This window comes from Oncorhynchus keta, chromosome 10 (genome assembly GCF_023373465.1).
Source record: "Oncorhynchus keta strain PuntledgeMale-10-30-2019 chromosome 10, Oket_V2, whole genome shotgun sequence".
NCBI lineage: Eukaryota > Metazoa > Chordata > Actinopteri > Salmoniformes > Salmonidae > Oncorhynchus > Oncorhynchus keta.
In genome coordinates this window covers 13,494,155-13,638,333 of record NC_068430.1, presented here as the reverse complement: position 1 = coordinate 13,638,333, position 144,179 = coordinate 13,494,155, and the positions used below count along the sequence as shown (strand labels likewise).

Below are 144,179 nucleotides of genomic sequence, written 5' to 3'. Positions count from 1 at the left end.
TTGTGTAATAAAAGTAGTACAAATTTGTTGGATGCATTTGCTGTTTGTTTTGGTTGTGTTTCAGATTATTTTGTGCCCAATAGAAATACATGATAGATAATGCATTTTGTCATTTTCAAGTTACTTTTATTGTAAATAAGAATAGAATATGTTTCTAAGTACTTCTACATTAATGTGGACACTACCATGATTACAATAATCCTGAATAAATCGTGAATAATGTTGAGTGAGAAAGTTAGACGCACAAATATCATACACCCAGGGTATTCTAACCTCACACACAGTTGCAATTTTAGCATGTACATCTTGGTGGGGAATTTTTTTAATAAAAGTGGGATGCATGCCCACAAAGCCACTACAGAACACAACACTAAACAACAAATGAAATGCATGTTAACAATGACAAACGGTGCCCACAAACTGTTAAGGCCTACGTAAAGCTGTCTCAACAAAGCTGTCCCAACGAAAAGTAAAGCTGTCCCAACAGAGTCCCAATATCTTATCACTGCTTCACCTGGCTATCAGCGGAGCCTTGTCTGGCTGTGAAACAGTTAATTCGGCCTCATTTTACTCTCTTTAAAAAAAACATAGCTGATTTGGTTGAAAAATGTGGTTTCTAATGACTATTGAGATGTACAAACTATGGCATAAGGGGACAACAAGAGGTTAAGTGGCAATCCATCATTTCGATTAATATTAATGCTCTGTAACATTCTCGCTCATCATTATTCACAATTCATTCAGGATGATCTGTGATCATGGTTGCATTCACATTAACATATAACTGTTTAGAAACATATTCTATTCTTAATTACAATGAAAGTAACTCCAAAAAGACACAATACATTGTAAGGGAATTGTAATGTTTGTGCCTTTCTGATAATTAAGTTCTGTGTTCTATTCATGTACTGTTCTGTGTTCATGCAAGTGACTGATAAAAAAAATGATGTATTTCACCTTCATTTAACCAGGTAGGCTAGTTGTGTACAAGTTCTCATTTCCAACTGCGACCTGGTCAAGATAAAGCATAGCAATTCGACAAATACAACACAGTTAGACATGGAATAAACAAAACCTAGTCAATAACACAGTAGAACAAAAGTAAACAAAGAGTCTATATACAGTGAGTGCAAATGAGGTAAGATAACGGAGTTAAGGCAATAAATTGTCCATGGTGGCGAAGTATTTACAATATAGCAATTAAAACACTGGAATGGTAGATGTGCAGAAGATGTGCAAGTAGAATGTGCAAGTAGAGATACTGGGGTGCAAAGGAGCAAGATAAATAAATAAATACAGTATGGGGATGAGGTAGTTGGATGGGCTATTTACAGATGGGCTCGCAGTGATCTGTGAGCTGCTCTGACAGCTGGTTCTTAAACCTAGTGAGGGAGATATGTGTTTCCAGCTTCAGTGATTTTTGCAGTTCGTTCCAGTCATTGGCAGCAGAGAACTGGAAGGAAAGGCAACCAAAGGAGGAATTGGCTTTGGGGGTGACACGTGAGATATAACTGCTGGAGCGCGTGCTACGGGTGGGTGCTGCTATGGTGACCAGTGAGCTGAGATAAGGTGGGGCTTTACCTAGCAGACACTTGTAGATAACCTGTAGCCAGTGGGTTTGGCGACGAGAATGAAGCGAGGGCCAACCAAAGAGAGAGTACAAGTCGCAATGGTGGGTAGTGTATGGGGCTTGGTGACAAAACGGATGGCACTGTGATAGACTGCATCCAGTTTGTTGAGTAGAGTGTTGGAGGCTATTTTATAGATGACATCACCGAAGTCGAGGTTCGGTAGGATAGTCAGTTTTACGAGGGTATGTTTGGCAGCAGCACGAGTGAAGGATACTTTGTTGTGATATAGGAAGCCAATTCTAGATTTAATTTTGGCTTGGAGATGCTTAAGGTGTGTCTGGAAGGAGAGTTTACAGTCTAACCAGACACCTAGGTATTTGTATTTGTCCACGTATTCTAAGTCAGAGCCGTCCAGAGTAGTGATGCTGGACGGGCGAGCAGGTGTGGGCAGTGATCGGTTGAATAGCATGCATTTCGTTTTGCTTGCGTTTAAGAGCAGTTGGAGGCCACAGAATGGGAGTTGTATGGCATAGAAGCTCGTCTGGAGGTTAGTTAACACATTGTCCAAAGAGGGGCCAGAAGTATACAGAATGGTATCGTCTGTGTAGAGGTGTATCAGAGAATCACCAGCAGCAAGAGCAAAATCATTGATATATACAGAGAAGAGAGTCGGCCTGAGGATTGAACCCTGTGGCACCCCCATAGAGACTGCCAGAGGTCCGGACAACAGGCCCTCCGATATGACACACTGAACTCTATCAGAGAAGTAGTTGTTGAACCAGGCAGGGCAATCATTTGAGAAACCAAGGCTGTCGAGTCTGCCAATAAGAATGTGGTGATTGACAGAGTCGAAAGCCTTGGCTGCACAGTAATGTCTCTTATCGATGGTGGTTATGATGTTGTTTAGGACCTTGAGTGTGGCTGAGGTGCACCCATGACCAGCTCTGAAACCAAATGGCATAGCGGAGAAGGTACGGTGGGATTCGAAATGGTCGGTAATCTGATTGTTAACTTGGCTTTCGAAGACCTTAGAAAGGATGATAGATATAGGTCTGTAGCAGTTTGGTTCTAGAGTGTCTCCCCCTTTGAAGAGGGGGATGACTGACCGCGACAGCTTTCCAATCTTTTGGAATCTCAGACGATACGAAAGAGAGGTTGAACATGCTAGTAATAGGGGTTGCAACAATTTTGGAAAGAGAGGGTCCAGATTGTCTAGCCCGGCTGATTTGTAGGGGTCCAGATTTTGCAGCTCTTTCAGAACATCAGCTATCTGGATTTGTGTAAAGGAGAATTGGTGGGGGCTTTGGCGGGTTACTTTGGAGGGTGCTGGGCAGTTGACCGGGGTAGGGGTAGCCTGGTGGAAAGCATGGCAAGCCATAGAGAAATGCTTATTGAAATTCTCAACTATAGTGGATTTATTCTCCATGGACTTTACAGTGTCCCAGTTAGTAATACAGGATGCAAATTTCTGTTTGAAAAAGCTAGCCTTGGCTTACCTAACTGCCTGTGTATATTTGTTCCTAACTTCCCTGAAAAGTTGCATACCACAGGGGCTGTTCGATGCTAATGCAGAACGACACAGGATGTTTTTGTGCTGGTCAAGGGCAGACAGGTCTGGAGTGAACCAATGACTATATCTATTCCTAGTTCTACATTTTCTGAATGGGGCATGATTATTTAAGATGGTGAGGAAAGAATTTGCCAGGCATCATCTACTGACGGGATGAGGTCAATGTCATTCCAGGATACCCCGGCCAGGTCGATTAGAGATTAGAAAGGCCTGCTCGCAGAAGTGTTTTAGGGAGCGTTTGACAGTGATGAGGGGTGGTCGTTTGGTCGCAGACCCATTACGGACGCAGGCAATGAGGCAGTGATCACTGAGATCTTGATAGAAAACAGCAGACGTGTATTTGGAGGGCGAGTTAGTTAGGTTGACATCTATGAGGGTGCCCGTGTTTACAGATTTGGAGCTGTACCTGGTAGGTTCATTGATAATTTGTGTGAGATTGAGGGCATCAAGCTTGAATTGTAGGATGGCCGGGGTGTTAAGCATGTCCCAGTTTAGGTCACCTAGTATCACGAACTCAGAAGATATATGGGGGCAATCAATTCACATATGTTATCGAGGGCACAGCTGGGGGCAGAGGGAGGTCTATAGCAAGCGGCAACAGTGAGATACTTGTTTCTGGAAAGGTGAATTTTTAGAAGTAGAAGCTTGAATTGTTTGGGTACAGACTTAGATAGTAATACAGAACTATGCAGGCTATCTTTACAGTAGATTGAAACACCGCCCCCTTTGGCAGTTCTATCTTGGCGAAAAATGTTATAGTTAGCGATGGAGATTTCAGGATTTTTGGTGGTTTTCCTAAACCAGGAGTCAGACACAGCTAAGACATTCGGGTTAGCAGAGTGTGCTAAAAGCAGTGAGTAAGACAAATTTAGGGAGTAGGCTTCTAATTTCATGAATCCTTATCAGTATCTGCAATTTGGCAGTTCACCCAATATCTCAGTTTCAAGGTCTCAGCTTCGAGAGAAGAAGCCTCGTGAGGTATTGGTCTGACACATGTTAGGAACCAGTATTGGTCGGTCACATGAATGAAACAAAACGGTAATGATTAATTAATTATGCTAAATCATGCAAATATAACTTGTCTGTGTATAGCTGTATATAAGACAACTTCTGGGACTGCCCAAGGAGAGCTATGGTGCATTGAGTTGGTAAAGGATGATTAATTTAAGATTGACTGAGTGTCCCTGTGTAAAAAAATTCCACGACAACAGCATTTACCATTCATTTCTATTGGGCACAAAATAATCTGAAATACAACCAAATCAAACAGCAAATGCATCCAACAAATGTGTAAAGTCACAAGCTTGATTCAGTCACTTCGTTCTATAAATATGGATGAAAATACTTTCAAATTAAAGCTGATAATCTGCACTTTAACCGATAGTCATTGCCTGATTTTGAATCCCAACTTTTGGAGTATAGAGCCGAAATAAGAAAATAATATTTACTGTCCCAATAATTACGGAGTGCTCTACATTTATCACCTAGCACATTCTCTCAAAGGATCTCCCCTTTGTAATCATGATTATGAAATAGGTGGGTGCATCAAGGTTGTCATGTCAGATGATCAGATTCTCTGCTTCAACAGGTACAAGAGGACAGTAACAGAGAGGCGATCTTGGGTGGCGGTGGCAATATGTTGGTTTGTTGCCTTCATGTTGAGCTTCCCACCCATGTTTGGGTGGTACAACCATGACACCTTGTCTCACTCAGGGAACTCAACCACCATCATCTGCCGTTTCCTGGCTGTGATTCCCATGTCATACATCGTATACTTCAATTTCTTCCTCTGCACCCTCACTCCGTTGCTTATCATGGCTGTCCTGTACTGCTACATCTTCTGTACGATCCGGAAGAACCTGAAGGGGAGGACAGGGAGCAGTACCCAGTCCCACACCTACTTCAGGAAGGAGAGGAGCCTGGCCCGATCCCTGACTCTGGTCCTGGTGCTCTTCGCCTTTTGCTGGCTCCCTCTGCACTTCATGAACTGTGTTGCCTACTTTGGTAACCCATCAAACATACCCCAACAGGCCTTCTACGTGGGCATCCTCCTCTCCCATGGCAATTCAGCTGTCAACCCGATCGTGTATGCCTTCAAGATCCACAAGATCAAGGAAGCGTACCTGAGGATATGGAGGAAGTTTGTGTGCCAAGGTGACAACCAGACCACTGAGAATAACACCAGCAGTAACCCTAGGGTAGCCAGAAATGACTGATGGAGGGGAGTTCATCATTGTGAGTGAGGGACAGTTAGTGACATGTATAGAGTGTGGTAAGAAGTTATAGTTCCAGGGTTTTATTCTCAAATTCTTTGATAAGAGTCATTGTAGGGATACAAAGCAATTTAGAATGTGGTCTATATCTCATATTTGTCTTTATGTATTGTATTATCAGTATAATATAAGCATGTGTAGATCAGGTAGAGCTGTCAAAGTATTTTACTTTTGCATTGCTCAACTGCGTTGGCATATCACAGCAAATTGCGTTTGTTGCAAATGAAACTGATGATGAAAATGGAAAGAGTAGTGGGTGTTTCATTTCATTGATGCATTTCCTTTGTCTGAATGCCATTTCCTCAATCCAAAAGTTTGTCGTTTCTATAATTGTTAACTTCTGTATGTATACAGTGCTTTCCCAGAATTGGAAGTAAGATGTATTATCTCAATGAAGGAGTACTTATCTAATGAACCTTTTTATGATTATGGTTACTTTCAACACAACCATACACAACGTTCTAACACAACCTTTCCCACAAGATTATGTGTCATGTATTTTGTGGTGGTAATGTACCATCAGGTGACACAGAAAGTATACAAATAGGTCTCCATCAAATTCTTTCTTTATCAAAATATACATTTTCTGAGATGAGGAAATCCTCTCTGAAGTTAAGTTTTTATTTCAAAATGGTTTGTAAAATACATACATTACATTTTTTGTAATATATAATTGTTGCAGCTAATGATTACATTGTGTCTATTGATTCATGTATATTAACTGGCAGTACATCTCTACAGTTCCGCTGGTCTTGTCTAAGTACACTAGATGGCAGTACGCAAGGGAATATGTATTACATTATTGCAATATGGCATATAGCTATAGATGAACGCATTGTGTTCCTACCAGAGTGATACAATGGCTGGATATACTCTATCAGACCTCCACTGACCTTTGTAACCATTGTGTATTTTTCCATTAGAGCTACATACTTTCGGTTTTGTTCACATACTGTAAACTAGGTCATGTTTTAGTGTTCAAGTCATTGTTATACTGGTAGCATCGCAGCGGTAGATGTAGTTTCGTCCACGGTTGTGGTATGTCTATGCAAAACATTATAATCCACATTACATTATATACAAGTGAACGATTATTTATGTACAAGCTAAAGAGTAGAAGCCCTAAAAATAGGAGTAATCTGAGGTCTTGAATTCCTTCAAAATTCAGAGTAAAAGATAGAGGCCAGGTTCATAGCTTTATTTAACCTCTATTCTTCCATAGAACCTTGAACAATCTTGACTTGTAACAGTACTACAAGACTGAAAAAACATATTCAGGGCTTGATTTAGGTCTGGAGAACCAACCCTTATACAGTGGGGCAAAAACGTATTTAGTCAGCCACCAATTGTGTAAATTCTCCCACTAAAAAGATGAGAGGCCTGTAATTTTCATCATAGGTACACTTCAACTATGACCAACAAAATGAGAAAAAAAACAGAAAATCACATTGTAGGATTTTTAATGAATTTATTTGCAAATTATGGTGGAAAATAAGTATTTGGTCAATAACAAAAGTTTATCTCAATACCCTTTGTTGGCAATGACAGAGGTCAAACATTTTCTGTAAGTCTTCACAATGTTTTCACTCAAAATCTCACGATACATGGCCCCATTCATTCTTTCCTTTACACGGATCAGTCGTCCTGGTCCCTTTGCAGAAAAACAGCCCCAAAGCATGATGTTTCCACCCCCATGCTTCACAGTAGGTATGGTGTTCTTTAGATGCAACTCAGCATTCTTTGTCCTCCAAACACGACGAGTTGAGTTTTTACCAAAAAGTTATATTTTTTGTTTCATCTAACCATATGATATTCTCCCAATCTTCTTCTGGATCATCCAAATGCTCTCTAGCAAACTTCAGACGGGCCTGGACATGAACTGGCTTAAGCAGGGGGACACGTCTGGCACTGCAGGATTTGAGTCCCTGGCGGCGTAGTGTGTTACTGATGGTAGGCTTTGTTACTTTGGTCCCAGCTCTCTGCAGGTCATTCACTAGGTGTGGTTCTGGGATTTTTGCTCACCGTTCTTGTGATCATTTTGATTCCACAGGGTGAGATCTTGCGTGGAGCCCCAGATCGAGGGAGATTATCAGTGGTCTTGTATGTCTTCCATTTCCTAATAATTGCTCCCACAGTTGATTTCTTCAAACCAAGCTGCTTACCTATTGCAGATTCAGTCTTCCCAGCCTGGTGCAGGTCTACAATTTTGTTTCTGGTGTCCTTTGACAGCTCTTTGGTCTTGGCCATAGTGGAGTTTGGAGTGTGACTGTTTAAGGTTGTGGACAGGTGTCTTTTATACTGATAACAAGTTCAAACAGGTGCCATTAATACAGGTAACGAGTGGAGGACAGAGGAGCCTCTTAAAGAAGCTCCAGGTCTGTGAGAGCCAGAAATCTTGCTTGTTTGTAGGTGACCAAATACTTATTTTCCTCCATAATTTGCAAATAAATTCATAAAAAATCCTACAATGTGATTTTCTGGATTTTTTTTTCTAATTTTGTCTGTCATAGTTGAAGTGTACCTATGATGAAATTACAGGCCTCTCTCATCTTTTTAAGTGGGAGAACTTGCACAATTGGTGGCTGACTAAATACTTTTTTGCCCCACTGTAGTTTAGATTATGTCAAACTCATGCATTCTCTATTAAGTTAATTTCATATTCTTTACTTCCTGCTCTGAGTCGTGAACATATGAGCAGAGGTGTAAAGTAACTCATTACAACTACTCTCGTTACTGTAATTGAGTATATTTTCTGAGTACTTTTTGTTGTTGTATTTTCATTAAAGTAACAGTACTTCTACTTGAGTAATATATTTCAGAACTCTTTCCACCCCTGGTGAGTGAGGGAAAAGATAGTTTGTGAGTGAGGGAGTGAGTGGGCGAGGGAAAGAGTATGAATGGATGAGTGAGTGAATGTTAGCCGGTCCCATGGATAAGTAAGTTGTAACAGAGGGGTGAATGATGGATTGAAAGGGTGAAAGAATGAGACATGTTTATGTCTGGAATATGAAGTATATTGAATGCCAACTTTATTCTTTATGCACTTTATTTTGCATTGCTTAAAGTAACAGTACTCCTACTTGAGTAGGATATTTCAGTTCTCTTTCCACCCCTGCCTACGGGAACCTTCCGGTCGATTGTCTCTGGAGTCCTGCTGCTCCTTGGCCACTAGGTGACGCTAGCAAACTGTAATAAACACACCAGTGCTTCCTCTGTTGCTTTTCCACAGTAAGATTGCATACAATGCTGATGAATTCAACAAGCAGTTTTCTGTGGAGTTCCTCATTGCTGCGGACGGTCATTGTGCCTCTCAAGGAAGGCAATAGACTGTATAGTTATCACCTGAATAGGATTCTATCCCTTCACAAACTATACAACCTACTACCTCACCTCGCCAGGACACACTCACCTGACGGATGAGGGGGGAAAGTCATACAAACACATACAGCGAGAGGCGACAACACAAACACACTCACCCTAAGGCACACTTTCACTCAAACACAATAGGGCCATATCACAATTGGCCCCAATCGCTGTAAACCTAATTAAGAATTGGCTGGTCTGACAGAGGAAATGTTGCACATCCTCGTGTTGTCCTGGAACATTCAGTGAATGGATGTGATATGCTAATTGTTAACTACCCCACATAACACAGACAGGCTGCAGGCAGGTGTCCAGGCTGGGGAGATGAATGGGACAGCCAGGGGAAAATGGTCTGGCTTCAGGGCTATTGACGATTGGTCTGTCTCCTTAGGAAAGACAGTAGATTGTATAGTTATGTCAGAGGGAGGACATATACCCCACAACTATTCAATCTACTACCTCAGTCTCAAGGACAGGTGCTCAATTTATCATCAACCCGGAGAGGTCAGGACTTCTACTGGGAATATGGGAGAGAAAGAGAAAAAGAAAGAGAAAGAGAAGAGAGAGAGAGAGAGAGAGAGAGAGAGAGAGAGAGAGAGAGAGAGAGAGAGAGAGAGAGAGAGAGAGAGAGAGAGAGAGACAGAGAGAGCATTTGTATGTTTAGTGGTTGATCATTACTGTACATAATAAACACATACACACACCTTTGCATATTTGCATTCAAACAAATGGTCACACATAGACACACACACATTCAGACACACCACAGGACAGTAGATTTAACTAACTTGAATAATCAGGCACAAACAGAAACTCGGCACAAGTCCAGATTATTCAAATGACATCCCCCACTACGGACTGAAGAGTTAGTCTGGTAACAGTTTTATAGGGAATTACCTCCAAGGAGCAATTTTCTCTTTGGTTTTGGCTCTGATGTTTAAACATGGGCCTGGTTCAACTGCTTTGCTTTGTGTGAGCTGTGGAGCTGAACCCGAGGATTCATCAGTTCATATTAAGGCAATGACAGGTGTGTGTCTGTGTCACTGTGACAGTTATAGAGAACAGCAGGCATGTGATCTGATTGCTACGGAATCGCTAAAGGTAGCTTAGGTCAAAAGATGAACAAAATAATAACAAAAGAATGCAGTCGCTACGGAAAGTGTGTTAATTTGTGCGAGTCTAAAACGTAACTCACTGGCATTCAGAGAAGTTGGCATGTAATAAAGGAGAGCTGTGCCAGGAATTAGTGCCCATTTTCTTTAGAAACTTGGCTCTTTCCAGCCCTGCAACCTTACGGTAGCTTGCTGTTTAACAGGCAGAATTAAAAAGCTGAATTTTATCCCCCAGTTGCCTCCCTCTAGTGTGAACAAAGCTGTGTGGATAGCCTGAACAGAGCTGTGTGGATAGCCTGAACAGAGCAGTGTGGATAGCGTGAACAGAGCTGTGTGGATAGCCTGAACAGAGCTGTGTGGCCTGAACAGAGCAGTGTGGATAGCCTGAACAGAGCAGTGTGGATAGCGTGAACAGAGCTGTGTGGATAGCCTGAACAGAGTTGTGTGGATAGCCTGAACAGAGCTGTGTGGATAGCCTGAACAGAGCAGTGTGGATAGAGTGAACAGAGCTGTGTGGATAGCGTGTACAGAGCTGTGTGGATAGCGTGTACAGAGCTGTGTGGATAGCCTGAACAGAGCAGTGTGGATAGAGTGAACAGAGCTGTGTGGATAGCGTGTACAGAGCTGTGTGGATAGCGTGTACAGAGCTGTGTGGATAGCATGAACAGAGCTCTGCTGATAGCCTGAACAGAGTTGTGTGGATAGCGTGAAAAGAGCTGTGTGGATATTGTGTACAGAACTGTGTGGATAGCATGAACAGAGCTCTGCTGATAGCCTGAACAGAGTTGTGTGGATAGCGTGAAAAGAGCTGTGTGGATATTGTGTACAGAACTGTGTGGATAGCCTGCAAGCAATGCAAAGAAGGAAGGGAACAGGATGAAAACAAAATAGTAGCGCTTTGGCCATTTTAGGGAGTTGCTTGGCACTCTTAAGTGACAACATTTGTGGGGCAGAAACCTGTGAAACTCTCACACTGCTTCTTTCAATTCATTGGATTGGATCTCAGCTGGGTCTGACTGATTTACTTGTAAAAGGTGACACTATTATGCCCATCTGAGTGGATAAGATCAATGACATTTACAACTTTGCAGCGGCCATCATTTCGAAGAGATGAAGGTGAATGAAAACGGATCAAATCCCATTGTTTTTATGCTGACATGGTATTTGATAGTGAACTATAAAGATGTTTCTATAATTTCTACCATAACAAGAGAGTCTCAAATGTCCCCCCTAAAACTATGTGGTTGTTTTTCTCAGTGTGGAAGCCATTTCCAGCTCTTTGAAAAAGAGCTCAGTGTTAGCTGTGCCAACTAGGGTTTGAAGTACCAGCTGGGCAGTGCAGCCCACGCCCCCAAGGGCCTTGCTTCGGCTGGGTGGGTTGGGCCAGCTCAGGCAGTGTTACGGTAGATGATGGTCAAACCATGAAGAGGCCCCACCGCTTTGCATAAATTAGCATGTGAACCATAGCCTCTGAAAGGCACCAGGGCAGTTCATTAACATTCTGAATTCCTATTTGGCCTAATTAAGGCAGACAGTGATTGAAATGTTTTGGCAGGCTGGGAGGCAGTGTGTAGGAGTGCCAGGGACTGCTCTGTGGGGGAGAAAGAGAAGGCAGTGGGGCAGGGATGGAGTGGAGGTCTTAATTGAGATGTTGAATTAATTAGACGCCAAATAAGAGCCTCTTCTGACTGGTCAGTGTACATAGACGGAACAGACCGAGGGGGACTGATTTCTATTGACAAAAATACGTGATTAAAGGCTTAGGGTTGAATCCTAACTTGTGAGTCCATAACTTGTGCATCCTAACTTGTGAGTCCATAACTTGTGCATCCTAACTTGTGAGTCCATAACTTGTGCATCCTAACTTGTGAGTCCATAACTTGTGCATCCTAACTTGTGAGTCCATAACTTGTGCATCCTAACTTGTGAGTCCATAACTTGTGCATCCTAACTTGTGAGTCCATAACTTGTGCATCCTAACTTGTGAGTCCATAACTTGTGCATCCTAACTTGTGAGTCCATAACTTGTGCATCCTAACTTGTGAGTCCATAACTTGTGCATCCTAACTTGTGAGTCCATAACTTGTGCATCCTAACTTGTGAGTCCATAACTTGTGCATCCTAACTTGGGAGTCCATAACTTGTGCATCCTAACTTGGGAGTCCATAACTTGTGCATCCTAACTTGTGAGTCCATAACTTGTGCATCCTAACTTGGGAGTCCATAACTTGTGCATCCTAACTTGTGAGTCCATAACTTGTGCATCCTAACTTGTGAGTCCATAACTTGTGCATCCTAACTTGGGAGTCCATAACTTGTGCATCCTAACTTGGGAGTCCATAACTTGTGCATCCTAACTTGTGAGTCCATAACTTGTGCATCCTAACTTGGGAGTCCATAACTTGTGCATCCTAACTTGTGAGTCCATAACTTGTGCATCCTAACTTGTGAGTCCATAACTTGTGCATCCTAACTTGGGAGTCCATAACTTGTGCATCCTAACTTGTGAGTCCATAACTTGTGCATCCTAACTTGGGAGTCCATAACTTGTGCATCCTAACTTGTGAGTCCATAACTTGTGCATCCTAACTTGATGAATGTGTTATGAAGTTTACCTTAGTTTGAGGTATTTCGTTCTTCAAGTTAGAGAAAAATAATTCAATTTCCAGGCTGTGAGAATACAATTATTTAGATGTCTTAATAAGGTCAAATAAGAAATGCGTTTTGAAATGTGTTTTCAGTTGGATTTTGTTGGAGCAACTCCACATTTCTTTGTTGATGATTTTCTGGTTGTTTATGAATAATTAACAACACAGCCCGCAGACCGGAAGTTTAACAAAGGAAATAAGATAGTGGTCAATTTCAAAATGGTAAAATATCTTAAGAAAACAAGTGTAGCACATTGGTACATTGGTAACACTTGGTCAAAGATAAGGTTGCAGTAATCATTTGTATAGTTTTGATAGCAAGTTTAGTACGAAGAAGCTACACAACCTTTTGCATACCATTTGTCTATATGAAACCCATCCTTCTGGTTGAAGTGCTGGTAGGCAGTAACTTCCCACTGAACAGTGCTTCATGAGGATGATGGGCCTCATAGTTCTGGGAGAGGTTTTTGTCAAGCCTGAAGACTGGATACATGACAACAGGTGATGGGATTGACGGTGAGAATCCATAATATGATTGAGTATATTTATATTTGGAAGTGTTTTACCTGTATGACCGTATGACCGTATGTCCTAATTGTATAAATACAGATCTGCAGGCTTGGTAGATGTCAACATCATACAAGACAGTGAGTCATATTTGTGCACATAATATATAACCTAGACAAAAACAGGCACATTTAAACTTGGAGAAGAGATAATACTTACAAACATTAAAAAGTTTAAATCAGCAAAAAGCTGGATCCTTATTATCAACTGTTCAAATCCCAGGCTTCTCACTCACTGACTTCATTGGACAAAAGAAAATGGCTGCCGTGGTAAGTAAGAGAGAGGAGCTGTCTTCCTGTCACCTCTCCTGTACACTTTTTCTGACAAAGACATCATCAGAAAATGCTGTTTCTGTGTTTCGCCTTATAGAAAGATGCCCGGACAGAGTGAAACAACGTCGCAATAACAAACTTGGTTCTAATGTTCCATACTGTGGATTAGCTGGATTACGAATCACTCGCGATTAGTATTTTGCCACGAGCACAATACAAAAAATATATAACATGAGTTGGCAAAGGTCCACGGGGATCGGTAAAACACTGGGCACGACCGAGAGGGAAGAGACTGGGGTAGAATCTTGTACGCTTCTCCCTTCAATATCCTGTGCCAAGAAATGGGCATTGTCTGTGTGCCAGGCTGAATCTCAATGAACCAAAAAGCAGTTGATGTAGTGGAGGGAGCATGGCGATGCTCGCCACTGACAGGGGAGGGGGAGGGGAATATTGGCACCGAAGCAATGGGAGTCTGCCATGTAAAAAAACAAAGACGTGCATGTAAAAATACCATAACTACTATGGCATCGAACCAGACTTACACTGTCGCAGCATCAGCTAGATCCTGTGCTCAACTTTTCAATTCTGAGAAATGTCCAGAGAGAGGGGTAGAGCTAACGCAGTAAAAGATTGATCCTGTCTGTGTGCTCCATCCGTTGAGACTATCTGTAACACATCCTGTTGATTTTCTCTCTCTCTCTCTCTCCATTTGCCAGGAATTTACAATGATCTTCTGCCTAATTAATGTAAACAGTTTTTCCCGCTTTACAATTAGAAACACTTTGTTCGCCTGCCACTTCAGTATGGTAATGATTGAAAAGGAAGTGGCTATTATCACGTTGAGTTCGCCCGTTTGCAAGCATCTACCTCTGTTAATGTTTTGAGCCCATTTTATTTAGAACAATACGTTATTTAGTGTCTGTTTCAAGACACATCCTATCAATTATGAACAATGTTTTCAAGCATGAAATCAATGGTGAAAAAAGCACGTCAATCATTTAGTATTCACATATATCTAACATGGAAATAGAAGAGATCAGTTGATCAATTCACCAGTAGGCAAACAGTGTATGACAGAGTTGATCTGACAATACTGCTTTCAAAAAATTATTTGCTTTAAATCAGTCAGCATTATTAAGCCAGTGTACTGTTTGAGTCAATCAGCATTTACTTCCAATCTTAAGTATGCATGTACATAACCAACCTCTGCAACAACAACAAAAATACCATCATATTGTTCAGTACAGTACTATGGACGTGGTGTGCCTCTCCTTTCCCATAGCCAAGTAGTCAACGTTCAGTGTCTTCCTCGTGTTCATGTTCCAACTCTCCAGTCTATCCTTTCTGCTAATACCAGACTCAGGCTCCACATATTTTCTTCTCAGTTCAGTTTTCTATTGAGCCGAGTACAGGTGAGTTGAAAAATCCTCCAGCATAGATATACTATATATCCTATTGAGCCTAGTGTGGTACCTAAACACTATATGTCTAGACTAAAGCAAGTACACTTTTGTATAGTACAGTAGCCTACTTCTGTTCCCTACATTGACAACGACAGAATTTATTCATCAAGTAAATCGGCTCGATCCTACGATAATGTCCTTGTTGCAAAAATAGCGGGCCCCAAACAGGAAGTATATCTGGTGTTGACCTTGTTTGACTCCATCCTGTGGTCTCTGGAGGCCTCAGTGTAGCGTGGCATATTGGTAACCCTATTTGTTGGAGCACTAATAACATGCAGCAACTAACTGCACTAAATCATGAACAGACCTAGATGATTGATTAACATTTAATGGATACATCTTTCACTTTGTTCAATATTCATCCCCGTAGATTTGTTTAAAAGAAAACAAATAATTTAATATCATACAGGCCTTATGAATATTGATACCACATTTGACAATTACGGTCTTATACTGAATTCAAGTTTATAAGCTGTTAGGGCCAAAAGGCTCCATAACAGCTTCTACCCCCAAGCTATAAGTATCATGCCCTGACCTTAGAGAGCTTGTTTATGTCTCTATTTGTTTGGTCAGGGTGTGATTTGGGTGGGGATTCTATGTTCTTTATTTCTTTAGTTCTGGCCGAGTGTGGTTCCCAATCAGAGGCAGCTGTCTATCGTTGTCCCTGATTGGGGATCATACTTAGGCAGCCCTTTTTCCCACCTGTGATTGTGGGTAGTTGTCTATGTGTAGTGGCCTGCGAGCACTACGTAGCTTTACGTCGTTTGTTTTGTTGGCGACATTATAAATAAACTAAAATGTCCGCTCACCACGCTGTGCCTTGGTCCATTCCTTTCGACGAGCGTGACAATAAGACTGCTGAACAATTAATCAACTGGCCACCGGACTATTTACATTTACCCCCCCTCCCCAATTTGTTTTGTACTGCTGCTACTCGCTGTTTATTATCTATACAGAGTCACTTCACCCCTACCTACATGTACAAATGACCTCAACTAACCTGCAGCCTCACACACTGACTCTGTACCAGTGCCCCCTGTTTATAGCCTCGCTATTGTTATGTTATTATGTTACTTTTTATTTTATTTGTCTTAACTCTTATTGAACTGCACTGTTGGTAAGCATTTCACGGTAAGGTCTACACATTTTGTATTCGGCTCATATGACAAATACAGTTGGATTTGATTTAATTTGTTAGGATAACACCTATTGTTCTTTTTTAGAGCCAGGTTATATGGTCTACTCCTGTTTCCATCTAACAATACAATATGTTCACTTAAATCCAAAACTTTTCCCTCGATGTTGTAGCAGTTGGATACATCAGAGTTACATCAGAGTTACTTTCAATATTGTTATTTTTTTACTTCTCATTGGCCTTCAAGTATTATCAAATCAGATTGTTTGAGTATGCTTATAGTTCCTGATGTAGGCAATGAGACTTTGTTCCTGGTAACCAGTGGGTCACTGTAACCGGGGGGAGGAGACACAAATAACAGGGGATATGAATGGCCTGGCTTCCAAAAGAACACATCATCAAGTAACATGACAAGTTCATCTGAGGAGAACGCAACGAACAAGGGGAGGAGGAGCTCGTTTTCTGCCTCTTCCCCACCTTCCCTGCCCCCACCCCTTTTTTATATTTCTCTCTTCCTGTAGCTTTGGCTTTCTGTATGACATGCTCTCTCTCTTTCTCACACACACGCACAAACATGCACATACACACCATCACACACAAACACACTCGCACACTAACCAAATAATAGACTGTAGGTAATATTCTAAAACTGGAGAGTGTAGGCCTTGAGAGTGTAGGCCTTGGCTACATGAGCAATTTATTAATGCTGCACATTGTAGTAAGCGTACGTGTACTGACAAAATGGCGACTTTTGACGTCCCTTTGTTGAAAGTAGAGCTACTGTTAATGACCACGAGCCACTTCAACATCAATCCAGACCTTTTCTTCTTCTTCTATTAACGTGATCGTTTCTGCACGATCTTAATTGCGACATGCCAACAATAACAACTTAAAGCTACTTTGTGAGTGCAGAAATGCTGAAATTGAGACCCGGAAATCATACTATGCTCTACGAACCCCTTCATGCATCGAACATAGCTTGCATCAGAATGATCTGGTTCGTACTGGTTTCTGGACAGGTCTGTAGGAAATAGCAGTAACTAACAGACCGTTAGTTACCAAAGAAGTAGTCCCCCCATTCCTTATCAGCTCATTTAATGTTGTAATTTAGTTTGACATCTCTGTTTCACTTTTTAACACATTTGGTAGAGAGAGGTTTTGTGTTACACAGCCACCAGGGCTTTCTAAATTGTTATATTTTTAGATGTGATGTAATAGTTAATGCAAAAACCTTAAGATCAGGGTCTCAATATTTTTTATATATCAAATCATCCAAAACATCAGCGTTACAGACACATTGTAAGTGACGTTAAATTTCAGAATATAATCAAAATAACAAAACTGTCCATAATACTAGAGCCAACTTGTTGACTTTATTATGTTCAATATAGAGCTGCTCTATTGTTGTGAGAGTCCTCTTCTTTTGATCATACCAATTGTATAGTGTTTGTATAGTATTGTATAGTGTACCAATTGTATAGTGTTTGTATAGTATTGTATAGTGTACCAATTGTATAGTGTTTGTATAGTATTGTATAGTATACCAATTGTATAGTGTTTGTATAGTATTGTATAGTATACCAATTGTATAGTGTTTGTATAGTATTGTATAGTATACCAATTGTATAGTGTTTGTATAGTATTGTATAGTATACCAATTGTATAGTGTTTGTATAGTATTGTATAGTGTACCAATTGTATAGTGTTTGTATAGTATTGTATAGTGTACCAATTGTATAGTGTTTGTATAGTATTGTATAGTGTACCAATTGTATAGTGTTTGTATAGTATTGTATAGTGTACCAATTGTATAGTGTTTGTATAGTATTGTATAGTATACCAATTGTATAGTGTTTGTATAGTATTGTATAGTATACCAATTGTATAGTGTTTGTATAGTATTGTATAGTATACCAATTGTATAGTGTTTGTATAGTATTGTATAGTGTACCAATTGTATAGTGTTTGTATAGTATTGTATAGTGTACCAATTGTATAGTGTTTGTATAGTATTGTATAGTATACCAATTGTATAGTGTTTGTATTGTGTTTCCTCCACAACAGACAATGGTTGCCTATTTTCACTATGTTTTAAACCTTATGGAATTGAATTCTGCGAGAAAGGGAAACCGCAGTGTAAATATGCCTTTATCTCAAAGTACTTCCCTTTTAAACCTTCGAGAGGCAGCGCTGGTGCAGTTTGTTTCTTTTTAGGGCTATAGGATTTATGGCATAGTAGTGTGATTAGGCTTTCTTTTTCTCATAACGATGCATTAATTGTTATTGTTCACTAAAAGCCTGAAAGGCCAGAGCCAGCCATGAGACCACTAAGAGGCCTATGTCTTTATCCTCGGGTGACTGTTCTACCTAAAACGTCCTACACAAACAAAGCTGTCCATCACATTCAATATAAAAGAATGCATATCGTCCTGAACGGCTGCCTCATGCGCTAAACGTTTGACCCTGAAGTGAATAGCTATCACTGTATCACACATCACTGGGTTAACAAAGTGCAGAATATGCTCGTCGTCTAGCTAATTCTCTTTACCTTTACAAAAATCTGCTTAATTTCTACCGTTCAGTAATGGCAGAGATTAGGCGGCGAGGGCGAGGCAGACACGTGTACAGGAGGAAGATTATGGTGTAAAAGAGGAAAAGATAAAAGATAAAAGATAGGAGTAAAGAGGAGGTAAATGGAAAAAATAGAGTCGCAGGGCGCTGGCTAAGAAGCAGTATTAAACATGGAAATACCTGGAGGTAGATTTTGTAAAGGACAGAGCAGGGATCTCGGCAGACATGACCCGAGGGGAACAGGCCAAGTTGGTGGAGAAAAAAGGGTGGGAAGAAAAGAGAGGAGAGCGCATTTCCACATCCCTCTCTTTCCCCTGTAGAATGAGGGAAAGGCTGAGCGGCGTGCTGGCGAGCAACCCCACTCGAACAGGGGTTGGGGCTTGAGAGCAGTCTCTGCCATGCCCTCCTCTCTCCCTGCTCTCCTCTCTCCCTGCCCTCTTCTCTCCCTGCTCTCCTCTCTCCCTGCCCTCCTCTATCCCTGCCCTCCTATCTCCCTGTCCACTTTGGTCCAGCTGCAGAGAGAGAGAGATAGAGCGTGAGAGACAGAGAGAGAGAGCACATGAGGTCACAACAGCCTGCTCAAAATCATATTTTGTCCTAGAACTGAAAGTGTTCGATAGCGTAAACTGAGCTCTTGAACTTTGAAATCCTCTCTAAAATAGTGTCTGTAAGGAACAATGAAACAAAGTCACCCCGCAAGGCCTATAAACCCAGAGACTGACAGTCTATCATCATCAACACACCTCACAGTAACACACGGAGGCAGAGGGAGCAGGAAAAAACACACGAATGCGGAGATAGGTATCAGAATTAAATACTCACATCGGTTCTTGCACCCCAAAAAGCTTTGCCAGACTTATTATATCAAAACAAGTCAATGCTGGAGATCTCCGCTGCATTTGGGGAGAAGAAGAGGAGGAGTTAAAGACTGCAGAGCGTGCAGTGAAGCCTTTTGTCAGCAGTTGGCATCAGTCCCAGGTAGTACATGCCTCACGATTCCCATTTTCGGTAGTCATTACAGACTGTCTGTAGCTGTTTTGCACCTGCCTGTGTCTTTGTTTTGAATTGAAGCAACACTGAGGGTGAAGAAAACTTCTGGGAACAGACGGCAGTAGTAAAATAAATACAATGACAGAGTTCCGTGGGACTCCATGCCAAGAAAAATCTAAGTCACCAAAATAATCCAGTGTCACTGTGCCAAAAAGTGTCTCCCCCTTCCTCCCCCGTATGTCCACCAGAGAGAGACATAGACACATACAGTATGTCAGATAAAGTGCTGCAGGCAAGAACTATAATCATGCTCTTCTTTTCTCAGGCATTATCCCGGGCAGCTCTCTCTGTGAGTCATCATGCTCTACTTTTCTCAGGCATTACCCAGGGCAGCTCTCTCTGTGACATCATCATGCTATCTTTTCTCAGGCATTATCCCGGGCAGCTCTCTCTGCAACATCATCATGCTCTTCTTTTCTCGGGCATTATCCCGGGCTGCTCTCTGTGATGTCATCATGCTCTTCTTTTCGCAGGCATTATCCCGGGCATCTCTCTCTCTTTGACATCTTCTGCTCTTTTGTTATTTTCTCAGCTGATTTCTGTCCTTCAATGTATCTCAATCCTCATACACACTCCTCCCAATGTGTTTTATGTTTTCTTGTATAGATTCCCCTTTTAATAAACCCTAACAATTATCTAGAAAGAAATAAGGTTGCCAAAACTTCAGGAGCAAGCACAGAGAGGAACTGGAGAATACTCCCTTTACAAATCTTTCTCTGTGTCTCTCTCTTCCTGCTCACCAGCAGTGAGCTTGTAAAAGTTTCAGCTGCAATGGCCTGGGCCAGCCTCCGTTGGCAGCGGTTCAAAAGAGTGCTGCCTGCTTCTAAGTCTCTGTTAGGCAGCTCGGGCTGGCTCCCTGCTCTCTCTCTCACTCCACCCTCAATTGGGAAAGCTTCAGGGGCAGTGGCCACACTCAGGCATCCCTCTTATGGCATTGCCAGTGCACAGTAACCAGCCATATTTTTCAGTTTTATTAGGGCAAGGGTCAAAATCTCTCCAAGATTCTGACGATCACATACTGAACAGTAACAATAGGACTGTGTGCTCTGGTCTCTCATGTGTATGTATGCCCAGCAGAGAGTGAGAGAGAAAATGCAGGCTGTTCTTTAATGTAGCGCTACTTCCTGGATCCCTTGTCCTCCATTTCAGATGTGTGCCAGGCAAGACAGGCAGACAGGAAGGCAAGGCAGGCAGACAGGAAGGCAAAACAGGCAGGCAGACAGGGCAGGGCAGGGCAAGGCAAGGCAAGGCAAGGCAAGGCAAGGCAAGGCAAGGCAAGGCAAGGCAAGGCAAGGCAAGGCAAGACAAGGCAAGGCAAAGCAAGGCAAAGCAAGGCAAGGCAAGGCAAGGCAAGGCAAGGCAAGGCAAGGCAAGGCAAGGCAAGGCAAGGCAAGGCAAGAAAAGGAAAGGAAAGGAAAGGAAAGGAAAGGAAAGGCAGACAGGAAGTCAAGGCAGGCAGGCAATATGACAAGCAGGCAAGGTATTTAAGGAAGGTAGGGCAGAGCAGGCAGGACAGGCTCTCGTGAGGTTCATGGCTATTTGCTCTGGAGTTCACAGCAGGTTCTGAATGCCTCACCCGAATTACTGTATACAACTTTGGACTTGGCTAGTCCTGGGAGCCTCTGTCAAATATGTTCTGTCCTTTCATGTGAAGGATTTGAGTTATGATACTTCTGTTGAATTTAATATAATGAATAGATTATATTTGTCAATACAATCTTTTTAGAAATGTGTACAGCAATGTAAATGTTATTTTGAAAGGTTGAATAAAAAAACAATAAAAAATCTCCATTTGATATGCAGAATCTTTCATTGTTATAAAATGGGTAGTATGATCAGAAAACAGTAACCCAACCACCCACCAACTAATGCACATAGCTCTCCTGTTCCACCGAGACCCGATCATTACAGTCTGTTTACACAACTGTGCCTCTCCCACAGCCAGAGTCAGAGCAGGACACTGTCCTCAAGGCAAGATGTCACCCCAGGGCAGGGAAAGGCTGTGTTGCATCATGGTTAAATTGAGAGTGACTGACTGATCTACAGATAATAATAAGTAGTTATTTATGATGCAAGGTGATTTGTAGATCGGTCAGTCTCGACTCGCCTTTAAAGCTGGCTGCAATGTGGAACACGACCAAAGTCTCTCTGTGCCTGGCCCAGTACGGACTGCTCTTCATTTCAGGAAGGTGTTTCCTCCACGACCATTAAAAGATCTGATCGGACTGGATTTGTTAAAGCAACATGGCAGAAACTGGGTGGTGAAGCTATTGCTTAAACCTACCATGTTGTCTCAGATTCATAAAAGGGGAGTAAAGGAGGACATAGGAGAGGGAACTTCTTGGAATTAAATTCAGCCTGGTGGCTCTGCAAACAGCCTCAACCCTAGCCCAGTTATCAGGAAACACGTTGACCCTTAACACAGCTAGCTGTCTGGCAAATGGAAGGTCAGATGTATTTCACATCTCTATGTAGGCTAGTGTTGTTACAAGAGGAAGGGGCAGCAGTAACATACTGTATCCTGTTTGTGTACAGTTGAAGCAGTGTGCTGGGGAAGAGAGAGATATGAGTCAATCCAGGGATTAAAACAAATGTGTCTGGATACATAAAATCAGTCAAATCTAAAATGTCATCTATTCACCTACTGTCACTGAACAGAACTTGGTAAGTCTACAACAATTCATGGCAACTGAAAACGTCTTGTGATCCAATCAAAACCCATGTGTGCTGTGACTACTAAATGTATAGCTGTTCATAAAAAATGTTTTTGCATACAATTTACTTTGCAAATTCATCCTAATCATTTGATAATCCCTTGCAAACCACACTGTTTTCTAATCATAGGTGCTCCATATGCCATAAGGATGCTAATCGACTGTACACGTGAATATACAGTACAGTGCTGTGTGTGTGTGTGTGTGTGTGTGTGTGTAGATGTTGATGTGGAATCTATGAAGTTAATGGTCTCTGTAGCCCCAGAACACACACTCTCCACTGGGACCCTCCATTAGCTGCAGGTTTACCCACTCACGCACACACACACACAGACACACAACCCTTGCTGGTGGTGAAATCCTCCTCTGGCACACGTTAGGGTTGCCCTCCCTCTTCGGGGAATCCTGGCTTTCCTCTCTCTTCTCCTTTTACTTGTACCAAGTATTTTTCAGACAAGGGTTTAGCAGTTTAAGGCAAAAGCAAAGTGTAACATTATCCAGTTTTTCTTATTTGGATACTTTTATTGTGTGGATTGGAAACACTTGAGAGGCTGGTGAGAAATGTAAAAAAGCCCTCGATTTTTTTCTTTATTAGATTTCACACAACACTGGATCGGCTTCGGCCTGCTCTAGTAACCTTTTCCTAATGTTACCATTTGACTGTTGTGTCTTGTCTTTTTGCTGTGTAGAGTTTCCATGGTAAAACCTGAGGGAGAACACAGGGGTTCCAACGAAGAGAGATGCAAGGCCGCTGTTACGGAGAACTATCGAAATGTGATTCTCAGGAAAATGTGACGTCCTGGAGTTAAGTCTAACCGTTTTGTATCGTATCTACAATTAGATGTCTCGACTGATAAACACGTGGTTGTTTATTTCAAACAAATAAAACAATTCTGAAAGGGGGGGGGGGGCAAACCCACGCTACCGGATGTTTCAGTCAACAATCAAGAATACGGTTACTAGCAGTGGATGCTGCTGATAATGGCCGGAAAGGAGCTAATGGAATGTCATCAAACACATGAACACCATGTATTTGATACCATTCCACTAAGTCCGCTCCAGTCATTACCATGAATGAGTCAAAGGGCTTCTGAGTGGCGCAACAGTATAAGGCACTGCATCTCAGTGCTAGAGGCTTCACTACAGATCCTGGTTCAATTCCAGGCTGTATCACAACTAGCTGTGATAGGGCAGCCCACAATTGGCCCAGCATTGTCAGGGTTAGGGTTTGGCCAGGGAAGGCTGTCATTGTAAATAAGAATTTGTTTTTAACTGACTTACGAAGATAAAAAATAAAAATAAAAATGAGCCTGTCCTCGCCAACTAAGGTGCCACCAACCTCCTGTAGTTTTTACGTTTCTTTCCCTCTCATTGGTTATGCATCGCGGAGCACTCTTTCTGTGAATAGAGTTCAGAGAGAAGGGCTTATCAGGTGATAGCAACCACACCTCTCCTCATAAACAGGATCATGTTGGCCGGGATCTCTCTCTTGGACTCACATGCCATGGCCTCAACTGTCTGAGTATACTGCTCTACAAAGGTATACTGCCCTATACCCAATATATGGATCAAAAAATGTTCACCAAATTCATAGTTACCGTAATTTGCCTTTGTAGGGCAGTATAAACTAACTCGGAAAGATATCAGTTTGTCTCTGTGAATGGTTTGTCCTCTCAACTGTAAATTTCGGTGTTCCTCAAGGTTCTGTTTTAGAACCACTATTGTTTTCACTATACATTTTACCTCTTGGGGATGTTATTCGAAAACATAATGTTAACTTCCACTGCTATGCGGATGACACACAGCTGTACATTTCAATGAAACATGGTGAAGCCCCAAAATTGCCCTCGCTAGAAGCATGTGTTTCAGACATAAGGATGTGGATGGCTGCAAACTTTCTACTATTAAACTCGGACAAAACAGAGATGCTTGTTCTAGGTCCCAAGAAACAAAGAGATCTTCTGTTGAATCTGACAATTAATCTTAATGGTTGTACAGTCGTCTCAAATAAAACTGTGAAGGACCTCAGCGTTACTCTGGACCCTGATCTCTCTTTTGAAGAACATATCAAGACCATTTCGAGGACAGCTTTTTTCCATCTACGTAATATTGCAAAAATCAGAAACTTTCTGTCCAAAAATGATGCAGAAAAATTAATCCATGCTTTTGTCACTTCTAGGTTAGACTACTGCAATGCTCTACTTTCCGGCTACCCGGATAAAGCACTAAATGAACTTCAGTTACTGCTAAATACGGCTGTTAGAATCCTGACTAGAACCAAAAAAATTGATCATATTACTCCAGTGCTAGCCTCTCTACACTGGCTTCCTGTCAAAGCAAGGGCTGATTTCAAGGTTTTACTGCTAACCTACAAAGCATTACATGGGCTTGCTCCTACCTATCTCTCTGATTTGGTCCTGCCGTACATACCTACACGTACGCTACGGTCACAAGACGCATGCCTCCTAATTGTCCCTAGAATTTCTAAGCAAACAGCTGGAGGCAGGGCTTTCTCCTATAGAGCTCCATTTTTATGGAACGGTCTGCCTACCCATGTCAGAGACGCAAACTCGGTCTCAACCTTTAAGTCTTGACTGAAGACTCATCTCTTCAGTGGGTCATATGATTGAGTGTAGTCTGGCCCAGGAGTGGGAAGGTGAATGGAAAGGCTCTGGAGCAACGAACTGCCCTTGCTGTCTCTGCCTGGCCAGTTCCCCTCTTTCCACTGGGATTCTCTGCCTCTAACCCTATGACAGGGGCTGCGTCACCTGAGTGGGTTGATTCACTGTTGTGGTCATCCTGTCTGGGTTGCCCCCCCCCCCCCTTAGGTTGTGCCGTGGCGGAGATCTTTGTGGGCTATACTCAGCCTTGTCTCAGGATGGTAAGTTGGTGGTTGAAGATATCCCTCTAGTGGTGTGGGGGCTGTGCTTTGGCAAAGTGGGTGGGGTTATATCCTTCCTGTTTGGCCCTGTCCGGGGGTGTCCTCGGATGGGGCCACAGTGTCTCCTGACCCCTCCTGTCTCAGCCTCCAGTATTTATGCTGCAGTAGTTTGTGTCGGGGGCTAGGGTCAGTTTGTTATATCTGGAGTAATTCTCCTGTCCTATTCGGTGTCCTGTGTGAATCTAAGTGTGCGTTCTCTAATTCTCTCCTTCTTTCTTTCTCTCTCTCGGAGGACCTGAGCCCTAGGACGCCCCAGGACTACCTGACATGATGGCTCCTTGCTGTCCCCAGTCCACCTGGCCATGCTGCTGCTCCAGTTTCAACTGTTCTGCCTTACTATTATTTGACCATGCTGGTCATTTATGAACATTTGAACATCTTGGCCATGTTCTGTTATAATCTCCACCTGGCACAGCCAGAAGAGGACTGGCCACCCCACAGATGCTCTCTCTAATTCTCTCTTTCTTTCTCTCTCTCGGAGGACCTGAGCCCAAGGACTGTGCCCCAGGACGACCTGACATGATGACTCCTTGCTGTCCCCAGTCCACCTGACTGTGCTGCTGCTCCAGTTTCAACTGTTCTGCCTTGTTATTATTCGACCATGCTGGTCATTTATGAACATTTGAACATCTTGGCCATGTTCTGTTATAATCTCCACCCGGCACAGCCAGAAGAGGACTTGCCATCCCACATAGCCTGGTTCCTCTCTAGGTTTCTTCCTAGGTTTTGGCCTTTCTAGGGAGTTTTTCCTAGCCACCGTGCTTCTACACCTGCATTGCTTGCTGTTTGGGGTTTTAGACTGGGTTTCTGTACAGCACTTTGAGATATCAGCTGATGTACGAAGGGCTATATAAATAAAATTTGATTGATTGATTGAACTATGTTTTATGCTAGTATACAATACCGTTCAAAAGTTTGGGGTTACTTAGAAATGTCCTTGTTTTTAAAAGATAAGCACATTTTTGGTCCATTAAAATAACATCAAATTGATCAGAAATACAGTGTAGACATTGTTAATGTTGTAAAGAACTATTGTAGCTGGAAACGGCTGATTTTTTATGGAATATCTACATATGCTTAGAGAGCTCCATTATCAGCCATCTTCACTCCTGTGTTCCAATGGCACGTTGTGTTTGCTAATCCAAGTTGATCATTTTAGAAGGCTAATTGATCATTAGAAAACCCTTTTGCAATGATGTTAGCACAGCTGAAACCTGTTGTTCTGATTAAAGAAGCAATAAATCTGTCCTCCTTTAGACTATTTGAGTATCTGGAGCATCACCATTTGTGGGTTCGATTACACGCTCAAAATGGCCAGAAATTCTGAAAGTCGTCAGTTTATTCTTGTTCTGAGGGGTCTCGTGGTTGATTTGGAATCCAGTGTACGAGAAACGCTCCATGCACAACGATCATAGATCAGGGATTCCTGTTGTGTATTATCATTCTATTATATTGCCCTGAGAGCCTGGTGCTGGTGGTTCTAGAACATGATGTTGTTTATAGTGAATAGTAAAGAGACCTCCTGCCATTGTCCCTGTCTTCAACTCTCATCTGAACAGCAGTTCCTTCAGGCCCTGATTCATTCAGCCCACATCTTCCTGTTTCATCGTCATTGTTTGCCCTTCCTGAGATACAACATCTCTTTCTTTCTTTCTTTCTTTCTCTCTCTCTCTCTCTCTCTCTCTCTCTCTCTCTCTCTCTCTCTCTCTCTCTCTCTCTCTCTCTCTCTCTCTGTGTGTGTGTATGATTCACCTTTACAGTGCACAGGGTTCATGTCCTCAACCCAAAGATTGTATATAAATGGACAAAGTCATCGATCACGTGACACCATTCATACCAATGTGAGGACTCAATAGCACATTTGAACCCAAGGAAGTCAGTTAAGATGGTGTCTCATGGAGACATAAAATGCGCAGTTTGAGCTACTCCAGGAAGTGACGTTTCAGGCTAGCTCAGTGCTGCCCCCTCTCATTAAATAACTCAAGTTGAAGGCCTACCTGGGTAGGCAGGCTGCCATTAGCAACTAAATTATCGTTATAACGTCTTCTGTGTGTGATTTTAAAATAATAAGTTCAAGGATATACATCTGGTGTATAAGAAGCAATTAGTGGTACCATGAATGCCTTGGATTTTTATATATTTACACAAATATTTAGCACAAATATTTGCATCCTGTTTCTTTAATAAAACAATGCCTATAGTACAGTGGTTGGCCTTGAACTCCGTGGCTTCAATGAGAGGGGCCAGTCGTTCGTTCTCCCCTTCCTCAACCACACTGCCTGCTGGTTCGGCCATAACTAGCATACTGAAATATCACAATTTCCCCTGGAGCAGTACCTGGCTTTGTGTACTTAATAACATAGTTTCCTGCCAGGTCACTGTTAAGAACGAGTCTCCTGTCCTGCCCTTTTATTTTTGAGCAGTGTATTTTGTGTTTTTATTTTGTTCTGTTTTGTTGTTACAGTTGTTGTGTCAGAATGTTGCTTTGACTAGGTTTTCTTGGTATGTCTTGCCTACTTATCATTATGGATGCGATGTTAACCCCCATCCTGTCATGAGTAACACATTCAGCATGAATAACAACAGTAGGCCTACAATACATGTCAAATTGCTGTGAACACACACACTATCCCCCCCATTCCCCCAGTTACAGTCAGCTAGGAGTACTGTCTCTTTAAGATCTTGACGCCCTCTCCCCAACACCCCTGAGGTCATTGGCCTTCCTTAGGCTGTCTGCCAAGTGCTGTGTTACTGTCAAGGGTTTACAGAAATGGCAGCAAAGCCATTAGTCTAGACTCTTTTCAACAGGCAACAGGCTGGCCAGTGTGAGGGGCCAAACAGAGAGGAGAGAGGAGGGGACGGGAGGAGGGGGCTTTCATTGAATAGCCTGAATACTGATTTACTGTTGAAACACAGACAGGTGCAGTCTGCAGATTACATGTACAGTACATGTGACCTACAGCCATGTATACTGTAAAGGCTGTATAGTGTAAAGGCTGTATACTGTAAAGGCTGTATATGGTACAAGTGATACTATCATTACTACAGTATGACTGATGTTACTGGTTATGCCTACTGATACAACAAACAATTAGATTACTACTACTACTACTACTACTACTACTAATTTTACTAATACAACTAATAATACTGCTACTACAAATACTACTACAGCTAATACTAGTACTACTACTACTAATAATACTGCTACTTCAAATACTACATCTACTACTACTACAACTAATACTACTACTACTACTACTACTACTACTACTACTACTACACCTACTACTATTAAAACTACTACTGCTACTACTAGCAAATGTCCTACTAATACAACTAATACTACTACCAACACTACTAGTGCTACTGCTACTACTAATACTACTCCTAATACTCCTAGCATATGACCTACTACTACTACTACTCCTACTAATAGTACTACTACTATGTCTAATACTACTACCATTACTACTTCTACTACTACTCCTACTAATACTACTATGACTAATACTACTACTACTACTACTAGCATATGACCTACTACTACTACTAGCATATGACCTACTACTACTACTAGCATATGACCTACTACTACTACTACCTGTTGATTTGACTAACAATACATTACTACCACACCTCTCTGATTCAGGGGGGTTGGGTTAAATGTGGAAGACACATTTCAGTTGAATGCATTCAGTTGTACAATTGACTAGGTATCCCCCTTTCCCTTTCCCATTTACTACTTCACCACCAGTATTATATTGACTAATAATATAGTACAATTAATTAAAATGTAGTTACAGTTATCAGTTAGAGTGAAGCCTAAATGCAATGTAAGTACATATTCATAATGAATAACACATGATCATCACACAATTTGCTTAAAGAAACATATAGCTGCAAAGTACATTTTGTAGGGGCCTGTGATTGACTACCCCTTTGGTTAAATGATCTGTGCTGTCTGGGTTCCTTGGGACATCCGTACCGCAATGAATTTGACCTTTTAACGAGTTATGGTAAGGGTTATGGTTTTTAACTAGGAAAGGCAGTTAAGAACAAATTCTTATTTTCAATGACAGCCTACCAGGGAATAGTGAGTTAACTGTCTTGTTCAGGGGTAGAACAACAGATTTTTACCTTGTTAGTTCAGGGATTCGATCTTGCAACCTTTTGGTTACTAGTTTGACGCTCTAACCACTAGGCTACCTGCCTCACAGCATCTGGGTTAAGGTTAGTGTTTAGGGTACTGATGTCCCAAGGATCCCGTATAGAGGTGACTCTTATTCAATTTTCCTCTAATTAAAATGGCTGTATACTGTGTAATGGCTGTATAGAATCTCTAAAATGTCTGATTTGCACCCCCATGTGGTGGTGCTGGCTCCTGCAATGCTTGTGGTATACTGACATTCAGCAGCATCAGGTGGTAGAAAGTGAGAACTACAACTGTGCATCATATGACTAGCAATATGCTATAACACCATTCTCCACAATTGGTAAACACACACAGGTTTACGTTCATATACTAGGATGAATGTTGAATCTTTTTTTCTTATCGTGGCCAGGTCAGAGCACACTTTGGATAGAAGTTGACACTCCAAACCTATCAGAACTCACCATTTCGTCTAAAATGGATTGAAAAGTCCCCAGATGGTGCAGAGCTGATTAGTGTAAGCTGTAATGGGGGGAGAGGGTAGGGTGGCGGGTCAGGATGTCTTGTCCTGGTGGGGTGGGTGGGTGGTAGTGGCGGAGACCTGCTGCCCTGCTAGAAATCTGATTAACAGGTTGAGGAGCCCAGTTGGGGGGGGCAAATCATGTGTGTGAAATTCTCTTGGTGAAGTGGTGCTATGACCAGCCAACATGGCCAGGATCAGTATGGGACCCCTGTGGGCAGTCATTGTGGAGGGCTGTGTGTGGGGAGACCACCTGACCACAATACAGAGTACATCCAATGATCAGTACCCACTTAGAGCCAGTCAAAGGTATTTAATATGTAATCCGAGATGGTGTAGCAGTCAGGTGTATTTGTCTTAATCTTGTCGTGTCCCGTGTATTTATATTTTTTCTTCACATATATTTTGCATATATTTTAAAAATATTTTTAAACTCCAACATACTCTCCTGCAACCCGCCTCACCCAATGTGGTATGGATCTTCTTTTTTCTTTACTTTATAACCGGAACCCCCAACAGAATCTAGCCAGCTAACTAGCTACTAGCTTGTAGTCAGCTAGCAACTGCTAGCGGTAATCAGCTAACCTTTAGCCCGGACAGCTCCTGGCAGTCTGCACAGCGCGATTTAAACCAGAGCATACCGGACTCTTTTTCCCCACATCTCCGGATTCCTACCGCAAGCTCTGAACCTTTCCACCTGGATCATCGTAGCTAGCTAGCTGCTATCCTCCTGGCTACTCCTGGCTAACGTCTCTGTCCCGAAGCAAGCACCAATTAGTCTGGAGCTAGCCTATGCTAGGCCCATCTCCCGGCTAGCTGAAGAGGTCCATCAGCCACTTCCTTGAGCTACATTACCTATTTTACCAATTGGACTGGACCCCTTTACTGTATCTATTATTCCATGCCCAGAAACCTGCTCCTTTTACTCTCTATTCTGAATGGACTAGACGACCAGTTCTTATAGCCTTTAGCCGTGCCATTATCCTACTCCTCCTCTGTTCCTCTGTTGATGTAGAGGTTAATCCAGGCCCTGCAGTGCCTTGCTCCACTGCCATTTCCCAGGTGCTCTCATTTGTTGACTTCTGTAGCCATAAAAGCTTTAGTTTCATGCATGTTAACATTAGAAGCCTCCTCCCTAAGTTTGTTTTAGTCACTGCTTTAGCACACTGCCAACCCGGATGTCCTAGCCGTGTCAGAATCCTGGTTTAGGAAGACCACCAAAAACCCTGAAATTTACATCCCTAACTATAACATTCTATGACAAGACAGAAATGAATAAGCATGCAGAGTTGCAATCTACTGCAGAGATAGCCTGCAGAGTTCTGTAATACTATCCAGGTCTGTGCCAAAACTTTTCTACTTTTAAAAATCCACCTTTCCAGAAACAAGTCTCCCACCGTTGCTGCTTGCTATAGACCACCTTCTGCCCCCAGCTGTGCCCTGGATATCATATGCGAATTCATTGACCCCATCTATCGTCAGAGCTCGTACTGCTAGGTAACCTAAACTGGGACATGCTTAACACCCCGCCCGTCCTACAATCTAAACTAGATGCCCTCAATCTCACACTTTCTCACACTCACGTTATCCTGACCAACTGGCCCTCCAAATACACCTCCGCTGTCTTCAATCAGGATCTCGGATCACTGCCTTATTGCCTGTATCCGCTATGGGCCCGCAGTCAAATGACCACCCCTCATCACTGTCAAACGCTCCCTAAAACACTTCTGCGAGTAGGCCTTTCTAATCGACCTGGCCCGGGTATCCTGGAAGGATATTGACCTCATTCCGTCAGTTGAGGATGCCTGGTCATTCTTTAAAAGTAACTTCCTCACCTACTTAGATAAGCATGCTCCGTTCAAAAAATGCAGAACTAAGAACAGATATAGCCCTTGGTTCACTCCAGACCTGACTGCCCTCGACCAGCACAAAAACATCCGGTGGCGGACTGCAATAGTGTCGAATAGTCCCCGCGATATGCAACTGTTCAGGGAAGTCAGGAACCAATACACGCAGTCAGTCAGGAAAGCAAAGGCCAGCTTTTTCACGCAGAAATTTGCATCATGTAGCTCTAACTCCAAAAAGTTGTGGGACACTGTAAAGTCCATGGAAATAACGAGAGCACCTCCTCTCAGTTGCCCACTGCACTGAGGCTAGGAAACACTGTCACCACCGATAAATCCACTATAATTGTTGCAAACCCTATTAAAATCCTGTTCAAACTCTCTTTTGTATCGTTTGAGATCCCCAAAGATTGGAAAGCTGCCGCGGTCATCATCCTCTTCAAAGGGTGAAACATTGTAGACCCAAACTGTTTAGAGATCTATATCTATCGAACTCTACCTTTCTAAGGTCTTCGAAAGCCAAATTAACAAACAGATCACTGACCATTTCAAATCCCATCGTACCTTCTACGCTATGCAATCTGTTTTCAGAGCTGGTCATGGGTGTACCTCAGCCACGCTCAAGTTCCTAAACGATATCATAACCGCAATCGATAAGAGACAATACTGTATAGCTGTATTCATCGACCTGGCCAAGGGTTTCGACTCTGTCAATCACCACATTCTTATCGGCAGACTCAACAGCCTCGGTTTCTCAAATGACTTCCTCGCCTGGTTCAACAACTAATTCTCTGACAGAGTTCAGTGTGTCAAATCGGAGGGCCCGTTGTCCGGGCTGACTCTTTTTTCTGTATACGTCAATGATGTTGCTCTTGCTGCTGGTGATTCTCTTATTCACCTCTATGCAGAAGACACCCTTCTGTATACTTCTGGCCCTTCTTTGGACATTGTGTTAACTAGCCTCCAGACGATCTTCAATGCCATACAACTCTCCTTCCTTGGCCTCCAACTGCTCTTAAATGCAAGTAAAACTAAATGCATGGTCTTCAACCGGTCGCTGCCCGCACCTGCCCGCCCGTCCAGCATCACTACTCTGCACGGTTATGACTTAGAATATGTGGACAACTAAAAATACCTAAGTTTCTGGTTATATTGTGAACTCTTTTTCCAAACTCACATTAACCTCTTGCTCCTACCTGACACGCAGGCGTCCCATCTAGACATCTGGAAATTGCAAATGCGCTACGCTAAATGTTAATAGCACTCGTTAAAACTCAAACGTTCATTAAAATACACATGCAGGGTATTGAATTAAAGCTACACTCGTTGTGAATCCAGGCAACAAGTCAGATTTTTAAAATGCTTTTCGGCGAAAGCATGAGAAGCTATTATCTGATAGCATGTAACACCCCAAAAAACCCGCAGGGGACGTAAACAAAATAATTAGCATAGTCGGCGCTACACAAAATGTAAAATAAAATATAAAACATTCATTACCTTTGACCATCTTCTTTGTTGGCACTTCTAGATGTCCCATAAACACTATTGGGTCTTTTTTTTCGATTAAACCGGTCCATATATAGCCTAGATATCGATCTATGAAGACTGTGTGATCAACGAAAAAAATAGCGTTTTATAACATAACGTCATTTTTTAAAATTAAAAAAGTCGACGATAAACTTTTTTTGTCCTGAGTCTGCACAACTCTGCCAGGACCTAGGATCAAGAGAGACGCTCAAGTGTTTTAGTACTATATCTCTTGACACAATGATGACAATAATCATGGCCTCTAAACATTCAAGCTGCATACTGGACCCTATTCCAACTAAACTACTGAAAGAGCTGCTTCCTGTGCTTGGCCCTCCTATGTTGAACATAATAAATGGCTCTCTATCCACTGGATGTGTACCAAACTCACTAAAGGTGGCAGTAATAAAGCCTCTCTTGAAAAAGCCAAACCTTGGCCCAGAAAATATAAAAAACTATCGGCCTATATCGAATCTTCCATTCCTCTCAAACATTTTAGAGAAGGCTGTTGCGCAGCAACTCACTGCCTTCCTGAAGACAAACAATGTATACGAAATGCTTCAGTCTGGTTTTAGACCCCATCATAGCACTGAGACGGCACTTGTGAAGGTGGTAAATTACATTTTAATGGCATCGGACCGAGGCTCTGCATCTGTCCTCGTGCTCCTTGACCTTAGTGCTGCTTTTGATACCATCGATCACCACATTCTTTTGGAGAGATTGGAAACCCAAATTGGTCTACACGGACATGTTCTGGCCTGGTTTAGATCTTATCTGTCGGAAAGATATCAGTTTGTCTCTGTGAATGGTTTGTCCTCTGACAAATCAACTGTAAATTTCGGTGTTCCTCAAGGCTCCGTTTTAGGACCACTATTGTTTTCACTATATAGTTTACCTCTTGGGGATATTATTCGAAAACATAATGTTAACTTTCACTGCTATGCGGATGACACACAGCTTTACATTTCAATGAAACATGGTGAAGCCCCAAAATTGCCCTCGCTAGAAGCATGTGTTTCAGACATAAGGAAGTGGATGGCTGCAAACTTTCTACTATTAAACTCAGACAAAACAGAGATGCTTGTTCTAGGTCCCAAGAAACAAAGAGATCTTCTGTTGAATCTGACAATTAATCTTAATGGTTATGCAGTCGTCTCAAATAAAACTTTGAAGGACCTCGGTGTTACTTTGGACCCTGATCTCTCTTTTGAAGAACATATCAAGACCATTTCGAGGACAGCTTTTTTACATCTACGTAACATTGCAAAAATCAGAAACTTTCTGTCCAAAAATGATGCAGAAAAATTAATCTATGCTTTTGTCACTTCAAAGTTAGACTATTGCAATGCTCTACTTTCCGGCTACCCGGATAAAGCACTAAATAAACTTCAGTTAGTGCTAAATACGGCTGCTAGAATCCTGACTAGAACCCAAAAATTTGATCATATTACTCCAGTGCTAGCCTTTCTACACTGGCTTCCTGTCAAAGCAAGGGCTGATTTCAAGGTTTTACTGCTAACCTACAAAGCAGGAGGGACTGGCGCACTTCACAAAATACCTGGCATCATGAGGGAGGAAAATTTTGTGGATATATTGAAGCAACATCTCAGGACATCAGTCAGGAAGTGGGGGAACTCCCCCCCCCATTCAGCTGAAAAGGTGTCGCGGGGAATTCAAAAATATTCTTTGGAAATATTTAACTTTCACACATTAACAAGTCCAATACAGCAAATGAAAGATACACATCTTGTTAATCTACCCATCATGTCCGATTTTTTTAAATGTTATATAGTGAAAACACAACATATATGTATGTAAGACAACCACCATATAAAAAAAACAGCAATTTTTCCCAGCCAAAAATAGGAGTCACAAAGCAGAATTAGAGATATAATGAATCACTAACCTTTGATAATCTTCATCAGATGACACTCATATGACATGTTACACAATACATTTATGTTTTGTTCGATAATATGCATATTTATATCCACAAATCTCGGTTTACATTGACGCCATGTTCAGAAATGCCTCCAAAATATCTGGAGTAATTACAGAGAACTACGCCAGATAACAGAAATACTCATCATAAACTTTGACGAAAGATACATGTTCTACATATAATTAAAGATACACTGATTCTTAATGCAACCGCTGTGTCAGATTTTTTTTTTACGTTACGAAAAAAGCCTACCATGCAATAATCTGAGACGGCGCTCAGACGTAAATATATTTCTCCGCCATGTTGGAGTCAACAGAAATACGAAATTACATCATAGATATTCCCTTACCTTTGATGATCTTTCATCAGAATGCAGTGCAAGGAGTCCTAGTTCCACAATAAATAGTTGTTTTGTTCCATAATGTCCAATACTAGTGTCCAATTAGCTGCATTTGCTAGCACTTTCAGCTCACGTTCCCAAAAGCTGAAGCTGGTCCAGGAGAACTCGGACGAAAACTTCTAATAAAAGATATATTCCAGATCGAATAAACTGGTCAAACTAAGTAGAGAATCAATCGTCAGGATGTTATTTTCATATATATCCAGTAACGTTCCAACCGGAGCATACGTTTTCATCTGCAGCCAAATGGAACAATGGTGATATGAACAGACGAACGCGCAACAGGGAAATTGTATTCTGCCAGGACAGTGTCTCATTCGTCCCCCATTCGGTCAAAGTTCACACCAGAGGCTCCATTCCAAGTTCTACTGAATGAGGACATCCAGTGGAAGGCGTAGGAAGTGCTAACAGATCCATATCTTATTTGGAAGTGAAGAGACAATGACTTAAAATTAGACATGCATTCAGAATTTCACTTCCTGTTTGGAAGATTGCCTGCCTGTCATACTCACAGACATAATTCAAACAGTATTAGAAACTTCAGAGTGTTTTCTATCCAATAGTAATAATAATATGCATATATTTGTAATCTAGGACAAAGTAGGATGCAGTTCACTATGGGCACGCAATTCATCCAAAGTGAAAATACTGCCCCCTATCCCCAACAAGTTAATGCTTGGTCGCAAATGGGTCTTCCAAATGGACAATGACCCTAAGCATTCTTCCAAACAAAGTCAAATCAAATGTATTTATATAGCCCTTCGTACATCAGCTGATATATCAAAGTGCTGTACAGAAACCCAGCCTAAAACCCCAAACAGCAAGCAATGCAGGTGTAGAAGCACGGTGGCTAGGAAAAACTCCATAGAAAGGCCAAAATCTAGGAAGAAACCTAGAGAGGAACCAGGCTATGTGGGGTGGCCAGTTCTCTTCTGGCTGTGCCGGGTGGAGATTATAACAGAACATGGCCAAGATGTTCAAATGTTCATAAATGACCAGCATGGTCGTATAATAATAAGGCAGAACAGTTGAAACTGGAGCAGCAGCACGGTCAGGTGGACTGGGGACAGCAAGGAGTCATCATGTCAGGTAGTCCTGGGGCATGGTCCTAGGGCTCAGGTCCTCCGAGAGAGAGAAAGAAAGAGAGAAGGATAGAATTAGAGAACGCACACTTAGATTCACACAGGACACCGAATAGGACAGGAGAAGTACTCCAGATAAAACAAACTGACCCTAGCCCCCCAACACATAAACTACTGCAGCATAAATACTGGAGGCTGAGACAGGAGGGGTCAGGAGACACTGTGGCCCCATCCGAGAACACCCCCGGACAGGGCCAAACAGGAAGGATATAACCCCACCCACTTTGCCAAAGCACAGCCCCCACACCACTGGTCTCAAGATGAGTCCACTCCACAGAAGGCAAAAGTCCACCATAACAAAAACCACATCTAGGTGGCTGGGGGTGCCTTTTTTGCCCATTGTTAAGACACTAGCTGTTCATCTACATGTCTATTTGCACCACTTTTTTTGGTCATGTGAGAATAAATTGTTGTGTCCGAGACAAAGTTGGTTGGTTATGAGTCACATTGACCATTACATCCAGGAGGGGGGTGTCAAGATATATATAGTGGACCTGTGCTTGTCCTCTGTGTACTCATAACATACGTCTTACCCCTAGTCCCACGCCATGTTGGTTCGTCCTGTTCACGTGTCTCTGTCTCTGAAGAACAGATGGCTTTACAGATAAATCCTATTAGCAACTTTCTGCTGATGGTGAACCATTCAGTTCAAGGCTCCTCACTCTCTTAATTAACCTCCATTGTGTTGAATTGCCTCATTTTGTCTTTCTTTTTACTAAGAACGTTTTCGGTAAAGAGGAGTTTGTAGTTTATTAGAGCCGAAGTCACTGGCCACACCATGTCTGCAGAGAAGGTAACGTTATAGAAACTGTGTTTTGAAGAGCTTTTGTTGTTGAAAGGATGTGAGAGAGGGAATAATGGTGATGAATTTATAGCCTTTCTTTATGTAGCATTTTGATTCAGATATACCGTCATGGTGTTTAGATGAATACAGATGAATGACTTAAAGTTATTCCCTCTAGATCGTTAGACAATTCACTGGATAGAAGACCAGTTGACCAGTAATCAGATTATTACAACAGAATGCTGCTGTGGTATTGTTAGTTATTTTTTATTTAACCTTTATTTAACCAGGCAAGTTTATTTAACAAGGTATTGTTACAGTTGTACAGTTGTAGTTGATTTCCCCCAGCCTAGACTGGTGTGCATAGTTGTGCTGGTTATGTAGAATTAGCCACCTAGTTGTGTGGAGGTTCTGGGATAAATGTGCTGTAGTGTGGGAAAGACTGGGAGGGGGTTCTATGTTGTCTGTCATTCATGAAACCAATCATGTCTCTCCTCCTATTTTATGGACATAGTACCCAGATTTATTTCAGAAAGAGTGTTGTTAATGGACTGTGGTTGTCATTGGCTATCACGTCATGGTGAAAAACCCACAGGTGGTAAAATGAGAGTGGATCATTTGCCTTTGTCCATTAAAACTGAGGGGGAAGGATACAAAAATATGAAAAATATATTTTCCTTAAACATATTGATGCAGTTGATGCAATGATTTTGAATTCGGTCATCAGTTTCCCACCTCACAATTGCCTGACGTCTTTGCCTGTAGGCTGCCATTACTCAACTGACAGCATGTCTAAGGTGAGGACAGAAATAGAGCCACATCTTAATCGGATTACCGTGGACATCCATCACTGCACCCCGTCAGTCAGTGTTCAAATGACCAGCAGGATCACAGTGGATAACATCCTTATTCTCTGTGTCTTGGGATGCTGGGTTGTGCTGTGTTGTGTTGAAAGGGATTTCTGGGAGGTTGGTTGACATAATACCAGATCAAGGCTCATATAGTGGACAACTGTCTGGTTACTGTGGGAAATGGGACTAATTGGGAGAGAAGCTGTATGTGCTTGTGTTTGAATAGAGTTGGATGGTCCAGTGCACTTCCAACTGCACAAGAGTGTTTTTAAGAATGCAAGTAAAACATCTGCCCAATTTCAATTACATTTGCATTGATTTATAAGTCCAGAGCCATTACTTTCTATACTTATTTTCCGGAGCAGCCTTGTGCAGTTGATATGTAAATCTCTAAAACACTATTACTACAACTAATATACAACTTCTTAATCTCTGTAACACTGGATGTGACGCAACATGTTCACGTGACTGAGGCAGCTGACTGTGATTTTCTCAGTCCTGACCAGTTTGTTAGGTCACTGTGGTGTCATTACGACAGGTTACATAAAATAGATTAACTGGAATATTCTAATGATTATTATCAGTTCCAAATGAAGATATTAATGGATTGATTACTATTTCCTTTTTGAAAGCAAATCAGTTTTAAGAGAATGTCTTGAAAATATGCATTTTTGGATAATCAAGTGTACTGTATTTGTAGTAGTGTGATTTGAAATGTACAGTGTTTGACTTGTTTCTGTCTCCATACCTTTCTGCTTGCATATTCCACTGTCTTTTGAATGGTAAGTCACTAAAATCCTCATGCTCCTAAGCACACATTTCCAGTGATGGGAAAAAAAGTACATGCATATGCAATAAGTGAAAACACATAATCTAACTGGGGACAGCTAGCTAACATAATGTCAGAAAGCATGATGCGCTTGCCAGTTAACTTTCATCATATTTCTGAGTTGGTCAGATATTAGTTTAGAAAGACTTGAAATTGGCATGGGAGCTAACTAACTAGCAGGCCACCAGCTAGATGCTTATCAAAGGTAGATAGGTTGTTGGTTAATTTTACAAAAGTAATCGACCAATATACCGTACCAGTCAAAAGTTTGGACACACCTACCCATTCAATTAAAAAAATACAAATATTTACTATTTTCTACATTGTAGAATAATAGTGAAAACATCAAAACTATGGAATTTGAGTTTCTTCAAAGTAGCCACCCTTTGCCTTGACGACAGCTTTGCACACTCTTGACATTCTCTAAACCAGTTTCACCTGGAATGCTTTTCCAACAGTTTTGAAGTAATTACCACACATGCTGAGCACTTGTTGACTGCTTTTCCTTCACTCTGCGGTACAACTCATCCCAGACCATCTCAATTGGGTTGAAGTCAGGTGATTGTGGAGGCCAGGTAATCTGATGCAGCACTCCATCACTCTCCTTCTTGGTCAAATAGCCCTTACACAGCCTGGAGGTGTGTTGGGTCATTGTCCTGCTGAAAAACAAATAATTGTCCCACTAAGCGGAAACCAGATGGGATGGTGTATCGCTCCAGAATGCTGTGGTAGCTATGCTGGTTAAGTGTGCAATGAAGTCGAAATAAATCACGGACACCATTTTATTATTATTTTTTTATTTTACGGATAGCCAGGGGCACACTCCAACAGTCAGCATAATTTACAAACAAAGCATGTGTGTTTAGTGAGTCTGCCACATCAGAGGTAGTAGGGATGACCAGGGATGTTCTCTTGAATTGGACAATTTTTCTGTCCTGCTAAGCATTCAAAATGTAACAATAACTTTTGAATGTCAGGGAAAATGTATGGAGTAAAAAGTACATTATTTTCTTGAGGAATGTAGTGAAGTAAAAGTACAGATAAAGTACAGATACCTCCAAAACTACTTAAACATTTTAGTACTTTATTTTTACTTAAATACTTTACACCAGTGCCCATTGACATAAATGCATGCTTCGTGCAAAAGGTAGAGTTACAGAGTTTAATGGTTGTGATAGGATGATTAAAAATATTGTAGTTATTCCACAATACTAACCTAATTGACAGATTGATAAGAAGGAAGCCTGTAGAGAATATAAATATTCCAAAACATGCATTCTGTTTGCAACAAGGCACTAATGAAATACTGCAAAAAATGTGGCAAAGCAATTAACTTTCTCTCCTGAATACAATGCGTTATGTTGGGGGCAAATCCAATACAGCACATTACTGAGTACCACTCTCCATATTTTCAAGCATAGTGGTGGCTGCATCATGTTATGGGTATGTTTGTAATCGTGAAGGACAAGGGAGTTTTTCGGGATAAAAAAGAACCCGGAATGGAGCTAAGCACAGGAAAACTCCTAGAGGAAAACTTGTTCAGTCTGCTTTCCACCAGACACTGGGAAATTAATTCACCGTTTAGTTGGACAATAACCTAAAAGACAAGGCTAAATCTATACTGCAGTTGCTTACCAGGAAGGCGGGGAATGTTCCTGAGTGGCCGAGTTACAGTTTTGAATTAAATCAACTTGAACATTTATGGCAAGACCTGAAAATGGTTGTTTAGCAATGATCAATAACCAATTTGGCAGAGCTTGAAGAACTTTGATAATTATCATGTGCAAATGTTGGAAAATCAAGGGCTAACCCAGAAAGACTCACAGCTGTAATCACTGCCAAAGGTTCTCCTATAAAGTATTGACTAATGGGTGTGAATATTTATGTAAATGAGATATTCCTGTTTTTCCTTTTCAATAAATGTGCTTCATTTTCTAAAAACATGTTTTCACTATTTCATTATGGGGTAGTATGTATAGATGGTTGTGAAATTTTAAATTAAGTCTGTAACACAACAAAATGTGGAATAAGTCAAGGGGTAAGTCAACACTTTCTGAAGGCAATATAGATCTGAAATGAGGATTTCCTCCTTACTTCATATCTCTGTCATCTGTCTCTGGTCTCTGACCCTCTCTTTCCTCTCCTCATCTCATACCTGACTCTTCGTCCTATAGATAATGGTTTATAGAAGCCAAAGAAGAAGAAGGCAGAGACAGCAAGCTCAGCCACCAATGGTGCCGACGCAAAGCCCAAAAAGACCAAGAGCAAGAAGAGTGATGACCTGTCTGGAGAGGAGAGTCCTGCAGTTCAAAGTACGGACAGTTCAGATGAGATATCTTCCAAAGAGATATATGGAAAATATTGTGTAAAATATCACTAGTATTTTGCCAGCAAACAGACCCAGGCGAAGTGAACTTGCTGCCAAAATGTTGTTTCTTATACAAATCATTTTTATCTGAGATAGAGTGAGCGGCTTAAAAATGTAATGAATAAATATATCAAAACATTACATTTCTTTGGAGGTCATCCCTCTCTCAATCTTCCTAACGATGTTGTTTCTTTTCATTACGTTTGTCAATTAGATGGAAAAAAGGTAAAGAAAAAGAAAGCAGATGAAGAAAAAACTGAAAAAGAGAAAGGGAAAGGGATAGAAAAAGAGAAAGACGAGCCAAAGAAGAAAACAAAAAGTGTGCCAAAGAAAAAGAAAGGTGCGCAGTCAGAAACATAACTGGTATTATGCCCAAGGTGAACTGCATGTTATAGCATCAAAACTTCTGTAAAACCAAATGAAATGTACTCTTCTTTTCTGCCCAAGGTTCAGATACAGAAGATGACGACGATGATGATGAGGAAGAAACTCCACAAAAGAAGACAAAGAAAAAGACCACAAAGGAAGGTTCTGAAAAAGATGGCAAAGAGGGCAAGGAGAAGAAATCCAAAGCTAAAGGTGGACAGATGTATAGGAAAGCAATTTTCTTAAAGGAGTTAGTAGACAACAAGAATAAGACCTGTTTTAAGAGGATTAGGTAGGAGATTGAATTGTAATGTTGAGTGAAAGGAAACACTAGTCCTGCACACAAGGCGGAAGGCCACAGCCTTATGCTGTCATCACCTAACAAGCTGTTGCAGATTACACAACAAGACAGTGTGCAAAACATATAAACGAAATAGCATCACTGATAGAAGTATTTTCGTCTCACGTCTTTTTTCAGATGACAAAGAGTCTGACAAAAAATCAAAGAAAGACACCAAGAAAAAGGAACCAGCTTCTCTGTTCTCTGTAAATGGAGATAAGGATAAGTCAGACTCCAAGAGCAAGAAGAAAGGTACAGTAAGCCTCAACACTATAGCTTTAAGTACTCATTTTAAACTGATGCAACTTTAGGGATAATGATTAACTTTGTGGTTGAGAATCAATAACCCATCATCATGTATGATTTGTGTCTAAACATCTCCAACATCGGAAGTCTCACACCCCTTTTGCAAGAGCACATACTGCAGTGTCACAGTACTGTTGGTAAAGCACTGTAGGTACACTGTGATACGATCATAACCTGAAGTGGATTCTCTTAAACCAGCAGCCAAATTAGATAGTGAAGACAGCGAACCAGAAACCAAGTCCAGCAAGTCAAAATCAAAGAAGAAGGAGAACGCCAACCCAGCATCCATGTTCTCAGCAGGGGGGGAAAAGGACAAGGACAAAGACAAGGACAAAGACAAGGACAAGAAGAAGAAGAAGAAAGGCAAGTGTTTTCTGTTATAATTAAACACAGCTCCGGTGTTTGACCATATTCCTGCTGGTAAGTAAAATAAAGTTGCCTGATATTTCCCAACGTTCTATTTCCTACCAGCCAAAGCATCAGACAGTGATGATTCTGAATCCGAAGCAGAAAAAGGAAAAAAGAAAAAGGGAAAAGGGAAGAAGAAAAAGGTTTGTCTGTTTAGTTATCTGGGTCATAGTCTGTTTAGTTAGCTAGGTCATAGTCTGTTTAGTTAGCTAGGTCATAGTCTGTTTAGTTAGCTAGGTCATAGTCTGTTTAGTTAGCTGGGTCATAGTCTGTTTAGTTAGCTAGGTCATAGTCTGTTTAGTTAGCTAGGTCATAGTCTGTTTAGTTAGCTAGGTCATAGTCTGTTTAGTTAGCTAGGTCATAGTCTGTTTAGTTAGTTAGGTCATAGAATCTCTAGTTAGCTAGGTCATAGTCTGTTTAGTTAGCTAGGTCATAGTCTGTTTAGTTAGCTAGGTCATAGTCTGTTTAGTTATCTAGGTCATAGTCTGTTTAGTCAGCTAGGTCATAGTCTGTTTAGTTAGCTAGGTCATAGTCTGTTTAGTTAGCTAGGTCATAGTCTGTTTAGTCAGCTAGGTCATAGTCTGTTTAGTTTTGGGGCGGCAGCTAGGTGGTTAGAGCATAGTCTGTTTGACAAGGTTAGGGCAGTTAACCCACTGTTCCCAGGTCATTGAAAATAAGAATCTGTTTGGTTAAATAAAGTAAAAAAAAAAAAAAAAAAAAAATAGTTAGCTAGGTCATAGTCTGTTTAGTTAGCTAGGTCATAGTCTGTTTAGTTAGTTAGGTCATAGAATCTCTAGTTAGCTAGGTCATAGACTGTTTAGTTAGCTAGGTCATAGACTGTTTAGTTAGCTAGGTCATAGTCTGTTTAGTTAGCTAGATCTCAGTCTGTTTAGTTAGCTATGTCATAGTCTGTTTAGTTAGCTAGGTCTCAGTCTTGCCACAGTGATTGCAGGTGGGGTATACAATTCTGCAATCCTTTAATAAAGTATTGCATATAAATGAACCTAAAAGGTCCCCATATGAACATTGGTTAAAGATGCTGATAAGCTTTATAACCATATTCTTTCCTGTCCCACATCCAGGAGGAGAGGCCTCCGTCCCCGGACATTGAGTTTGACAGCCTGGAGGAGTTTGTTCTGCAGCCAGCCCAGCAGGGGGTGACTGTCAAATGCAAGGTGACCCGGGACCAGAGGGGCTTGGACAAAGGCCTATACCCCACATACTATCTCCACCTGGACAATGAAAAGAAGGTGAGGCACTCTCAGAGGACAGGTTTAGGGGGTTTACTGTCACACACAGCTTTAGAGATTTGAGATTCATTTTGAAACCAATCCGAGATGGAGCCAACGCGCATAAAACCAAGTTGTGGACTTGTGATACAGTATGATATGCATTTGAGGAATCATTGTCCAGGGGATTAATTATGTGTTTTTACAGGTCTTTCTACTGGCTGGGAGAAAACGAAAGAAAAGCACAACCTCCAATTACCTTATCTCCATAGACCCCACAGACTTGTCTCGGGGTGGAGAAAATTTCATTGGAAAGTTGAGGTATGCTGTAACCTACATTCATAACTCAAACTGAAGAATTTCCATAAAACATGTTATATTGCAGCTGTAATCAGGCATTTCATAAACTTGTGTAATTCATTAAATTATTCTTTAAGCATGTGTAATTCACAGAGTGATTCTTTACACTCCATAGGTCCAACTACTTGGGCACGAAGTTCACAGTGTTTGATAATGCACTGCACCCAGACAGAGCTCTACCAGACATGTCCAACGCTCGCCAAGAATTAGCAGCCATTATTTACGTAAGGCATTGAAGTGTATATTAATGAACCATTTCCAAAGGTTTTTCCAAAGGGTTCATAAGTATTTTATAAATTGCTAATTATTATGGTGTAGTAAAATGGGTTATAAAGGGTTTGTAAAGGGGCTACAGGTATACCGAGCAAAAATATAAATGCAATATGCAACAATTTCAAAGAATTTACTGAGTTACAGTTCATATTAGGAAATCAGTCAATTGAAATACATTCATTAGGCCTTAAGCTATGGATTTAAAATGACTGGGAATACAGATATGCATCTGTTGGTCACAGATACCTTAAAAAAAGATAGGGGCCAGGATCAGAAAACCAGTGTGACCCCCATTTGCCTCATGCATTGTGACTCATCTCCTTCACATAGAGTTGATCAGGCTGTTGATTGTGGCCTGTGGAATGTTGTCTCACTCCTCTTCAATGGTTGTGTGAAGTTGCTGGATATTGGCGTGAACTGAAACACGCCATTGTACATATTGATCCAGAGCATCCCAAACATGCTCAATTGGTGACATGTCTGGTAAGTATGCAGGCCATGGAAGACATGGGACATTTTCAGCTTCCAGGAACTGTGTACAGATCCTTGCGAAGTGAACTGTGCATTATCATGCTGAAACATGAGATGATGGCGGCAGATGAATGGCACGACAATGGGCCTCAGGATTTCATCACGGTATCTCTGTGCCATCGATAAAATGCAATTATGTTTGTTGTCTGTAGCTTATGCCTGCCCATACCATAACCCCACCGCCCACCATGGGGCACACTGTTCACAATGTTGATGTCAGCAAACTATTCGCCCACACAACGCCATACACGTGGTTGGCGGTTGGACATACTCCCAAATTCTCTAAAACGATGTTGGAGGCAGCTTATGGTAGAGTAATGAACATTAAATTATCTGGCAACACCTCTGGTGAATATGAGCCAGTATTCCAATTGCACGCTCCCTCAAAAATGTGTTGTGTGACAAAACAGCACATTTTAGAGTGACCATTTATTGTCCCCATCACAAGGTGCACCTGTGTAATGATCATGCTGTTTAATCAGCTTCTTGGAATGCCACACCTGTCAGGTGGATGGATTATCTTGATAAATGAAACAGGGATGTAACAGGGGGTGTAAACCAATTTGTTCACACCCCCTGATAAGCTTTTTGTGCATATGGAACATTTCTGGGATCTTTTATTTCAGCTCATGAAACATGGGACCAACACTTTACATGTTGCATTTATATTTCTGTTTAATGTAGTTAATAGACTGTTCATTATTAGATTGTTATTACAAAATCTTAGTTTAAATTGATCTATGATGGAATCCAATTTCCTTAAAAATGTCATTCCTAATTCCGCTTATCTCTCTGACCTTTGGGTATAGGAAACAAATGTCTTGGGAATGAAGGGTCCCAGAAGGTTGACCGTTATCATCCCAGGGATGGGCAAGGACAGTGAACGAGTACCCATCCGACCTCGCAGTGTAAGCCAACCGTTGTTATACAGATGCCATTCTGTCAGAGTTATGGATGAGGACGGAACAGCAGTACTGTTCATCATGATTTCATCTTTGTAGGACATTACATGCTGTGTAAGCTACATACAGTATGGTACAGTATATCTGATGATTTTATTTACATTTTCATTTAAGTCATTTAGCAGACGCTCTTATCCAGAGCGACTTACAAATTGGTGCATACACCTTATGACATCCAGTGGAACAGCCACTTTACAATAGTGCATCTAAATCTTTTTAGGGGGGGGGGGTGAGAAGGATTACTTATCCTATCCTAGGTATTCCTTAAAGAGGTGGGGTTTCAGGTGTCTCCGGAAGGTGGTGATTGACTCCGCTGTCCTGGCGTCGTGAGGGAGTTTGTTCCACCATTGGGGGGCCAGAGCAGCGAACAGTTTTGACTGGGCTGAGCGGGAACTGTACTTCCTCAGTGGTAGGGAGGCGAGCAGGCCAGAGGTGGATGAACGCAGTGCCCTTGTTTGGGTGTAGGGCCTGATCAGAGCCTGGAGGTACTGAGGTGCCGTTCCCCTCACAGCTCCGTAGGCAAGCACCATGGTCTTGTAGCGGATGCGAGCTTCAACTGGAAGCCAGTGGAGAGAGCGGAGGAGCGGGGTGACGTGAGAGAACTTGGGAAGGTTGAACACCAGACGGGCTGCGGCGTTCTGGATGAGTTGTAGGGGTTTAATGGCACAGGCAGGGAGCCCAGCCAACAGCGAGTTGCAGTAATCCAGACGGGAGATGACAAGTGCCTGGATTAGGACCTGCGCCGCTTCCTGTGTGAGGCAGGGTCGTACTCTGCGGATGTTGTGGAGCATGAACCTACAGGAACGGGCCACCGCCTTGATGTTAGTTGAGAACGACAGGGTGTTGTCCAGGATCACGCCAAGGTTCTTAGCGCTCTAGGAGGAGGACACAATGGAGTTGTCAACCGTGATGGCGAGATCATGGAACGGGCAGTCCTTCCCCGGGAGGAAGAGGAGCTCCGTATTGCTGAGGTTCAGCTTGAGGTGGTGATCCGTCATCCACACTGATATGTCTGCCAGACATGCAGAGATGCGATTCGCCACCTGGTCATCAGAAGGGGGAAAGGAGAAGATTAATTGTGTGTCGTCTGCATAGCAATGATAGGAGAGACCATGTGAGGTTATGACAGAGCCAAGTGACTTGGTGTATAGCGAGAATAGGAGAGGGCCTAGAACAGAGCCCTGGGGGACACCAGTGGTGAGAGCGCGTGGTGAGGAGACAGATTCTCGCCACGCCACCTGGTAGGAGTGACCTGTCAGGTAGGACGCAATCCAAGCGTGGGCCGCGCCGGAGATGCCCAACTCGGAGAGGGTGGAGAGGAGGATCTGATGGTTCACAGTATCGAAGGCAGCCGATAGGTCTAGAAGGATGAGAGCAGAGGAGAGAGAGTTAGCTTTAGCAGTGCGGAGCGCCTCCGTGATGCAGAGAAGAGCAGTCTCAGTTGAATGACTAGTCTTGAAACCTGACTGATTTGGATCAAGAAGGTCATTCTGAGAGAGATAGCGGTAGAGCTGGCCAAGGACGGCACGCTCAAGAGTTTTGGAGAGAAAAGAGAGAAGGGATACTGGTCTGTAGTTGTTGACATCGGAGGGATCGAGTGTAGGTTTTTTCAGAAGGGGTGCAACTCTCGCTCTCTTGAAGACGGAAGGGACGTAGCCAGCGGTCAGGGATGAGTTGATGAGCGAGGTGAGGTAAGGGAGAAGGTCTCCGGAAATGGTCTGGAGAAGAGAGGAGGGGATAGGGTCGAGCGGGCAGGTTGTTGGGCGGCCGGCCGTCATACAAGACGCGAGATTTCATCTGGAGAGAGAGGGAGAAAGAGGTCAGAGCACAGGGTAGGGCAGTGTGAGCAGAACCAGCGGTGTCGTTTGACTTAGCAAACGAGGACCGGATGTCGTCGACCTTCTTTTCAAAATGGTTGACGAAGTCATCTGCAGAGAGGGAGGAGGGTGGGGGAGGGGGAGGAGGATTCAGGAGGGAGGAGAAGGTGGCAAAGAGCTTCCTAGGGTTAGAGGCAGATGCTTGGAATTTAGAGTGGTAGAAAGTGGCTTTAGCAGCAGAGACAGAGGAGGAAAATGTAGAGAGGAGGGAGTGAAAGGATGCCAGGTCCGCAGGGAGGCGAGTTTTCCTCCATTTCCGCTCGGCTGCCCGGAGCCCTGTTCTGTGAGCTCGCAATGAGTCATCGAGCCACGGAGCGGGAGGGGAGGACCGAGCCGGCCTGGAGGATAGGGGACATAGAGAGTCAAAGGATGCAGAAAGGGAGGAGAGGATTTTATCACATTATTCCTCATTATCCATATTGTTATTGTGACCAGCTGGGTCGTTCCACCAATTTGGTGCCTTTTGAGATGTGTAACTCGGTAAAACAATTACTTGATGTCACCTAATTTTAACATTCTCTCATAAAGACCACATGTTCAACTTCATAAAAATAGATATTTTCTTATTTCAAGATGTTAAATAAAAAGGTGACTATAGTAAGTGCTTAGTAATAAGTGCTAAATAAAGTAACAGGGTTGACCGAAACAAGGTTGACCGTAACCTGGTTGACTGTAACAGGGTTGATTATATCAACTTAAGTCATCCATAAATCCCCTTGTGCCATGGAGAATGGAAGCTTGTTGTGTACAAAAGGAAGTGGTAATTGAATGTAAACTTCACAATTATGATTTATTTTTACATTCTAGCCTGTCTATCTATGGGTAACAGGGTTGACGTGTTATTCTAGCCTGTCTATCTCTGGGTAACAGGGTTGACGTGTTATTCTAGCCTGTCTATCTATGGGTAACAGGGTTGATGTGTTATTCTAGCCTGTCTATCTATGGGTAACAGGGTTGACGTGTTATTCTAGCCTGTCTATCTATTTATTCTAGGGTAACAGGGTTGACGTGTTATTCTAGCCTGTCTATCTCTGGGTAACAGGGTTGATTCGTGTTATTCTAGCCTGTCTATCTGTTATTCTAGCCTGTCTATCTCTGGGTAACAGGGTTGACGTGTTATTCTAGCCTGTCTATCTATGGGTAACAGGGTTGACGTGTTATTCTAGCCTGTCTATCTATGGGTAACAGGGTTGATTCGTGTTATTCTAGCCTGTCTATCTATAATAACAGTGTTGACATGTTATTCTAGCCTGTCTATCTATGGGTAACAGTGTTGACGTGTTATTCTAGCCTGTCTCTCTATTGGTAACAGGGTTGACGTGTTATTCTAGCCTGTCTATCTATGGGTAACAGGGTTGACGTGTTATTCTAGCCTGTCTATCTATGGGTAACAGGGTTGATGTGTTATTCTAGCCTGTCTATCTCTGGGTAACAGGTTGTTGATTCTAGTGTTATTCTAGCCCTGTCTATCTATGGGTAACAGGGTTGATGTGTTATTCTAGCCTGTCTGTCTATAGGTAACAGTGTTGACGTGTTATTCTAGCCTGTCTATCTATGGGTAACAGGGTTGATGTGTTATTCTAGCCTGTCTATCTATGGGTAACAGGGTTGATGTGTTATTCTAGCCTGTCTATCTATGGGTAACAGGGTTGATGTGTTATTCTAGCCTGTCTATCTATGGGTAACAGTGTTGACGTGTTATTCTAGCCTGTCTATCTATGGGTAACAGGGTTGACGTGTTATTCTAGCCTGTCTATCTATAATAACAGTGTTGACGTGTTATTCTAGCCTGTCTATCTATGGGTAACAGGGTTGATGTGTTATTCTAGCCTGTCTATCTCTGGGTAACAGTGTTGACGTGTTATTCTAGCCTGTCTATCTATGGGTAACAGGGTTGACGTGTTATTCTAGCCTGTCTATCTATAATAACAGTGTTGACGTGTTATTCTAGCCTGTCTATCTCTGGGTAACAGGGTTGACGTGTTATTCTAGCCTGTCTATCTATGGGTAACAGTGTTGACGTGTTATTCTAGCCTGTCTATCTATGGGTAACAGGGTTGACGTGTTATTCTAGCCTGTCTATCTATAATAACAGTGTTGACATGTTATTCTAGCCTGTCTATCTATGGGTAACAGTGTTGATGTGTTATTCTAGCCTGTCTATCTATGGGTAACAGTGTTGACGTGTTATTCTAGCCTGTCTGTCTATGGGTAACAGTGTTGATGTGTTATTCTAGCCTGTCTATCTATGGGTAACAGTGTTGATGTGTTATTCTAGCCTGTCTATCTATGGGTAACAGGGTTGATGTGTTATTCTAGCCTGTCTATCTATGGGTAACAGTGTTGACGTGTTATTCTAGCCTGTCTATCTATGGGTAACAGTGTTGACGTGTTATTCTAGCCTGTCTATCTATGGGTAACAGTGTTGATGTGTTATTCTAGCCTGTCTATCTATGGGTAACAGTGTTGACGTGTTATTCTAGCCTGTCTATCTATGGGTAACAGTGTTGACGTGTTATTCTAGCCTGTCTATCTATGGGTAACAGGGTTGACGTGTTATTCTAGCCTGTCTATCTATGGGTAACAGTGTTGACATGTTATTCTAGCCTGTCTATCTATGGGTAACAGGGTTGATGTGTTATTCTAGCCTGTCTGTCTATGGGTAACAGGGTTGATGTGTTATTCTAGCCTGTCTATCTATGGGTAACAGTGTTGACATGTTATTCTAGCCTGTCTATCTATGGGTAACAGGGTTGATGTGTTATTCTAGCCTGTCTATCTATGGGTAACAGTGTTGACATGTTATTCTAGCCTGTCTATCTATGGGTAACAGGGTTGATGTGTTATTCTAGCCTGTCTATCTATGGGTAACAGGGTTGATGTGTTATTCTAGCCTGTCTATCTATGGGTAACAGGGTTGACGTGTTATTCTAGCCTGTCTATCTATGGGTAACAGTGTTGATGTGTTATTCTAGCCTGTCTATCTATGGGTAACAGGGTTGACGTGTTATTCTAGCCTGTCTATCTATGGGTAACAGGGTTGATGTGTTATTCTAGCCTGTCTATCTATGGGTAACAGTGTTGACGTGTTATTCTAGCCTGTCTATCTATGGGTAACAGTGTTGACGTGTTATTCTAGCCTGTCTATCTATGGGTAACAGGGTTGATGTGTTATTCTAGCCTGTCTATCTATGGGTAACAGGGTTGATGTGTTATTCTAGCCTGTCTATCTATGGGTAACAGTGTTGATGTGTTATTCTAGCCTGTCTATCTATGGGTAACAGGGTTGATGTGTTATTCTAGCCTGTCTATCTATGGGTAACAGTGTTGATGTGTTATTCTAGCCTGTCTATCTATGGGTAACAGTGTTGATGTGTTATTCTAGCCTGTCTATCTATGGGTAACAGGGTTGATGTGTTATTCTAGCCTGTCTATCTATGGGTAACAGGGTTGACGTGTTATTCTAGCCTGTCTATCTATGGGTAACAGGGTTGATGTGTTATTCTAGCCTGTCTATCTATGGGTAACAGTGTTGACGTGTTATTCTAGCCTGTCTATCTATGGGTAACAGTGTTGACGTGTTATTCTAGCCTGTCTATCTATGGGTAACAGTGTTGACGCTCAGTTTTCCACCAGAAAATGGCCAAAAAGAGCACAACCAGCTCACCTGCTTTTACTCTATGATTTCACTATTAGATGTTAAATGTTACTTTTAAAAAGGAAGTTTCACCATATTAAAATGGGAGCTCAGTTAACGTAACAGGGTTGACCTTAAAATGTGGGACAGACGTAAATAAATCACTAATCACATGAAATAAATAATCTTTAGAAATGACAAAGCAACAAAAGCAACAAAATAACTCAGGCTTTAAAAATGTTTGAATGTTGTGGTCTATATTAAAGGACACTTCATTGAATATAACAGGCTTTTAAAATTCTATATTTGTGCAAAATGTCTACTTAAAATGTAAATGGGAGGAAAAAGGCACTAATTTCATGGAACGACCTAGATAATGTTGCTGCGTTTCTTTCACCCCCATTTCTTCAGGACAACGATGGTTTATTGATGAAGTTCCAGAATAGAAAGTTGGACAATCTAATCGAGCTCCACAACAAGACCCCCACGTGGAATGAGGAGACGGCGTCCCATGTGCTGAACTTCAATGGCAGGGTCACACAGGCCTCCATCAAGAACTTTCAGATTGTCCACAGCAAGGATTGTGAGAAGAGACTCAAACCAGAAATTCTCATCTGCAATCATTACATTATTTACATATTGTTTATTTCTAGTACATATCATAAATAATACAGGTTAACAAATGTCTAAGAATAAAACAAGTTGAATAAGGTTGAATAAAGTCACAAAATGTAATTTGCCATTTTCCTGTTAAGAATGTAAATGTTAAATGTTTTTTGTGTGTTTAAAATATTTTATTTATTTTCTTATTCTAGTGGACTATATTGTGATGCAGTTTGGACGAGTAGCAGACGATGCCTTCACTCTGGACTATAGCTACCCTATGTGTGCAGTGCAGGCCTTTGCCATCGCTCTATCAAGCTTCGATGGCAAAATAACCTGTGAATAAGAGGGAAACATTTAGGCTCTGGTGCCTCCTCAAGCTGCTGCAACTCGTTATTGGCATACAGATGCCAACTACCAGAAAGAAGAATTTTCTTCACCATTACTCAACATCAGTGCAAGGTACATGGAAGGATGGAAGACCTACATGAGACGGGGGTCCAAGTGCATTTCATATCACATGGACTGCCTCGGGATTGTTTTGTTTGTTTGTGTCTCATTGCAATTGTAATCATGAGCTTTTCTGGGAACCAGATTATTTTGACCAATTGGAGATCCTTGAGTTCAGTGAAGGACGTGAGGGGATGCTGATGCACCATGCAAGTCTGAGCACTGGAGCTTTGGTGCTTTGGCATTACACCATTTCAGTGTAGGGGGATGTGGACCAATTGGGGGATGAAAGTAACATCTGAAGAGTGAAAGCCTATTTTCCACCTACATCAATGCTTTTATAGCACAGTACATGTCCAATATTCATTCATTCTGTTGCATTTAATTTGGAATACAAATCCAGTAATGTGTCGGTAAAAAATCTATCTATTGGTAAAAAAAATGTATATATTGGTAACACAAAACTGTGTCTACGTGGACTTATAGAAAATGAATTTAAAAACATGTCAAAGTATATTTATTTAGGCCTACTTTTTCTTATTATTTTTAGGGTTATATTTGTTTCCATGCATTATTTGTGGTATTTCCAGATTATGAAATTGACTTAATTTTGACAAATTAGAGGTTTCATTGTGAACAGTTATGAGGCAGAGGTATAAGGCAACATGCTTGTACCATGTGACTGTGGGCAGTCAAGTATTTCTCTAATCATTTGCTGTTCTCATTCCACTCAAGTGACAATTTTGATGTTGTTCTGATACCTGCCTTTTTAAGTTATATGTTCTCTCTTCGGCTAGATTCTGTCTTTGTATGAATCGTGTGGACAAGAGCCTTATATTGACAGATATTGACAAATATAAGGCACCGATGTGGACTATTGTTGTTTTGATAAGGATAGTTAATATATGTTCCAAAGGTAAACAATGCATTTCAGTCTCTTGTGAACTTCTCTTGAATGAAAGTCAAAGTGCAGGCTTGAAGATAACATGCTCAATAATGAATTAATCTGCAAATAAAGTATGACATGTTTAAAATGAATTCTTACAGGATAAATGTATTTGCATACAGTAAACACCCAACATTATGCTGTATAGTTTACTGTGCATTTGACACAGTACTATATTAGTGTTAACTTGATAGATAATTGTCAACTCAATGATCCCTGGGAACCTGCATTGATTCGACATCTTGCTTTTGAATGACAATGCTTTATGACACAATGTCAGCAGTCAGCAGCAGAACACTGGTTTCAAATGAATCAGTTGTTCGTTTTCTAGTTTTCTGAGACAGTCGTACTGTTTTGTAGATGTTGTTGCCTTACAAAATGTGGGGTAAGAGAAGAAACTTGATTTTAGGAGGAAAAACCTGTTTGGGCTGACAGCTGAGGATCCTGAGAGCAAGTGGAAGAAGGTGTGCTCTCTGCCCGAACCTGCTCCGGCAGTTGTCCAAACTCGCAGAGGCAATGAAGCTAATCACAGACAAGTTTTTTGGACAATGTGCACACTTCCTCAGAGTTGACTTCACAGAAAGTTGTCTTCTTGAAGTGTCCATGTTTAGTTAACAGAGCGAGTTATGACTATGACGTTGTTGTTTCACCCACACGTTTTCTTTTGTCGTCTGTAATTCTCTAGAGGAACGCTACTTAAAAAACAAACATTTTAAGCAGCAACCAATCCTATTAGCAACGTAGGCCGAATTCCAATGCCAACAATCGAAATCATTATTTTTACCAACAGAGGGAGCTATTCTATTGTCAGATGTGAATATGTATACATGTTCAAATGAAAGCTTCTAAAACATTTCATGAATTCGAACCTTGAAAGGGTTTACATCATGGAGTTTGACACTCTTGACATGCATAATGACATTTTCGACCTATATTCGACCTTACTTCAGTGGAATGTGTAAATTCCTCGGCAGGAAACAAACAGTAATATAATAATAATAATAATAAGCATTAAGTTTAATGTTTGTTTAGACTAAATTAACAATGATATTATTATTGTTGTTGTTGTGTTATTATTAATATTGTTGTTGTAATTATTATTACTTTATTAATTGTAGCCTACAGGTCTCATATAACACTTCATTTTGTATGCATTATCTATTCCACTGGCTTTGTAGCAAAGTAGTCCAATAATAGACATAGAAAGTTTCACATTGAGCAAAACAAGTCATGTGATATTTACTGATACTATAAACATGTTACTGCATAGTATATGTTGTCATTTTATGTGGCACGGCCAGAGAACAAAAGGCAACTTCAAAGAATAATTATATATTGATAAAGACTTCTCTGGAATATCCTGCAGTAAAAGTCATGGGGGTGGAGATTTGAGTGGAGGCACTGCCCCCAAGTATTTTGATTGACGGTACCCAATGGCTCCTCCTTGAACGTTTTTTTCTTCGTTTTCCAGTGTAGTGCGTTCATTGATTTCATACCAAAGTCATACTTAACATTCCACTTACACTGTCAAACCAGGAGAAATATTACTGAAAACTATAAGGCGCCAAAAAAATATATAGTATAAAAATAAGTAAGTTATCTTCGCTTTTGTCAGGAGGGGTGACTTCCAAAAAAAGGTGAGTAAGCATGAATTTGTTCCCTTTGTTTAAGAGCTTTCGGTGAAGTTTTCATGCTCTCATGGTGAAGTTTTCAGATCATTGTCATTTTTTGCATTTTTCCATGGAACTCCTTGCCTTTGGGAAGGAAGAAAAATAACGGATTGATCGGCTATATAAATTGTGTGTGACTTTTTTTGTGTGCAGGACATCTTTGCTAAGATTGAACTTTATTGACTCTACTCATTGACAATCATAAGACGTTAGTAGGCTAATGCTTTCTTTGTCATAACTATGGGACAACAAGCATGTTTCCTTTCTTTTTCATACAGCTGCTTGGATCCTGATCACTTTCCTCCTAACTTGTTCTCCATAAGAATCAAGTCTTTACATACCCGAGGATTGACAGACAGAAAAAGGCAAATTGGAGGAATACATAACTCGATATTTTACGCGCTGTTTTACTGCACCCCATAGGTAAGTGAATCACCCAATTTGGTAACATTGTGTCGAAGAGAAGAGGCCATATACGAGCCCCCCAACCATTGCATATTGCTAGCTGCTGTTGCATCTTTAGAAGTTGACATTTCAGTAACCAAAAACATATTGTGTCAATTAACCAAAAACATATACGCGCTACAAGGCCGAGGTCAATAATACACATTTATTTCATCGTATTCTTCATCTTATTACAGTAATCTATTATGTTATGTGTTCAATACAGGTTTACATTTTTTTTCTTCAGAAAATGGAAACACTGACCAAACTAATCTCAGTTTCACGCAACACATATATACTGCTGATCTTGCTACATTTTGACATGGTTATTTATGCATGTTAATAATATATTTAAATATACAACAGAGACTAAATATAGCAATCATATCATAACACTTAGGACACACACCAGAACACCCACTACACGCACTGTTGTCTACAAACTTTCAGATTTACTTAGGACACATGGAACGTATTTTCTATTCTTGTCCAAAACACATTAAACGTCTGTTTTAATTTTTTTATTTAGTATTCATTTCTATTTGGATGTGCCTTAATGAATGATGCATTATTAATTTATGTGTATCCCTTACTGACTTTGATGAGAAGGATTCTAGTATGTTACATGTTGTTTCAAGACACTACTCCACAGTCTAAACAGTCTGACAAATGGACAGTAGTATTTTTATTAATACTTGTGAAATGATATCATCCAATAGTTTAGAGTCTCAGGTAAAAACCCTATTACCGCTGTGTCAATGCTCCATACATGTATGCTACATGACAATTAGATGCATCATCATCTCACTTTAATAACAGTTTGGACTGCCAAATTAGTGCAGATTTCTAATCAAAACATTTCGCGGTAGCCTACTGACGGTATTTCAAGAAAACCGTATTCTTTCCAACAGTTTCTTTCAACCATCCTTTCTGTTGTATGGGTAAATAATGTTTAAGTAAGGGGTTTGTATTTTAGAGTTGTGGATCTTTCTTCATCTCTTCCACAGGGACCAGTGATGTTTCACTGTAAATCCTTATATTAGGATTTTCAATGCATGGAAATGATTTATAATTCTAATTCTAATTGTATGACTGTAGAAATACCTCTTCAAGCATCACATGTTCATGGTGTGCTGTTGGTTAAGATTGGGTAAACAGACTTTGCCTGTTTTGCTTATTAGAAATACAAAAATCTGTGTGATGCTTTACTTAGGATTTATTATTGTTGTTCTTTCTTAACAATCGTGTAAACACGTGTACACAACAATGCTACAGCACATTCAGTGTCATTCAAAAGGTTTGGCCAAAAAATAGAATGTTGTCTTTCAGGTTTCTCGCTATGTAATTTTAATAGCCTGTTAACATTTACGGTTGACATTATAGGCATGTTCTGTGTCTTTGTTATATCTCAGACTGTCAAACTTTCCTACGTTACATTCAAATGGTAAATCAGCCATTCACTCTGAAACGAGAACAGATTATTACAAAATATTTGACACGACTCGAAAGATACAGCCAGTCACTCACCATTTGGTCAAACGATACGAAGCAATCACACCAAATCACAATTTAGGGCTTTTTTATAATTGACATACGAACACAGTTGACAGAAGAACAACAATAATAAATCCTAAGTAAAGCATCACACAGATACAGAGTTCCAAACGCTAGTTCCAGGTCATCTGTATCCTGTATGCCCAGCTGGAAATCTTTCAGATGGACTGGATAGTCCATGTTGTTGAAGCACTGCAGACACTCCCAGTCACAGTTGCACCTTCTCTGACTCTCGAAGAGATAGACCAGTGTTTGCCTATACAGTCTCCAGTACAGATTGAAGTTGACATACAGTATTTGGTTGAGATTGTGATAAAAGTGTTGCCTAATAGAACTAGTACTCCAGCTATAATATAGTAAGTGTAGTGTGTGATGTCTGTTGGAGCATTGTGGCAATATGAGTTTCAGTATAGGGAAACAGTATTTATTCTGACAGAGGGACATAGAGTCAATAGGTTGAAGGGACATTTTTGGAATTGTTTTTATTAAAAAAAATATATATATATATATTTAACTAGGCAAGTCAGTTAATGACAGCCTACACTGGCCAAACCCAGATGACGCTGTGCCAATTGTGCGCTGCCCTATGGGACTCTCAATCACAGCCGGTTGTGATACAGCCTGGACTCGAACCAGGGTGTCTGTAGTACCACCACTGAGATGCAGTGCCTTAGCCCGCTGTGCCACTCTGGAGTTTATACCCTAAAACAGGGAAGTGTGTCTGGTGAATCACACTGAACAAAAATATAAATGCAACATGTAAAGTGTTGGTCTCATGTTTCATGAGCTGAAATAAAATATACAAGAAATTTTACATATGCACAAAAATCGTATTTCTCAAATTTTGTGCACAAATTTGTTTATGTCTCTGTTAATGACCATTTCTCCTTTGCCAAGCTAATCTATCCAACTGAGAGATGTGGCATATCAAGAAGCTGATTAAACAGCATTATCATTACACAGGTGCACCTTGTGCTGGGGACAATAAAAAGCCACACTAGTTTTGTCACACAACACAATGCCACAGATGTCTCAAGTTTTGATGGAGCGTGCAATTGGCATGCTGACTGCAGGAATGTCCACCAGAGCTGTTGCCAAATCATAAAATGTTAATTTCTCTACCATACGCTGCCTCCCAACGTCGTTTTAGGGAATTTGGCAGTACGTCCAACCGGCCTCACAACAACAACATATGAATGGCGTCGTGTGGATGAGTCGTTTGCTGATGTCAATGTTGTGAACAAAGTGCCCTGTGGCAGTGGTTGGGTTATGGTATGGGCAGGCATAAGCTATGGACAAAGAACACAATTGATGACAATTTCAATGCACAGAGATACTGTGACGCGATCCTGAGGTCCATTGTTGTGCCATTTATCCAATGCCATCACCTCATGTTTCAGCATTATAATGCACGGCACCATGTCGCAATGATCTGTACACAATTCCTGGATGCTGAAAATGTCCCAGTTCTTCCATGGCCTGTAGACTCACCAGACATGTCACCCATTGAGCATGGGGATTGGGATGCTCTGGATCGACGTGTACGACAGCGTGTTCCAGTTCTCGCCAATATCCAGCAACTTTTCACAGCCATTGAAGAGTAGTGGGACATCATTCCACAGGCCACAATAAAAAGACTGATCAACTATATGCGAAGGAGATGTGTCGCTTTGCACGAGGCAAGATAGAACTGCCAAAGGGGGCGGAGTCGCAGTCTACTGCAGAGATAGCCTGCAAAGTAATGTCATACTTTCCAGGTCCATACCCAAACAGTTTGAACTACTAATTTTGAAAATTACTCTCTCCAGAAACAAGTCTCTCACTGTTGCCGCCTGCTACCGACCCCCGTCAGCTCCCAGCTGTGCCCTGGACACCATTTGTGAATTGATCGCCCCCCATCTAGCTTCAGAGTTTGTTCTGTTAGGTGACCTAAACTGGGATATGCTTAACACCCCGGCAGTCCTACAATCTAAGCTAGATGCCCTCAATCTCACTCAAATCATCAAGGAACCCACCAGGTACAACCCTAACTCTGTAAACAAGGGCACCCTCATAGACGTCATCCTGACCAACTGGCCCTCCAAATATACCTCCGCTGTCTTCAACCAGGATCTCAGCGATCACTGCCTCATCGCCTGTATCCGCCACGGAGCCGCAGTCAAACGACCACCCCTCATCACTGTCAAACGCTCCCTAAAACACTTCTGTGAGCAGGCCTTTCTAATCGACCTGGCCCGTGTATCCTGAAAGGACATTGACCTCATGCCGTCAGTTGAGGATGCCTGGTCATTCTTTAAAAGTAACTTCCTCACCATTTTAGATAAGCATGCTCCGTTCAAAAAATGCAGAACCAAGAACAGATACAGCCCTTGGTTCACTCCAGACCTGACTGCCCTCGACCAGCACAAAAACATCCTGTGGCGGACTGCAATAGCATCGAATAGCCCCCGTGATATGCAACTGTTCAGGGAAGTCAGGAACCAATACACGCAGTCAGTCAGGAAAGCTAAGGCCAGCTTCTTCAGGCAGAAGTTTGCATCCTGTAGCTCCAACTCCAAAAAGTTCTGGGACACTGTGAAGTCCATGGAGAACAAGAGCACCTCCTCCCAGCTGCCCACTGCACTGAGGCTAGGAAACACGGTCTCCACCGATAAATCCATGATTATCGAAAACTTCAATAAGCACTTCTCAACGGCTGGCCATGCCTTCCGCCTGGCTACTCCAACCTCGGCCAACAGCTCCGCCCCCCGTAGTTCCTCACCCAAGCCTCTCCAGGTTCTCCTTTACCCAAATCCAGATAGCAGATGTTCTGAAAGAGCTGCAAAATCTGGACCCGTACAAATCAGCTGGGCTTGACAATCTGGACCCGCTATTTCTGAAACTATCTGCCGCCATTGTCGCAACCCCTATTACCAGCCTGTTCAACCTCTCTTTCATATCGTCTGAGATCCCCAAGGATTGAAAGCTGCCGCAGTCATCCCCCTCTTCAAAGGGGGAGACACCCTGGACCCAAACTGCTATAGACCTATATCCATCCTGCCCTGCCTATCTAAGGTCTTCGAAAGCCAAGTCAACAAACAGGTCACTGACCATCTCGAATCCCACCGTACCTTCTCCGCTGTGCAATCTGGTTTCCGAGCCGGTCACGGGTGCACCTCAGCCACACTCAAGGTACTAAATGATATCATAACCGCCATCGATAAAAGACAGTACTGTGCAGCCGTCTTCATCGACCTCGCCAAGGCTTTCGACTCTGTCAATCACCATATTCTTATCGGCAGACTCAACAGCCTCGGTTTTTCGGATGACTGCCTTGCCTGGTTCACCAATTACTTTGCAGACAGAGTTCAGTGTGTCAAATCGGAGGGCATGCTGTCCGGTCCTCTGCCAGTCTCTATGGGGGTGCCACAGGGTTCAATTCTCGGGCCGACTCTTTTCTCTGTATATATCAATGATGTTGCTCTTGCTGCGGGCGATTCCCTGATCCACCTCTACGCAGACGACACCATTCTATATACTTTCGGCCCGTCATTGGACACTGTGCTATCAAACCTCCAAACGAGCTTCAATGCCATACAGCACTCCTTCCGTGGCCTCCAACTGCTCTTAAACGCGAGTAAAACCAAATGCATGCTTTTCAACCGATCGCTGCCTGCACCCGCATGCCCGACTAGCATCACCACCCTGGATGGTTCCAACCTTGAATATGTGGACATCTATAAGTACCTAGGTGTCTGGCTAGACTGCAAACTCTCCTTCCAGACTCACATCAAACATCTCCAATCAAAAATCAAATCAAGAGTCGGCTTTCTATTCCGCAACAAAGCCTCCTTCACTCACGCTGCCAAGCTTACCCTAGTAAAACTGACTATCCTACCGATCCTCGACTTCGGCGATGTCATCTACAAAATGGCTTCCAACACTCTACTCAGCAAACTGGATGCAGTCTATCACAGTGCCATCCGTTTTGTCACTAAAGCACCTTATACCACCCACCACTGCGACTTGTATGCTCTAGTCGGCTGGCCCTCACTACATATTCGTCGCCAGACCCACTGGCTCCAGGTCATCTACAAGTCCATGCTAGGTAAAGCTCCGCCTTATCTCAGTTCACTGGTCACGATGGCAACACCCATCCGTAGCACGCGCTCCAGCAGGTGTATCTCACTGATCATCCCTAAAGCCAACACCTCATTTGGCCGCCTTTCGTTCCAGTACTCTGCTGCCTGTGACTGGAACGAATTGCAAAATCGCTGAAGTTGGAGACTTTTATCTCCCTCACCAACTTCAAACATCAGCTATCCGAGCAGCTAACCGATCGCTGCAGCTGTACATAGTCTATAGGTAAATAGCTCACCCATTTTCACCTACCTCATTCCCATACTGTTTTTATACTGTTTTTATTTATTTACTTTTCTGCTCTTTTGCACACCAATATCTCTACCTGTACATGACCATCTGATCATTTATCACTCCAGTGTTAATCTGCAAAATTGTATTATTCGCCTACCTCCTCATGCCTTTTGCACACATTGTATATAGACTGCCCATTTTTTTCTACTGTGTTATTGACTTGCTAATTGTTTACTCCATGTGTAACTCTGTGTTGTCTGTTCACACTGCTATGCTTTATCTTGGCCAGGTCGCAGTTGCAAATGAGAACTTGTTCTCAACTAGCCTACCTGGTTAAATAAAGGTGAAATAAAAAATAATAATAATAATAAAATGGTGGTAACACAATATACTGACTGGTTTTCTGATCCACACCCCTACTTTTTTTTACGGTATCTGTGTCTAACAGATGCATATCTGTATTTCCTTATGTAATGTTGCATGTTGTGTGCATACTTTTGTTAAGTATACTTTCATATATTAGAGGTGATGCCTTACATGCTGACTACACCGCTCGCGTCGCGTGTCTGATCGATATATATATTTACACATACATGTTCTTCAGTCACTGCACCCACACTGCTTGCGCACATCAACTATCTTCTGCGTAGCCAGTAGCTAAAATAGAACTTGGTTTGATTTGTGAGGATTGACACGCTGCGAATCACGCCTCTGCCATCTCCTCATTGTTTTTTAGGAGCATATGCCCACATGGGTGATTGAAAGGTGAACTGAGGTCCACACTCCAGTCCAGTTGGTAGTGGTAATGCACCTTAAAGTTGGTTGCCAACCGCCATATACAGTCCAAAGAAGAAGAAGACTGAAGGAGGAGAGATGATGAGAAACTAACTCGGTTTACCCTTTTATCTGTGGATTAATTGTCAGAGTAGAGGACCTTGTGCATTTCAGGTAAAATAACAACTCAATGTTTGTATCCCAGGACAAATTAGCGAGCAACAGCAAGATAGCTAGCTAATATAGTTGGCATTTCAACCTGGTTGTCCTGATTGCGTCTGGTGTTCGTGGATAAAATCAACATGTGCTGGATGGCAGACGCCAGGGCGCAAGCTGTCTGGCCCACATATTATAGTGCAGCCTGCTTTGTATCATAGTAGTGCATCCAATAGTGCAACCAGTAGTGCAACCAATAGTGCAACCAAACAAAAAAACAATCAGGCATATTTTACCCTACAAAGGTGCTATCTAGAACCTAAAAGGGTTATTCAGCAGTCCCCATAGAACCCTTTAAAGTTCCAGTAGAACCCCTTTGAGTTCCAGTAGAACCCTTTTGAGTTCCAGTAGAATCCTTTTGAGTTCCAGTAGAACCCTTTCGGTGCCAGGCAGAACCCTTTTTGGTTCCATGTACAACCCTTTCAATATAGAGTTCTATATGGATACCCAAAAGGGTTCTACCTCGAACCAAAAAGGGTTCTACCTGCACCCAAAAAGGGTTACCCTATGGGGACAGCCGAATAACCCTTTTGGGACCCTTTTTTTTAGGCTTGACAGTGAAGTAATTGGAGCTACATGCACAAACAAGTAAAAGACAGTTTTGTGGCCGTTATTAATCATTTATACACTTACTGGCAAAACATGGTGAAATGAAACCAGGGGAATAAAGTATTGTCTTTACCTATTTTGGGTGGTCCGTTATAAAACAGAACCCATCAGACCATACATAATTTGAAGTTACATGTTGTTGATTTCAGTTTCCTGTGGTAGAATTGTTTACTGCACTGTTGGAACTAGGAACACAAGCACTTCGCTACACCCTCAATAACATCTGCTAAATATGTGTATGTGACCAATAACATTTGATTGTAATCCAACGTGAACACTTGGGTGAAAGTTGAGATTGAAGATTGATCACACTTAATACCCTTTAATATCTACAAAGCTGGACCAAAATACTTTCTCTCTGAACATGTGGAAATAGAATAAAGTAATGGAAGCATCATTGGTGAATGAAGGTGTGATATTTTAGATGGGGATGGAGAAGAGGAGGGTACATCTGCTGCTGTAACAGATCCTCTGTTCTCAGTGTGTTTATGCAACATGCATGTAGTGGGCTAGTGCTCTTGCTCTCAGTCCCAATCAGCTCTTCTCAAACAAACTGCAACACTGCAACTCACTCTGAATCTATTCCATGGGCTAAGTATTTGTTTTACATCTTGCAGCTTTACTTTGAAAGCAAAAGGCCTGTCTGCTTTAAGGATCCTGGTCAATTATTAGATTATTTGAACAATATCCTGTTAAAGTGACTCGTTTCTTTGTTGGTCTTCCTTGCTGTAGTTCCTCAGGCCATCGGTTGAAGCAATAATTTAATTAACCTGTTCCATCCCAGGTTCGTGAACAAGCACTGAGCAGGGGCTTTTGTTTCAGAACAGAATGGAGGTAAGACTGTTAAGTGCAGATATTAAAAATACAGTTAGATCTCGAAGATATTATTTTTGACGAGATATCATATCGTTTTGTCAATATCGCAATATTATTTTTGCTCGGCTGTACCTGCATCATACTGCATTATTATTCCTTCATAGCTTGCTCTCCATGTTATTTTTTAAATAGGGAGCCAATTTGTCTTTAGCGTTTTTATTTCCATGACTGATCAAAACTTGTTTTCTCATGGCTCCCTCTTGGCCTTCTGCAGCAGACATATTTGGAACATCGAATTGCAATAAAACCACAGAATCGAATTGCAATACATATAGAATTGTAAGAATCGTGAGAATTGCAATACATATCAAATTGGCACATAAGTATTGTTATAATATCGTATTGTGATGTCCCTGATATTTCCCAGCCCTACTTACAACATGTCATTTTCCAATGCAAAAGCTGATAATATACAGTACCAGTCAAAAGGTTGGACACACCTACTCATTTAAGAGTTTTTCTTTATTTTTACTATTTTCTACATTGTAGAATAATAGTGAAGAGATCAAAACTATGAAATAACACATGGAATCATGTACTAACCAAAAAAGTGTTAAACAAATCAAAATATTTGTTATATTTGAGATTCTTCAAAGTAGCCACCCTTTGCCTTGATGACAGCTTTGCACACTCTTGGCATTCTCTAAACCAGCTTCACCTGGAATTCTTTTCCAACAGTCTTGAAGGATGTCCCACTTATGCTGAGCACTTTTTGGCTGCTTTTCCTTCACTCTGCGGTCCAACTCATCCCACACCATCTCAATTGGGTTGGGGTGGGGTGATTGTGGAGGCCAGATCATCTGATGCAGCACTCCATCACTCTCCTTCTTGGTCAAATAGCCCTTTGGGGGGTGATGATGTGGCTATTTCATATTAAATTAGAACACAGCTACTGTCCAGGCATTCACTCAGATCTTCATGCATTTTACACGTTATGTGTCACTCTCTTGGGTAATTTAACAATGTAATCAGGGAAATATTTTTTATGTTGCCACAACTGTGGTTTTAATGGTCATGAATAAAATGGGCTATTTTCTGTACTGCAATATAAACAGAGTCTATAATATTTGTGTTTTTGTTCATCTCAAACAGCAAGAAAACAAAGTCTGTTTTTACATACATTGAGAATGACAATAGTTCCTCAAGTTCCTTGCAGACAGGCCATGCATAACCAATGTGATTTATAGTCTATTTATTTTTATCAGGATATTTTCTACATACAGTCAGCAATGTTTTTATTGGTTAGCTTTTATGTAGGCTATTTTTACATAGTTGCTAATGGCAATATAAGTTTCTTTTAGAATTTTGATTAACCACATGATAAGGATTTTGAGATACAAATACTTTATTGTAAATTAAATGAAACTGTTCCACAAACATTTGCATACTGTTGCAAAATCATAACTGGCACGCAGATCGGTAGATAAAGTGGCCTATTATCTACAGGCAACTACAGGAGCATAACAGCAGAATATGTGAAGGCCAGCAGCAGCGGTAGGAGGAGGGTCGGGAACTGTTTTTATCTTCTTCTGGTTAGGCTATCTTGATTTCTGGTTCCATATTGAGTCATTTGTGTGTCTTAATTATTTAATCACTGTATGCTTAAAGCATCAGACAAGCCCAGTAGCATACATATAGTTTATTTTATTAAACAGATGACTCTAGGTCGACCAAGTTTTTTTTTTGTCGGGACAACCCTACTTCACTGGTTTGTGGTGAAGCCACAGAAGAATGACTAATGAGCTCTGCCCATTTGTGCAGACGTTGGTTGCCTTTTAGCACCATCCCCAGAAGTGGTCTTCCAAATGGTGGCACTTACCTTTCTGTCAACAGAGGTCTGAACAAATACCACTTGTGACTGTTGCAAACACACAGATAGAGCCTCAGAGCAAACTGGCCTTTTTTTACAACATGGTATAACATCTAACTCAGGCCTCAAGAGTGCATACATATTAGTTGTATCATTAAGGATATTAATTTGGGAAACTTAATTTAACCTTTTACTGCAATGGGCTAAATCAGGATCACACAGTGTTTCTTGGTAGTCGTTAACAAATCTACTTTGAAACAAAAGTATACACCTCACACACATGATTATGGGCTTAAAAGAAGACACCTGTACCATGTCAGGTATAGAGTTTAAATGTATTAAATTCTAAGTTTGCATCCCAATATTACAGCGTATATACAGTTGAAGTCAGAAGTTTACATACACTTAGGTTGGAGTCATTAAAAATTGTTTTTCAACCACTCCACAAATTTCTTCTTAACAAACTATAGTTTTGGCAAGTTGGTTAGGACATCTACTTTGTGCATGACACAAGTAATTTTTCCAACAATTTTTTACAGGCAGATTCTTTCACTTATAATTAATTCACTGTATCACAATTCCAGTGGGTCAGAAGTTTACATACACTAAGTTGACTGTGCCTTTAAACAGCTTGGGAAATTCCAGAAAAGTATGTCATGGCTTTAGAAGCTTCTGATAGGCTAATTGACATCATTTGAGTCGATTGGAGGTGTACCTGTGGATGTATTTCAAGGACTACCTTCAAACTCAGTGCCTCTTTGCTTGATATCATGGGAAAATCAAAAGAAATCAGCAAAGACCTCAGAAAAACATTGTATACCTCCACAAGTCTGGTTCATTATTGGGAGCAATTTCCAAATGCCTGAAGGTACCATGTTCATCTGTACAAACAATAGTGCGCAAGTATAAACACCATGGGAGCACGCTGCCATCATTCCGCTCAGGAAGGTGACGTGTTCTGTCTCCTAGAGATGAACGTACTTTGGTGTGAAAAGTGCAAATCAATCCCAGAACATCAGCAAAGGACCTTGTGAAGACGCTGGAAGGAACCGGTACAAAAGTATCTATATCCACAGTAAAACGAGTCTGATATTGACAAATCCTGAAAGGCCTCTCATCAAGGAAGAAGCCACTGCTCCAAAACCGCCATAAAAAAGCCAGACTACGGTTTGCAACTGCACATGGGGACAGAGATCATACTTTTTGGAGAAATGTCCTCTGGTCTGATGAAAGAAAAATTGAACTGTTTGACCATAATGACCACTGTTATGTTTGGAGGAAAAAGGGGGAGGCTTGCAAGCTGAAGATCACCATCCCAAGAGTGAAACACGGGGGTGGCAGCATCATGTTGTGGGGGTGCTTTGCTGCAGGAGGGACTGGTGCACTTTACAAAATAGATGGCATCATGAGGATGGAAAATGATGTGTATTTATTGAAGCAACATCTCAAGACATCAATCAGGAAGTTAAAGCTTGGTCTCAAATGGGTTTTCCAAATGGACAATGACCCCAAGCATACTTTCAAAGTTGTGGCAAATGGTTTAAGGACAACAAAGTCAAGGTGTTGGAGTGGCCATCACAAAGCCCTGACCTCAATCCTATAGAAAAATGTGTCGGCAGAACTGAAAAAGCCTGTGCATGCAAGAAGGCCAACAAACCTGACTCAGTCACACCAGCTCTCTCAGGAGGAATGGGCCAAAATTCACCCAACTTATTGTGGGAAGCTCGTGGAAGGCTACCCGAAACGTTTGACCCAAGTTAAACAATTTAAAGGCAATGTTACCAAATACTAATTGAGTGTATATAAACTTGTAAAATGTGATGAAAGAAATAAAAGCTGAAATATATCATTCTCTCTACTATTATTCTGACATTTCACATTCTTAAAATAAAGTGGCGGACCTAACTGACCTAAGATAGGGCATTTTTACTTGGATTAAATGTCAGCAGGAATTGTAAATCTATTTGGCTAAGATGTATGTAAACTTCTGACTTCAAGTGTATACTATATATTAGAGGTTGACCGATTATGATTTTTCAATACCGATACCAATTATTGGAGGCCCAAAAAAGCCGATACCGATTAATCAGACAATTTTTTTATATTTTTATTTGTAATAATGACAATTACAACAATACTGAATGAACACTTATTTGAACTTAATATAATACATCAATAAAATCAATTTAGCCTCAAATAAATAAATAAATAATGAAACATGTTCAAGTTGGTTCAAATAATGCAAAAACAAAGTGTTGGAGAAGTAAAAGTGCAATATGTGCTATGTAAGAAAGCTAACGTTTCAGTTCCTTGCTCAGAACATGAGAACATATGAAAGCTTGTGGTTCCTTTTAACATGAGTCTTCAATATTCCCAGGTAAGAAGTTTTAGGTTGTAGTTATTATAGGAATTATAGGACTATTTCCCTCTATACCATTTGTATTTCATTAACCTTTGACTATTAGATGTCAGATAGGCACTTTAGTATTGCCAGTGTAACAGTATAGCTTCCGTCCCTCCCCTCGCTCCTCCCTGGGCTCGAACCAGCAACACAACGACAACAGCCACCCTCGAAAATCAAATCAATCAAATCAAATCAAATTTTATTTGTCACATACACATGGTTAGCAGATGTTAATGCGAGTGTAGCGAAATGCTTGTGCTTCTAGTTCCGACAATGCAGTGATAACCAACAAGTAATCTAACTAACAATTCCAAAACTACTGTCTTATACACAGTGTAAGGGGATAAAGAATATGTACATAAGGATATATGAATGAGTGATGGTACAGAGCAGCATACAGTAGATGGTATCGAGTACAGTATATACATATGAGATTAGTATGTAGACAAAGTAAACAAAGTGGCATAGTTAAAGTGGCTAGTGATACATGTATTACATAAGGATGCAGTCGATGATGTAGAGTACAGTATATACGTATGCATATGAGATGAATAATGTAGGGTAAGTAACATTATATAAGGTAGCATTGTTTAAAGTGGCTAGTGATATATTTACATCATTTCCATCAATTCCCATTATTAAAGTGGCTGGAGTTGGGTCAGGGTCAATGACAGTGTGTTGGCAGCAGCCACTCAATGTTAGTGGTGGCTGTTTAACAGTCTGATGGCCTTGAGATAGAAGCTGTTTTTCAGTCTCTCGGTCCCAGCTTTGATGCACCTGTACTGACCTCGCCTTCTGGATGATAGCGGGGTGAACAGGCAGTGGTTCGGGTGGTTGATGTCCTTGAAGATCTTTATGGCCTTCCTGTAACATCGGGTGGTGTAGGTGTCCTGGAGGGCAGGTAGTTTGCCCCCGGTGATGCGTTGTGCAGACCTTACTACCCTCTGGAGAGCCTTACGGTTGAGGGCGGAGCAGTTGCCGTACCAGGCGGTGATACAGCCCGCCAGGATGCTCTCGATTGTGCATCTGTAGAAGTTTGTGAGTGCTTTTGGTGACAAGCCAAATTTCTTCAGCCTCCTGAGGTTGAAGAGGCGCTGCTGCGCCTTCTTTACGACGCTGTCAGTGTGAGTGGACCAATTCAGTTTGTCTGTGATGTGTATGCCGAGGAACTTAAAACTTGCTGCCCTCTCCACTACTGTTCCATCGATGTGGATAGGGGGGTGTTCCCTCTGCTGTTTCCTGAAGTCCACAATCATCTCCTTAGTTTTGTTGACGTTGAGTTTGAGGTTATTTTCCTGACACCACACTCCGAGGGCCCTCACCTCCTCCCTGTAGGCCGTCTCGTCGTTGTTGGTAATCAAGCCTACCACTGTTGTGTCGTCCGCAAACTTGATGATTGAGTTGGAGGCGTGCGTGGCCACGCAGTCGTGGGTGAACAGGGAGTACAGGAGAGGGCTCAGAACGCACCCTTGTGTGGCCCCCGTGTTGAGGATCAGCGGGGAGGAGATGTTGTTGCCTACCCTCACCACCTGGGGGCGGCCCGTCAGGAAGTCCAGTACCCAGTTGCACAGGGCGGGGTCGAGACCCAGGGTCTCGAGCTTGATGACGAGCTTGGAGGGTACTATGGCGTTACCCATGCAGAGCAAGGGGAACAACTACTAGAAGGCTCAGAGAGAGTGACGTTTGAAACGCTATTAGCGCGCGCTAACTAGCTAGCCATTTCACTTCGGTTACACCAGCCTCATCTCGGGAGTTGATAGGCTTGAAGTCATAAACAGCGCAATGCTTGACGCACAACGAAGAGCTGCTGGCAAAATGCACGAAAGTGCTTTTTGAATTAATGTTTACGGTCTGCTTCTGCCGACCACCGCTCAGTCAGATACTTAAATACTTGTATGCTCAGTCAGATTATATGCAACTGTAACAGTATAACTTTAGACCGTCCCCTCGCCCATACCCGGGCACGAACCAGGGACAGTCTGCACACATCAACAACAGTCACCCACAAAGCATCGTCACCCATCGCTCCACAAAAGCAGAGCAAGGGGAACTACTACTTCAAGGTCTCAGAGCAAGTGACGTCACCAATTGAAACGCTATTTAGCGCGCACCATCGCTAACTAGCTAACAGTTTCGCATCCGTTACACTCACCCCCCTTTTGACCTCCTCCTTTTCCGCAGCAACCAGTGATCCGGGTCAACAGCATCAATGTAACAGTATAACTTTAAACCGTCCCCTCGCCCATACCCGGCTCGAACCAGGGACCCTCTGCACACATCAACAACAGTCACCCACGAAGCATCGTTACCCATCGCTCCACAAAAGCCGCGGCCCTTGCAGAGCAAGGGGAACCACTACTTCAAGGTCTCAGAGCAAGTGACGTCACCGATTGATACACTATTTAACGCGCACCACCGCTAACTATTTCACATCCGTTACACAACGCAGGACACGCTAGATAATATCTAGTAATATCATCAACCATGTGTAGTTAACTAGTGATTATGATTGATTGTTTTTTATAAGATAAGTTTAATGCTAGCTAGCAACTTACCTTGGCTTACTGCATTCGCGTAACAGGCAGTCTCCTTGTGGAGTTCCAACGAGAGAGAGGCAGGTCGTTATTGCGTTGGACTAGTTAACTGTAAGGTTGTAAGATTTGACAAGGTGAAAATCTGTCGTTCTGCCCCTGTATGAGGCAGTTAACTCACCGTTCCTAGGCCGTCATTGAAAATAAGAATGTGTTCTTAACCGACTTGCCTAGTTAAATAAAGGTATATATATATATATGTTTTTTTTTAATAAAATAAAATAAATCGGCGCTCAAAAATACCGATTTCCGATTGTTATGAAAACTTGAGATCGGCCCTAATTAATCGGCCATTCCGATTAATTGGTCGACCTCTACTATATATGCAAAGGTTTGTGGACACCCCTTAAAATTAGTTGATTTAACGTCATTTTGTACACCTGTCAGCAACAGGTATGGCTAAAATAGATGAATCCATACATTTGAAGGGGTGTCCACATACTTTTTTATAAATAGCGCATAACAAAACTGTTTGACATAGAAACACAGGATTTTCGTTGGGTTTATTTTCAAAGATTTTTTATTATGAAATTCTGAAAAATATTAATAACATTCCACCCATGAGGCCACGAGGTCATTCGCCTGCAGGAACGGGCTACAGCCCAGTTCAATCCTCTATGATTTGGTTATAAACATACCGTATTTGATGCTATCCTTTTTTCCAGAGTCCAATTCAATGTACCCCTCAGCAATTACTGTGTCTTAGTAGCCTAATTACAATACCATTAATCAACATTTGATTAAAGTTAACGCATTGAGTGCATGGGCTTGTTTACATATTCTCCAAATTCAGCAAGGTCCTATCTAACAGATAAGACTTCTGGCCTCCCCAACTACTCAATGGAGGCGCTTGGGAGTGACCTAGAACAGGAAAGCCTTTGTGTCCGTTTGTCCCAAATGGCAAAAAATTTAGGTTGCTCTTGTTGCGACCAGCTCCAAATCTCTAATGTACATATCCAGAAAATGACAACAGAACTCTGTGGGCCCAATGACCCATGCTTCATATAGCAGTGAACAGGAGAGTATGCATCTGTTTGTTAGTTTGGGTTTCTAGCTGGTGTTCATTATAAATGACGGAGGCAACAATCTGGGCATGGCTATATGGGATCTAGTCCTATGCCTGATGTGTGTGGCCAGTGTGTTGGAGTGGTTCTCACTCAAACGAAGCCTTGCTCTTAGTCCCTACCTTCAGAGTGTGGATTTGGAGGACGACCCCTTTAAAACCAAACCACACACTTACTAACCATACTAAGCATCATACTTGTCTAGAAGTGTTGTTTAAAGGATCAAGATGATTTGTCTGTTAAAAGAGTTCTTAGGCTACACAAAGGCTGTGAAGTCATTTTAAAAAGATGATCACCTCTGGGTTTGGGTTTGAAAGTTTGTTCCTTTATTTATTAAAAACCCCTCTCTCTTCTCAACCTCCTTATTGTTCTTGCGATGCAAATACCACATCTTAGCTATGTAGCCAGACTCCATAATTGATATGGGTAGATGAGTGGCCTTATTAGCTTGTATACTTGTGCATAAATTACGCATGTCGTAAAAGTTTCACAGATTAGGGCACCAAACCGCTGGTCTCACCACAGAATGACCAACTCAGGCTAGGAGGAGAGGATGACTGCTCTGCAACGCTCCCTGGAAAATGTCAGATTAAACTGCTGAATCAGGCTGTAAAAGAAGCAGTCTGGCGCTCTCTGCTTTGTCAGTCTTTCCTCTGTTTGTGGGCCAGATTAAGGCTTTACTCCATGGGGCCCGTAGGTAGCCAAGCGGTTAAGAGAGGGCAGTAACCGAAAGGTCGCTGGTTTGAATCCCCGTGCCGACTAGGTGAAAAATCTGTAGATGTGCCCTTGAGCAAGGCACTTAACCCTAATTGCACATTTAAGTTGCTCTGGATATGTGTGTTTGCTAAATGACTAAAATCAAATAAAAGACACTGAGGTAGACCCTAGTCTGTGTTGTACGAGGAAAGGGGTATACCTAGTCAGTTACACATCTAATACCTTCAACCAACCTCTGAATCAGAGAGGTGCCTTAATTGAGGTCCACGTCATCAGTGCCCAGGGAGCAGTTGTTGTTGGGGGTTAACTGTCTTGCCCATGGGCAGAACGGCAGATGTTTATACCTTGCCGACCTGGGGATTCAAACCAGTGACTTTTCATTCTCAGTGCTCTTAACCGCTAGGCTACCTGCTGCTATTCGTCAATTACTGCCCCATTCAGGCCCTGGCTTGATGTTTTGTACTTCAAGGAATAATTTTTTCATGTGTCAAGGCAGATTGTGAAAGATTGAAATGTTATATCTCCTTCTGTCAGACTTGGAAATATGTTGTTTGATTTCAGACTTTTCCATCTCAAACATGCCTTTTTTGGGGGAATTCGAAATAGTATCAAGCTGTGAACTGCCTTACTGACTATAAATATAAGCCCCTCTACCCTCTCTCTCTCTCTCTCTCCTTCTCTTTTTCCTCTCTCTATCTCCCTTCCCTCCCTCTGCCTCTTGCTGTGTGAGCTGTTGGTCGTCCAGCCCTCCTCTCACCCTCAGCCCTGATTGTTTCCTGAGAGCTGTGCCAAAGAGGAAGTAGGAGGAAGTTATTGGAGGAGCTGGAGAGAATTTATTAGGGCCAAACACAGACAGGGGAGGGAAGAGGAGGGGGAGGGAGAGCTCCTCTAGTGCTCTGAGATGGGGCTCTCATACTCTTGGGAGTCTAGGAGGGGAGGGAGTTCGGGAGGGAGGGTTGGCAGTGTCTTGGCCCTCTCTCCGTCTCTTTCCTCTCAGAGGCAAGACTCGACTAGGCCACTCAATAGGCAGCTCACTTTCCTTTTCAACTGTTGAAATGGAACATTTTTAAATGGATTTAAACCTGTGTGTGTACTGTAACCCAGTGGTAAAATAAGCTGCCTTTGATTAGAGAGAGGAAGAGCAAGAGTGTGTATCTGTGTCTGTGTGTGTATGCGTGTGTGGGCTGGTCAAGGGTAAGGCAGTGTCTCCAGCCCTGTCAAGAGAGTCAAAAATGTTTACTGTAACTGTAATCTGACCTAAGAGAGCAGCTGCTCCTTCAATCGCCAAGTCCTGTTGTTCTCTTCGTCAAGTGTGTGTTTGTGAGGCCCGGAGTGTGTGGGTGTCTCCGAGAAAGAGAGAGAATGAGCATCTGTGTGTAATTGTGTTTGAGAATATGCCCTTCAGCCATAAGAATGGGATTTATTTTCTGGGATTGTGTGCAGAAAGAGAGAAAAATCTAGACGGTCTGTCTGTCTGTCTGTCTGTCTGTCTGTCTGTCTGTCTGTCTGTCTGTCTAGTATTGGTGAAAGATGGGTGTGTGCAGCGCTTTGGGCCTGACCTCAGGGGTCATCTCTCCCTCACCAGCAAGTGTCCCAGCTGCAACAGCAGTCCTAACAATGCCTGCATTCTGACACACAGGAACAATCTGACTAAAAGCATTATGAATAAATGGGAGGGAAGACCATGCAGTCCACCAACATGTACCATTTTTAAGTTGTTTAGTCGACACTCTTATCCAGAGCAACTAGGGTTAAGTGCCTTGCTCAAGGGCACAGCCACAGATAGTCCACTTTGCCAGCTCCAGATTCAGAACCAGCAACCATACAGTTACTGGCCCAACACTCTAAACCACTAGACTACCTGACACCCTTTTTCCCTGCAAACAATTATGTGTCATTAGGACGTCCCCGGGACATCACGAAATGGTCACCGAAAGCCATCAGGAAGTGTCATGGTCCATTTGACATCACCAGATGGTCACAAAGAAACACCCCACCCCCTCCAAAAAATACATGTTTTACCCATGTGCACCCTAGTTTCATTACACATCACACCATGCAGAGCTTGTCATCCAAGATGGCGTAGCAGTTCAGACGTCTTCGTCTTGTCGTGTCCCGTGTATATATGTTTTTTTCACCCTTCGTATATAATTTTAACCTCCGTTTCAACATACTCTCCTGCAACCCGCCTCACACAATGTGGTATGGATCTGCTATTTTCTATACTTTAGAACCGGAACCCCCAACAAAAGCTAGCCAGCTAACTAGCTACCAGCTAATAGTCAGTTAGCCACTGCTAGCAGTCATTAGCTAACCTTAGCCTGGTCAACTCCTGCCAGTCTGTCTGCACAGCGCAATTCATCCCAGAGCATACCGGACTGCTTTTTCTCCACATCTCCGGTTTCCTACCGCAAGCTCTGAACCTTTTCACCTGGATCAGCGCAGCTAGCTAGCTGCTATCCAAGTGGCTACCCCCTGGCTAAAGTCTCTGTCCCAAAGCAAGCACCAGTGAGCCTGGAATTAGCCTCGTGCTAGGCCCATCTCCTGGCTAGCTGAAGAGGTCCATCAGCCAATCCTTAGGCTACAATACATTTTTTGCCAATTGGCTTGAACCCGTTTTACTGCCGACACGAAGCCCTGCCGATTCCACCACGACTGGGCTACCGACGTTATCCGCCTGAGGGGTTTCAACAGGCTCCTCTGTCGCAACGTCCCCTGAAGGCCCATCCACTAGCCTGATAACCGGGGCTCGCAAGCTGTCTAGAACATATTGGACTGTTAGCTGAAGAGGACATTCATCCAAGTTCTTGGGTTACAATACCTATTTTGCCTGGACTCTTTTGCTGCCTACACGGAGCCCTGCCAATCCAACACGACTGATCTGCCGATGTAACCGTTCGAGGGGGCTACAACAGACTTCTTCCGTCACGACGACCCCCTAAGGCCCTTCTGCTAGCCTGCTAGCCCCGGTCCGCTAGCTGTCTGAATCGCCGTGTTTCCAGCTTGCCTAGCTTCCCACTGGTCCCTATAATCACTTGGCTATGCATGCCTCTCCCTAATGTCAATATGTCATTGATGTTATGGTTAGTGATTATTGTCTTACTTCACTGTAGAGACTCCAGCCCTGCTGAATATGCCTTAGCTAGCCCTTTTGTTTCACCTCCCACACATGCGGTGACGTCACCTGGTTTAAATGGTGTCTCTAGAGACAAAACCTCTCTCATCGTCACTCAATGCCTAGGTTTACCTACACTGTATTCACATCCTACCATACCCTTGTCTGTACTGTACATTATGCCTTGAATCTATTCTTCCACGCCCAGAAACCTGTTGCTTTTACTCTCTGTTCCGAACGCACTGTAACCGTAAAAGCCTTGGTTTAATGCATGTTAATATTAGAAGTCTCCTCGTAAGTTTGTTTTAGTCACTGCTTTAGCCCACTCTGCCAACCCAGATTTCCTAGCTGTGTCTGAATCCTGGCTTAGGAAGGCCACCAAAAATCCAGAAATGTCCATCCCTAACTATAACATTTTCCGACAAGATAGAACTGCCAAAGGGGGCGGAGTTGCAATCTACTGCAGAGAGAGCCTGCAGAGTTCTGTCATACTATCCAGGTCTGTGCCCAAACTATTCGAGCTTCTACTTCTAAAAATCCACCCCTCTGAATACACCTCTGCTGTCTTCAACCAGGATCTCAGTGATCACTGCCTCATTGCCTGCGTCTGTAATGGGTCTGTGGTCAAATGACCACCCCTCATCACTGTCAAACGCTCCCTAAAACACTTCAGCAAGCAGGCCTTTCTAATCAACCTGTCCCCGGGTATCCTGAAAGGTTTAATGACCACATTCAGTCAGTAGAGGATGCCTGGTTATTCTTTAAAGGTACTTTCCTCACCATCTTAAATAACCATTTAAAAAATGTAGAACCAGGAACAGATATAGCCCTTGGTTCACTCCAGGCCTGACTGCCCTTGACCAGCACAAAAACATCCTGTGGCATACTGCATTAGCATCGAATAGCCCCTGTGATATGCAACATTTCAGCGAAGTTAGGGACCAATATACACAGGCAGTTAGGAAAGCAAAGGCTTTTTCAAACAGAAATTTGCATCCTGTAGCACAAACTCCAAAAAGTTCTGGGACACTGTAAAGTCCATGAAGAATAAGAGCACGTCCTCCCAGCTGCACTGAGGCTAGGAAACACTGTCACCACCGATAAATCCACGATAATTGAGAATTTCAATAAGCATTTTTCTACGGCTGGCCATGCTTTCCACCTCGCTAACCCTACCCCGGTCAACAGCCCTGCACCCCCCACAGTAACTTGCCAAAACCTCCCCCATTTCCCCTTCACCCAAATCCAGATAGCTGACGTTCTGAAAGATTTCAAAATCTGGACCCTTACAAATCATCTGGGCTAGACAATCTGGACCCTCTCTTTCTAAAATCCACCACAATTGTTGCAAACCCTATTACTATCCTGTTCAAACTCTCTTTCGTATCGTCTGAAATCCCCAAAGATTGGAATGCTGCCGCGATCTTCCCCCTCTTCAAAGGGGGAGACACTCTAGACCCAAACTGTTACCCTACCTTTCTAAGGTCTTCGAAAGCCAAGTTAACAAACAGATCACCGACCATTTCAAATCCCACCGTACCTTCTTCGCTATGCAATCTGGTGTCCGAGCTGGTCGTGGGTGCACCTCAGCCACGCTCAAGGTCCAAAACGATATCGTAACCGCCATCAATAAAAGACAATACTGTGCAGCTGTATTCATCGACCTGGCCAAGGCTTTTGACTCTGTCAATCACCACATTCTTATCGACAGACTCAACAGCTTTGGTTTCTCAAATAACTGACTCGCCTGGTTCACCAACTACTTCTCAGACTGTTCAGTGTGTCAAATCGGAGGGCCTGTTGTCCGGACCTCTGGCAGTCTCTATGGGGGTGCCACAGGGTTCAGTTCTCGGGCCGACTTTTTTCTCTGTATAGATCAATGAAGTTGCTCTTGCTGCTGGTGATTCTCTGATCCACCTCTGCGCAGACGACACCATTCTGTATACTTTTGGCCCTTCTTTGGACACTGTGTTAACTAACCTCTAGACAGGCTTCAAAGCCATACAACTCTCCTTCCATGGCCTCCAACTGCTCTTAAATGCAAGTAAAACTATGTAATTTATAGAATAGCCTCCAACCCCCTGCTCAGCAAATTGGATGCAATCTATCACAGTGCCATCCGTTTGGTCAGCAAAGCCCCATATACTGCGACCTGTATGCTCTAGTTGGCTGGCCCTCACTTCATATTCGTCGCCAAACCCACTGGCTCCTGGTCATCTATAAGTCTTAGCTAGGTAAAGCCCCACCTTATCTCAGCTCACTGGTCACCATAGCAGCACCCACCTGTAGCACGCGCTCCATCAGGTATATTTCACTAGTCACCCCCAAAGCCTATTCCTACTTTGGCCGCCTTTCCTTCATGTTTTCTGCACAAGTATCTCTACTTGCACATTCGTCTTCTGCACATCATTTTTCTATTGTGTTATTGACTGTACGTTTGTTTATTCCATTTGTAACTCTGTGTTGTTGTTTGTGTCGCACTGTTTTGCTTTATCTTGGACAGGTCGCAGTTGTAAATGAGAACTTGTTCTCAACTAGCCTACCTGGTTAAATAAAGGTGAAAAAATAAGAAATAAAACATGTTTTACTCTTACAAACCCCCTCTAGGCCCATATTGGTGAACCTCAAAGCCAGCTGATGTAAAACCCTGCTGTACGACTATTCCTACACTTTGCACTTCAAAGTAAATCTCACCTTTGTTAAAAATACACTGAAGAAAGACTTATCATTGTGATTCATGAGTAACATTTAAAACATAATAATATACCCCACCAACATTTACAACTACACTGACAACCCAAACTCAAATTCCTCAAATGAATAAATGAAATCAATGAGTTAATAGTCAGATTAACTGATATCTAAAATGGCTTCTTCCAAACACCCCGGTATACGGTATTTGCGGTATACCGCCCAAACCTAGCAGATTGCACTCTTTCGCTAAATGCAGAGAGGTATTGTGGGCAATGAATGTGTAGGGCACATTCCCAGGTGGGGTCATATTGAGAAGTTAGTACTAAGTGATAATTTCAAATATTGTAATTGATTAAAGATTTGTACACTATTTTAGCTGAACAGTGTACCACTTACTTAAAAAACCCACACCATTTCATTACTTTACTTATAATGGTTTGGGACTTGACACTTGGCACCATCACATGACAAAAACCTCCAGGGAACCATGACACAACGTCCCAAGAATGTTCAAGAGACCTTCAGGGGACCACGACACAACATCCCAAGAACTTCCACAGGACAAACCAGGAACTATGAAAAGGTCCACCATCACACGACGTCCTAAGGACTAGTACAATTAAAGTCCTGAATACATCCTGATATGGTCCTCAGTGACGTCCTAGTAACTTACAGGGAACTTCACAAAGGTCCCCTTAGAATGTTCCCTTGGGACCATCACGAAACCTTTATGGGGCCTATTGGGAACGTCGTAAAATGTCCTCAGGACGATCAATGTTAGCTGTGTTGTTAATGTGTTTTAAATGTCACTGTTGACTACATGAGATTCAATTTCATGGCCTTTGTATCTATCTCTAAAAATACAATTATTTTATTGTTTATGAACATGACGTTGAGCAAATGCAAATCACTTCAGTATTGTTATCCCATTCAATTTCAATTTGTAGTGTCACAGTTGAGCGTTGTGTGTTTGTTGAGAGCATTTTACACATTAACTTGAAGTGACTTCATGGTAAGATGACTTCATTTGATTTACAGCTTTGGTTGGCTATCCAGTCCTAATCTACCTTGTGAGGATGGTATCTGTCCCACTGGTTGACTGGCAGATCTGGAAGAGACTGGTTGACTGGCAGATCTGGAAGAGACTGGTTGACTGGCAGATCTGGAAGAGACTGGTTGACTGGCAGATCTGGAAGAATCTGGTTGACTGGCAGATCTAGAAGATCATGGCTGACTGGCGGATCTAGCTGCTCTATGCAGACTGACAGCTCCTTGCAGACTGACAGCTCTGGCTGATCCATGCAGGCTGACAGCTCCTTGCAGACTGGCAGCTCTTTGCAGACTGACAGCTCCTTGCAGACTGGCAGCTCTGGCTGCTTCATGCAGACTGACAACTCTGTCTGCTTCATACAGACTGACAGCTCTGACTGCTCCATGCAGGCTGACAGCTCTGACTGCTCCATGCAGGCTGGCAGCACCTTGCAGACTGGCAGCTCCTTGCAGACTAGCAGCTCCTTGCAGACTGGCAGCTCTGGCTGCTTCAAGCAGACTGACAGCTCTGGCTGCTTGATACAGACTGACAGCTCTGACTGCTCCAAACAGGCAGGAGGCTCCGGCAGCGCTGGAGGGAAGGAAGGCTCTGATAGCGCTGAACAGGCGGGAGACTCCGACAGCGCAGGAGGCAAGGAAAGCTCTGATAGCGCTGAACAGACAGGAGACTCCGGTAGCGCAGGAGAGGAGAAAGGCTCCGACAGCACTGAACAGGCGGGAGACTCCGACAGCGCAGGAGGGAAGGAAGGCTCTGATAGCGCTGAGCAGACAGGAGACTCCAGTAGCGCAGGAGGGAAGGAAGGCTCTGGCTGTGCTGAACAGGCGAGGCGCACAGAAGGCCTGGTGCGTGGTGCTGGAACTGGTGCTACAGGATTGAGGACACGCACAGGAAGCCTGGTGCGGGGAGCTGCTACCGGAGGACTGGTGTGTGGAGGTGGCTCTGGATAGACCGGACCGTGCAGGCACACTGGAGCTCTTGAGCACCGAGCCTGCCCAAGCTTACCTGGCTCGATGCCCACTCTAGCCCGGCCAATAGGAAGGGCTGGTATTAACCGCACCGGGCTATGCACCCGCACTGGAAACACTGTGCGCTCCATAGCATAACACGGTGCCTGCCTGGTCTCTCTAGCCCACCGGTAAGCAGAGGGAGTTTGCGCAGGTCTCCTACCTGGCATAGCCATACTCCCTTTAAGCCCCCACCCAATAATTTTTTTGGGCTGCTTTTCGGGCTTCCAACCGCGTCGCCGTGCTGCCTCCTCATACCAGCGCCTCTCCGCTTTAGCCGCCTCTATTTCTTCCTTGGGACGGCGATATTCTCCAGGCTGAGCCCAGGTTCCTTTTCCGTCTAATTCCTCCTCCCATGTCCAATTCTCCAAGTGGTGCAGCCTCTCCCACTGCAACTGCTCTTCACGATTAACAGGGAGAGATGGCTCAGGTCTGACTCCTGACTCAGCCACTCTCTCTCTGTGCCCTCCCCCAATAAATATTTGGGGGTTACTTTCGGTTTTCGCTCTGCGCCGCCATGTTTTTCATTTCGACTCCATTCGCCTATAGCCCTCTTCGCATTGCTCCAGCGAATCCCAGGCGGGCTCCTGCACTCTCTCTGGGTCGGCCGCCCACCTGTCGATGTCTTCCCATGTCGTATACTCCATGCCTCTGCTGTCCATAACGTCCTCCCTTCGCTGTTCAAGCTGTCGCTGCCTGTTAACATGCTGCTCGGTGTGGTGGGTGATTCTGTAACGTCGTTCTTCGTTTGTAGAAAGAGAGTCGGACCGAAATGCAGCGTGGTGGTTACTCATGTCTTTAATAAAGAAAGCGATACATGAAATAACTTTTACAAAATACAAAACAACAAACGGAACGTGAAATCTAATTACAGCCTATCTGGTGATACTACACAGAGACAGGAACAATCACCCACGAAATACAAAGCGAAACCAGGCTACATAAATACGGTTCCCAATCAGAGACAACGAGAATCACCTGACTCTGATTGAGAACCGCCTCAGGCAGCCAAGCCCATACAACACCCCTACTCAGCCGCAATCCCAATAATACAAAAACCCCAATACGAAATACAACAACATAAACCCATGTCACACCCTGGCCTGATCAAATAATAAAGAAAACACAAAATACTAAGACCAAGGCGTGACACCCACGCTGGTTTCCTCGTCAGTTACACTATTGTCCCAGCTCAAAAGGCAGACTTCTCCCTCCCCCTCTCTTATGTTTTGTCTCTGTAAAACTATGATTTATTTCTGAAATAAATCATGTTTGTTTCAAAGTGCAGCGTATGAATGAAACGTGACTTTTCCACCACTTTTGGAATGGAGCAAGGACAGTCCCCATGTCATAATGTTACAGCCACCTACTGTCTCTTTAGAGTCGGGGTTGTCTGTTCCTTTTCATCCCCCTTTCTCCCAACAAAAAACCCCATAAGAAATGGATCAAATTTTGAATGTATCAGCATGATCTCATCTACATGCACTGTGTGAGTGAATAAATCACTGGTTATCCATTTACAATCCTCCACCCACAGCCAAAACACACACTACCTCTATTTGTTTTACTGTCTGTGGCTGACTGTGGGGGTTTTCCCACGTTGACTGTGGACAGTAATACACATGTTATAACACGCATACTCTCAGGACTCTCATGGAATCACTTCCTGCGTTTATACCTACAACTTTCCACATAAGAAAGACATATCAATAACATATCAAGCATTACATGGGATGTATGAGTGGAATTATGCAGTTTAGGAAGAAAAGGATACCAAACTTGCAGAGGCTTTGTAGAAGAGGCCTGTGCATAGATATACCAGATTGCTGAGGCTTTGTAGAAGAGGCCTGTGCAAAGATATTGTTAATTGTTTACTCCATGTGTAACTCTGTGTTGTCTGTTGTCTGTTCACACTGCTATGCTTTATCTTGGCCAGGTCGCAGTTAACCAGCCTACCTGGTTAAATAAAGGTGAAATAAAAAATAAAATAAAAAATATACCAGATTGCTGAGGCTTTGTAGAAGAGGCCTGTGCAAAGATATACCAGATTGCTGAGGCTTTGTAGAAGAGGCCTGTGCAAAGATATACCAGATTGCTGAGGCTTTGTAGAAGAGGCCTGTGCAAAGATATACCAGATTGCTGAGGCTTTGTAGAAGAGGCCTGTGCAAAGATATACCAGATTGCTGAAGCTTTGCAGAAGAGGCCTGTGCAAATATATACCAGATTGCTGAAGCTTTGTAGAAGAGGCCTGTGCAAAGATATACCAGATTGCTGAAAATGAAGTGCAACGTGATAGCTCTATGAGGCCTGGGAAAACAGGATTTCTGGGCTGTGGACTGTGGAGTTTGAATGAATGTGCGAGGTGCATAGCTTTCCACTGGTATTTACATTCCTGCTGCACATTGGAATTCTGTAGCATGATGGTCTCAGTCAGGTCTGTGGCTGGACACACTCCCAGAGAGTGTAGGAGGGGAAGTGTGTGCGTGCATGCTTGTGTGTGTCTCATCTGACTTTGTGATCAATCTGAGCGTACCATGTCATTCAATCAAGACGCCTAATATCCCATCTGGCAACAGGCGAAAGACTCCATTCATGGAAAGTATTCTAGAAGAGTTTGTGTGTGATGTTTGTAAGTGTGTGCTCATATTTCTGTCCGGATCAGTGTGCCTCCCATCACAAGAGTGTTGTGTGTCACCCATAAGGAGTCAAAGGGCCTTTCATCTGTGTGAGGAACAGCCGATTTGATATACAGCCTGTGTATTCTAAAGGGTTTTGAGGGTTTTACATTTTCAAAGGCCCACATGGTCATGGAGTGCCGAGGCACTGATTTACAGTGTTCTCCCAATACTGTTGCTATATTGGACATTCCAGGTCAAAGTCATATTGTAGTCTCCTTCCGCCGAATGCAACCTTATTTTACTAAACTCCTTATAATCCCTATGAATGGTTGGGTGTTTTAATAACGGTAACACTGTCTAATAATGTCACTGTCTAATAATGTTAACACTGTCTAATAATGTTAACCCTGTCTAATAACATTAACACTGTCTAATAATGTTAACCCTGTCTAATAACATTAACACTGTCTAATAACGTTAACACTGTCTAATAACGTTAACCCTGTCTAATAACGTTAACCCTGTCTAATAACATTAACACTGTCTAATAACGTTAACACTGTCTAATAATTTCACTGTCCAATAATGTTAACACTGTCAAATAACATTAACACTGTCTAATAACATTAACACTGTCTAATAACGTTAACACTGTCTAATAATTTCACTGTCCAATAATGTTAACACTGTCAAATAACATTAACACAGTCTAATAATGTTAACACTGTCTAATAATGTTAACACTGGCTTAATAACGTTAACACTGTCAAATAACCTTAACACTAGAGGTCGACCGATTATGATTTTTCAACGCCGATACCGATTATTGGAGGCCCAAAAAAGCCAATACCGATTAATCGGCCAATTTTTTAACAATTGTATTTATTTGTAATAAGGACAATTACAACAACACTGAATTAACACTTATTTTAACTTAATATAATACATCAATAAAATATATTTAGCCTCAAGTAAATAATGAAACATGTTCAATTTGGTTTAAATAATGCAAAAACAAAGTGTTGGAGAAGAAAGTAAAAGTGCAATATGTGCTATGTAAGAAGGCTAACATTTCAGTTCCTTGCCCAGAACATGAGAACATATGAAAGCTGGTGGTTCCTTTTAACATGAGTCTTCAATATTCCCAGGTAAGAAGTTTTAGGTTGTAGTTATTATAGGAATTATAGGACTATTTATCTCTATACCATTTGTATTTCATTAACCTTTGACTATTGGATGTTCTTATAGGCACTTTAGTATTGCCAGTGTAACAGTATAGCTTCGGTCCCTCTCCTCGCTCCTCCCTGGGCTCGAACCAGCAACACAACGACAACAGCCACCATCGAAGCAGCGTTACCCATGCAGAGCAAGGGGAACAACTACTAGAAGGCTCAGAGCGAGTGACGTTTGAAACGCTATTAGCGCACGCTAACTAGCTAGCAATTTCACTTCGTTACACCAGCCTCATCTCGGGAGTTGATAGGCTTGAAGTCATAAACAGCGCAATGCTTGACGCACAACGAAGAGCTACTGGCAAAACGCACAAAAGTGCTGTTTGAATTAATTTACGAGCCTGCTTCTGCCTACCACCACTCAGTCAGATACTTGTATGCTTGTATGCTCAGTCAGATTATATGCAACGCAGGACACGCTAGATAATATCTAGTAATATCATCAACCATGTGTAGTTAACTAGTGATTATGATTGCCCCTGAACAAGGCAGTTAACCCATAGTTCCTAGGCCGTCATTGAAAATAAGAATGTGTTCTTAACTGACTTGCCTAGTTAAAAAAGGTATAAAAATAAAAATAATAATACATTTTAAAAAATCGGCGCCCAAAATACTGATTTCCGATTGTTATGAAAACTTGAAATCGGCCCTAATTAATCAGCCATTCCGATTAATCGGTCGACCTCTACTTAACACTGTCTAATAATGTCACTGTCTAATAATGTTAACACTGTCAAATAACATTAACACTGTCAAATAACATTAACACTGTCAAATGAAGTTAACACTGTCTAATAATGTTAACACTGTCTAATAATGTTAACACTGTCTAATAACGTTAACACTGTTTAATAACGTTAACACTGTCTAGTAATGTTAACACTGTCTAGTAATGTTAACACTGTCTAATAACGTTAACACGGTCTAATAATTTCACTGTCTAATAACGTCACCGTCTAATAATGTTAAATCAAATCAAATCAAATCAAATGTTATTTGTCACATACACATGGTTGGCAGATGTTAATGCAAGTGTAGCGAAATGCTTGTGCTTCTAGTTCCGACAATGCAGTGATAACCAACAAGTAATCTAACTAACAATTCCAAAACTACTGTCTTATACACAGTGTAAGGGGATAAGGAATATGTACATAAGGATATATGAATGAGTGATGGTACAGAGCAGCATACAGTAGATGGTATCGAGTACAGTATATACATATGAGATGAGTGTGTAGACAAAGTAAACAAAGTGGCATAGTTAAAGTGGCTAGTGATACATGTATTACATAAGGATGCAGTCAATGATGTAGAGTACAGTATATACGTATGCATATGAGATGAATAATGTAGGGTAAGTAACATTATATAAGGTAGCATTGTTTAAAGTGGCTAGTGATATATTTACATCATTTCCCATCAATTCCCATTATTAAAGTGGCTGGAGTTGGGTCAGTGTCAATGACAGTGTGTTGGCAGCAGCCACTCAATGTTAGTGGTGGCTGTTTAACACTGTCTAATAATGTTAACACTGTCTATTAATGTTAACACTGTCTAATATTGTCACTGTCTAATAATGTCACTGTCTAATAACGTTAACACTGTCTAATAATGTTAACACTGTCTAATAATGTTAACACTGTCTAATAACGTTAACACTGTCTAGTAATGTTAACACTGTCTAATAATGTTACCACTGTTTAATAACGTCATCACTGTCTAATAATGTTAACACTGTCTAGTAATGTCACTGTCTAATAATGTCACTGTCTAATAATGTTAACACTGTCTAATAATGTTAACACTGTCTAATAATGTTACCACTGTTTAATAACGTCATCACTGTCTAATAATGTTAACACTGTCTAGTAATGTCACTGTCTAATAATGTCACTGTCTAATAATGTTAACACTGTATAATAACGTTAACACTGTCTAATAACGTTAACACTGTCTAATAATGTTAACACTGTCTAATAATGTTAACACTGTCTAGTAATGTTAACACTGTCTAATAATGTCATTGTCTAATAATGTCACTGTCTAATAATGTTAACACTGTCTAACACTGTCTAATAATGTTAACACTGTCTAATAATGTTAACACTGTCTAATAATGTCACTGTGTAATAATGTTAACACTGTTAACACTGTCTAATAATGTCACTGTGTAATAATGTTAACACTGTCTAACATTGTCTAATAATGTCACTGTCTAATAATGTTAACACTGTCTAGTAATGTTAACACTGTCTAATAATGTCATTGTCTAATAATGTCACTGTCTAATAATGTTAACACTGTCTAACACTGTCTAATAATGTTAACACTGTCTAATAATGTTAACACTGTCTAATAATGTCACTGTGTAATAATGTTAACACTGTCTAATAATGTTAACACTGTCTAATAATGTTAACACTGTCTAATAATGTCACTGTGTAATAATGTTAACACTGTCTAATAACGTTACTGTTAACACTGTCTAACACTGTCTAATAATGTTAACACTGTCTAATAATGTTAACACTGTCTAATAATGTCACTGTGTAATAATGTTAACACTGTCTAATAATGTCACTGTGTAATAATGTTAACACTGTCTATGTCTAATAATGTTAACACTGTCTAATAATGTTAACACTGTCTAATAATGTCACTGTGTAATAATGTTAACACTGTCTAATAATGTTAACACTGTCTAATAATGTCACTGTGTAATAATGTTAACACTGTCTAATAATGTCACTGTGTAATAATGTTAACACTGTCTAACACTGTCTAATAATGTCACTGTGTAATAATGTTAACACTGTCTAACATTGTCTAATAATGTCACTGTCTAATAATGTTAACACTGTCTAGTAATGTCATTGTCTAATAATGTCACTGTCTAATAATGTTAACACTGTCTAACACTGTCTAATAATGTTAACACTGTCTAATAATGTTAACACTGTCTAATAATGTCACTGTGTAATAATGTTAACACTGTCTAATAATGTTAACACTGTCTAATAATGTCACTGTGTAATAATGTTAACACTGTCTAATAATGTCACTGTGTAATAATGTTAACACTGTCTAATAATGTCACTGTGTAATAATGTTAACACTGTCTAATAATGTCACTGTGTAATAATGTTAACACTGTCTAATAATGTTAACACTGTCGAATACCGTTAACACTGTCTCATAATGTTAACACTGTCTAATAATGTTAACACTGTCTAATAATGTCACTGGGAAATAATGTTAACACTGTCTAATAACGTTAACACTGTCTCATAATGTTAACACTGTCGAATACCGTTAACACTGTCTCATAATGTTAACACTGTCTAATGGTGTTAACACTTTCTAATAATGTTAACACTGAAATTGTTGATTGCCTTGGTCCCAGGAGTTCCCAATTATCGTAGTAGGCTAATGGAAATAGGTATATTGTAGCATTTGATCTGATTTGTACAACCTTTGTTGATCGTTAAATACACAATCAAACCGTTAAATGCAGCTCTCTCAGTTTCCTTTGTTGTGTCTATTCTTCACTATTCTACTGCATCAAATTGAATTACCCAGTAATATAGTGAAACAGTCTATATGGGCATAGCGTTGACAATGCCTTCTCTCTCTCTCTGCTAGTTAATATCAGGCAGCGTCATGGAGAGGCTGTGAGTGTGGTTGTGTCTCTCTCTGTCTCTGCTGATGTTGCATTCCAGCAGAAACAATCCTACTGTTTTCCAGACCCCGAAGTGGACGCCTAAATTGGACAATCCGCCCCCCTCCCCTCGTTCCCCTCCTCTCCCTCCCCCTTACATGTATCCTCTGGTCTCCCGTCCTTATTTGGGCAGAGACGTTCTGAGCACTGGGCGGAGGGGTGGAGTGGGGGAGGGGATGGTGGGCGTCGGGTTGACACAAGGGAGGCAGAAGGAGAAACAGTGAACGCTCACAGCCCTTTCTTAATAAGGACATGTCTGGAATTTAAGCCTCGCTCTCCATGAGAGCTCTTTCACACACAGCACAGCAGCACCCCACTAAACTCATGTACTACTATAGCCCACTACCCAGGGATTCTGATCAGTATTGTCAAATCCCCATGACAAATCCCTCTCACTATTCCACAAGTTAGTCACCATTGGCTAGGAGACTCTTACTCCATACCTATACGTCTATGATCCTACACCTCGCGTTTATCGGAGAGAAACAGCTTAGTTAATATCATAATATCTAATATCTTTACAGACTCTAAACGTGTCTTAACACACAGTGGTCTTGCTGACCACCCGGACAGCGTTAAAGAAGGGTGGGTTTGTGTGTCTTCACTACCAGGAAAAACACTGGGACTGCCTCCAAAAAATAACATATAAATTGGACACATTAGACACAACATTTCTGGTCTTAATAGACCTGACATGCAATGGATTCTTCTAGACCAGTGCATTTGCATTATGCTATATGCACCCACACTTTTCTACCACAGTGGATGTTTACTGTAGTGATTGTGGATGTTTCTGGTAATTGGATCTGCTCATCTTGAGTTGTGTTGGGGTAGATGTATAGCTGCAGCCTGATATCACCTGAAACCCCACCTCTTTAAGGAATACCTAGGATAGGATAAAGTAATCCTTCTCACCCCCCCCCCCCCTTAAAAGATTTAGATGCACTATTGTAAAGTGGCTGTTCCACTGGATGTCATAAGGTGAATGCACCAATTTGTAAGTCGCTCTGGATAAGAGCGTCTGCTAAATGACTTAAATGTAATGTAATGTAATGTAATCTCTGTGGACTTTTAGCTTTAAATACTTGAGCTGCTGACTGCTGGGCGAGAGCTTCTCGAATTTTGCCGTGATCTCCACATTCAGTCATTGGGTTTAAGATAGAGGACGGCTGATTATGATTTTTCAATACCGATACCGATTATTGGAGGACCAAAAAAGCCGATACCGATTAATCGGACGATTTAAAAAAAAAATAAATGTATTTGTAATAATGACAATTACAACAACACTGAATTAACACTTATTTTAACTTAATATAATACATCAATAAAATCAATTTAGTCTCAAATAGATAATGAAACATGTTCAATTTGGTTAAAATAATGCAAAAACAAAGTGCTGGAGAAGAACGTAAAAGTGCAATATGTGCTATGTAAGAAAGCTAACGTTTCAGTTGCTTGCTCAGAACATGAGAACATATGAAAGCTGGTGGTTCCTTTCAACATGAGTCTTCAATATTCCCAGGTAAGAAGTTTTAGGTTGTAGTTATTATAGGACTATTTCCCTCTATACCATTTGTATTTCATTAACCTTTGACTGTTGGATGTTCTTATTGGCACTTTAGTATTGCCAGTGTAACAGTATAGCTTCCACCCCTCTCCTCGCTCCTCCCTGGGCTTGAACCAGCAACACAACGACAACAGCCACCACATCAAAGCAGCTTTACCCATGTAGAGCAAGGGAAACAACCACCCCAAGGCTCAGAAAGAGTGAAGTTTGAAATGCTATTAGCACGCACTAACTAGCCAGCCATTTCACTTCGGTCACACCAGCCTCATCTCAGGAGTTAATAGGTTTGAAGTCATAAACAGCGCAATGCTTGATGCACAACGAAGAGCTGCTGGCAAAACACACGAAAGTGCTATTTGAATTCATGTTTATGCGCCTGCTTCTGCCTACCACCTCTCAGTCAGATACTTAGATGCTTGTATGCTCAGTCAGATTTTATGCAACACAGGACACGCTAGATGATATTTAGTAATATCATCAACCATGTGTCGTTAACTACTGATTATGATTTGATTGTTTTTTATAAGATAAGTTTAATGCTAGCTTGTGACTTACCTTGGCTTACTGCATTTGCGTAACAGGCAGTCTCCTTGTGGAGTGCAGTCATTATTGCGTTGGACAAGTTAACTGTAAGGTTGCAAGATTGGATCCCCCGAGCTGACAAGGTGAAAATCTGTCTTTCTGCCCCTGAACGAGGCAGTTAACCCACCGTTCCTAGGCAGTCATTGAAAATAAGAATGTGTTCTTAACTGACTTGCCTAGTTAAATAAAGGTGTAAAAAAAAAAACTTGAAATAGGCCCCAATTAATCGGCCATTAATCGGGTCGACCTCTAGTTTAAGACCAACCCTGGTCCTGGGGGGCCCAAAGTTCTCAGCTTTACCTCAAAATCTCATACTGTCCCTCAACCAGACTTTCCCTCAAATAGACTTAGGCACTAGTCTTAGTGGTGGTGCTCAGTTTGTCTCTAGCCAACTGCGTTACATTCAGGCCTAGTCAGACTGGAGGGTTTTCCTTCAGGAGGTAGAACTGGTTTTCCTGCCTTTGATCTGATGTCATTTGAAGTACTAGACTGTCATATACACTGAGTGTACAAAACATTAGCATTAGGTGAATCCAGGTGAAAGCTAGGATCCCTTATTGATGTCACTTGTTAAATCCACTTCACTCAGTGTAGATGAAGTGGAGGAGACAGGTTAAAAATATATATTTTTAAGCCTTGAGATCATTGAGATGAATGGGCGAAAGAAAATATTTAAGTACCTTTGAACGAGGTATGGTTGTAGGTGCCAGGTGCACCGGTTTGTGTCAAGAACTGCAATGCTCCTGGATTTTTCACACCAACAGTTTCCCGAGTGTATCAAAAATGGTCCACCACCCAAAGGACATCCAGCCAACTTGACACAGCTGAAGCATTGGAGTCAACATGGGCCAGAATCCCTGTGGAACGCTTTTGACACCTTGTAGTGTCCATGCCCAGATGAAAAAGCATGAAAATATGTCTGGATTGGGTTAGAACTTTGATTGGCATGGAAATTCAAGCCTGATGAGCCATACATTAAAGATATTTAATGAGCCAAGCCCAAAAAAAGCCCAAATGATTGTACCGTTATCCAATACATAGCCTATGATATATAGACGACCGTACATTACGCACAACAGAAAAACACCAAAGCCCATAAATGTAGCTATCTATTCTTGGGTAAATAACTGAAACAAGCTCCAGTAGGCTAATCTTTTTGAGTGTAGACTGTAGATTAGTAGGCCGGCACATTAATACCTTTCATAATATTTCCCCTAATGTTGTGTGATGGATGTGTTAGCCTAACCCTTCTTTCTCTCTCTATTGTTGCTTAATTCCTTCCTCGACTTTCAACAGTTAAATGAAATAAGGTTTTGTTATTTTCAACATTGTAATGACATGTCTGAATAATAGAAGAATAAGATACAGCAGGCTTTCACTTCTCTTCAGGAGACTGAATGGTTATGGGTCTGAATAAATAACTGCTATAGCCTAGCGCCATCTGAATGGTTAGGGGTCTGAATAAATAACTGCTATAGCCTAGCGCCATCTGAATGGTTATAGGTCTGAATAAATAACTGCTATAGCCTAGCGCCATCTGAATGGTTAGGGGTCTGAATAAATACCTGCTATAGCCTAGCGCCATCTGAATGGTTAGGGTCTGAATAAATAACTGCTATAGCCTTGCGCCATCTGAATGGTTAGCGGTCTGAATAAATAACTGCTATAGCCTAGCGCCATCTGAATGGTTAGCGGTCTGAATAAATAACTGCTATAGCCTAGCGCCATCTGAATGGTTATAGGTCTGAATAAATAACTGCTATAGCCTAGCGCCATCTGAATGGTTAGTTGTCTGAATAAATAATTGCTATAGCCTAGCGCCATCTGAATGGTTATACGTCTGAATAAATAACTGCTATTGCCTACTGACATCCCGCCTACCGACACCCCGCATTCTATTGACTGCTGCAAACAAGAGCTTGCGTCCCTCTTCCAATAATAAGAAGTATAAGAAATGCATTTAGTCTAGCTTTTCCCGGGACTCCAACTCCAAGAGCTAAGTAGAGTTTTTTAAGGAGACAGGCCAGTTGAGCACCGGTGTGTAATGCGCAAGCGACAGAGGCTATAAATTATAAGCTTATGAGTAACCCAACATTCATTAGCTAAATATAAGTCTAATACTGCATTGAATTTATTACCTGAAATAGGTAGGCTAGGACATCTATCTATACACTGAACAAAAATATCAATTCAACATGTGAAGTGTTGGTCCCATGTTTCATGAGCTGAAATAAAAAATCCCAGAAATGTTCCATATGCACAAAAATGTGTTTACATCCCTGTTAGTGAGCATTTATCCTTTGCCAATATAATCCATCCACCTGACACATGTGGGATATCAAGAAGCTGATTAAACAGCATGAACATTACACAGGTGCATCTCGTGCTGGGGACAATAAAAGCCACTCTAAAATGTGCAGTTTTGTCAAACAACACAATGGCACAGAAGTCTCAAGTTTTGAGGGTGTGTGCAATAAGCATGCTGGCTCATGGAATGTTCACCAGAGCTATTGCCAGAGAATGTTATCTTCATTTCTCTACCATAAGCCGCCTCCAACGTAATTTTAGAGAATTTAGTAGTACGTCCAACCGGCCTCACAACCCCCGACTACGTGTAACCACGCCAGCCCAGGACCTCCACATCCGGCATCTTCACCTGCTGGATCATCTGAGACCAGCCACCCAGAAATCTGATGAAACTGAGGAGTATTTCTGTCTGTAATAAAGCCCTTTTTTGGGGAAAAACTAATTCCCAGGCCCACCCATGGCTGAGCCCCTGCCCAGTCATATGAAATCCATAGATTAGGGCGTAATTCATTTCCTTATATGAACTGTAACTCAGTAAAATCATTGAAATTGTTGCATGATGCATTTATATTTTTGTTCAGTAATATATACTGCATATTAATTGAACAGGATAAGGCCCATCTATTTTGGATTCAATTGTAATGGAATTAATGGAGAGCAAGAAATACTGTGAGAGAGTGCTTGAGTGCACACGGATTAAAAGCAACGATATCCGAGTGATAGGATGTTTTAAAACTCTGTCGATTCAAAAAAATCTTTACAATAATATAATAAAACAGATGGAGATGTGCTAATTAGACGTGCATTCAGTCCTTAAATTAATGTAGCATAGGCTAGAATAGGCTATAGTCTTAACTTTCACAAGAAAAGAAGTTACCATAATGAGTTACCATAAAGATGCATTGAGAACTGTGCTCAATACTGTGCTGTCTGTCCCCACCCTGGGCGTTGATGATTGATCATGCAGATTAAGAAAATCTAAAGTCAAAATCAAACTTTATTTGCAACATGCGCCGAATACAATAAGTGTAGACTTAACCGTGAAATGCTTACTTACAAGCCCTTAACCAACAGTGCAGTTCAAGAAGAAAATATTTACCAAGTAGGCTAAAATAAAAAGTAATAATAAAAAGTAACACAATAAGAATAACAATAACGAGGCTATATACAGGTGGTACCGGTACCGAGTCAGTGGGCAGGGGTACAGGCTCGTTGAGGTAATCTGTACATGTAGGTGGGGGGGTGAAGTGACTATGCATAGTTAACAAACAAACAGCGAGTAGCAGCAGTGTACAAAAATAGATTTCAATGACTTGGGTGTAGAAGCTTTTAAGGAGCCTTTTGGTCCTGGACTTGGCGCTCCGGTACCGCTTGCCGTGCGGTAGCAGACAAAAAAGTCTATAACTTGGGTGCCTGGAGTCTCTGACAATTTTATGGACTTTCCTCTGACACCACCTATTATATAGGTCCTGGATGGCAGGAAGCTTGGCCCCAGTGATGTACTGGGTCGTTCGCACTACCTTCTGTAGCGCCTTACGGTCAGATGCCGAGCAGTTGCCATACTAGGCGGTGATGCAACCCGTGAGGATGCTCTCGATGATGCAGCTGTAATAACTTCTGAGGATTTGGGGACCCATGCCAAATCTTTTCAGTCTCCTGAGGGTGAACAGGTTTCGTCATGCCCGCTTCATGACTGTCTTGGTATGTTTGGACCATGGTAGTTCGTTGGTGATGTGGACACCAAGGAACTTGAAACTCTTGACCCACTCCACTATAGCCCCGTCGATGTTAATGGGGGCCTGTTCAGCACTCCTTTTCCTATAGTCCACGATCAGCTCCTTTGTCTTGAGGGATAGGTTGTTGTCCTGGAACCACACTGCCAGTTCTCAGACCTCCTCCCTATAGGCCGTGTCATTGTTGTTGGTGATCAGGCCTACCACTGTTGTGTCGTCAGCAAACGTAATGATGGTGTTGTGTTTGTTGTGTTTGGCCACGCAGACGTGGGTGAACAGGGAATACAGGAGGGGACTAAGTACACACCCCTCAGGGGCCCCAGTGTTGGCCCATCAGGAAGTCCAGGATGCAGTTGCAGAGGGAGGTGTTTAGTCCCACAGTCCTTAGCTTAGTGATGAGCTTCAAGGGCACTATGGTGTTGAATGCTGAGCTGTAGTCAATGAACAGCATTCTCACATAGGTGTTCCTTTTGTCCAGGTGAGAAAGGGCTGTGTGGAGTGTGATTGAGATTGCGTCATCTGTGGATCTGTTTGGGGGATATATGAATTGGAGTGGGTCTGGGGTGTCCGGGAGGATGCAGTTGATGTGAGCCATGACCAGCCTTTCAAAGTACTTCATGGCTACCAATGTGCCACGGGGCGGTAATCATTTAAGCAGGTTACCTTCGCATCCTTGGGCACAGGGACTATGGTGGTTTGCTTGAAACATGTAGGTATTACAGACTCGGTCAGGGAGAGGTTGAAAATGGCATTGAAGACACTTGACAGTTGGTCCGCGCATGCTTTGAGTACACGTCCTGGTAATCCGTCTGGCCCAGTGGCTTTGTGAATGTTGACCTGCTTAAAGGTTTTGTTCACATCGGCTACCGAGAGCGTTGTCACATAGTCATCCAGAACAGCTGGTGCTCTCATGCATGCTTCAGTGTTGCTTGCCTCGAAGCGAGCATAAAAGGCATTTAGCTCGTCTGGTAGGCTCGCGTCACTGGGCAGCTCGCATCTTGGTTTCCATTGGATGAATCCCGGACCATATTCTAGTCTGTGCTAGCAAAACAGTTCTGTAGTGTAGCATCCGCATCATCTGACCACTTCCGTATTGAGCTGGTACTCACTGCTTTAGTTTTTGCTTGTAAGCAGGAATCAGGAGGATAGAATTATGGTCAGATTTGCCAAATGGGGGACTTTGCTGCATCTCTGTGTGTAGATTAAAGGTGGTCTAGGATTTTTTTCCCTGGTTGCACGTGATATGCTGGTAAAAATGTGGTAAAACTGATTTAAGTTTTCCTGCATTAAAGTCCCCGGTCACAAGGAGCGTCGCTTCTGGGTGAGCATTTTCTTCTTTGCGTATTGCCTTATAGAGTTGGTTGAGAGCGGTCTTAGTGCCAGCCTTGTTTTGTGGTGGTAAATAGACGGCTACGAATAATACAGATGAGAACTCTCTTGGTAGATAATATGGTCTGCCGCTTATCATAAGGTACTCTACCTCAGGCGAGCAATGCCTCGAGACTTCTTTAATATTAGACATCGCGCACCAGCTGTTATTGACAAAAAGACACACAAACCCCTTGTCTTACGAGTGGTAGCGTCTCTGTTCTGCCGGAGCATGGAAAATCACGATAACTCTATATTATCCGTATCTACGTTCAGCCACGTCTCAGTGAAACATAAGATGTTACAGTTTTTAATGCCCCTTTGGTAGGATAATCTTAATAGTAGGTCATCAATTTTATTTTCCAATGATTGCACGTTAGCAAGAAGAATGGAAGGCATTGGGAGTTTATTCGCTCGCCTCCGGCTTCTCAGAAGGATCCCCGATCTGCGTCTCCTTTTCCGGCGTCTTTTCTTCATGCAAAAGGCGTGGATCTGGGCCTGTTCCAGTGAAAGCAGGATATCCTTCTCGTCAGACTCGTTAAAGGAAAAAGCTTCTTCCTGTCCGTGGTGAGTAATTGCTTTTCTGATGCCCAGAAGTTATTTTCAGTCATCAGAGATGGTAGCAGCAACATTATGTACACAATAAGTTTAAAAAAATAAGTTACATGAAACGCACATTTTTTTTACAAAATAGCACAATTGATTGGGAGAATGTAAAACGTCAGCCATGTTCTTCGGCGCCATCTTCAAACAGAGACTGCAGAATTGCCTTTGAAATTTAGACATTGCATATGATTTAACAGTTACATTTCACGTTATGCTGTTCATATAAATAATTTATTTCTCACAGTTATTTATCCCTGAAAAGGGGAGAGGGTTTGGGAAGGAAATCTTGATAAATCTCGGTAACCCGGTTCTCGCTATTCAACTCGTGTGCATCTTTTGTCTTTTAGTGAAGAGACATGTTCATGTGGTAGTTGTGATTTTTAGTAAACAATTAAATAGCTTTACTTTTCACATCTCTTTTAATCCTCCACTTTATATATGTTTAAGTTGCATTATGGACGTTTTCAACAACTTTAAAATGTTCCAATGATGCCCTCATGAATTTGTTTTTCAGCGGAACCTCAAAATGTTCTTGTAATGTGAGGAGTTGAGTTAACCCATAGGACCATCCCAAATGGCCTTCTCCATATTTGTCCAATATGTGTATTTTTTTCAACATCGGCCATATTTCCAATATAAAAACGCAAGCATCATGGGATGATGTATACTTAGGGGACTCTACAACACGATGAAGAAGAGGCAGCTTGAAAAATACTTAAGATCTCGGCCTGCTCTCAGCCATAAAGCGACCACATTGGGAAGCATTCCCCTAACCACAATAATTCTTTGAGGCCACTGCTGATTAGTTTGCTATTAAAACAAGGTTTTATAGAATAGCTTGAATTCATTTGCCAGTTTTAGACACATAAAAATGTGTCAATGATAACAATAATCAAGGTCTGTATTGTTTGTTCATACATATTTAAAGATTTCAACACGGACAACCAAAGGAGCATACGACTGAATTGTAAATGTACTCGCCTGCTAATGGTGACAATGATGATGAAGTTGTTGACAGCAGTTACAATGATGATGATGATAATGACATGTATTCTTCTCTTTCTCTCTCTCTCCCCCAGATCCTCTGACTGTGGGGCTCGTCGTCGGGCCCAGGGGGAGCCGCCACCATTGCTTCCAACGAGTGGAGTGCCAACGGTAGCCCGGAGGATGGGCTGGAAGAGGGGAACGATGAGCTGGACAAGGCCATGGACGGGGACGCCGAGGGGGTGTGGAGCCCAGACATAGAGCAGAGCTTCCAGGAGGCCCTGGCCATCTACCCTCCCTGTGGACGGAGGAAGATCATCCTCTCAGATGAAGGCAAGATGTATGGTGAGTAAGACACAAGCAAGCAATCCCACACTCACACACAATACATTTTTTATGGTACCTTTTTTCATCATGGGCCCTTTATGGTCTTAAAAACATCAAGTATCATTTTTGAAATGACTTGATGTGTCAGGCAGTCAATGTACTGATACCAAAACAGGGTGCTATGGTTTGATTGCCACATCATTGATGTTTGACCTTGAAAGACACGTTCTTTGTCATCAACCAATCCAGTCTCAACAGTAGTTTATTTGTGTAGTTATACCTAACAAACTTTTTCTAATTCTTATTTAACTAGATATAAAACTGGAACGTACACACACACACACACACACACACACACACACACACACACACACACACACACACACACACACACACACACACACAAACAAAAATCCAACTCATTCCATGTGTTAATCTGCCCTCCATCACTTTCTGGCTCATGTATTGAAACACCTGTGGCTTAATGTGTTTGGATCCCATTCCCTTCTGTAGTGAGGAAGGAAAATAAAATCTCAGCAGTTTGTAGTCTTTTGGTTATTATCAATAAATGTCACAATAAGGTGCATCTCAAGCTCTGTTAAAACATGAACTGTGTGTGATTTTCAAATAAATGTTACAATTATTTGGTTGTAATATGAGCATATCCGAACTACTAATTTCCAATTATTCCATGCAAAACAATTGTGCACATTAAGCTCTAGGTCAGGGGTTGGCAACACCCTGGTCCTATGTTTTTGATATAACCGACCTGGAAGACCAGGTGTGTTCAATTGAACTGATCAGTTGGTCAGGTGTGGTGTTGAGTTGAAACAAAATCTTTTAGTACCTGTGGCACTCCAGGGTTGCTTAGCCCCTGCTAGGGTCTATATCATAGTTATAAAGCAAGTTACTGCATGATCAGTAAACATTTGGGGTGTAACGGTACACATATTTGTACCGAACGGTTCGGTATGGGGACATCGGTTCGGTATGGGGACCTCGGTTCGGTATGGGGACCTCGGTTCGGTATGGGGACCTCGGTTCGGTACACACTGTGAATGAATACATTAAAATAGTTCAAATAAAATACTAGGCCTATAGCAGTGTATTCCAACCATGGTCCTGGGGACCCCAAGGGCTGCACATTTAGTTTTTTGCCTTAGCACTATACAACTGATTCAAATGATACAATCTTGATAATGAGTTCATCATTTGAATAAGCTGTGTAGAGCTAGGGCAAAAACCAAAACGTTCACCCCTTGGGATCCCCAGGCCCGAGTTTGGGAAACGCTGGCCTAAAGGTTATGCCTACGCTGCTTTGTAGCCTCTTGAGTAAATCTGAGATGAAAAAAACATTTCAGGCTATTCCGTTAAAACAACTAGAGCCTATGCATACGTTGTAATCAAAATTCAAATCTTAATTGCCGCATTTCAAACAGTCCTTGTGTGAGGCGCAGCTAGGAACTAGTTCTGTACGATTGTGGTGAGTGGTGGGGTCGATAAACCAGAATTGGAGGATCCTCCAGTTTGGGAACATTTTGGCTTCCCGTATATTAAAATGGCGATGGACAGAGAGTTGTGGATAAAACGTTAACAGTATGTCGCCACACTCAATGCAGCTGCCAACACCTCAAATATGTTGACATATTTACACCGACATCACCCCAGTAGCCTATACCGGAGCAAGATGGAAACGCAAAGAGACAACAACACAACATCTTCTTAACTCTGCATTCAAGCAGCCCTTGGCAGCTGATTCTGATCGGGCCAAAGAAATTACAAGAACGATAGGTTGACTATGTTTAGATTTTTGACAGTCTGGTTTATAGCTGCGGATATACAGTATGCCTATTCCCGGTTGTTGAGAATAGGATGAACATGCTAAGTTATGAACTTCCCTCTTGCACCCATTTCAGAAAACAGGTATTACCCTTTCTTGCAAACTGATAGAGCTTGCAAGAAAGGCAGTCAGAGCTTGCAAGAAAGGTAGTCAGAGCTTGCAAGAAAGGCAGTCAGAGCTTGCAAGAAAGGCAGTCAGAGCTTGCAAGAAAGGCATTTCACTGTACTTGTGCATGTACCATTAAAACTTGAAGCTTGAAACTATGTAAGCAAGCCAAAGCAGAAGATTTCAATGAATTGCACAATGCACCCTGTGTTGTGCTTACTTAACAGTGACAGCCATCATATTACCCCGGATTGGAAGATGTACCATACTACAGACACGCCCCGTGTATGAGTCACACTTGCGTATCTGGCAGTGAAGGAGGCAGTGTCATGGTGTTTTCATAACCAAGATGGAAGTGGAAATGTACCCAGAGAGATAGATAAAGGACTTATCTTTGTATCTGTGCCATTGTGGCGCCCGTGACAGCAGTGGCAGCGCCATTCAGGCAATCTTCATTTTGAAGTAGTGAGTTTTCTTCTTCACGATTGGCTGATCCCTCCTGATGACCTGGTTGGACATGGACTCCAACAGGATCACCAGGTGGGACCATCCAAAGAAGTTGTAAGTTCCACCCCACCGGACACACACTGGTTGATTCAAAGTTGTTTCCACATCATTTCAATTAAATTACTTTGAACCAACGTTGAATTGACGTGTGTGCCTAGTGGGACCCAGTTTCCCATTTTAACACAGCATTTTGCCCACTAGAGGCCTCTATCATTCTCTATGGAGTTTACCACATATGACTGGGAAAACTCCACTTGAACATCCCTGCAACTGGTATTTACTTGTGCAAATCTCGTTTATCATTTTGAGCGTCCACTTCTCCCACATGGTGACCTCTGACGTTACCTACTAAGGAAATGGCCTCTATAACACTATTTCCAGCAGTTAAATGCAACAGCAAAACCTTATTTATAAAAAGCAACGTATTCATGTGTTTTTTTAACTCTATAATCTGTTTATAAGCATGATAGCTGTACTGTTAGTTTATGGTTAACACAGCTTGTTGGCCATTAGCCAATCTGCATTTCTCAACTAGTTCAAATCAGATGAATGCATCCAACTGTTATTTAGGACTTCACAACTGGTCAATTCCCACCTCCCACACGGAGAGGAAACTTGAGAGGCCCAACATCACAACAGACAATGCCAGGAACATTGTGAATGCTCAACATTGTGAATGCTCAACTTTGTGGATAGCATGTAGTACTTTCCTGCAATCAAATTAATATTTTTCATAATTTCACAATTAATAAACATGATAAAATAATATAAAACACTGAAAATCTGGTGTTACTAAGTCCAAGTTTTTGTTATATTTCAGTCTTATGATAATATTGGGATACTAACTCAAAATGTAATTCATTCCAACTTTATATCTGACATGGTTCAGGTGTCTTTTTAAGCCCATAACCATGTGTGTGAATTGTATGCTTTTGTTTCAAAGTAGATTTGTTTAAGACTACCGATTGTTTAAGACTACCAATTGTTTAAGACTACCGATTGTTTAAGACTACCGATTGTTTAAGACTACCAATTGTTTAAGTGATGGTAGCATATCCTTCCGGGATATAGCTAAGCTCGGGTCATTTAGCTTGCTTCATCAGAGAAGGCTTTTGTGAAGAGCTTGACATCGGCAAGTAGCTTATATTTTGAGTCTAAACTTGTCCTGGTAAAGTTGTCTGTCTCGACTACTGTCATTACTACTATAGGCAATAGGTACAGCTGGTCCATTATTCAATATCTTTATACGTTGGTTTCCAGTAGCAATCGTGGATAAATAGCCTTAAAATCAATTCTGAAAGAGGTATAATATTAGCCAGCGAAGGTATGTTGGTTGGAGATAAAAAGTATAGAGCTTACCATAATGTTGAGGCGACTTTACAAAGTTGCTAGCTGGCAAACATTATTTCTAGCTAGCGTTACATGGGCATCTGTGCCCTTCTGCTGCTTTACAGGCAGAGGCCACTACGGACGGAAAATGTACCTAAACCACACATAATTGTCAGGTAAAGTACAGTTTAATATTATGTCACTCAAATTTCCAATTAAATGGGGGCCAATATATTGAGAGATGTAGTGTGTATTCCAGCTGTGTTCTGCTGTAATGCATTGGAGCATGCTGCGGCTTGCCCCCCAGCTGGGAATGGAATGTTTCAATATGATGTTATTGATAACAACCTATAGAAAGACACATCCTGTTTCTTTTATGTTTAATATTACTTGATATTTTTTTCATCCTTCTTATCACAACATCATGGTGAGGCTCTAGCTGTCCTTGCTCAATGCATATATGCTCTCCCATACGATGTGTCACAGCAATTTTTCTGATAGTGCTCAGAAACCGAACAGGTCTGAGCCTGTCGTCCCCTGACCCAGGGGCTGGTTGTTCCAGTCTCACTAGAAACATAGCATCAGAGCTGGAGCTTAGTTACCCAGAAGACACCACAGGCAGCTCCTCTTAGCTTGGTTTTCACCTGGCTTTCCTTAACGCTTCAAACCGGTTCTGTCAGTGTCATCACCTGTCAGTGCTGTCTCCAGCTATTTGCCACCTGCCATTTATTGCTCTTCTCTTCCTCATCTGCAGTCCTTAGACTGTGAATTAGGAAAGTGGCAAAACCAAGTGTCCTTTATAACTTCATGTCAGTCTAACACACTAAGGTGCTTCTTGCCATAACCAGTTATGCACTGTCTCTCACCTGGTCTCCAGAATAGCTTTTCCTGCTTCCTGAACCAGTTGGACCGACTTTGCAATTGTTTAACGCCATAAATCGAACCATGGAAACAAAAACATTGCAAAGAGTGCTATAAAAACTTCACACGGTCCTATAGGGATCTAAGCTATTTCCTCCACCAGCATGTTCATTAAAACGCAGGTGGAGAGAGTATGTTACTTGCTGAAATCCACTGCATCCAGATGGAGAAATTGGCAAGTTGCTGATTAGAATCATAAAACATTCAGGTGTTAGAAACTGGCTGCATTTGTCTAAAGTTACTCTTTCTCCCTATGATGGGTGAGAAAACAGGGGATTGGCTGGCTGGGCTGCGGATGGGTGAGAAAACAGGGGATTGGCTGGCTTGGGCTGCTGATGGGTGAGAAAACATGGAAATGGCTGGCTGGGCTGCTGGTTTTGAATAAGACAGCCAAGTTGGAGAACATGAAAACAGATTGATATGTGAATAGTCAGGAAATGCATGGAGCATGGGTTGAGATGTGGGCTTATTCAGGGGGTTTGACTTCACAATGTCCTCACAAAACCTCTTGGTTTTGGGGAACAGTGTTATGTTAACCAGCATGATATTGGCTGAGGAGATGATATAGGCTGAGGAGATGATATATGCTGAGGAGATGATATTGGCTGAGGAGATGATATTGGTTGAAGAGATGATATAGGCTGAGGAGATGATATAGGCTGAGGAGATGATATAGGCTGAGGAGATGATATTGGCTGAGGAGATGATATAGGCTGAGGAGATGATATAGGCTGAGGAGATGATATAGGCTGAGGAGATGATATTGGCTGAGGAGATGATATAGGCTGAGGAGATGATATAGGCTGAGGAGATGATATAGGCTGAGGAGATGATATAGGCTGAGGAGATGATATTGGCTGAGGAGATGATATTGGCTGAGGAGATGAAATAGGCTGAGGAGATGATATAGGCTGAGGAGATGATATAGGCTGAGGAGATGATATTGGCTGAGGAGATGATATAGGCTGAGGAGATGATATAGGCTGAGGAGATGATATAGGCTGAGGAGATGATATTGGCTGAGGAGATGATATAGGCTGAGGAGATTATATTGGCTGGGGAGATGATATAGGCTGAGGAGATGATATAGGATGAGGAGATGATATTGGCTGAGGAGATGATATTGGCTGAGGAGATGATATAGGCTGAGGAGATGATATAGGCTGAGGAGATGATATAGGCTGAGGAGATGATATTGGCTGAGGAGATGATATAGGCTGAGGAGATGATATAGGCTGAGGAGATGATATAGGCTGAGGAGATGATATAGGCTGAGGAGATGATATTGGCTGAGGAGATGATATTGGCTGAGGAGATGATATAGGCTGAGGAGATGATATAGGCTGAGGAGATGATATAGGCTGAGGAGATGATATAGGCTGAGGAGATTATATTGGCTGAGGGGATTATATTGGCTGAGGAGATGATATAGGCTGAGGAGATGATATAGGCTGAGGAGATGATATAGGCTGAGGAGATGATATTGGCTGAGGAGATGATATTGGCTGAGGAGATGATATAGGCTGAGGAGATGATATAGGCTGAGGAGATGATATTGGCTGAGGAGATGATATAGGCTGAGGAGATGATATAGGCTGAGGAGATGATATTGGCTGAGGAGATGATATTGGCTGAGGAGATGATATAGGCTGAGTCTCCTCAAGTCCTGTTGTGTAACCATCAAGTGCTTTAATTATTGTTCATGTCTCATAAACTTATATTGAATCCTGCATTTTTGAAACCATTTTAAATCCAACATCGGCTTCTATCAGAACGTTTTTCAAGACTATATATATTTAAGGGATTTTTTGTTGTTTTATTTTCATGGCTGTCTGCATTGTTGTTCTGTCCTTGCTGCTGTAAAATGGAATGTTTAGCATGCTTCTATCAGAAATGTCATTCTTTGGGTTCTGAGACAGATTTGATTGTTAGTGGACAGACATATGACTAAGCTGCTAGCTGCCGTGGGCTAGCTGTCGTTGTGCTAACTGCCGCTGTGCTAGCTGCCATTGTGTTACCTGCCGTTGTGCTAGCTGCCTCTGTGCTAGCTGTCGTTGTGCTAACTGCCTCTGTGCTAGCTGCCATTGTGTTAACTGCCGCTGTGCTAGCTGCCATTGTGTTAACTGCCGCTGTACTAGCTGCTGCTGTGTTAGCTGCGTCTCTGGCTCGGCTGGCTGCGGTCTAAACCGAAACTCTGACTAGCTCTCCTCTCCTGGGGGATGTGGTGTTGAGTCTGCCTCCGGTTACAGTTCCATCCTTTTAACTGTATCTGATCTGACTGGATGGCTAGCTAGCTAGCTAGAGCGTATTCATTGACATTGCTATATGTCAGAGGGACCTGTTGCTAAATGCTATTTCATAGTTGGTTGGCTGGGTGTTACAGGTAACCTACTATGAATGAGAATGGACCAGATTAACACCTTTCAGTTGTCTGTGAATTTATTCATGTATTGCCAATTGCTCGATAATAGCACTGCAGAAGTGCACAGTTTCCTCTGACAACATTGCCATGGTTTAACCTCTGTCTGTCTATTGACCTTCCCTCGAGTCTATTGAAGAAGAGACTTTAATGGAAAAGCAAGATGGTGGCTCCTCTCCTGGTTTAGCAGGACAGTGAAGTGTTCAGAACCTATATCCCAGTGTTGTTTCTCAGAAAAGGAGCACAACAGAAGTGGCAGGTCAAACTGCAGCGTGTTCCCTCCCTAAGCAGCACACTGTCAGGACCCCCAGTAGAGGTCAAGAAGAGCGGCTGCTTTCTTTTTTCCAGACCAGTAAACACCCTATCCATTTACGTCATCTGAGGCCCTCCTGGCAGCGAGGCATGCCCCCAACCCAGAAGAAGCATTCTCACAAGGCGATGACCTCAGACATCTAAATTCTGCCCTGACGTGAGGCCGGGGGAATTTTAACGATTGCACTGTGTGTAATACTGTCTACTCCACAGTCTCTGACTGGGGAAGCGCTGCAAGTTCAATGCCGTGGCCTCCAAAACCAGGCAAGTCATCATCATCCCTCCTGTTGGGAATTCCATCTGGATTTTTCCACAAGGAATGTTCTTGTGGGAAATCGGTAGTGTTCCCTGATGACTACTGACCACAGATATTATGTGGCACTCAGAATTGCCCCGGTTTCTCCCTATGGTCAGAATGTCAGATGACCTTAAGATGAAACATTTAATTTGGAATGAAAAATCAATAAGTAGAACACCCTCAAAATGGTTGGAACATGGAGGCCATAATTCGTCTGTGTGTATTTGGTCACCACCCAGCAGATTTCAGGGGTGAGGAGGAAGAGAGGATGAAGGGAGGAGGGTGTGTCTTGTTTTGTGGTGGAGCACGGCTGAAATAGTGTTCACCTGTGTTATCTTGCTGGAGGAAGGCATGCTGCCAAGCCCTGAGCACACCTCCTCCTCCTGCAATGCACTCTGGGTAAGAAGGAAAAAACAGCAAAATAGGGCACTGGCGGGAAACACATGTCTCCTAGTGACCTTTGCACGCTGCGCTAGGAATGAGCGATGGGTTCATTGCATGCAGTAGAATTCGGTAGAAGGACAGAGTAATATATGCAGCAGTTGGTAGATGAGTATACTAGTTAGGCTGAACTTGAGTTTCATAGACAAGAGAGGAGTGGAAAGGAAAGCAGCATGTGATGACTAAGAGGGCCTGGTGTTTCCCTGTCATTCTCTTACTGAGATGTCAGGAATGTTGTCTGTCATGGCCAAACAGTATGTTAGCAATTTAGGATTACCTCAATGTGAAAGGAGATAGACAGGGAGCGAGATAGAGATGGAGGGAGAGGGGGAGACAGAGGGAGATAGATCGATAGAAAGACACGAGGGAGAGAGAGAAAGAGGGTGGGAGAGAGAGAAAGAGGGTGGGAGATAGAGGAGGGAGGGAGGGAGGGAGGGAGGGAGGGAGGGAGGGAGGGAGGGAGGGAGGGAGGGAGGGAGGGAGGGAGGGAGGGAGGGAGGGAGGAGGGAGGATAGATAGACATTGTTACAACACTGTATATATACATAATATGACATTTGTAATGTCTTTATTATTTTGGAAGTTCTGTGAGTGTAATGTTTACTGTTCATTTTTATTGTTTATTTCACTTTTGTATATTATCTACCTCCCTTGCTTTGGCAATGTTAACATATGTTTCCCATGCCAATAAAGCAGGCGGACGGACGGACAGACGGACGGACGGAGGGAGGGAGGGAGGGGAGGGGAGGGGAGGGGAGGGAGGGGGGAGATAGATATACAGAGGGAGGGAGGGAGGGAGTTAACTCTGCTCCCCATCTCAGTGTGTAAGTGGAAAATTCCAGTGGACATGCAGTAGAAGAGTACAGTCATGGCAGGGAAGAGGTTAATCACGGCAGAGTCAGCCTGCGGGGCTCTGCAAACTGAGTGTTGAGCAATCTGAGGGAGGGAGGGAGAGAGAAAGAGATGGAAACAGGGTGAAGTAGAGTGGTTGCCGATTGATTGAGATAGAGGTAAGATGGCAAGCGAGGGTTATTGTGTGAACATACACTTGTGTATGTGTTAGTTGTCCTTGTTCGTAACTTGGACTGTGAGTGTGTGTGTGTGTGTGGGCACTCGTGTGTGTGTGTGTGTGTGCATTCGTGTGTGTGTGTGTGTGCGTTTGTGTGTGTGTGTGCCAACCTGTCCACCACCTGACTTGAGGCCTTGAAGGGAGACCCCGTCTCTTCCGCCTAGCTGAACCTTCTGTCTAGTCTGAACAGGCCTAGCCAGTCTGCCTCTCTAAATCAATCTTCTACTTTGCAAAAGTCTTGTGTAAAAGATTTGGTAATTCCATGGCTCACAACCCCAGTCAGTTACTTACAACCTTTAATGAAGACACACAGAACAGTTTTCTTAAAACTGCCTTTGTAAATTAAGCTCATTTCCAGTTATTTTTATGTTGAAAATGTGTATTCGGTACAGAGGGAACAGATTCTAGAAGCCATTTGTTTGATAGTTAGTTCCACAGCTCCCTCAGTCCAAAAGATTGATAGTAGCAGTTGGGCTGAAGAGGGTAGGGGTCGGGGGCCAGGGGTGTAAGGGGTTGTAATTGTTCTCTCCCACCTCCTGACTGCGACAGTCAGTGGCAGGTGTTACTGTCCGTTGGGTAAGGGGTCACACACAGGGGTTATTTTGGGAAGGGAGGGGTGTGGGTGTGTGTGGGAGGGGGGGCAGCCCTGATGCCAGGTGGCAGTTGTTGGTAAAGACAGTTATGGCTTTGTGTATCCTCCTAGAGTTACAGCCTCAGCTGCCCACCTACCCCCCACCCCAACTCTTCACCCTCCACCCTAACCCCCAACCCTCACCCTCCACCCCTCACCCTCCCCCAGCTGCCCACCTACCCCCCAACTCCTCACCCTCCACCCCAATCCCCCCCCCCAGCTGCCCACCTACGCCCACCCCAACTCCTCACCCTCCACCCCCAACCCCCCAGCTGCCCACCTACCCCCAACTCCTCACTCTCCACCCTCCCCACAAACCCTCCACCCCAACCCCTCACCCTTCCGCCCACCCTAGCCCTCACCCCCCTCCTCAACCCCGGAACCCTCCACCCCAACCCCTCACCCTCCACCCCTACCCCTCACTCCCTATCATATTGTCCCAAGATGGCATAGCAGTCAGACGTCCTTTGTCCTCGTCTTGTCGTGTCCCGTGTATATATATATTTACATATTTTCTTCGCATATCTTTTTTTACATTTTTTTATCTCAATTTCAAAACACTCTCCTGCAACCCACCTCACCAATAATATATATTTTTTTTAAAGTATTATTCACCTCAAATCTGAAATCCACAATAGAAGCTAGGCAGTTTACGTTAGTATTCAGCTAACCACGGTTGGTGGTCATCAGCTATCCTTTAGCTCGTAAAACTATCGCTAGTTTTGTACAACACGACTCAGACAAGGGCATACCGGACCTATTTTCTCTCCATATCCCCGGATTTCTACCCCAAGCTCTGGACATTTACACCTGGATCTTGCAGCTAGCTAGCTGCTATCCGAGTGACAATTGCTTACGCCGGTCCCGGAGCAAACATCAATTATTCCGGAGCTAGCCAGCTGAAGAGTTCCATCAGTCACTCCTGGGCTACAATCACCTATCCGGACCTGTTTTACTGCCGATGCGGAGCCCCACTGGACCTTCACGACTGGACTACCAACGTTATCTGCCCGAGGAAGTTATCCAACTGTCCCCTCCGTCGCGACGTTACCTGAACGCCCATCTGCGGCCCGCTAATCTTTAGCTGTCTTATCGGCTACTATCTGAATAAGTATATCGGACCATTTTCTTGGGTTACTATATCTATTTTGCCAATTGGATTGGTCCCCTCTACCACACCGAACCCCACTAATCTACCGACAGAAACGCAAGAGGTGGCTAAAAACAGACCTCCATCCTCTGCCAGCTTGCTACCCATGGCCCGGCTAGCTGTCTGAATCACCAACCAACCTCACTACTCACTCAACTCTTATGATCACTCGGCTAAGGATGCCTCTCCTTAATGTCAATATGCCTTGTCCATTGCTGTTCTGATTAGTGTTTATTGGCTTATTTCACTGTAGAGCCTCTAGCCCTGCTCATTATACCTTATCAAACCTCTCAGTTCCAACACCCACACATGCGATGACATCACCTGGTTTCAATTATATTTCTAGAGACAATATCTCTCTCATCATCACTCAATGCCTATGGTTACCTCCACTGTATTCACATCCTACCATACCTTTGTCTGTACATTATACCTTGAAGCTATTTTATCTCCCCCAGAAACATCCTTTTACTCTCTGTTCCGGACGTCCTAGACGACCGATTCTCATAGGTTTTAGCCGTACCCTTATCCTACTCCCCCTCTGTTCCTCTGGTGATGTAGAGGTGAATCCAGACCCTGCAGTGCCTAGCTCCACTCCTATTCCCCAGGCGCTCTCTTTTGATGACTTCTGTAACCGTAATAGCCTTGGTTTTATGCATGTTAACATTAGAAGCCTACTCCCTAAGTTTGTTTTATTCACTGCTTTAGCACACTCTGCCAACCCGGATGTCCTAGCTGTGTCTGAATTCTGGCTTAGGAAGACCACCAAAAACTCCATTCCTAACTACAACATTTTCAGACAAGATAGAACGGCCAAAGGGGGCGGTGTTGCAATCTACTGCAGAGATAGCCTACAGAGTTCTATCCTACTATCCAGGTCTGTACCCAAACTATTTGAACTTCTACTTTTAAAAATCCAACACTCTAAAAACAAGTCTCACTGTTGCCGCCTGCTATAATAAACCCCTCTCTGCCCCCAGCTGTGCTCTGGATATGTGATAAGCATTTTTCTACGGCTGGCCATGCTTTCCACCTGGCTACCCCTACCCCGCGATATGTGAACTGATTACCCCCCCATCTATCTTCAGAGCTCGTGCTGCTAGGCGACCTAAACTGGAACATGCTTAACACCCCAGCCATCCTACAATCTAAGCTTGATGCCCTCAATCTCACACACATTATCAATGAACCTACCAGGTACCACACCAAAGCCGTAAACACGGGCACCCTCATACATATCATCCTAACCAAGTTGCCCTCTAAATACACCTCTGCTGTTTTCAACCAAAATCACTGCCTCATTGCCTGCATCCGTAATGGGTCAGCGGTCAAGCGACCTCCAATCATCACTGTCAAACGCTCCCTGAAAGACTTCAGAGAGCAGGCCTTTCTAATCGACTTGACCCGGGTATCCTGGAAGGATATTGACCTCATCCCGTCAGTAGAGGATGCCTGGTTATTGTTTTTAAATGCCTTCCTCACCATCTTAAATAAGCATGCCCCATTCAAGAAATTTAGAACCAGGAACAGATATAGCCCTTGGTTCTCTCCAGACCTGACTGCCCTTAACCAACACAAAAACATCCTATGGCGTTCTGCATTAGCATCGAACAGCCCCTGTGATATGAAACTTCTCAGGGAAGTCAGAAACCAATATGCACAGGCAGTGAGAAAAGCTAAGGCTAGCTTTTTCAAGCAGAAATTTGCATCCAGCAACACAAATTCAAAAACGTTTGGGGACACTGTAAAGTCCATGGAGAATAAGAGCACCTCCTCCCAGCTGCCCACTGCACTGAGGATAGGAAACTCTGTCACCACCGATAAATCCACTATAATTGAGAATTTCAATAAGCATTTTTCTACGGCTGGCCATGCTTTCCACCTGGCTACCCCTACCCCGGTCAACTGCGCTGTACCCTCCACAGCAACTCGCCCAAGCCTTCCCCATTTCTCCTTCTCCCTAATCCAGTCAGCTGATGTTCTGAAAGAGCTGCAAAATCTGGACCGCTACAAATCAGCCGGGCTAGACAATCTGGACCCTTTCTTTCTAAAATGATCTGCCGAAATTGTTGCAACCCATATTACTAGCCTGCTCAACCTCTCTTTCGTGTTGTCTGAGATTCCCAAAGATTGGAAAGCAGCTGCAGTCATCCCCCTCTTCAAAAGGGGGAACACTCTTGACCCAAACTGCTACATACCTATATCTATCCTACTCTGCCTTTCTAAGGTCTTCGAAAGCCAAGTCAACAAACAGATTACCGACCATCCCACCGCACCTTCTCCGCTATGCAATTTCAGAGCTGGACATGGGTGCACCTCAGCCACGCTCAAGGTCCTAAACGATATCTTAACCGCCATCGATAAGAAACAATACTGTGCAGCCGTATTCATTGACCTGGCCAAGGCTTTCGACTCTGTCAATCACCACATCCTCATCGGCAGACTCAATAGCCTTGGTTTCTCAAATGATTGCCTCGCCTGGGTCACCAACTTCTTCTCTGATAGAGTTCAGTGTGTCAAATCGGAGGGCCTGTTTTCCGGGCCTCTGGCAGTCTCTACGGGGGTGCCACAGGGTTCAATTCTTGGGCCGACTCTCTTCTCTGTATACATCAATGATGTCGCTCTTGCTGCTGGTGAGTCTCTGATCCACCTCTACGCAGACGACACCATTCTGTATACTTCTGGCCCTTCTTTGGACACTGTTTTAACAACCCTCCAGACGAGCTTCAATGCCATACAACTCTCCTTCCGTGACCTCCAACTGCTCTTAAATACAAGTAAAACATCACAGCATCACTACTCTGGGCGGTTCTGTCTTAGAATATGTGGACAACTACAAATACCTAGGTGTCTGGTTAGACTGTAAACTCTCCTTCCAGACTCACATCAAACATCTCCAATCCAAAGTTAAATCTAGAATTTCGCAACAAAGCATCCTTCACTCATGCTGCCAAACATACCCTCGTAAAACTGACCATGTCATGATGTCATTTACAAAATAGCCTCCCTTCTCAATAAATTGGATGCAGTCTATCACAGTGCCATCCATTTTGTCACCAAAGACCAATATACTACCCACCACTGCGACCTATACGCTCTCGTTGGCTGGCCCTCACTTCATACTCGTCGCCAAACCCATTGTATTTACTTTGCCACCATGGCCTTTTTTTGCCTTTACCTCCCTTATCTCACCTCATTTGCTCACATCGTATATATTGACTTATTTTTCTACTGTATTATTGACTGTATGTTTGTTTTACTCCATGTGTAACTGTGTTGTTGAATGTGTCGAACTGCTTTGCTTTATCTTGGCCAGGTTGCAATTTTAAATGAGAACTTGTTCTCAACTTGCCTACCTGGTTAAATAAAGGTTAAATATATATACACTGCTCAAAAAATAAAGGGAACACTAAAATAACACATCCTTGATCTGAATGAATGAAATATTCTTCTTAAATACTTTTTTCTTTACATAGTTGAATGTGCTGACAACAAAATCATACAAAAAGTATCAATGGAAATCAAATGTATCAACCCATGGAGGTCTGGAATTGGAGTCACTCAAAATGAAAGTGGAAAACCACACTACAGGCTCATCCAACTTTGATGTAATGTCCTTAAAACAAGTCAAAATGAGGCTCAGTAGTGTGTGTGGCCTCCACGTGCCTGTTTGACCTCCCTACAACGCCTGGGCATGCTCCTGATGAGGTGGCGGATGGTCTCCTGAGAGATCTCCTCCCAGACCTGGACTAAAGCATCCACCAACTCCTGGACAGTCTGTGGTGCAACGTGGCGTTGGTGGATGGAGCGAGACGTGATGTCCCAGATGTGCTCAATTGGATTCAGGTCTGGGGAACGGGCGGGCCAGTCCATAGCATCAATGCCTTCCTCTTGCAGGAACTGCTGACACACTCCAGCCACATGAGGTCTAGCATTGTCTTGCATTAGGAGGAACCCAGGGCCAACCGCACCAGCATATGGTCTCACAAGGGGTCTGAGGATCTCATCTCGGTACCTAATGGCAGTCAGGCTACCTCTGGCAAGCACATGGAGGGCTGTGCGGCCCACCAAAGAAATGCCACCCCACACCATGACTGACCCACCGCCAAACCGGTCATGCTGGAGGATTTTGCAGGCAGCAGAGCGTTCTCCACGGCGTCTCCAGACTCTGTCAAGTCTGTCACGTGCCCAGTGTGAACCTGCTTTCATCTGTGAAGAGTACACGGCGCCAGTGGCGAATTTGCCAATCCTGGTGTTCTCTGGCAAATGCCAAACGTCTTGCACGGTGTTGGGCTGTAAGCACAACATTTACATTACATTTACATTTAAGTCATTTAGCAGACGCTCTTATCCAGAGCGACTTACAAATTGGTGCATTCACCTTATGACATCCAGTAGAACAGTCACTTTACAATAGTGCATCTAAATCTTAAAGGGGGGTGAGAAGGATTACTTATCCTATCCAAGGTATTCCTTAAAGAGGTGGGGTTTCAGGTGTCTCCGGAAGGTGGTGATTGACTCCGCTGTCCTGGCGTCGTGAGGGAGTTTGTTCCACCATTGGGGGGCCAGAGCAGCGAACAGTTTTGACTGGGCTGAGCGGGAACTGTACTTCCTCAGTGGTAGGGAGGCGAGCAGGCCAGAGGTGGATGAACGCAGTGCCCTTGTTTGGGTGTAGGGCCTGATCAGAGCCTGGAGGTACTGAGGTGCCGTTCCCCTCACAGCTCCGTAGGCAAGCACCATGGTCTTGTAGCGGATGCGAGCTTCAACTGGAAGCCAGTGGAGAGAGCGGACACAACCCCCACCTGTGGACGTTCGGCCCTCATACCACCCTCATGGAGTCTGTTTCTGACCGTTTGAGCAGACACATGCACATTTGTGGCCTGCTAGAGGTCATTTTGCAGGGCTCTGGTAGTGCTCCTCCTGCTCCTCCTTGCACAAAGGCGGAGGTAGCGCTCCTGCTGCTGGGTTGTTGCCCTCCTACGGCCTCCTCCATGTCTCCTGATGTACTGGCCTGTCTCCTGGTCTCCATGCTCTGGACACTACGTTGACAGACACAGCAAACCTTCTTGCCATATCTCGCATTGATGTTCCATCCTGGATGAGCTGCACTACCTGAGCCATTTGTGTGGGTTGTAGACTCCGTCTCATGCTACCACTAGAGTGAAAGCACCGCCAGCATGCAAAAGTGACCAAAACATCAGCCAGGAAGCATAGGAACTGAGAAGTGGTCTGTGGTTACCACCTGCAGAACCACTCCTTTATTGGGGGTGTCTTGCTAATTGCCTATAATTTCCACCTGTTGTCTACTCCATTTGCACAACAGCATGTGAAATTTATTGTCAATCAGTGTTGCTTCCTAAGTGGACAGTTTGATTTCACAGAAGTGTGATTGACTTGGAGTTACATTGTGTTCCCTTTATTTTTTTGAGCAGTGTATATTTTTTTAATCCTCCCTCCTCAACCCCTGACCCTTGACCCCGTACCTCTCACCCCCGACCCCTCAACCCACCCTCAACCTCCACCCCATCCAGTTAACCCTTGCTTAGCTCTGTGTGCATGTGTGTGTCCGCACTCCGCACCGGCTGCACTAGTAGGGACCTGGCCAATCAGACTGGCTAGCACAGATGTGACAGGCTGGGAGGAATGCTAGGAATGTGGAGGCGCTGGGGCGGGTGTGTCCCTCCTAATCCAGGAGGAGGGGCCGGCTGGCTGACTGACTGGCTGCTTCAGTTCAGTATCGGCTGGCCAAGCAGCTCATCTCAGTAGAGAGAGAGAAAGAGACCGAGCGATAGGGGGGAGAGAGAGAGAGAGAGATAGATGAGGGAGAGGGAGATAGACAGGGGAAGAGAGAGAACAAAAGGAGAGAGAGAGAGAGAGAGGGCTCAAGTCCTGCCAGCACTCATCTCCTATCATATAGTACTTTTATGTTAATTACACCAAGCAGAGCAGAGCCTAAAGCAGGCCAAGGACCAAGGAAAAAGGCATATTGTCAGCTTTTCTCCTGTCATTGTGTCTGAGGTGCTGTCTGAAGTCAGTTGGCTTGGCCTGTCCCAGGGCTTTTTTCAACATGGGTTTGCAATAATGTAAATCTTTGGCTATCCTTTGTTCGTAACTTGGACTGTGTGTGTGTGTGTGTGTGTGTGTGTGTGTTTTGTTTTGTTTTACTATCCATGTGGAGACCAGAAATCCAAAACGAGGAACATTCGGACAAGTGTGGACATTTCGCTGGTCCTCACAAGGAAAAAGGCCATTTCAGGCTTAGGGTTACAATTAGGATTAGGAGTTAGGGGTTTATTATTTACCTTTATTTAACTAGGCAAGTCAGTTAAAGAACAATTTCTTATTTTCAATGACGGCCTAGGAACAGTGGGTTAACTGCCTGTTCAGGGGCAGAACGACAGATTTGTACCTTGTCAGCTCGGGGATTTGAACTTGCAACCTTCCGGTTAGGGGTTAGGGGTTAGGGATAAAATGATTTTGAATGGGAATAAATGTGACCTGTTTCAGGAAACTAGGCGTATGTCGCAGGTCACTACTTCACACGAGAGCAGTTTGAAAGTAATATTTTTTTATTTAGATAAAAATGTGTTTTTTGGCAGAACATGTGAACTTTCATGTTCCTTTCTGGCTCCCGAGTGGCACAGCGGTTAAGGCACTGCATCACAGTGCAGGAGGTGTCACTACTGACCCTGGTTTGATCCTGGGCTGTATCACATCTGGCTGTAATCAGGAGTCTCATAGTGTGGTGCACAATTGGCCCAGTGTTGTTCGGGTTAGGGGAGGGTTTGGCTGGGGTTGGCCGTCATTGTGAATAACAAGCTTGTATGTCATCTGTAAATACGAATATAATTCTGTCTATTTGAGCTGGTTAGCATGTGTAGGTAATCCTGTTGCTGCTTTAAAAATATATATAAATTGCTTAGTAGAACCGCATAAGTGTTGCTCTCCACTTTCTGGAGGACCGAGTTTTGAAATCAGTGGAATTAGAGTATGATAGCTAAGGAGATGGAGAAACACCTGTCTCCGGATTACATCTTCAAACTAAGGGCAACCATAGCATCCGTGACAGGGAGAAGCGTCCAACCATGAATACGGGTACGATAGTCTAGCTAGCTACATTTCTTTTAGGTAATTACACATTTCAAATTTTGACAAAGTGGTTTTCATTTCAAGTTAAAGTGTACTGTTAGGTAGCTAGCTAATGTTAGCTGGCTGGCTCGCTAGCAAATGTTACGTGTATGAGCTTATTATTCGTATCTCAGCACCATTTGCTTGTTATAGCCTATTGTTAGCTAGCTAACATTGAACCTGGTTGGTTAGCTTCCATACAGGGTAGTAACGTCATGAGTTGTGATTATGGTTAATTGTTTAGCTAGCTAGCTACATGTCTTAACAAAAGACTCCACTAGGCAAGTGTCCATTTTAATAGAATGTCACTGCGACAACTGTTAGCCAGATAGCTTGGGTTTTTGACTGCTGTTTTTAGGACAGAACCCTCGGATCAACCCTTAAAGAGATTGGTGGAGCTAAAGCTTAGCAGCATACCAACCTGCATACCACTGCTGGTTTACTTCTGAAGCTAAGCAGGGTTGGTCCTGGTCAGTCCCTGGATGGATGCTGCTGGAAGTGGTGTTGGAGGGCCAGTAGGAGGCACTCTTTCCTCTGGTCTAAAAAAAAATATCACAATGCCCCAGGGCAGTGATTGGGAACACTTCCCTGTGTAGGGTTCCGTCTTTCGGATGGGACGTTAAATGGGTGTCCTGACTCTCTGAGATCATTAAAGATCCCATGGCACTTATCGTAAGAGTAGGGGTGTTAACACCGGTGTCCTGGCTAAATTCCCAATCTGGCCCTCAAACCATCACGGTCACCTAATAATCCCCAGTTTACAATTGGCTCATTCATCCCCCTCCTCTCCCCTGTAACTATTCCCCAGGTTGTTGCTGCAAATGAGAACGTGTTCTCAGTCAACTTACCTGGTAAAATAATGGATAAATAAAAAATAAATAAAAAAGAGTTTGTGAACGATGCTGAATGTGTGTAGACAAAGAAAAGCTCTCCAGTAAGTCTAGCAAAACATTCAAAGGCCATTTTCTTTAAAGTGTGGTTACAAGTTTATCAACATTCAAAGCAGAATTACTTTCCCATTGTTCCTTAAATGCAGTGCATGATATACAATTTAGTAGCTCTGTGTCTCTGCTTTTATCGAAAGTAAAAAATAAAAAACAATTTCAAATGTTGCTACATGAGACCGAATCAAGGCAGTCAGTCACAAATTGTTTGGTGCCCACAAGGATAGTAAAACAAACGTGTGTGTGTATGTTTTAGAGTGAGTGCCATGAGCGGGTGGCTGGTTTGTGGGGGAGTTTAGGTCATTATTCATGATACTGTTGTCTCTCTTTCTTCCTTTCTTTCGCTCTCTTTTTCTCCCTCTATTTATTTATCTCCTTCTTTCACATAAACACAGATATATACTGATGCACATTCACACCGATCCTCTTGGGGGAACTTCCTATAATTTCTCTTACTAGCCAGCAAATGTTAAAATGAGATATTTGAGGTGCAGACCTCCCTACCTAGTACAAAGAAATACAAACTGTACCTGGAAAATCCAACAAACTTGAGCTAACAACCCTGGAAAATACTAATCACTTTGAGCATTGATAGATTCCACTGTTCGGTTGCTCTCTTTTGAAAAATGTTCAGATAAGTTGCATTCAGAGAAAAGTAACCCCTTTAAAGCCCCTGTCATCTGTCTGAGATAAAGCCATTAAAGCCAAGAATAGAAGGCCCTTCTCTGCCCGACCTGTTTGTGCAGAATGTCAAGTGTAGATGTTACATAATGAACAACATGTTCCTTCTATTTTTTTAAAGTACTGTGTCTGTAATTATGTGACGCATGAGCTAAAAGTCAGGAGGTGTCAGACGAGCTAATGAAATCAAAGCTCCTGAACTAGCCAGTTGTCGTTGTTTTATACGCCTGTTGAAAACATTTTGGAAGTGGTGTCCCAGGGTCAGTGATATAAAGAAATGTTCGCCTACTGACTGAGAGGTTGAGTAATGTGTGTGTTCCAAAGAAGAACCTTTTGGGAGGTCGACGGTGTGCAGCACTAACATTCTGTTGAGATCCTGTAGCTATTTACCAGCAGTCCTTTAGCTCCACCGTGTGTTTGTTTTGGATAATCATGTTAACGTAGAAGTAGCCCACAGACAAAGATCTAGAATCAGCCTTTTCTTTCCAAATATGAACAATCTTTTGGGTGAAAAATGCTTAACTGACCATAGTTCAGAGCCTACTCTTTTATCATCTGTGTACCAGCTATAGAAAAGCTGTATGGTTGCTAAATGTGTCAATGAGATTTGTTTCCAGGTTGTATTCTTCATGGTGTTGTTCACCTCTCTGTTCCAGGTCGTAATGAGTTGATAGCTAGGTACATCAAGCTGAGGACAGGCAAAACCCGCACCAGAAAACAGGTAACAATACTTTTTTATTTTACAGCAATGGGTTGATAAAAATGTTTTACCACTCAGACTTTGTAATGACTTGATTGTACATTACATTTACATTGAAGTCATTTAGCAGACACTCATATCCTGAACAATTTTACCTACATTTATTATTAGAAGTCTAATTAAATCAAATGTTATTTGTCACTTACACGTGTTTAGCAGATGTTATTACGGGTATAGCGAAATGCTTGTGCTTCTTGTTCCGACAGTGCAGTAATATCTAACAAGTAACATCTCTGCCAATTTCACAACAAATACCTAATACACACAAATCTAAGTAAAGGAATGGAATTAAGAATATATTAACATATGGACGGACAATGTCAGAGCGGCATAGACTGAGATACTGTAGATAGTATAGAATACAGTATATACATATGAGATAAGTAATGCAAGATATGTAAACATTATTAAAGTGACATTATTTAAAGTGGCAAATGATTTCAAGTCTGTGTATGTAGGCTGCAGCCTCTCTGTGCTAGTGACGGCTGTTTAACAGTCTGATGGCTACAAGACGTATTAGATATCCTGTAGCTGTAACATTTGGAACATGGGAACAACAGTTGAAGTCGGAAGTTTACATACACTTAGGTTGGAGTCATTAAAACTTGTTTTTCAATCACTCCAAAAATGTCATGTTAACAAACTATAGTTTTGGCAAATCGGTTAGGACATCTACTTTGTGCATGGCACAAGTAATTTTTCCAACAATTGTTTACAGACAGATTATTTCACTTATAATTCACTCTATCACAATTTCAGCGGGTCAGAAGTTTACATACAGTAAGTTGACTGTGCCTTTAAACAGTTTGGAAAATTCCAGAAAATGATGTCATGGCTTTAGAAGCTTCTGATAGGCTAATCATTTGAGTAAATTGGAGGTGTACCTGTGGATATATTTCAAGGTTTACCTTCAAACTCAGTGCCTCTTTGCTTGACATCATGGGAAAATCAAAATAAATTGACCTCAGATTGACCAAGACCTCAGAAAAACATTGTAGATCTCCACAAGTCTGATTCATCCATGGGAACAATTTCTAAACACCTGAAGTTATCACATTATTCTGTACAAACAATAGTACGCAAATATAAACACCATGGGACCACGCTGCCGTCATACTGCTCAGGAAGGAAACGTGTTCTGTCTCCTGGAGATTAATGTACTTTGGTGCAAAAAGTGCAATTCAATCGCAGAACAACAGCAACACAAGGACCTTGTGAAGATGCTGGAGGAAACAGGTACAAAAGTATCTATATCCTTCAGTAAAACGAGTCCTATATCGGCATAACCTGAAAGGCCGCTCAACAAGGAAGAAGCCACTGCTCCAAAACCGCCATAAAAAAGCCAGGCTACGGTTTGCAACTGCACATGGGGACAAAGATCATCATTTTTGTAAAATGTCCTCTGGTCTGATGAAAGGACAATACACCTGTTTGGCCATAATGACCATTGTTATGTTTGGAGGAAAAATGGGGAGGCTTGCACACCATCCCACACCGAAGAACACCATCCCAACCGTGAAGCACGGGGGTGGCAGCATTATGTTGTGGGGGTGCTTTGCTGCAGGAGGGACTGGTGTACTTCACAACATAGATAGCATCATGAGGATGGAAAATTATGTGGATATATAGAAGCAACATCTCAAGACATCAGTCAGAAAGTTAAAGATTGGTCGCAAATGGGTCTTCCAAATGGACAATGACCCCAAGCATACTTCCAAAGTTGTGGCAAAATGGCTTAAGGACAACAACGTCAAGCTATTGGAGTGGCCATCACCGAGCCCTGACCTCAATCCTATAGACAATTTGTGGGCAGAACTAAAAAAGCGTGTGTGAGCAAGGAGGCCTACAAACCTGACTCGGTTACACCAGCTCTGTCAGGAGGAATGGGCCAAAACTCTCCCAACTTATTGTGGAAGGCTATCCGAAACGTTTGACCCAAGTTAAACAATTTAAAGGCCATGCTACCAAATACTTTTTGAGTGTATGTAAACTTCTGACCCATTGGGAATGTGATGATAGAAATAAAAGCTGAAATAAATCATTCTCTCTACTATTACTCTAATATTATTCTGACATCACTTAAAATAAAGTGGTGATCCTAACTGACCTAAGACAGAGAATTTTTACTTGGATTAAATGTCAGGAATTTTTAAAAACTGAGTTTAAATGTATTTGGCTAAGGTGTATGTAAACGTCTGACTTCAACTGTAGGTGTATTGCAGTAACAGCTCAGCCAATTATGTCAGTATTCTGTTAATTTGTAGAAATTACATTTGTATGTCTTTTCTATTTGTACTGAAGACAAGTAACACCATCCAACTCAAATCAAAGATACAAAAATATACAAATAATGTAGTGGTGTGTGAATCGCCTTCATTTAATGTTTGAGGAGCTGTATAATATTGTGTGTGTTTGTGTTTCTGTTTGGTGTGGGCGTGCATGTGTGTGTGTGTGCTTGTATCCATGTGTATGTCCATGTGTGTGCGTGTGTGTGTTTGGTATGTGTGTGCTTGTATGCATGTGTATGTCCGTGTGTGTGTGTGTTTGGTATGTGTGTGCTTGTATCCATGTGTATGTCCGTGTGTGTGTGTTTGGTATGTGTGTGCTTCTATCCATGTCTGTGTGTGTGTGTGTGTGTGTGTGTGTGTGTGTGTGTGTGTGTGTGTGTGTGTGTGTGTGTGTGTGTGTGTGTGTGTGTGTGTGTGTGTGTGTGTGTGTGTGTGTGTGTGTGTATTCATGTGTATGTCTGTGTGTGTGTTTGGTGAGTTTGTGTTTGTATCCATGTGTATGTTCATGTGTGTGTGTGTACTCTATGATTTTTATAACTGTCTCGCACCCCTTTAGGTATCTAGTCACATACAGGTGTTAGCACGGAAGAAAGTTCGAGAATACCAAGCAGGTATCAAGGTAGGTGCTACTGAACAGGCCTCCTGCCAACTGTGACTGGCTTCTCTTTCCTCCTTGGTTACGGCCTCTCTTGTCGTCTCTCTCTCGGTCTCCCTTTCTCTTCTTCTCTTGGCTCTTCTCCTCTTGGCTCTTCTTCTCTGCAGGTTTCTAGCCATTTGCAGGTTCTCGCCCGGAGAAAATCTCGCGAGATCCAGTCAAAGCTGAAGGTATGCGCTTCTCTGCGGGCTGGGCGGGGCTGGTCAAGGCTTGGCTTTGCGCTAACCAATTAGTACTTTAGTTATTCTTACAGCTGTAGATGGATAGGTTCTCCGTGATTAGAAAATACCAACCCTGGTAAATAGTACTGTAGGAGACCCCCAGTCTGCATAGGGGTGTATTGGCTTGAGGTCACTGTGTGACTCATCATGTAGGCTAACGTGTCTGGGAGAGACTAGAGCAACAAGTTATAGCTAGTAGCTACCATGCATGCACGGCACAGGGCGCAACAGGCTAAAAATATGGTCATCTGTTGACCACTGAAATACATCTCAATGCTTAGTACAGTACTGTACAAAGCTGTAAAGAATGACATTATAGGAGCTGTCTTTATTATACTGCTTATCCTGTATATAGTAACTCAGCCTGTGGTGTAGACTAGAGGAATGCTATGAGCAGTATGATCTGTCTGTGGTGAACGGTGTTGCTGCATGATGGCCTTGTCGCTACAGCTGCACGCCTGTCCCTACTGTACCTATGCCAGCCATGCTTCTGCCTTTCCTCAAATCTTCCTCTGCCTTCAACCCTTCTCTCCGCACTGACCCCAATCTCCATTGGATGTCTCTGAATGTTCTTCTGTATGAGAGTTAACTACTCCAATCGTATGCAAATACCTACATGTTAGAATTAAACCATCATACTCTATACACTACTATAGCAGTATGCTATAGTGTCCTACTGTACCTGTATACTTCTGCTATACTTCTACTATTTCCAGATAATATTGGGTGTGCCCTATTCCTCATCATGCTCCTTCTGCTTATTTTCAGCAGAATATCTATACATATACAGTGCATTCTGAAAGTATACAGACCCTTTGACCTTTTCCACATCACGCTACATACAATACCCCATAATGACAAAGCTAAAACAGGTTAAACATTTTTTTTTACAGAAATACCTAAGTATTCAGACCCTTTGCTTTGAGACGAGAAATTGAGCTCAGGTGCATCCTGTTTCCATTGATCATCATCCTTAGATGGTATAGATCATCCTTGAGAAGTTTCTACAACTTGTTTGGAGTCCACCTGTGGTAAATACAATTAATTGTACATTAATTATATAGACACACCAGTCTATAGAAAGGCCCACAGTTGACAGTGCATGTCAGAGCAAAAACCAAGCCATGAGGTCGAAGGAATTGTCCATAGAGCTCCGAGATAGGATTGTGTCAATGCAAAAAATGTCTGCAGCATTGAAGGTCCCCAAGAACACAGTGGCCTCCATCATTCCGAAATGGAAGAAGTTTGGAATCACCAAGACTATTCCTAAAGCTGGCCGCCAGGCCAAACTGAGCAATCAGGGGAGAAAGGCCTTGGTCAGGGAGGTGACCAAGAACCCGATGGTCACTCTGACAGAGCTCCAGAGTTCCTCTGTGGAGATGGGAGAAACTTAAAGGACTGTCAGACAATGAGAAACAAGATCCTCTGGTCTGATGAGACCAAGATTGAACTCTTGCCAAGCGTCACGTCTGGAGGAAACCTGCCACCATCCCTACAGTGAAGCATGGGGGTGGCAGCATCATGCTGAGGGGATGTTTTTCAGTGGCAGGGACTGGGAGTCTAGTCAGGATAGAGGGGAAAGATGAACAGAGCAAAGTGCAGACAGATCCTTGATGAAAACCTGCTCCTGAGCGCTCAGGACCTCAGACTGGGGCGAAGGTTCTCCTTCCAACAGGACAACGACCCGAAGCACACAGCCAAGACAACATTTTCTATAAACCGGTTTCTGCTTTGTCATTATAGGGTCTTGTGTGTAGATTGATGAGGGGGAAAAACTATTTAATACATTTTAAATTAAGACTGTAACGAAAAAAATCAAGGGGTCTGAATAGTTTCCCGAATGCATATATATATATATATATATATATATATATATATATATATATATATATATATATATAAGTGGGGCAAAAAAGTATTTAGTCAGCCACCAATTGTGCAAGTTCTCCCACTTAAAAAGATGAGAGAGGCCTGTAATTGTCATCATAGGTACACTTCAACTATGACAGACAAAATGAGAAAAACAAATCCAGAAAATCACATTGTAGGATTTTTTATTCATTTATTGGCAAATTCTGGTGGAAAATAAGCATTTGGTCACCTACAAACAAGCAAGATTTCTGGCTCTCACAGACCTGTAACTTCTTCTTTAAGAGGCCCCTCTGTCCTCCACTCGTTACCTGTATTAATGGCACCTGTTTGAACTTGTTATCAGTATAAAAGACACCTGTCCACAACCTCAAACAGTCACACTCCAAACTCCACTATGGCCAAGACCAAAGAGCTATCAAAGGACACCAGAAACAAAATTGTAGACCTGCACCAGGCTGGGAAGACTGAATCTGCAATAGGTAAGCAGCTTGGTTTAAAGAAATCAACTGTGGGAGCAATTATTAGGAAATGGAAGACATACAAGACCACTGATAATCTCCCTCGATCTGGGGCTCCACTCAAGATCTCACCCCGTGGGGCAAAATGATCACAAGAACGGTGAGCAAAAATCCCAGAACCACACGGGGGGGATCTAGTGAATGACCTGCAGAGAGCTGGGACCAAAGTAACAAAGCCTACCCTCAGTAACACACTACGCCGCCAGGGACTCAAATGCAGTGCCAGACTCCTGCAGTGCCAGACGTGTCCCCCTGCTTAAGCCAGTACATGTCCAGGCCCATCTGAAGTTTTCTAAAGAGCATTTGGATGATCCAGAAGAAGATTGGGAGAATGTCATATGGTCAGATGAAACCAAAATATAACTTTTTAGTGAAAACTCAACTCGTCGTGTTTGGAGGACAAAGAATGCTGAGTTGCATCCAAATAACTACCTACTGTGAAGCATGGGGGTGGAAATATCATGCTTTGGGGCTGTTTTTCTGCGAAGGGACCAGGACGACTGATCCGTGTAAATGAAAGAATGAATGGGGCCATGTATCGTGAGATTTTGAGTGAAAACCTCCTTCCATCAGCAAGGGCGTTGAAGATGAAACGTGGCTGGGTATTTCACCATGACAATGATCCCAAGCACATCGCCCGGGCAACGAAGGTGTGGTTTCGTAAGAAGCATTTCAAGGTCCTGGAGTAGCCTAGCCAGTCTCCAGATCTCAACCCCATAGAAAATCTTTGGAGGGAGTTGAAAGTCCGTGTTGCCCAGCAACAGCCCCAAAACATAACTGCTCTAGAGGAGATCTGCATGGAGGAATGGGCCAAAATACCTGCAACAGTGTGTGAAAACCTTGTGAGGACTTACAGCAAACGTTTGACCTCTGTCATTGCCAACGAAGGGTATATAACAAAGTATTGAGATAAACTTTTGTTATTGACTAAATACTTATTTTCCACCATAATTTGCAAATACATTTATTAAAAATCCTACAATGTGATTTTCTGGATTTTTCTTCTAATTTTGTCTGTCATAGTTGAAGTGTACCTATGGTGAAAATTACAGGCCTCTCTCATCTTTTTAAGTGGGAGAACTTGCACAATTGGTGGCTGATTAAATACTTTTTTTGCCCCTTATATATATATATAATGGTCATTGTCCTATATATATTATATATATTTATGTGAATATATAATGAACATATGCGACTTGTCTTCATTCCATCAGAGGACGGCAGGCAGAGGTGTTACAGTTACACTAATCCTCATCCAGTTTAGATATTCATTCAATCCCTCAACCCCAAAACAATTACAAACACAAAGTGAATCAGCGTACAGTTAAAGTGTGCCTGTGTGCAGTTAAATTGTGCTCAAGTGTATATTACCGTCAGTTAGCATACTGTATAAATCATTTCCCGAAAATGTAGTTGGTAGTTCACCCTCTACCTTCATTGAAGTTTATTGGACCTTCTTTATTTAGACTTCTCTATTTATTTTCTAGTAGACTGTATCTAGTACACGGATTATTGTAACCACCTCAATGTTTGGACATTTATTTGAATGAGAGGGAAATACTGTACCCTTCCCGACATTATTGTCCATTGCGTAGTTCCTGTCCCGGATAAATTCAGCTCCCATTTCCTTACATCAGGGCTCCTTATGGAGTATTAAGATACAACTACATAAGAGCTGTTATAGTTAGTTTAGCATTCTGCTCTTGCTTTGGTATTCATTTTGCTGATGATATGCAGCCCACCTGTCATATGTTTAACACCCCTGGCTTAGAGCAAACAGATTTAATGCATTATCCTTAGAATGAGTTAATAATAAAACACTATATGTCCTGCCTTTGTATGTGACAGTTTTTCCAACAGGCTCAAAAGGAGATGATACTCAGTCATTATGAAGTCTTGCAATACATTTACGTGTGCATCATAATGTATCATACCTTGTATCACTATAATGAATTATACCTGCTGTCTTTTAGTTAGTGTTACCTAACTCTATCTCTATAATGAATTATACCTGTTGTCTTTTAGTTAGTTACCTAACTCTATCTCTATAATGAATTATACCTGTTGTCTTTTAGTTAGTGTTACCTAACTCTATCTCTATAATGAATTATACCTGTTGTCTTTTAGTTAGTTACCTAACTCTATCTCTATAATGAATTATACCTGTTGTCTTTTAGTTAGTGTTACCTAACTCTATCTCTATAATGAATTATACCTGTTGTCTTTTAGTTAGTGTTACCTAACTCTATCTCTATAATGAATTATACCTGTTGTCTTTTAGTTAGTGTTACCTATCTCTATCTCTATAATGAATTATACCTGTTGTCTTTTAGTTAGTTACCTAACTCTATCTCTATAATGAATTATACCTGTTGTCTTTTAGTTAGTTACCTATCTCTATCTCTATAATGAATTATACCTGTTGTCTTTTAGTTAGTTACCTATCTCTATCCATATAATGAATTATACCTGTTGTCTTTTAGTTAGTGTTACCTAACTCTATCTATATAATGAATTATACCTGTTGTCTTTCAGTTAGTTACCTAACTCTATCTCTATAATGAATTATACCTGTTGTCTTTTAGTTAGTGTTACCTAACTCTATCTATATAATGAATTATACCTGTTGTCTTTTAGTTAGTTACCTAACTCTATCTCTATAATGAATTATACCTGTTGTCTTTCAGTTAGTTACCTAACTCTATCTATATAATGAATTATACCTGTTGTCTTTTAGTTAGTTACCTAACTCTATCTCTATAATGAATTATACCTGTTGTCTTTCAGTTAGTTACCTAACTCTATCTCTATAATGAATTATACCTGTTGTCTTTCAGTTAGTTACCTAACTCTATCTCTATAATGAATTATACCTGTTGTCTTTCAGTTAGTTACCTAACTCTATCTCTATAATGAATTATACCTGTTGTCTTTTAGTTAGTTACCTAACTCTATCTCTATAATGAATTATACCTGTTGTCTTTTAGTTAGTTACCTATCTCTATCTATATAATGAATTATACCTGTTGTCTTTTAGTTAGTGTTACCTAACTCTATCTCTATAATGAATTATACCTGTTGTCTTTCAGTTAGTTACCTAACTCTATCTCTATAATGAATTATACCTGTTGTCTTTTAGTTAGTGTTACCTAACTCTATCTATATAATGAATTATACCTGTTGTCTTTTAGTTAGTTACCTAACTCTATCTCTATAATGAATTATACCTGTTGTCTTTTACCTAACTCTATCTATATAATGAATTATACCTGTTGTCTTTTAGTTAGTTACCTAACTCTATCTCTATAATGAATTATACCTGTTGTCTTTCAGTTAGTTACCTAACTCTATCTCTATAATGAATTATACCTGTTGTCTTTCAGTTAGTTACCTAACTCTATCTCTATAATGAATTATACCTGTTGTCTTTCAGTTAGTTACCTAACTCTATCTCTATAATGAATTATACCTGTTGTCTTTTAGTTAGTTACCTAACTCTATCTCTATAATGAATTATACCTGTTGTCTTTTAGTTAGTTACCTATCTCTATCTATATAATGAATTATACCTGTTGTCTTTTAGTTAGTGTTACCTAACTCTATCTCTATAATGAATTATACCTGTTGTCTTTTAGTTAGTGTTACCTAACTCTATCTATATAATGAATTATACCTGTTGTCTTTTAGTTAGTTACCTATCTCTATCTCTATAATGAATTATACCTGTTGTCTTTTAGTTAGTTACCTATCTCTATCTATATAATGAATTATACCTGTTGTCTTTCAGTTAGTTACCTAACTCTATCTCTATAATGAATTATACCTGTTGTCTTTCAGTTAGTTACCTAACTCTATCTCTATAATGAATTATACCTGTTGTCTTTTAGTTAGTGTTACCTAACTCTATCTCTATAATTAATTATACCTGTTGTCTTTTAGTTAGTTACCTAACTCTATCTCTATAATGAATTATACCTGTTGTCTTTTAGTTAGTTACCTATCTCTATCTATATAATGAATTATACCTGTTGTCTTTTAGTTAGTGTTACCTAACTCTATCTCTATAATGAATTATACCTGTTGTCTTTTAGTTAGTTACCTAACTCTATCTCTATAATGAATTATACCTGTTGTCTTTCAGTTAGTTACCTAACTCTATCTCTATAATGAATTATACCTGTTGTCTTTTAGTTAGTTACCTAACTCTATCTCTATAATGAATTATACCTGTTGTCTTTTAGTTAGTTACCTAACTCTATCTCTATAATGAATTATACCTGTTGTCTTTTAGTTAGTTACCTATCTCTATCTCTATAATGAATTATACCTGTTGTCTTTTAGTTAGTAACCTATCTCTATCCATATAATGAATTATACCTGTTGTCTTTCAGTTAGTTACCTAACTCTATCTCTATAATGAATTATACCTGTTGTCTTTCAGTTAGTTACCTAACTCTATCTATATAATGAATTATACCTGTTGTCTTTTAGTTAGTTACCTAACTCTATCTCTATAATGAATTATACCTGTTGTCTTTCAGTTAGTAACCTAACTCTATCTCTATAATGAATTATACCTGTTGTCTTTCAGTTAGTTACCTAACTCTATCTATATAATGAATTATACCTGTTGTCTTTCAGTTAGTTACCTAACTCTATCTCTATAATGAATTATACCTGTTGTCTTTCAGTTAGTTACCTAACTCTATCTCTATAATGAATTATACCTGTTGTCTTTTAGTTAGTGTTACCTAACTCTATCTATATAATGAATTATACCTGTTGTCTTTTAGTTAGTTACCTAACTCTATCTCTATAATGAATTATACCTGTTGTCTTTTAGTTAGTGTTACCTAACTCTATCTCTATAATGAATTATACCTGTTGTCTTTTAGTTAGTTACCTATCTCTATCTCTATAATGAATTATACCTGTTGTCTTTTAGTTAGTAACCTAACTCTATCTCTATAATGAATTATACCTGTTGTCTTTTAGTTAGTTACCTATCTCTATCTCTATAATGAATTATACCTGTTGTCTTTTAGTTAGTTACCTATCTCTATCCATATAATGAATTATACCTGTTGTCTTTTAGTTAGTTACCTGTCTCTATCTATATAATTAATTATACCTGTTGTCTTTTAGTTATACCTGTGTTACCTAACTCTATCTCTATAATGAATTATACCTGTTGTCTTTTAGTTAGTGTTATCTCTAACTCTATCTATATAATGAATTATACCTGTTGTCTTTCAGTTAGTTACCTAACTCTATCTCTATAATGAATTATACCTGTTGTCTTTCAGTTAGTTACCTAACTCTATCTATATAATGAATTATACCTGTTGTCTTTCAGTTAGTTACCTAACTCTATCTCTATAATGAATTATACCTGTTGTCTTTTAGTTAGTTACCTATCTCTATCTATATAATGAATTATACCTGTTGTCTTTTAGTTAGTTACCTAACTCTATCTCTATAATGAATTATACCTGTTGTCTTTTAGTTAGTTACCTAACTCTATCTCTATAATGAATTATACCTGTTGTCTTTTAGTTAGTTACCTAACTCTATCTCTATAATGAATTATACCTGTTGTCTTTTAGTTAGTTACCTAACTCTATCTCTATAATGAATTATACCTGTTGTCTTTCAGTTAGTTACCTAACTCTATCTCTATAATGAATTATACCTGTTGTCTTTCAGTTAGTTACCTAACTCTATCTCTATAATGAATTATACCTGTTGTCTTTTAGTTAGTTACCTAACTCTATCTCTATAATGAATTATACCTGTTGTCTTTTAGTTAGTGTTACCTAACTCTATCTCTATAATGAATTATACCTGTTGTCTTTCAGTTAGTTACCTAACTCTATCTCTATAATGAATTATACCTGTTGTCTTTCAGTTAGTTACCTAACTCTATCTCTATAATGAATTATACCTGTTGTCTTTTAGTTAGTTACCTAACTCTATCTCTATAATGAATTATACCTGTTGTCTTTTAGTTAGTTACCTATCTCTATCTCTATAATGAATTATACCTGTTGTCTTTCAGTTAGTTACCTAACTCTATCTCTATAATGAATTATACCTGTTGTCTTTCAGTTAGTTACCTAACTCTATCTCTATAATGAATTATACCTGTTGTCTTTCAGTTAGTTACCTAACTCTATCTCTATAATGAATTATACCTGTTGTCTTTTAGTTAGTTACCTAACTCTATCTATATAATGAATTATACCTGTTGTCTTTCAGTTAGTTACCTAACTCTATCTCTATAATGAATTATACCTGTTGTCTTTCAGTTAGTTACCTAACTCTATCTCTATAATGAATTATACCTGTTGTCTTTCACTTAGTTACCTAACTCTATCTCTATAATTAATTATACCTGTTGTCTTTTAGTTAGTTACCTAACTCTATCTCTATAATGAATTATACCTGTTGTCTTTTAGTTAGTGTTACCTAACTCTATCTCTATAATGAATTATACCTGTTGTCTTTTAGTTAGTTACCTAACTCTATCTCTATAATGTTATACCTAACTCTATCTCTATAATGAATTATACCTGTTGTCTTTTAGTTAGTTTACCTAACTCTATCTCTATAATGAATGTTGTCTTTTAGTTAGTTATACTCTATCTCTATAATGAATTATACCTGTTGTCTTTTAGTTGTTACCTTTTATCTATATAATTAATTATACCTGTTGTCTTTCAGTTAGTTACCTAACTCTATCTCTATAATGAATTATACCTGTTGTCTTTTAGTTAGTGTTACCTAACTCTATCTATATAATGAATTATACCTGTTGTCTTTTAGTTAGTTACCTAACTCTATCTATATAATGAATTATACCTGTTGTCTTTTAGTTAGTTACCTAACTCTATCTCTATAATGAATTATACCTGTTGTCTTTCAGTTAGTTACCTAACTCTATCTCTATAATGAATTATACCTGTTGTCTTTTAGTTAGTTACCTAACTCTATCTCTATAATGAATTATACCTGTTGTCTTTTAGTTAGTTACCTAACTCTATCTCTATAAATGAATTATAACTGTTGTCTTTTAGTTTTCAGTTAGTTACCTAACTCTATCTCTATAATGAATTATACCTGTTGTCTTTTAGTTAGTTAACTCTATCTATATAATGAATTATACCTGTTAGTTACCTAACTCTATCTCTATAATGAATTATACCTGTTGTCTTTTAGTTAGTTACCTAACTCTATCTCTATAATGAATTATACCTGTTGTCTTTTAGTTAGTGTTACCTAACTCTATCTCTATAATGAATTATACCTGTTGTCTTTTAGTTAGTTACCTATCTCTATCTATATAATGAATTATACCTGTTAGTTACTGTTATACCTGTTACTTTTCTATATAATGAATTATACCTGTTGTCTTTCAGTTAGTTACCTAACTCTATCTCTATAATGAATTATACCTGTTGTCTTTTCTTTTAGTTAGTTACCTATCTCTATCTCTATAATGAATTATACCTGTTGTCTTTTAGTTAGTTACCTATCTCTATCTCTATAATGAATTATACCTGTTGTCTTTCAGTTAGTTACCTAACTCTATCTCTATAATGAATTATACCTGTTGTCTTTTAGTTAGTTACCTAACTCTATCTCTATAATGAATTATACCTGTTGTCTTTTAGTTAGTGTTACCTAACTCTATCTCTATAATGAATTATACCTGTTGTCTTTTAGTTAGTTACCTATCTCTATCTCTATAATGAATTATACCTGTTGTCTTTTAGTTAGTTACCTAACTCTATCTCTATAATGAATTATACCTGTTGTCTTTTAGTTAGTTACCTATCTCTATCTCTATAATGAATTATACCTGTTGTCTTTTAGTTAGTTACCTATCTCTATCTATATAATGAATTATACCTGTTGTCTTTTAGTTAGTTACCTATCTCTATCTCTATAATGAATTATACCTGTTGTCTTTCAGTTAGTTACCTAACTCTATCTCTATAATGAATTATACCTGTTGTCTTTTAGTTAGTGTTACCTAACTCTATCTATATAATGAATTATACCTGTTGTCTTTCAGTTAGTTACCTAACTCTATCTCTATAATGAATTATACCTGTTGTCTTTTAGTTAGTTACCTAACTCTATCTCTATAATGAATTATACCTGTTGTCTTTCAGTTAGTTACCTAACTCTATCTCTATAATGAATTATACCTGTTGTCTTTTAGTTAGTTACCTAACTCTATCTCTATAATGAATTATACCTGTTGTCTTTCAGTTAGTTACCTAACTCTATCTATATAATGAATTATACCTGTTGTCTAGTTAGTGTTACTCTATATAATGAATTATACCTGTTGTCTTTCAGTTAGTTACCTAACTCTATCTCTATAATGAATTATACCTGTTGTCTTTTAGTTAGTTACCTAACTCTATCTCTATAATGAATTATACCTGTTGTCTTTTAGTTAGTGTTACCTAACTCTATCTATATTATGAATTATACCTGTTGTCTTTTAGTTAGTGTTACCTAACTCTATCTATATTATGAATTATACCTGCTGTCTTTCAGTTATTGTTAGCTAACTTTTCTTCAGGGATAAGAACATTCATTTTATGTCAACATCCTAGTGGCCTACAGTACATCTAGAACTTTTTCATTATTGATGTTTTTAGTGTGTACTGACACAGCCTATTAGTAAACCCATAGTTTATCACAATATCCCTAGAATTATATGCCTGTAGATGTGTATACTAATGGTTTCTCTTTCCTTTGATTTAGGCCATGAATTTGGTAAGTGGATTTGACTTTTACGATTTGCTTCCCACCTGCTTGGCGGTGCCTGTGGATTGTCCACTCTGCTAATGCCCTCTGCTGGCATGGCAACCCAACCTCACTGCTATCCTATAATAAAGCAGATCTTAGCCATAGGAAATGTGTGTGCTTGGAACCACATTGCTGTGCATCGTACCTGATCATGATAATCATTGATTATCATGTTTTTGCAGGGTGGTTCTGCTTCTCTGAGGACACACTTCTCTGTAACACTTGTTTAGTGTATGCTACGTATAAAAATAAGTCTGCAACAGCAAACATGAACACATATTTAGCAGATGTTATTGCGGGTGTAGCAAAATGCTTCCATGTCCATAGGCTATTATTGATACAAATTGTGATCCAAGAGGATGTTGAGGCATGGTAGAATGTGGATGCAAAACCAGACACTTTTTCTGATCAATACTTTGAAGGACCAATATCACAATCCGATTGAGCATCTCCAAGATAATATTGTAATTATTTTCACTGTGATATTTTGGTCCAATTATGAGGCAACGCATTTATGTAGCGCATAGGTTCAGAGATCTTCTATACTGTTCGCAGTTCTATGACCCCATCCACTACCAATATGTACGGTACTACTTAACCTAGGACTGCACTAACACTATTTAGTGCTAGAATCGTCACATTGTGACACTGTAGAGAAACATTAAAACTGCCTGTGTTCCTCTACCTGGTCAGAGTCTATAGTCAGTTGTGGCTCAGTAAATCACTGCTACCAGTTTCACACAGTGCACTCGCTGTGTTTTGGTACTTTCATTTGACTTTGTTTACACTAAGGATTTGGCATTTGGAGATTCTTTAGGTCAGATTTCTGCTGCTTCTACAGGTACATGTCTTTCCTATTTCAAGACGTGAAGTAATACTACCAACAAGGCAAATGTAGGATATCTTGTTTCCTTCTACGAAATGTCACATAGTTCCACAGTGATGAGAATACACCAAGGTGTTTGGCCTTTAGAGATACTTCACTTTTCTCTCTTACTCTGCTTTGTACAATGACAATATGATTGCAATATTGCTATGAGGGTTAAGATACTCGTTCAAGTGTGATGAGGCACACACAAAGTGTTGTTTCTGATGTTTCAGTATTGTTTTGTTGCTGGTAGACATACAGTAAAGTTGAATGCTCTCGATTGTCCAGGTACAAACATGCCAAGCTTAACCATAACCATCTACGCTTTGCTTTTCTATCTCTGACCATTACAATCAGCAGAACGTTCCAGAAAAATCACATTCATTCCAGTTGTTATCTGACCACATACAGTGCAGTGTACTGGCCAATGCGGCCATTAGTCCTACGGTATATATTCATCAAGAGTCCTGTTTCTCTGTTTTGAAACAAGAGGAACCTTTTGTTCTATTTTACTGTCTTTTTCCATAATAAGAGTGGTTGTGTCAACCACGGTTTCTCACAGACAGTCTGTCTTTCTGCAGGAGGCATTTCCTTCAAGGTCTCTACTAATTACAATCATGTGACTCCTGGAATGTTCTCTTTGATTATGTGGCTTAAAATCTTTTTGATCTGCTTCGATGAATTAATCATATACATGTTCTCTTCACGTCTTCTTTTATATTATTGTAGCCTACTAGTACTCCAAACGTAGTTGAACTTAAGACTCAGATGTTTCATTTATTTATTAGATTGGCTGTTTGTTTACTAAAGAGCCTAATGGGAGTACATAAGAAGATCAGATAATGTTATATTTACAGTATAAATATAGTAGTGATAGCTAGTAGTAATTGTTGTAACTGTTGTTGTTTTTTAAACTATTGAACCAACTGTGTTCCTCTCGGGCACTGTGAGTAGCCTAATAGTTATGTCAACCAGGTCAGTGTATACTAGGTGTTAGACTGCTCTCTAGTGGTGCATCTCCCTCACTTCCAACCTCCTCATCAACAGGACCAGGCATCTAAAGACAAGGCCCTCCAGAACATGGCAGCGTTGTCGTCTGCTCAGATTGTGTCTCCGAGCCTGATCAAGAGCCAGCTACCCCCACTGCCCCACTCTCCCTACCCCCCGCAAGCCAGGGTGAGCCCTTCTACGCTGGGTTTGGGGTTGCAATGATTGCCTTTTCTCTGCATTGACAGTATTTACATTATTGTTGTACTAGTAATTGATGTAGGCTATGGGAGCACAGTACAGTCCCTGAGCTACTTCATGTAAAGCTTGACCAAATTAATCTGTGAATATATAACTTGAGGACAGAGCTTTTGTCAAACTCTGTGAAACCGACTCTGTTATCTTTGCCTTCCAGTTTTGGCCAGGCCCTATCCCAGGACAACCCGGCCCCTCTCAGGAGTGAGTATGACTGTGTTTACTATCTGTTGAGTGACAGGTTCAGGTGTTTGGACTGTTCGTTTGATTGGTTGTTTGTTTGTTTGATTGACACTTGTGACTGGAATTGGAATGGCGGGTTCTCTTTGGCACGTTTAACGGATCGCATTTGTGCACATCAGGCTGATTCTAGAGCTCAACCAGGGAAGGACTCCTGGGTTTGGCCGCACCAGCTATGCGTAAGTTTCCTCCTAGTCCAGCTGTAGCACAAGGCAGCACTAACTCTGCTTCAGTATTTGTCCTGCTCCTGCACTAACTTTACGACCAGGGCACAACCAGCTTCACGTCTGAGAGAGAGAAGACCAAACATGCCATGAAGTTGTTTGCAAAGTCGTTCCGTTCTGGCCATTTGGGATGTAAAGACGTTACACGATAGGGTGATTTCATGACAAACTGGGGCCATAATGTTACATTAGTCTATGACAGCACCTAACTTCAGATCCATGTTTGTCACTCCAATATTAAAGTAAATCTTCCATTGACATCTATGCATGACTTGCACAAAAAGCATATCTGAAGTTAGGATTTGGCCCATTGTGTACGTTCACGTGTCACACTTAAGCATCGCTCTGAAATGATGTGCCACAATCACACACAGAGAAACATCAATCAAATAATCAATCCACCAACCAATCAGTGTATGTAAATAGCATCACTAAATGTATGGTGTAGAGTGGTGACAGAGTGAAGCAGAGGTGGACTTACGTCTAGCTGGTGCAGCCACAGACACATGCCTATGTTGAGAAACGTGTCATAATACTGTGGATCCACGTCTGTCTGACATGCCAATGAAGCCCAAAGCCACATGCCACTAGCATAACCAGGTTTCACATGGAATTTCACTTTTGGAAATATGTGGAATAAACACAGCTGGATGAAAACTGAAAAGTTTGACTCCTCAACTGTGTGTGATAATCATTCTCTTTCAGTATCAAACCTTTTGCACCGTCTCCATACACAACTCTACCAGGCCCTCCCCCTCCCCCTATATCAAGTGAGTATGGAGTCAGTTAGCATTCATACAGTACATCCTCATTCATGATCCCTAAAAGAGGGAACTGTCCAATGATGACAGTAATGATACACGTTATATAACATACACATCAGCAGTATATCTGGTGCTTAACATTAATACAGAAATTAAACATCAGCTTTGGAGACCTCAGCCTGACTGCCTCTCTCTCTCTCTTCTCTCTGTGTGTTCTGCTTCTCTCCCTCTCTCTCTCTTCTTCTCTCTGTGTGTTCTGCTTCTCTCCCTCTCTCTCTCTTCTTCTCTCTCTGTGTTCTGCTTCTCTCCCTCTCTCTCTCTCTCTCTCTTCTTCTCTCTCTGTGTTCTGCTTCTCTCCCTCTCTCTCTCTTCTTCTCTCTCTGTGTTCTGCTTCTCTCTCTCTCTTCTCTCTCTCTGTGTTCTGCTTCTCTCTCTCTCTCTCTCTTCTTCTCTCTCTGTGTTCTGCTTCTCTCCCTCTCTCTCTCTTCTTCTCTCTCTGTGTTCTGCTTCTCTCTCTCTCTCTCTCTCTCTTCTTCTCTCTCTGTGTTCTGCTTCTCTCCCTCTCTCTCTTCTTCTCTCTGTGTGTTCTGCTGTTCTCTCTCTCTCTCTCTCTCTCTCTCTCTCTTCTTCTCTCTCTGTGTTCTGCTGTTCTCTCTCTCTCTCTCTGTGTGTTCTGCTGTTCTCTCTCTCTCTCTCTTCTCTGTGTGTTCTGCTGTTCTCTCTCTCTCTTCTGTGTGTTCTGCTGTTCTCTCTCTCTTCTCTGTGTGTTCTGCTGTTCTCTCTCTCTCTTCTCTGTGTGTTCTGCTGTTCTCTCTCTCTTCTCTGTGTGTTCTGCTGTTCTCTCTCTCTCTCTCTCTCTCTCTCTGTGTTCTGCTGTTTTCTCTCTATCTCGCTCTCTCTGTCAGACTATGAGCCTTTGGCACCCCCCCTCCCCCCGGCTGCTACGGCGGTGCCCGTGTGGCAGGACCGGACCATCGCCTCCTCCAAGCTGCGGATGCTAGAGTACTCTGCCTTCATGGAGGTGCAGAGGGACCCTGACAACGTGAGTCACCAAACCAACCACACTAACCAACCCGTGCTAATCAAAGTTGTCGATAAAGGCCTTTGTTTTATAGTCCACAGAGCCACGCGAGACAGATTCAATTTCTAGCGCTAACTCAGTATGGCCAAATTAGACTTCTGTCATTATGGCTGGTCTGACCATCTTCCTCTCTCTATCCCCTGCAGTACAGCAAACACCTGTTTGTCCACATTGGCCAGACCAACCCGTCCTACAGCGACCCTCTGCTGGAGGCAGTGGACATCAGGCAGATCTACGACAAGTTCCCAGAGAAGAAGGGCGGACTCAAAGAGCTTTATGAGAAAGGCCCACAGAACGCCTTTTTCCTAGTCAAATTTTGGGTGGGTGACAAATCACTTTTATTATTGTGTAATCATCACCTTTTTACTGGACAGTGTATGGATTTTAAACTTGGTTGAAAGCAGAAAAATGCATCTTTCACACATTTAAACCTACACTGTCACACAATCAGACTGTCACACTATCACACAGTCAATCACATTCTCACACAGTCACACAGCCAGTTACACTCTCACACAGTTGGACAATCAGTCACACTGTCAGTCACACTGTCACACTGTCACAGAGTCAGTCAAACTCTCACACAGTCACACTGTCAAACAGGCAGTCACACTCTCACACAGTCAAACTGTCACACTGTCAGCCTGTCACACAGTCACATAGTCAGTCTGTCACACTGTCAAACAGGCAGTCACACTCTCACACAGTCAGACTGTCACACTGTCAGCCTGTCACACAGTCACATAGTCAGCCTGTCAGCCTGTCACACAGTCACACAGTCACATAGTCAACCTGTCACACTGTCAGCCTGTCACACAGTCACATAGTCAACCTGTCACACTGTCCCAGAGTCAGTCAAACTCTCACACAGTCACACTGTCACACAGTCAGTCACACTCTCACACAGTCAGTCACTCTCACACAGTCACACAGCCAAACTTTCACACTCTCACACAGTCACACAGGCAGTCACACTCTCAGTCACTGTCACACAGTCAAACTGTCACACAGTCACAATGTCACACAGTCAGTCACACTATCACATAGTCAGACAGTCACACTCTCACACGGTCAGTTACACTCTCACACAGTCACACCGTCACATAGTCAAACTGTCACACAATCAGTCACACTGTCACACAGTCACACACTCACACTGTCAGTCACACTATCAGTCAAACAGTCAGTCACACTGTCACATAGTCAGACACACTGTTACACTCTCACACAGTCTGTCACACTGACACACAGGCAGTCACACTCTCACACAGTCACACTGTCACACAGTGACACTCTCACACTGTCAGTCACACTCTCACACAGTCACTCTGGCACAGAGTCCGTCACACAGTCAGTCACACTGTCAAACAGGTTGTCACACAGTCACTTAGTCAGACACTGTCACATAGTCAGACACACTGTCACACTCTCACACAGTCTGTCACATAGTCAGACACACTGTCACACTCTCACACAGTCTGTCACATAGTCAGACACACTGTCACACTCTCACACAGTCTGTCACATAGTCAGACACACTGTCACACTCTCACACAGTCTGTCACATAGTCAGACACACTGTCACACTCTCACACAGTCTGTCACATAGTCAGACACACAGTCACACTCTCACACAGTCTGTCACATAGTCAGACACACTGTCACACTCTCACACAGTCTGTCACATAGTCAGACACACAGTCACACTGTCACACTTTTTTTTCTCACACAGTCTGTATCATAGTCAGACACAGTCTTGTCTCATCGCTGCAACTCCCACAGACTGTCACCATGGTCAGACACAACCCAACCAAGCCGCTCACACAATGCACATCCAACCCGACAGTCTGTCACATGTGTCAGGAAACACACTGTCACCTGGTCACCGTCACTCGCCCGGCCCACAGTCTGTCGCATGCAGTCAGACCACTGCGCCAACAGGCACACTGTCACACTTTTTTCTCACAGAGTCAATCACACTTCGTGGTATCACAGTCAGTCACACTTACAGTCTTGTCTCATCAGTCTGCAACTCCACAGTCACAGACAGTAGGGAGACAGTCGACACTGTCTGTCAAAGCCACTAAAAGTCACACTCCGTCACAGTCAGTCACACTCTTACACTGTCAGAATGTCACACTCCACGTTGTCACAGTCAGTCACACAGTCAGTCACACTGTCAATGTGTCAGGCAGTCATAACACCATACACCTGGTCAGACCTGTCACACTTTCACAGGCAGTCATACCACCCGCACACAGGACACAGTCAGTCACACTGCACAGAGCAGTGCACTCTCACAGAGTCACACTGTCACACCGGGAGGCCACACTGTCACAGTCTCACAAAGTCAGTCACACTGTCACACTCACAGAATCACACTCTCACACTGTCACACTCAATCAGTCACACAGTCGCACTGTCACACAGTCAGTCACACTCTCACACAGTCATACTGTCACACAGTCAGTCCCACTCTCACACAGTCACACAGTCAGTCACACTCTCGCACAGTCATACTGTCACACAGTCACACTGTCTGTCAAACTCACACTAAAAGTCACACTGTCACAGTCAGTCACACTCTTACACTGTCAGAATGTCACACTCTCACGTTGTCACAGTCAGTCACACAGTCAGTCACACTGTCACACTTTCATACAGGCAGTCATACTCACACTCTCACACAGTCACACAGTCAGTCACACTGTCACACTTTCATACAGGCAGTCATACTCACACTCTCACACAGTCACACAGTCAGTCACACTGTCACAGAGTCAGTCACACTCTCACACAGTCACACTGTCACACAGTCAGTCACACTGACACAGTCAGTCACAAAGTCAGTCACACTGTCACACTTTCACACAATCACACTCTCACACTGTCACACTCTCAATCAGTCACACAGTTTCACTGTCACACAGTCAGTCATACTGTCAGTCACACTGTCACACAGTCACACTCTCAGTCAGTCGCACAGTCACACAGTCAGTCACACTCTCACAGTCACACTGTCACACTGTCAGTCACACTGGCCCTTTTGGTAGTTTGATTATTCTCTCATTTAGAGTAGAATGAAAAGGGGTTAGGCCTGTTAGTCTAGCGTTAATCTGACTAGTCCTGTGTGTGTCCTCTCTCTGCAGGCGGATCTCAACAGCAGTGGCATGCAGGATGGCCCAGGCTCCTTCTACGGAGTCAGCAGCCAATACAGCAGCTCTGAGAACATGACCATCACCGTCTCCACCAAAGTCTGCTCCTTCGGCAAACAGGTGGTTGAGAAAGTAGAGGTGAGCCATTATCCACTGGGTCTGCTTTATAGTCACAAAACAGCTGACTTACCAGGTTAGATAAAGGTCTAATCAAATTTACTGTCAGACACTAGAATTGCATTTCATGCAATCACAATGTTTACCTCAAGTCAGATGTTGTTTTGCTGTTTTGCAGACAGAGTACGCCCGGATGGAGGGAGGGAAGAGTGTCTACAGGATCCACCGCTCTCCCATGTGCGAGTACATGATCAACTTCATCCACAAGCTCAAACACCTGCCAGAAAAATACATGATGAACAGTGTTCTGGAAAACTTCACTATACTTCAGGTAACATTATGCTTTATTACAAGATAATAATATAGTAAGTGATTTACTGTTTGGGAATAGACTGTCACTGTATTTCAACCTAGAACAATAGATGATGTTTTTGACCTTATTGTTCTGCTTCATTGTTCCTCCTTTTGTTGTGCTTTGTGAATTGATTGATGTTTCACCTACTATATAGAACTACAGTTGGATGACATGTATTTGACCTGGTATTGACCTACTGTTCCTTCCCCAGGTGGTGACAGACCGTGACACTCAGGAGACCTTGCTGTGTATAGCGTTTGTGTTCGAGGTCTCAACGAGTGAACACGGGGCACAGTACCACGTCTACAGGCTCGTAAAAGACTGACCCACCCACCGCTCTACCACGTCTACAGGCTCGTCGAAGACTGACCCACCCACCGTTCTGCAGGGAGGTTTGGGAATCAGCTGACGAAGCACTGCGTGACAATATGTACAGTACAGACTGCTCAACTGCCAAGTAACATTCAAAACGACGTTAGAATGAACTGACATGAAAACATTTTAAACTTCCACACATTTATGTGAAATAGGAAAAAGGAGGAAGACTCTCAAAAGACAAGAAAGGAAATTAGGAGAATTCATTGTTTTGTTTTAAAGGCAACTTTTTAACCCATATAGTTAAATATTCTGAGACAAGTGGGTCAAATTGGTAAAGACAGTAAATGTACAGTAGGTTGAGATTCACTGAGGGCATGAGAAAGTGAACAAGGTCAAGAGCTTTGTCTCCAAGGGAACACACTCTAAGCAATATAAGAAGAGGTGGATAGATTGGAATGGTACAGGTACAACAACCATGGAAGAAGAGCAAACACAAAATAATCTAAACGTAGAAGGGCCCTACCGAGGGGTGTTTATAAATTAGATAGGATGGCAACCAAGTGCCTTTCTCCAAAGACAAGTATTGATCAGTTGCCAGCCACTCTGGAATGCCTTATTTACTACCTCTTGTCTTTAAATAAACAGAAATAAAGTGGACAGATGTAAATGCATCATTGAATAGGAGAATAGGAAACTGAACATGACTATGCAGTTCATCCTTTCTCATCTAGATCCTTGAAGCGCACTTCTGATCCAGGAATATTATGTTATGGAATAAACTATTATACATTTTTCTCGTGATGTGTTATCACACAGAATGGTTACAAGTTTAGCTGCAGTCCACGTGTACAGCAAGGGCATAGCATGATCAGATCATTCAGTTTCCAATCCCTGGGCTTTTACGGGTCTCTAGACAACAACACATCAATGTGCTGTGGTGCACTTAAAAGATCAAGAAGGGGTGAAGCAACAAATCTTTTTATTTTCAGCCTTTAGTTATGTTATTGAAATGAACCATTTCTGTACTAGGAGTCAACGGATGCAACAGGAATATGTGTTACATAGGATTCTTTTGGGGACGTGTTTATATTTGTGATTAACATTAACACTGTTTTCTTAAAAACATGGCTTGAGAATCAAATCAAATGACATTTTATTTGTCACGTGCGCCGAATACAACCTTTACCGTGAAATGTTCACTCGATTAGAATTTGCCAAATTGGAACTGACCAAATTTTACAGTGAGTTTTAACTCATGTAAGAACTCATGGTAATTCTAATCCAATCTCCCCATTCAAGAGATCCCAATTGATGGATATCACTTTCAATCTGGCAAGGCGGCAGGTAGCCTAGTGGCTAAGGGCGTTGAGCCAGTAACCGAAAGTTTGTTGGTTTGAATTCCTGAGCACAGTGGAAAAATCTGCTGTTCTGCCCATGATGTTGCTTAAGGCAGCCACATTTCGGCTGAATGCATTCAGTTGTACAACTGACTACGTATGCCTTTTCCCTAACCCTAAAATAAGTTTCTCTTTCCTAAATTCTATTAATAAAAACAAAAGCTCTCTCTCATTTTATGAGCGAACCTTCAAGAAATGAATCTTAATTTGCCAATGCCATCAGCCAATGAAAAGAGAAATGATGTTTTGAAAGAGAGCTATCCTCTGTGCTGTGGTGTGTGACCATTGGTTGTTATTTATATTGAAAAGGATGGTGGGAGGGCAGGGCTGCGCTGGGATATGGGCCATATGTGTTTATCCTTTGCCATTGAAATGGTGGTGTTACAAGTATTGCTGAGCTGAACTTTATCCTAATGACACAATAACTTTCATCCCCTAGCTAGGGGATGGTCTCTGCCTCGGACGGTTCACTGGACTTCTGTCATAAGAATTCATTACATCAGACTTTGTATGGTGGATTTAGTACACCAGGCTTCGAATGTCATACTTCAAGAGCTAGATTTAAAACAACTGCTTAATCTTTACTAGTGGATTTCTCAATTTGATATTTTTTACAGGCCCATGTTTTTTATTATCATTATCATAATGAATTGTTTTCTGTTAGTTTTTGTGACTTTCAGCATCCGTTGAAAACGTGTGTTTTTGTTGACATTGATGATGAGATACTGTATCTGATGTATCATAATCTGAATGGTATGGGCAAGTTTGTTTGGTTAAAAGGTGGTTTATTGTGGCCTTGGTTACCAATTGTGCATTGCATTTTAGTATTTTCTGTTATCTTCAAACTAAGGGGGTTGTATTATATAATCAAATCAAAGTGTATAATCTAACAATAAAAGACGCATGGTGCCTTTGGGGCCATTTCCCCCTGAAAACTCATTAAAAACAGGTTTGTTCATTTGATTGGTCAATACAGTTTCCTTCACAGATGAAATACATTGTCACTACTGTAGATGACAGTGTTATACTGTTCAAACAGTATTGCATAAACAGTAGGCCTATGTTGTACTATATACTTTCCTTGGTCCTCTGTTACATTTCTACTGATGACCAGGAGACCAGGAGAGTAGGTCTAGTAGGCCCAAGCAGGCCTATGATGTGAGCACACTCTTAGAAAAAAGGGTTCCATTGGGGTTCTTCGGCTGTCCCATAGAACCCTTTTTTAAAAGGTTTCTACGTGGAACCCAAAAGGGTTCTACCTGCATCCAAAAAGGGTTCTTCAAAAGGTTATCCTATGGGGACAGACGAAAATCCATTTAAGGTTCAAGATAGCACCTTTTTTAAGAGTTTAGGCTTTGTTCAGGTATATTGTCAAGATACACTATATATATTTTTTAATTAATGTCCCCAGATTCTCAGAAGCTCAAGACCAGACACATACAATGCATTTGGAAAGTATTCAGAACCCTTGACTTGTTCCACATTTTGCTACATTACAGTCTTATTATAAAATGGATTACATTATTCCCCCCCCATCAATCTGCACACAATACCCCATAATGACAAAGCAAAAACAGTTTTTAAAAAATGATTGTAAATGTATAAAATAAAAAT

General features: G+C 41.8%; 3 protein-coding genes and 1 long non-coding RNA gene across 11 annotated transcripts in view; 3 read left to right on the top strand and 1 right to left on the bottom strand.

Annotated features, from left to right (window-relative positions):
* Positions 1–6,770, top strand: part of LOC118389441 (adenosine receptor A1-like) — a 7,387-nt gene extending 617 nt beyond the window's left edge. Inside the window, exon 2 of the mRNA XM_035779342.2 lies at positions 4,730–6,770. Within this exon, the coding sequence (XP_035635235.1) occupies positions 4,730–5,357 (628 nt within the window). The 3' untranslated portion in view covers positions 5,358–6,770. The remainder of the gene's footprint in view (positions 1–4,729) is intronic.
* Positions 6,771–37,398: 30,628 nt separating this feature from the next.
* Positions 37,399–53,990, top strand: LOC118388239 (tubby-related protein 1-like). Of its 2 annotated transcripts, none has more exons than XM_052526528.1 (13): positions 37,399–37,571; positions 41,431–41,554; positions 41,825–41,950; positions 42,058–42,189; positions 42,455–42,568; positions 42,824–42,985; positions 43,094–43,173; positions 44,113–44,280; positions 44,468–44,580; positions 44,735–44,843; positions 46,233–46,331; positions 52,311–52,482; positions 52,715–53,990. In XM_052526528.1, exons 1-13 carry the CDS (start codon positions 37,557–37,559, stop codon positions 52,846–52,848), a joined length of 1,548 nt encoding a protein of 515 aa, XP_052382488.1. In that variant the 5' UTR covers positions 37,399–37,556; the 3' UTR covers positions 52,849–53,990. The 2 variants fall into 2 exon arrangements, with proteins under 2 accessions (XP_052382488.1, XP_035632985.2); XM_035777092.2 differs by having other exon boundaries at positions 42,821–42,985.
* A 1,376-nt stretch (positions 53,991–55,366) lies between these two features.
* LOC118388238 (transcriptional enhancer factor TEF-5-like) lies at positions 55,367–143,528 on the top strand. Of its 7 annotated transcripts, none has more exons than XM_035777086.2 (15): positions 55,367–55,535; positions 55,847–55,991; positions 97,658–97,907; positions 118,321–118,385; positions 121,475–121,537; positions 132,760–132,771; positions 134,720–134,848; positions 135,075–135,118; positions 135,277–135,333; positions 136,084–136,148; positions 137,048–137,184; positions 137,370–137,543; positions 140,373–140,516; positions 140,674–140,826; positions 141,062–143,528. In XM_035777086.2, the coding sequence occupies exons 3-15, from the start codon at positions 97,784–97,786 to the stop codon at positions 141,173–141,175; spliced, it is 1,281 nt and encodes a 426-aa protein (XP_035632979.1). In that variant the 5' UTR covers positions 55,367–55,535; positions 55,847–55,991; positions 97,658–97,783; the 3' UTR covers positions 141,176–143,528. The 7 variants fall into 7 exon arrangements, with proteins under 7 accessions (XP_035632979.1, XP_035632978.1, XP_035632981.1 ...); XM_035777085.2 differs by lacking the exon at positions 121,475–121,537 and adding an exon at positions 121,269–121,331; XM_035777088.2 differs by lacking the exon at positions 132,760–132,771.
* LOC127932125 (uncharacterized) lies at positions 125,029–131,861 on the bottom strand. The gene is made up of 9 exons (XR_008144165.1): positions 131,638–131,861; positions 131,233–131,334; positions 130,738–130,939; positions 129,621–130,222; positions 129,393–129,420; positions 128,606–128,931; positions 127,926–128,455; positions 127,802–127,875; positions 125,029–126,141 (listed from the first exon to the last, which is right to left on the bottom strand). It is a non-coding gene; the product is annotated as an uncharacterized LOC127932125 (long non-coding RNA).
* Positions 143,529–144,179: the final 651 nt, after the last annotated feature.

Bases quoted from the DNA above. Each gene is read 5' to 3' on its own strand.
- LOC118388239 (XM_035777092.2), top strand. The intron at 42,190-42,454 runs GTGGACAGATGT...GTCTTTTTTCAG, and splicing joins GAAGAAATCCAAAGCTAAAG to ATGACAAAGAGTCTGACAAA. The intron at 44,581-44,734 runs GTATGCTGTAAC...TACACTCCATAG, and splicing joins AATTTCATTGGAAAGTTGAG to GTCCAACTACTTGGGCACGA.
- LOC118388238 (XM_035777086.2), top strand. From the start codon at position 97,784: ATGGACGGGGACGCCGAGGGGGTGTGGAGCCCAGACATAGAGCAGAGC. The intron at 118,386-121,474 runs GTAACAATACTT...TCTTCTCTGCAG, and splicing joins AAACCCGCACCAGAAAACAG to GTTTCTAGCCATTTGCAGGT. The intron at 136,149-137,047 runs GTGAGTATGGAG...TCTCTCTGTCAG, and splicing joins TCCCCCTCCCCCTATATCAA to ACTATGAGCCTTTGGCACCC.